General features: G+C 40.2%; 14 protein-coding genes across 24 annotated transcripts; 11 read left to right on the top strand and 3 right to left on the bottom strand.

Moving 5' to 3' along the window:
* The first annotated feature begins 1,447 nt into the window (after positions 1–1,447).
* On the top strand, positions 1,448–10,068 carry LOC121946083 (uncharacterized). Its single transcript, XM_042490506.2, has 2 exons — positions 1,448–1,701; positions 6,411–10,068. The coding sequence occupies exon 2, from the start codon at positions 6,467–6,469 to the stop codon at positions 9,476–9,478; it is 3,012 nt and encodes a 1,003-aa protein (XP_042346440.2). The 5' UTR covers positions 1,448–1,701; positions 6,411–6,466; the 3' UTR covers positions 9,479–10,068.
* A 2,896-nt stretch (positions 10,069–12,964) lies between these two features.
* Positions 12,965–15,848, top strand: LOC121946094 (uncharacterized). The gene is made up of 2 exons (XM_042490523.2): positions 12,965–13,193; positions 13,707–15,848. The coding sequence occupies exon 2, from the start codon at positions 13,746–13,748 to the stop codon at positions 15,342–15,344; it is 1,599 nt and encodes a 532-aa protein (XP_042346457.2). The 5' UTR covers positions 12,965–13,193; positions 13,707–13,745; the 3' UTR covers positions 15,345–15,848.
* Positions 15,849–19,016: 3,168 nt separating this feature from the next.
* Positions 19,017–27,014, top strand: LOC148188232 (uncharacterized). The gene is made up of 3 exons (XM_088084101.1): positions 19,017–19,319; positions 21,354–21,479; positions 22,489–27,014. Exons 2-3 carry the CDS (start codon positions 21,363–21,365, stop codon positions 25,711–25,713), a joined length of 3,342 nt encoding a protein of 1,113 aa, XP_087940227.1. The 5' UTR covers positions 19,017–19,319; positions 21,354–21,362; the 3' UTR covers positions 25,714–27,014.
* Positions 27,015–28,095: 1,081 nt separating this feature from the next.
* Positions 28,096–29,431, bottom strand: LOC121946116 (trypsin-3). The gene is made up of 5 exons (XM_088084122.1): positions 29,320–29,431; positions 29,038–29,194; positions 28,641–28,894; positions 28,411–28,547; positions 28,096–28,317 (listed from the first exon to the last, which is right to left on the bottom strand). The coding sequence occupies exons 1-5, from the start codon at positions 29,357–29,359 to the stop codon at positions 28,168–28,170; spliced, it is 738 nt and encodes a 245-aa protein (XP_087940248.1). The 5' UTR covers positions 29,360–29,431; the 3' UTR covers positions 28,096–28,167.
* Positions 28,788–37,839, top strand: LOC121946096 (uncharacterized). Of its 4 annotated transcripts, none has more exons than XM_088084111.1 (4): positions 28,788–28,917; positions 34,342–35,093; positions 35,493–35,918; positions 36,019–37,839. In XM_088084111.1, the coding sequence occupies exons 2-4, from the start codon at positions 34,838–34,840 to the stop codon at positions 36,903–36,905; spliced, it is 1,569 nt and encodes a 522-aa protein (XP_087940237.1). In that variant the 5' UTR covers positions 28,788–28,917; positions 34,342–34,837; the 3' UTR covers positions 36,906–37,839. The 4 variants fall into 4 exon arrangements, with proteins under 4 accessions (XP_087940237.1, XP_042346461.2, XP_087940238.1 ...); XM_042490527.2 differs by lacking the exon at positions 28,788–28,917 and adding an exon at positions 33,911–34,050; XM_088084110.1 differs by lacking the exon at positions 28,788–28,917 and adding an exon at positions 33,940–34,255.
* On the bottom strand, positions 30,961–32,290 carry LOC121938118 (trypsin-3). The gene is made up of 5 exons (XM_088084126.1): positions 32,160–32,290; positions 31,914–32,070; positions 31,518–31,768; positions 31,288–31,424; positions 30,961–31,194 (listed from the first exon to the last, which is right to left on the bottom strand). The coding sequence occupies exons 1-5, from the start codon at positions 32,197–32,199 to the stop codon at positions 31,045–31,047; spliced, it is 735 nt and encodes a 244-aa protein (XP_087940252.1). The 5' UTR covers positions 32,200–32,290; the 3' UTR covers positions 30,961–31,044.
* A 203-nt stretch (positions 37,840–38,042) lies between the features above and the next one.
* Positions 38,043–43,851, top strand: LOC148188231 (uncharacterized). Its single transcript, XM_088084100.1, has 2 exons — positions 38,043–38,532; positions 38,796–43,851. The coding sequence occupies exons 1-2, from the start codon at positions 38,139–38,141 to the stop codon at positions 42,299–42,301; spliced, it is 3,900 nt and encodes a 1,299-aa protein (XP_087940226.1). The 5' UTR covers positions 38,043–38,138; the 3' UTR covers positions 42,302–43,851.
* A 1,392-nt stretch (positions 43,852–45,243) lies between these two features.
* Positions 45,244–57,148, top strand: LOC121945544 (uncharacterized). Of its 3 annotated transcripts, XM_042489774.2 has the most exons (3): positions 45,376–45,830; positions 48,724–50,289; positions 55,428–57,148. In XM_042489774.2, exons 1-3 carry the CDS (start codon positions 45,716–45,718, stop codon positions 56,744–56,746), a joined length of 3,000 nt encoding a protein of 999 aa, XP_042345708.2. In that variant the 5' UTR covers positions 45,376–45,715; the 3' UTR covers positions 56,747–57,148. The 3 variants fall into 3 exon arrangements, with proteins under 3 accessions (XP_042345707.2, XP_042345708.2, XP_087940225.1); XM_042489773.2 differs by lacking the exon at positions 55,428–57,148 and having other exon boundaries at positions 45,244–45,830; positions 48,724–54,752; XM_088084099.1 differs by lacking the exon at positions 48,724–50,289 and having other exon boundaries at positions 45,413–45,830.
* A 1,745-nt stretch (positions 57,149–58,893) lies between these two features.
* znf576.1 (zinc finger protein 576, tandem duplicate 1) lies at positions 58,894–71,308 on the top strand. Its single transcript, XM_042490665.2, has 10 exons — positions 58,894–59,004; positions 60,101–60,630; positions 61,989–62,501; positions 63,637–67,271; positions 67,652–67,916; positions 68,340–68,534; positions 68,614–68,700; positions 68,817–69,003; positions 69,223–69,430; positions 69,548–71,308. The coding sequence occupies exons 2-10, from the start codon at positions 60,138–60,140 to the stop codon at positions 70,835–70,837; spliced, it is 6,873 nt and encodes a 2,290-aa protein (XP_042346599.2). The 5' UTR covers positions 58,894–59,004; positions 60,101–60,137; the 3' UTR covers positions 70,838–71,308.
* Positions 71,309–72,090: 782 nt separating this feature from the next.
* On the top strand, positions 72,091–77,230 carry znf576.2 (zinc finger protein 576, tandem duplicate 2). 2 transcript variants are annotated; one of them, XM_042490038.2, is made up of 5 exons: positions 72,091–72,448; positions 73,520–73,708; positions 73,816–73,931; positions 74,582–74,725; positions 75,416–77,230. In XM_042490038.2, exons 2-5 carry the CDS (start codon positions 73,564–73,566, stop codon positions 76,253–76,255), a joined length of 1,245 nt encoding a protein of 414 aa, XP_042345972.1. In that variant the 5' UTR covers positions 72,091–72,448; positions 73,520–73,563; the 3' UTR covers positions 76,256–77,230. The 2 variants fall into 2 exon arrangements, with proteins under 2 accessions (XP_042345972.1, XP_087940223.1); XM_088084097.1 differs by lacking the exon at positions 72,091–72,448 and adding an exon at positions 72,452–72,575.
* A 1,616-nt stretch (positions 77,231–78,846) lies between these two features.
* LOC121946353 (uncharacterized) lies at positions 78,847–85,269 on the top strand. Its single transcript, XM_042490907.2, has 4 exons — positions 78,847–79,266; positions 79,405–79,837; positions 81,004–81,962; positions 83,350–85,269. The coding sequence occupies exons 2-4, from the start codon at positions 79,414–79,416 to the stop codon at positions 84,232–84,234; spliced, it is 2,268 nt and encodes a 755-aa protein (XP_042346841.2). The 5' UTR covers positions 78,847–79,266; positions 79,405–79,413; the 3' UTR covers positions 84,235–85,269.
* A 1,182-nt stretch (positions 85,270–86,451) lies between these two features.
* On the top strand, positions 86,452–89,928 carry LOC121945799 (uncharacterized). Its single transcript, XM_042490138.2, has 3 exons — positions 86,452–86,740; positions 86,904–87,192; positions 87,925–89,928. The coding sequence occupies exons 1-3, from the start codon at positions 86,714–86,716 to the stop codon at positions 89,454–89,456; spliced, it is 1,848 nt and encodes a 615-aa protein (XP_042346072.2). The 5' UTR covers positions 86,452–86,713; the 3' UTR covers positions 89,457–89,928.
* Positions 89,918–106,529, bottom strand: LOC121945797 (discoidin, CUB and LCCL domain-containing protein 1). Of its 3 annotated transcripts, none has more exons than XM_042490134.2 (15): positions 106,346–106,529; positions 102,507–102,728; positions 100,959–101,096; positions 99,820–99,871; positions 99,658–99,730; positions 98,469–98,602; positions 98,302–98,339; positions 97,815–98,003; positions 96,537–96,649; positions 96,223–96,397; positions 96,025–96,111; positions 95,732–95,843; positions 94,928–94,965; positions 94,735–94,845; positions 89,918–91,607 (listed from the first exon to the last, which is right to left on the bottom strand). In XM_042490134.2, exons 1-15 carry the CDS (start codon positions 106,446–106,448, stop codon positions 91,168–91,170), a joined length of 2,025 nt encoding a protein of 674 aa, XP_042346068.2. In that variant the 5' UTR covers positions 106,449–106,529; the 3' UTR covers positions 89,918–91,167. The 3 variants fall into 3 exon arrangements, with proteins under 3 accessions (XP_042346068.2, XP_042346069.2, XP_042346070.2); XM_042490135.2 differs by having other exon boundaries at positions 94,735–94,842; positions 106,346–106,528; XM_042490136.2 differs by having other exon boundaries at positions 95,732–95,825; positions 106,346–106,528.
* On the top strand, positions 91,848–120,979 carry LOC121945941 (glucocorticoid modulatory element-binding protein 1-like). Of its 3 annotated transcripts, XM_088084094.1 has the most exons (11): positions 91,848–92,249; positions 95,747–95,847; positions 109,612–109,754; positions 110,107–110,165; positions 111,340–111,461; positions 112,358–112,461; positions 112,980–113,164; positions 114,737–114,886; positions 118,676–118,813; positions 119,063–119,179; positions 119,268–120,979. In XM_088084094.1, exons 3-11 carry the CDS (start codon positions 109,630–109,632, stop codon positions 119,795–119,797), a joined length of 1,530 nt encoding a protein of 509 aa, XP_087940220.1. In that variant the 5' UTR covers positions 91,848–92,249; positions 95,747–95,847; positions 109,612–109,629; the 3' UTR covers positions 119,798–120,979. The 3 variants fall into 3 exon arrangements, with proteins under 3 accessions (XP_087940220.1, XP_087940222.1, XP_042346255.2); XM_088084096.1 differs by lacking the exon at positions 91,848–92,249 and having other exon boundaries at positions 95,745–95,847; XM_042490321.2 differs by lacking the exons at positions 91,848–92,249; positions 95,747–95,847 and adding an exon at positions 107,636–108,109.
* The last annotated feature ends 3,530 nt before the right edge of the window (positions 120,980–124,509 follow it).

The raw sequence follows: 124,509 nt of genomic DNA, 5'->3' as shown, positions 1-124,509 counted from the left end.
GCTACATCAGTTATGAGAAACAAAGCATATCCCAACCACTTCATAGCTCTCGAATCAGCCAGAAGAGGGTTTTTCATCAAGGGGCTTCAGGAACAAATGTAAATTGTTCAGTCTCATCTCCTGTTCTGGAGAGAGGAGTTATACAATCTCTATCCATTGTTATGTATGTTTCTTTCTTTCTTTCTTTCTTTCACTATCTATTTATCAGTCTCTATCATCTATGTGTGACATGCTTATATTATGTAATTAAGCACAGTTGTATATAAATCAAAAACTTCACGTGGTTCTACTACATAAAGATAAACAGCACTGGAGTATGGCTCTTTTGTTTGTTGCTGAAGTGCAGCTATGCTTTCAAAACTTAACCTCAGTTATTAAGATTAAGATACTTGAACTCATCCAGTTGGGGCAGACAGCCATTTTTTTAAATGAAAGAACAATGGCTTCAGATTGGCAAAGTTTTATGAGGCTGGATCATCAGCTAAGCAAGCGTGGCCCCTAAGACCCCAGAACCTTCACGTGGCTTGGAGACTGCAGGTTCACCATGTGGCAGTTGGTCTGTGGTAATTTAACGCTTTGTAAATTAGTTTTGTCATAGTGTGCACCACTAAGACATATTGTACACTGAAATTATGGAGCCCTTACTTGTACTGGGATCCCCATCTTAAAGAGTGAATCTTAACAGTGTAATCATTAGTCGATAAATATAAACACTAACAAAGGTTACAAACACACACCAAAGATTATGCACACACACTTATTGAGGAATATCATAAATTAACGAACTTGCACACACATATATGCAACTAATGTAAAATTGTTGTGATGTGAGTTTAATTTTTTAAAAATTGTAACATGATAATGTCAAATGCACAAGAATGCCATTATTTATTTTGAACACTATTACAAAATGGCAAACACACTTTATAGTGCATTTCCGTGATAGGGAACAGTTTCAAAGACAGGTAGAGGGTTCCAGAGGGTAGGGTCCCTGACGGTAAAAGCCCAGTCACCTTTAGTCGCTATCCTTGACCTTGGGACAACTAGTGAGGGTAGACTAGCGGATCTCAGATCAGGACCAGGAACATATGATGTCAGAAGTTCAGATATATAGGTTAAGGCTACTTCATGCTGAACCTTAAAGTAATTAACAGGATCAAAAAATCAATTCTAAAATTAACATGCAACCGATGGAGGGCGGCAAGAATTGGGGTGATGTGTTACCTACGATTTATTCCAGTTAAAATTCGAGCAGGACTTTAATTCAAGTAATCTTTCGACTCAGTAACTTTAACTTGTACTGGTGTAATATTTATCCTATCTATTCTTCAACTCAAGTAATAGAGTTATCTGTGTTTATTGACTTAGTCCACCACTGGTGCGTTTTTCAGGGCGCCTCACATGACCTGCAGTTTTAACTGCGCCCGCAGCGCCAAACCGCGGCGCAGCAATGTTTGGGTTATTGCGCATGCGCCATTGACCCGCTGTGTCTTTTCCCTCCGCGCCTGCCGCAGCTGCAGCCCTCGGCTCGGTGCTCGTCCTCCTGGCACAGCATCACATTTGTTCACTGTAGAGTCGAGCAGAGCCGCTCTTCCCTTGAGAGTTTACGGCCGCTGCCTGAACCGATGTCTGCGGACCCATTTCGTCTTCTCCCGCCCAGTCTTTGTGGCTGTACATTGGGGAATAACGCTCCGGAGGCTGGTGAGTATATGAAAATTAAAAAAAACGTCTGTTTATTGTGCAGAAGCTTCTCCGTAGGTCATGGTAGCTAGCTTGCTAGCGTTAGTTCCACCTATCAACGGCCTTCCCGACCACCTTCCCCTAGTTAGCTTTCACTAGCAGCCCGTTTGAGGTTTCTGAGGAGGAGTGAGGAGTTGTGCATGAAGGGGTCATATGCTAAGCTAGCAAACAGATAAATAGTACTCATGTGAGAAGCTCGTTAGCTTCATGTCAGAGCTTGTAAAAACGGTGTTATGTGACAGCAGAGTGTGTTATCAGTAAAAAAAAAAAAAGAAAAGAAACATGCTTGTATTCCTTAGCAATGTGTGCTGCATTAGCATGCTAGCGTAGCTTCAGCTCTCCAGTAATGTGGTGGCGATTGCTTATCAATGGTGATGTGTGGTCCGGGCTAGCCTGCTGTCATCTGCTCAGGCAGATAATGCAATCTGCAAATAAATCTAACCTCGCCGTTCACACGATTTAAGATGTTCAGATTTAGGGACTGTTCTTTATTTATCAGAGTACGGGGTGGCTGGGGTGTTTTTGTGTTGTTGTTTTTATTTATCCATACCAAAGCTAACGTCACAAGTCTCATTTGACTTGGAGAAAATGCCTGACCCTCCCTCCACCATAAATTAGTTGTTTGATATTAAACATTTACCATTTGATGTTTGAAAGTGGAAAGATTAAGACAAAATCCTGAAATCGAAAAAAAAAAAAAACTTGTTCAGTGGGACAATTACTTATGCTGGGATGGCAAGAAAGATGAGCATTACTGCGGACAAAAGTGTTGGTATAGCTTCAGTTCTCATTTTTGTCTCCACTATCCATACATACTTTAATTACTAACATTGCAGTGTCTTAAACTTCAGTTTATTGTTAAGTTTAAGAATGAATTGCACCTATAAATACAAATCAATTTACTCATCAAACAGATCAATCTGACTTGGCAAATAGCCAGTCAAAGTGGAGCAGCCAATCAGATTTCATGGGTGGCTCAAGCCACCACAGGCCACTCCCTTAACACACCCCTTGTCTTGCATCCTGGTTCATTTGCGCAAATGGTTTATTTTTGGTGAAATTTTGAGCGAGACATGTAGAATAAATGGATTTTGATGAAATATCACTGTATTAGGCTTATACTTAGTTATGTTTATTTCTTTCAGAAGCTCCTCCCACATAATGTATTCAAGGACCATTGGAAATTTAAAAAAGCAGCAGTAATTTCTGCATTTACAGTTTCTGGCAATAATAAATGATGTAATTTTTGTTAATTTTTTTTTAAAGAAAATATTTTCTTTGAAAATTGATGGTAACATAAATACAAAATACATCTATTTAAAGCTTTAAGCCCTTCCACTAAAACAAATTTAAAAAATAATAGAGAGAAAAAAATAGAAAAAATAAGTCTCTCGCCAGTGCTTAAAAAAATATTTGACATGCCTTCCCCATTTTTGCACCACCGCCTCCCCTCTCATAAATGATAAACAGTCCCTAATCAATCAAGAAATTTTGAATTTTTTATCTTAACAGTAGCTGCACATCCTTTATAGTATTTGAAAAAAAGAAAGTTAGTATTTTTTTCTATTATATTTATCTATCTTGCATATGTACCAAAACACCAAAGCAAATCCTAAAGAGAGGTCCAAACATGCCCCCAAATGACTAAAATTTTCAATAGAAGCAAATCCAGACTAACAAAATTATTAAAACTCCAAATGTATTTGTGGTACAAGAACACTACCAGTTATGTATGTATTAATGTTAATGTTACCCACATAGGGCTGTATGATAACTACATCACCTAAAATCTACCATAATTATCATGTGAACATAATATCCTTGAAACATTCACAATGTACCCAGTGTGCTACAGGAGAAATCAGTGCAGCAGACTGTTGACATTCCTCCTCAAACTAGTGGAGCATCTTGAAGTGACGCAAACACTGGACACAGGTGGCAGGACCTTAACACTCAACACACTTTGAATAATTATTTATATTATCTTTCTGTAGAGTATGTCCTTCCTGTTTTGCAGGAAGTTGTGGTCTTAATTGTAAGTCCAATATTAATTTATATAATTTGGCTTCACATATTACTTGGATTTTGGGGGGATTTTAGATAAAAACTTGATTGACACTGTTTCTTTGTTCAATAGTTAGAGGTACTTAAAAGTTCACTGTATGGAGATATATACAGTGTATGTATATAGCGTACGTATATATTGATATTTATTGTTTGATTTGCACAGCAATCTCTTTAGTATGTTAGGCAAGTGATGGATGTCAAAATGACTCAAAAATACTTTGTGTGGATTGCTTCATAAGCAGAGCAAGGGGAAAGTTATATTACAAGTCTTCATTTAGTCTGTCATTATTGTTTAAAACACCAGCTGCGCTCATCAGAGTAGAGTTGAAGAAAACATATTTTCTGTCTTTCCACCACATTTTATACCTGATACTTCTATATAAAGACAAAATAATAGCAGTAATGATTGGATTATGCAATGACATGACCACCAACTACAAAGACAAAAGCACAAAAGAAAGCATAAAAAGCATTCTATCAAAAAGCTTGTGACAGAGATATTTCTATACAGCTGCTGTTGAAAGCATTCTCGTATGGTAATCAAGTAGTTAATGAATGCTCACTGTGTCAATTTTGGGGTCTTTTCATACATGACAACATGTGGAAAAAATCTTAAAGCAAAGGTAGTTTTTTTTTTCTTTTCTTTTCTTTTATTATTTTTGTATTTTATTTTATTTTACCACCACCATGATACTTTTCCTCGTGGTAACTTGTCTCCTTCCAGCTGGCTACCTGAGGCATGTGAAAGTCTGATGAGACAGAGTCATTTTTGCTCGGTGAAAAATGTAGTCTCCTGGAAGCTCCTGGCTGCTAGTGATGGAGACAGAAAATGAATGCGTACAGGGAAAGCACTTGTGGTTGAATTCACCCTTGTCGAGTAGATTGATAATGCTTGCTCCCTAAAGCTGCCTGAAAGCACCCTTGGTGAGGGAAAAAGGCAGAAAAAGTGGCATTGTCCTCTGCGAGTGGCAAGTCTTGAAGAGGACAATTCAAAGCTTCCATAGGCAGGATTAATCTACAACACAGCTTGGTTGAGACTCTCATGGTTTGATCCTGCTCAGAAGCAAGATCTCTATCACAGGTCTGAATGATTTTTCCCTCCTGTAAGGACAAAGTAGAAATGCACATGGTCAGGGTGAGGCTCAAGCATGCCGTATCAAGCCAGCGGCAATGTGGCGTAAATCTGCAGCCAGGTGGGGCTGTGACTCTGCATGTTGCAATCCAGGGCATCTCTCAGGTGCTCTGTGGAGATGGATGCAGAGAGAAAATGCAGGCCAAAACAGCACTGACTAAGCATGGGCTTTTCTTCATATTGCTTACAGTTTAGGGCTCTTTCAGAGGCACCTGAATAAGCATAGCTCCAGCTGTTTGCTAAATCTCAACCTAGCAATGTTTTTTAGGAATGACAAATTCTTAAGTCTCAAGCATTACGCAAGCTATTGCTTGTTATATATTTTCATTCAAATTAACAATTTTCTGGAAAGAACACAGCATATAACTACTTGTCACATTTGCATTCCTTTTCTTTTTCATTGATAAACATCAGACCATGTTTAAAACTATGGATGTCTTAATCGGGAGGATCAGTATCAGGCCCAATCAACACATTTTTTAATTTATCGAGATTGGTTATTTTGAGCACGTGCCCCACCTGATCCTTTGTTTACATCTGCTGTTACACAGGTGTTTCAAATGGAGAGCACAATTTGTGGCAGATCTTCAGGATATATTTCATATTAATTTATTGTAATGCTGCCACTCCAATAAGTGGGAACTGATTTTTTTTTCATGTTCAACTTAAGCTGCTACACCACTTCAAGTGGAATTGAAGTTTTTTTGTTCATTTTTAGTAAACTAGTTTTACTGCAGTAACAAGAATAATTGTGAATGCTTTTTATTTGTTGTGACTGGTAATGATAAAGTTCAGCTATAACACTATACACAGTATAGTGTGTGATTATATTTCTTACTAAGAATGTTCTGTACTTTTATTACAGCGATACACTAAGTGGATTTGAGAGCAAATTCTGAAAAAAAAAAATTTTGTTTTTTTACTTTGTTATTTTGTATCGATAAAAACCCTTAAGGAACTATTCTGAATTTTTTTTTTTTTTTTCATTTTTTTCTTGTATTACATTGCAGAGCTATTAAACTGTCAAGCATACACACTGAATTCATTTTAAGAACTTTAAAGTACTTGGGGTGTGCATTGTGCAGCTGTATTATTCAGGTAGTATCAGATCGGGACTTGGTATCTGCAGATACTCAATCTCAAATGACTCAGATCAGGGTCAAAAACTTGATCAGGACATCCCTACTTTTTATATAGTTTAATACAAATGGACAATTTTCTGAAAAGAACACAGTATGACTACTTTTCTCATATTTGCATTCCTTTGCTTTTCATTGATAAACCTCATACCGTGTTTAAAAACGAGTAACACATCTAACAGTGAAATGAAGGAGACAGTATAGTGCATGCCAATAGATTGAGTAGGAAGATTTAAGGTTGAAAACTGTATATTTTCAGTTCATGTGCAAATTCTGGGTGTCCATTTTCACTTGGTAACATTATTTTTGTGTATGTCGTGTGTGATTTACAGGAGACTTCCTTGCATGACCACAAAACCCAGATCGACGCGCACGTGTGGCTGCCACAATGCTTGGGCTACAGGGAAGTACCTCATCCCCCAAAGTGTATCGTTGTGTGGCATGTTCAGCCACCTTCACTGGATTGGCCTCCTTGCTCGTACATCAGGCAACTCATGCTGGTGCAGTCTCCAAGGGCCCTGCCCCTCCACAGCCAAACAGCCCACATGAAACACTGTTGTCAAGTATGGACTCATCCAGTGAGCACCCCAATCCACAGACACTATCGCCTGGGTGTTCTTCACCTTCTTTTTATATTTGTGATTGCGGAGAGGAGTTTCAGGACTTCAGTCTTATGCTGGAGCATAAGCAATCGCACGTCTCTCAAATACAGCTATTGCAACCTGTGGATAGTAATAGTGTTCTCTCCAGTGGAACAGGGTGTGATAAAGTTTTACCCTCTAGGCATATATCATTGATTCCAACTGCAACCCATCCTGGTTTGGTCCTTAGTTCCCCCTCTACCTCAAGGTCTCCAGCTGTCGAGCTACCCACATTAACAGACCATAAAGCAGATGTAAGCCTAGAGGATGGCATTGCCATAGTAACCACTCCTCAAGGCGAGTGTACACCTCCTCAACATGACAGTGAGAAACAACTCAAGAGTGTTGTTGGGGAGATGTCAGCCACAGCAGAGCAAATACCACAGACTGCAGAGGACATGGATTTGCAAGACAAAACCAATGCTGTTCTCGGTAGCAAAAAGGTTGAGAATTTGCCCGGAAATAACTCCCTAATGAAGATGGTGGCATCGGCGTACATGAAGCATTTTTCACAACCTTTGTCTCAGACTCAAAACAATAACATTATAACCCCCAAACAAGAAGCCTTCCCTGTTGATATAACACCAGCAGCAAAAACAGAGGTGTCTCCAATCAACGATCTCTCTATTGCACAATTGAGGCGGTTGCTTGCAAAACCCGGTATAAAGACTAAAGCTCCATCCATCAGCAGAATTCTTGAGTCCAGTAAGAAAAAGGTTGTCTCTCTGACTAAGACTTTCTCACCTGTTGTGGTTCTTGAAACCCGTCAGAAGCTCATGGATGCTAACAGTAATGGCACATATGGGAGATATCAGTGTGGCCGCTGTCGAAGGGTCTTTCAAAACTTGGACAAACTGACAGAGCATCATTTCTTGCACAAAAAAGAGAGGATTAAATGCTGCCGTCGCTGCAAACAGCTGATCATTGGGCGGCTGCCTTTACCTGACAATCACGTATGCCCTCAGTTAGGAAACAAGACAATACAGCCATCAAGCTCCCTTCAGAAAAAGTTACCACTTGCCCAAAAAATAGTGCCATTCCATAGTCTAAACAATTCAAAAAAAGTTTTTTTCTGTCCATTGTGCAAGCACAGTTACGCACGGAGGTGGAACCTCAAAATGCACAGGTGCCAGGGCCCGCGCTCAGCCCCCTCTCCGCAGACCAATCCTTCCATTCAGAGAATGATAGAGCTGAGATCAAACTGTCAAATCAAAACAGATGCGGGGTTTAAAGCTGGATCTCACACTGCCAAGAGTGTTGGTGTGGGCACTGAAGTTACTGGTCATATCAAGGTAGAGGTGACCTCTCCAAATTCTGAAGAGTCCCCAGTTTCACAGGTGTCCTGGACTCATCCAGCAAAAAGCTTCTCACCATTCTACTCCAAAGCGTCCATGATGGAGCAGCACACAGATACCTCTCTCAGTGAGATTTCACCCCAGCAAGTAGAAGAAAACAGCTGGGATGCAGCAGCTGATGATGATGAAGACAGTGATGAAGGGCAGTGGACGATGCCCTTGGATGATGAAATGGAGGTGCTGAGCTCTACAGAGACAGCTGTTAACAATAGAGAGGTGAAGAAGTCTATGACAGGCGAAGCCGCAGCACTCTGTAGCCTGCGCTATTTTGTCAGAGATGGCGTAAAACGCTACCCCTGTAACAGGTGTCAGAAAACCTACAGCCGGCCGTCCACTTTGAGACGCCACCTACGACTGTGTGGATTTAGGCCACGTGCAATCGGGACTGTAGGACAGAGTGGTGGTCAGGGTGCCACTTTACAATCTGCCAACAGCATGAAACCAATGTTTCCTTGTTTTGTCTGTGGGAAGACCTTTAACCGCAAAGATAACATGATGGTCCACAGAAAAAAATGTCAGTTGCAACGAACAATGACAGATGGTGGACAGGTGGAGAGAGGGACTGTGCAGCAGAGTATGTCGGGCAATGCAACAGACTGTCAGACCAAGGAGGATGATGGAGGCAACTGGGGCATCATGTCACTGCCCTCAGTACTTCCAAGAAGGGTGACATGTGAGTGTGGGGTTGGATTTACATCTCCAAGGCTTCTCCTGGAGCATCTGCAGAAGCATGCGCAGGAATCCTACACATGTCCAACTTGTGGCGAGACCGTTAGTTCCTGGGCAGACTACGAAGTTCATCTGCAGATCCACATGCATCCTCATCACCAGCTCCTGAAGGGACTAAAGCCACAGCGATCACAACCTTTACTACTTCGATTTCAGCAGCAACCTCAGCGGCAGCCATCTCCGCCAGTGCATCAGCCTCCACAGAAGCAGCTACGCACAGAGCAGGTTCCAAATCCAACAAAGAAGCAGCAGCGGATTGTATGCACACGATGTGGCAACACTTTTGCTACTCGCTGCTCCCTCCGAAGGCACATATCCTGGAATCGATGCAAAGGTGGACGGGCTACAAATGCCACAAACCCACCCAAAACCCATAACTGTTCCCACTGCAACTCTGACTTCCCAAACACAATCAGTCTTATGTTTCACCAGAGGAGTGGGGCATGCAAGCCCGCCATCAAGCCTGTGCGTTGCCCCGTTTGTCTTCGCTGGTTTGGCACCATGGACGGATTGCAGAAACACCTGCTTACCCACAAACAGTCTGAGTCATATCGCTGTGATGTCTGTCAGGGTACATACCCAAATCTGAAATCACTCAAGAACCACCGCAGGAGGATTCATCGCATCATGGCTGGAGACACCAAGCCACAAACACAAGAACAGTTGACAGCTTAATGACACTTAACTTTTTTTCTGAAAAGAAAAAGGCTAACATGGGAGTGGTGCATTCAAAAACAGACCACATTTTATAGTAGTTTGTTCCGTCCACATGTGCCAATCGGACTTTACTTGTTTATTTGTTTTTTATGCTCAAATTATTTTGACACTGTACAACCACATGTTTTTTTATTTTTAAAGCAACTCTGAGGGTGTGTTATAGAAGCTTGCCACTATTAAAAAAAAACTTTTGTATAATGTACATATGTTTTCTTTTTAAATCAATCCCTTTATTAGGTCTACATGTGGAAGTATAATACATGCACTTGAGAAAAATGATTCTGCTCTGTTGTTTTTTTTTTTAAGTGAGATTATTATAATCTAATAAAAAATAATTCTGTTAATTCAGAAATGTTTGAGACAATGTTCTCATATCGGAGAGAGGGCAAATATTTTTTTTCTCAGGTGAATGCATTACTCTTATGTAACTACATAGACTCATTAGCCTGTAAATGTTTCTGAGTATTTGGTAATCAAACTTTTATCACAGATTTTGTGATGTAGCTTGTTGTTGTTCCTGGTGTTAATAAACATACCAGTATATGAAATATGTCACTATATCAATGTGTGTGTTATGGGCTCTAATATGAAATGCTTTGAAGTAAGCCATCGAATCCTGGAATAAGTCTTTTTAAAGCTACTAATGTTTATGTATTTGCTTTTACTCATCAGAGTTATCCAGATAACTTTTAATTGTTTTTGTGAGACAGGCTTTTTCATTTAATACAAATGTCTCATCCATTAAAAAAGTAGAGTCATAAGTATTTTGCTATGTTCACAATATTTTAATGTGCGGTTAATTACAGAAGGATTTCATTTCCAAGTACTTCTCTACGAGTTCATGGTTTGCATTTTTGGGTTGGTGGGGTATATTTACCTTGGGCAGTATGCAAACTGACTGCTACGAATATTCAGGAACATGTACAGTTAAAGCATCAACTGACATGGTAAGGGCATTAAGCTGGTTCATACTCTTTTACCTGATCATGAGCCCCTGTTTCGAAGACCGTGTCAATTTTAGTTTTATTTATACATTTTATGTCATTTTATATTTAAATCAATTTACCACCAAGCATATCAGTTGCCAGTCCATATTCCAGCTTAGGTCTACATATTGCACCAAGTTTATGAAGCAGGAGCTTTAGCACAGCCCTTAGCAGCTTAATTTAGCCATGGTCTTACTAAAAAGTAAGGTTTCTGAGCAAAATACCCATTGCATTAGACTAGGAGTAATAATTTATTTAGAGTTTATTTTTTTTATTAAAAAAAATCTGAAAGAAATGTAATGATCAACATGACATGATGTAAAGGAACCTTTTTCAACATTCGTTGTGGGTAAGTAAGTCAGTAAGGGTCTGGAAGTGTACTGATATGCACAATATGTGTAATAAACTGAATTTAGTGGGCTTTGAGGACATCATGGGCAATTGTTGGATATTTACCCTTAGCTGAGATTTAAGCAGTACGTAACCTGAGAGGTTGTTGCACCAAAGACTTTGCAAAATCCCCAGGTGTATCAGGGGTGTTACATCCTGATAGAAACTATTCAGAGGTAAAGAAGACCATTAAATAACTTGCCTACCAACACTAGTACTGTGAAATCAATATTCCTTCCTTTGAAAGCCTTTGAAGCCCTTTTGTTCTTCACATTTTCAAGTAAGGTGCCATACTGAGTTCAACAATAAATATGTTAAAGCGGGGTTTGCAGTCAGACCATTTCGATTTTTGGATGTGGAATTTACCAGGGAGTGATCAGAAGCTGAATAATTTGGCTATTTTGCCCTCCATCCCATAGAACAAAGTATAACATCACATCAAATCCATTAATCTGTACATTAGTGTGGTTTTCCTATTTATAAAGGTTTGCTTATTTCATTTCATTTATTAGGATCCCAATAAGCTGTAGCCAAAGCTGCAGCTTTCTTTTCATTATTATTTTTAAAGCATTTTTTTACAGGTTGTTTCCTCACAAAAAATAACCCATCCCAAAATCACCACAAAAGCAGAAAAACACCACACAGAACCAAGCTCTAATTAGTCAAACCAAAAACATACTGACTTGTAGTTACTGAGTAGACCGTGACTGTAATAGCCCCCACAAATATCATCATGGTGTTTAAAAACTACCATGATATTTCTAAATAGTGTTGTGGTATTTACATTGTTTTACAGCACTATTATCATCATAGTAAACCACATCACTATCCTTTTTTAAAAAAACAATAAGAAAAAAAACAGAGGCGATAATTTCACTGTTAATACGCACTGTAGTATACACATATCTGCAGTATATAATGTATGTCCAGAATAATCTTGAATAGTCACAATTAAAGAACAAATGAAATACTGTTTCTCTGTCTGAATTATAAATAGCATGAATAATCGTTATTTATCTTAAATCTTTCCAAATCTTCTTTAGCAGGGTACATTTAATTAAAAAATCTTGAAGGATACAATATTTGTTTAAAATAGAGCAAGCCTTCCTCTACTGTAAATCACCCAAGACCAAAAGTTTCAACTTTATTACTGGGTAGCCCCTTGCGATGAACCGTCTCATTTTAGAGGGGCCCCAACAAAAAACACATAACACAACAGTCAAAATCATAAACACAATCATACAGTGAAGGCTCTCAATTCACTCAGTAGATACCACAGGGCATGCACATAATAATTATTATATTAATAACATTAGTATCTATAATATTCTAATTGCACTATACACACATATGTACACAATAATAATAAAAATGATAACATGTACAATATTCTTATCTCACTATATTTACCCATATATATGCATACATGCAACCACATACACATACGTATACTTATATACATATTTACAAACCTACACATGTACACAATAATAACAGCAATAAGAAAAAGAATAGCAAAATTAATAATACAGGCACATAGTATACATTAGCCCATCTAGAGTCTTGAATCACAACAATGATGATAATAATAATAATAATAATAATAATAAATCTCTCACTTACTGTCCATGTCAGAGATTTAATCAGCAGTTTTTTCCGTTAATTGTAAGAAACCATGTGAGTGGAAATAGGATATGTGACAAAACATTATCTACACAAATCTATTTTTAAAGCTTAAAAAAAATAAAAAAGAAAAGAAGAGGATATTAGGTGAACATTTTAAGTGATATGATTTTTCACACTGGATGTGATAATAATAATAATAATAATAATAATAATAATAATAGAGAAAAGTGATAGGCAAAGGTAAACGAACATTTTCATTTGAATATTTCGGATATTTCTAATACTGAAAGTATTTCTGTCGTGTCTGTTGCTACACGTTTTTTTTTCCAGAATATTAACAGACTATTTGCAATTTAAAAAAAAAACAAACTGCTATGCTAATAATGTTCAGGTGAATCAGAAACTCCGGCCCATATGTGTCAGTAGAATGGCGCCCAAGCCGGAAGTGTTGCTGTCGAAGCGCGCCATCCGTAGAAGAAGAGTGGGGTCTTTCCTCCTGGCTCTCGGTGTAGCTAACAGGCTAGCTGCCACCTACCCCTTTGAAATACCGGCGAGCTAGCTCGATTGTGAATGTCCCACAAAACGTCAATCGACAAGCTGTTTGCAGTTTGTTGCAGGGATAAAACATTACCAGAATAATAATACGGAGAAACTTTGGCATTCATGTGAAGGTAAGCTAACCGTATTGTCCAGGAGCTAGTAGATGCTAGCGTTAGCATTATAACGTTGGGTTTGTAACAAGGCAAAAGCGGTTTTAACAACATATCAGTGTTGTGAAATTGGACTATCTTACATGTTTTTCCAAATACTGAGCAGTATAAAACAGTAGTATATTAAATCTGTCACCGTATGAATTAGACTGTTGACGTTACGGTATGTATGTCACAATCTATGGGCTGTACCGTTATGACAGGAAATAATCTGATAACGCGTTTTCTCAGGAGTTTTGGCTTTATGTCAGAGACGAGGAAATGTACAAATGAAGCTGCAAGTGATTTTGTAAATTTACATTAGTCTCCCTTAAGCTTATCGAGTGGTGTCATGTAGCGGTTAGCATCCCTAGCTCTTGAGTCAGGTAGCATCAGTCACTGTGACATAATGAGCTATGTCCAAACCAAATATTTGGTCTTTTTAGCAATGTTTTGGTTTAAGATTGCACAGATTCCAACACTTGTCTTCAACAGGAAATGTGCTCCAGAGGGCTCTAAACTGTGAAGACATCCATGATCAGCCTGATGATGGAGAGAGGGATGAATAAACTACAAAATGTCCTGGAGGATGGCTTGGGCAGAGACTTGATGAACGCTGGGCGGTTTTGCTTCAGCTGTGAGCAGATATTTGCAAATCGGAAATGCCTGGAGGAGCACTTTTGTCCCGCTGTAAGTCACATCTGCTCCTGCGGCACTGAGTTTGCTGAATACAAAGACATGCTGGAGCACAGCACCACACATGAACCAGGGCACCAGGTGCTAGATCATGGAACAATTAGGAAGCGCAGAATTGAGAAACGCATAGAAGAGGAGGAGCAGCTGAAAAGACTACAGACTGGTGAGGTCGTCTGGAAGGCGCCTAAATCGGCTAATGTATCCTCAATTTCTTTGCCAGTGAAGCCCATGCTGCAAGTCCCCATTACACCAGCCCATATGTCACAAGTTCCCATGCAGTCTGTGCAGATTTCAAAAGTGCCTCAGTCGTACCGACCCGTGTCACAAACATCTTTGCTCCCAAATCCTATCCCTCGTGAACAAGACATGCAGAATATTTTTGCAGGTGTAGGTGCACCGACAGTGGATCTTTGGACACTTTACCAGCCTGTCGTCTTGTTGCAAACAGTTCGCAAATTTAACAAGTCAAAGCCTTACGCTTGCGGTAAATGTGGGCAGTGTTTTATGGCAAAGACTGATCTCGTCCACCATCACAGCTCTCATGTCACAGATAAAGTTTCTGGTTGCATAGGATGTGGGCTGCTGCTCTCCAGCAAGAAGATGGTGCCTCGCTTTCATGTTTGTAATGGGCCCAACTCTGTCACCAAATTCAGACTCATCACTGCGAAACCGCTGGGTTTTAAGAAGCGAATTAATACCAGTACAAAAAGGGATCTGAGTGCCCAGGGTGCTTGGACCACTTCTTCTCTACACATGAAAAGTCAGAATCTCAGTGCAGCCAGAAAAGGCAATCATGCACCTTTCATGATTTCCAACCTGCAGAAAAATCCAAAAATGATTACATACAGTAAAATCAATCAGGGATCGGGAGCTTCTTCGTCCCTGCAGGTGAAGAATCAGAATCGCAGTGCGTCCAGGCCTTATATGAATGCTTTCCTTCCATCGATGAGTCAGAATCCCAGTGCATCCAACAAAAGCAGTCGGGGGCTTCCAGTCTCTTCCTCCTTGGCCACTAAGTATGCATCAGGTGTATGGAGCAAACCAGTGCAGACATCCTCTGCCTCGTTCCCATGTCGAGTCTGTCATCTTCCTTTTGAAACTGCTCACCTGCTCCAGAGGCACAAGTGTATTAAAGCAAAGGAGTTTATGGCACACCACGTGCAAGGTGGCAAACAGCACTTCAAAATAAAAAGGGTAACACCAGTGGCAAGCTCAAATCCTGCTCAGATGAACGGGGAGAGAAAACTTGGGGTTCCTGCTAACATAATGAAAAACCAAGTCATCACCATCGATCTGGAAAAAGGGCAAGGAGCCGTTCCTGTGAATGGGATAGCAGGAGTGGATATGGAGGATGATTGTTACATAGTTGAAAGCGGACCAGACAAACCAGCCGAAATGATTTACCAAGTGACCTCATCTGTCCCTATTAAGACTTGACCAAACTTAGAGAGGAACATCTGGTGTGCACGTCACATTTTATGTTAACCATGGACCAAGCGCCTAAAATCAGTCCAGTTTGAACAGCATTAGCTTGTTTAGGATCTTTGCGCAGGAACACGATGCTTACTCCTTTCTCCGAGCTATTGAAAATACGGAAGTGAAAGCTGTCTAGACAACAAACATGCATCATAATTAAGCTGGATTTCATTTGTCAGTACTGTAAACAGTCCTAATATTGATGCCCCTGCAGTCGTTATAGAACATGTAAATCAATAAAGTTAATAAATCAAAATGTTTGTGCATGGTTTACCCATGTTTGGTGGGATAACCAGCTATGGTCTTATAGTTTTGTTTTGTTTTTTATTTCAAATATGTTTTTAGTATGATAAGAATCTGTTGTGAGGCTGTGGGAATTGACCACATTACCTTGTGTGTTCTTATCAGCTTTGTCAGACTTTAAGAATTCTGTATATGTTGTATTAAACTATATTTTCAAACTCACTGCGTGTGTGTTCATGGGATAATGTAGCACGCTACATTATCAAGGTTATTCACATGATGAATGGACTGTGATGTATTGTGCTTTTCACCAGACAGCAGTACAAATACTACAATTGATGACAGTGTATATGTTAAACTAGGGATGCACGATAATAACGGCACGTCATCGGTATGAGACGATATTGGCTTGAAAGCAAAATATCAGTGTCGGCTGAAATGCTGATTTCTGCGAGTATCACTCAGTTTTTTTAATGGACAAAGTGAACATGTACAAAACACAAAACTAGGCAGAAATATTTTTGTTATATTGCACAGTGATAAATGTTACATACATTGAGAAGCATCGTATGTCATGTCTCAATATGATGGTGGGCCGTCATGATACGAGTATGCGTAATGTGATGTTAATTCCACTACAGAAGAGACTTGATGATTGCTAAAATCAGGTGGGGGAAAAAAGTGGATATCAGTATCAGGTACTGGCCAAATGAGTTGTTATATATTGGATAGCTGCAAAAATCCAATGTTGTGTGTCTGTACTTAAACCAGTTGTGTGCAGTTTATGGTGCCTTACAAGTACAGTAATGCACAAAAGAGTATGACAAAGGTGTGTCACTAAATTATTAAACTTACGTAAAAATATAAAATAAAATAGACAAAAATTATTTGGCAACAATGTCATTGTGTTATTTAAATTTATTACATACGGGTATGTCGTGGATTGTTTGATATGGTGCTAGAAAAATAAAAATTAAACTTTATGATGAACAAAAGTTTTGTTTTTACAGTTTCACAAAGATATATTTTTTAACTGACGCTCCCCGGTAATACTAGATATACATTTAATTTTGTCTCAATTATTTATTTTGTGTGTAATTTCTTATTTGTGCATTATTTGTATTTGTATTGTCAGCATACACAGAAATCATCTTTTCCCTCAGTGATGCATTCAGGGTTTATTGCCTTTCAAACGGCTCTAACTAATCTCCAGCAGGGGATGCCATTTCAAAGCAAAAACAAGGTGCTGATGTGTGTCCGCTTATGATGAGGTAAATAATCAAAAACGTGGATGCGGCGTTCATGTGCTGTTTGTGTGCTTGTAATCGGAAAATCTGTCATTATCGAAACCAAGCATCTCAGCAGGAAAAACATAATAGTGCATAAAAAAATACATTTTGGTGGTTGATGTTTGCAGACATGGCACAGAACTAAAAGACGTTTTACGCACTTAAATGGTGTTTTGTCTACTTGCTAAATTAATGGTGATGGTGTGCATCACTTTTCTGACTTTAATCGTTATAAATCAGCAAGACATGTATCCCGTAGTGGAGGAAGTATTCAGATCCAAGTAAAAGTAGTAATCCCACAGCATACAAATACTCCATCACAAGTCATGGGTTCATACTCAAAAAAAAAAGAAAGTATTAGAGTCAAGATACATTTAAAGTATCAAAAGTAGAATTACTTTTATGTAATTACTTTTTTTTCTATTATGTAAAATAAGTCCACTCAGAGTGTTGCACTTTCTGTATATTATTAAGATTACTATTTTTAATGCATTTATGTAAACAGCATTTTATTGTAGTCTAGGTACAGGCACAGTTACAACTACAGCCACTTCATTAACTTTTGTGTAGTTTAGTTTTAAGAATGCATATAATTATATAAACTAATTACGTTTTATATGTTAAACCTTGATCAGAAAAGTAACTAAAAACTTTAGCTGTCTGACAAATATGGTACAGGAGAAGTAAAAACAAGCAGAAAATGGAAATACTCAGGGAGTAACAGCAACTCATGTACTTGAGAGTAAATTTACTTAGTTACTTTCCACCATTGCACCTATCACTATACACTCACCTTTGTATACTGCATGGTGTTAGCAGTGGTGTTCCTATATATATAACTAAGAACATTCCTTCAAGTACTGTACTTCAGTAGAATTTGAGGTACATGTACTTCACTTGAGTCTTTCCATTGTATGCTGCTTTATATTTCTAATCCACTCAGTCTGTGCTTTTGACTCCACTACATTCATTTGTTTGCTTTAGCTATTTTACAGATTGTGATTATTAATACAAAATCTAATCAGCTAATAAATTATGATGCATTAACATAGATTAAGCTACCCAGCAACATATAAACTAACTAACATGAGCTCCACATTTACCAGCTGAAACATCATAGTTGTGAACACATTAATGCAACAATGAATGTAGTTCAGTAACATAATGTGTTATTGTGAGATGGGCCAAACTCTGCATATTGAGTACTTTTACTTTAGGTACTTTGAGTATATTTTCATGCAAATACTTTTGTACTTTAACTTCAGTAAAGATTTGAATGCATGACTTTGACTTGCAAAAGAGTAATTCTGTATTGTAGTATTGCTACTTTTACTCAAGTAAAAGCAGTGGTGTAATGTAACTATGTGTTAGTACTTAAGTATTTTTTGCAGTATCTGTGCTTTACTTGAGTTTTTTTTTTCTGTCAACTTTGCTTTTACATTCCTGCATTTCCTAAATAAAATGTCTACCCCAATACATTTTCCCTAAGCATGTAGTTACTTACTACAAGCTAGAGAAGGAAGGACAAATGAAAGAGTGGAAGTGAAGGAAAGGTGATGTTTTGTCTTTTATTTTTTTTGTATATAAGGACCCTGAGTCTGGAATAAAGGATTGGTTGAAAAACTGAACTTTGCTCTTCAAATTGTAAAAAAAAAACAAAAAAACAACAAAAAACTGTTTTTATTGAGGTGTAATATGTGCTCCATTTTTAAGATGGTGTAAGTCACTAAGAAATATACTTCTAACTAACTGTCAAAATTCTGACCACTTGTTTTACTTGTACTTTTACTATTAATACTTAAGTAGTGTGTAGTAAGCTTGTGTATATTCGCTACTGATTTATGCAAACTGACCTCGCGCTCAATAAACCGCTTTTAAAGGACAGTAAATATCAGATATATTGAGACTTTTACTCCAGTAATGTTCTAATAGGTGACTTCAACTTTAGTTATTTTCTGGTAAAAAAAAAAAAAAAAAAAAAATATCTGTACTTTTACTCAGGTATCCTTTTCAGGTACTCCATCCATCACTGATTAAAAGATGTAAGTACTCCCTTCACCATTGCGTGTTTACTACTTCTGAAGTTCTGCAAAACAACTCGTGGCATTCAAATTCCCCACAGCACCTGAACTACCCACTCTGTTCGCTCGCCGTGATTGACACTTTTTCGGTTGTCTTTGTGCGTGGATATCGAGTGGCTTGTTGCTGCAAACTGCTCTGAAAGGAGGAGAGAGACAAGTCCACGGCACCAGACGAGCCTCCAGACCAATGCTTGCTCGTAAAAAGTGCCAAACAGCCAGCAACGACAGCGCATATGTTAGCTTGGAGCTAGCCAGTGCTAGCTAGCTGAGCAGCGGTCAGTGAATGGCTACGCAGAGACCAGCATTGACTCTCTCCCACGCAGGCAAGCAGTTTGTGTTTACTACCTCCCATCACATTTGTCGAGGAATATCCCACACCGGCGTTATTAGCTGTAAAGAAAGTCACATGAGCTGATATTGTAAGCAGGGGTTAGGTTTGTGTGGCCTGTGAGCTAGCGATGTGGCCTACCTGAAGATAACGCCTACATTGTTAGTCACGCTGTTGTTGCCTTTTGATGATAGTTTAACTGCGTACTGAAGCTCCCTGTTTGGTCAAATGTGTTTAAATACATGCTGTGTGACCCGCTGGGTTACGTCTCAGGGAGTTTATGTGTGATCACAGTCAAAAAGCTTTTTGCCCCTGTGTGCATCAGAGGGACTCCATCACATGAAATGTGTCTGCAGGGGAGATGAGAGGCGGGCTGACATTAGCAGCCGCTGTCCATTAGCCAGACCACTTCAGATATCTTTGCATTAGCTGTTACATGCATCTGAAAGCAGGAACTAGAGCTCTGCAAACTTACTCGCACCTTACTTTGAGTCTGGAGTTTGCCCTGCAGGTTCTGCTCTGGATGTAAAGTCAGTGTTACGTGTTGTGAACAAAGTATTCACATGCTTTACTAAAGACAAAAAAAAGCAGCATTTCAATGTGAAACTGCACCGTTGTCAAGTGTCACATTAAACAGCAACTAATTTATCAATTTATTGGTTGGGGTTTGTAGTTGTTTTTTTAAGGAAATAATTCTCCGATTCTAGATTTCAGTCTGATTTATTCTATGTCAAGTGCCTTCTTTTGTATTTAAATCTGCATTATTTAGCCTTTTTAACGAATATTTTATTCAGTTGCTGCGCTCTTATTTGCTTATTTGGGAATGTTTTCTGGTTTCTTTAGTCATCTTTGATAGCAACCAGAGTATCTTTGGGTGGTGAACAAAATAGTGCTGCAACAATGAAATCAGTTAGTTTTCAACTGCAAAGTTATTGGCTAATAGTTTGATAATTGATTTATTGATTCAAGTATTTTTTAAAGAAAAAAAGTCAAATTTCTCTGATTCCAGCCTTGCAGATGTGAATATTTTCTGGGGATTATCTTTATCTTCTTATATCTTTGGGTTGTGAACAATATAAAGCTGCAAAGATTAATCAATTAGTGTTCAACAACCGAATAAAGTGCCAACAAATTTGATTATTGACTTATTTGCTTGAGTAATCTTTTTTTTTTAGGAAACAAAGTCAAAATTCTCTGATTCCAGCCTTTCGAATGTGAATATTTTCTGTTTTCTTTACTCATTTAAACCCTTGGATCTTTGGGATTTGGACAAAACAAGGCATACTTCTAGTCTAGAGTATGCTCTGCTGCAGGTAACATGTGGTCTGTTGTAAACAGAGATAAAGAAAGTATTCACATACTTTTCTTAAGAAAAAAAAAAGCCGTATTGCAATGTAAATATGCTCCATTGTCTACTATCACATTAGCTGGCAACTGATTTGATAATCAATGAATCAGTTTGAGGATTTTTTTTAACGAAAACATTTTCTGATTCCACCTTCTTAAATGGGAATATTTTCTGCTTTCTTTACTCATCGTTGATAGCAAACTGAATAACAAAATACAGCTGCAAAGATTATAATGTAACCTAAAGGGATTCGTGTATGTTTTAGAGACATGTCCAGACTCTGGACAATGTTTTGATGGAAAATCGCAAAAACTTTTTTTTTGTGTGTGTGTGTGGGAAACTTTGAAATTTGCAAAGCATCACATGATAATCGAGCATAAATCTGCACAGGCAAGTTCATAATCTTGCCCATTGATTGCACACAGCAGGCTTCTCTCTTCTCTGGATTTGCACCATGATTTTTCTGTGCTGGAATCACTCGTGAAATACTTGCATTACATAAAGCAACTAAACTAACAAATACAGCGCATCAACTCTTTCTTTAAAGAATTTTAACATAACCAGACACTATGAAGTTACTGCAACAAATGGACATAGCATGCTGTATATACACACCACAATAAGATTACATGTTGCTGTTTTTGTGAGTTAAAGCTTCATTTGTGTCTGTTTAATCCACAGACTCTTGACATGGGGAGTAAAATGTCCTTCGGCAGAGGAAGCAGTGACCAAAATACAGTCTCAGAGTTAACTTCTGTGGCGTCACAACCTCGCAGTCCCATTCATGCCCCTTCGGACTGCAAGCAGGTAGTTAGTGAGAGAGACGAATGGATATATCACCCTAAAGGTTCTGTTTTTATAGTAAACTGCTAATTAAATAGTGGTGCATTTTCTGTATAAAAATGTTTAAACTCGAGGGCTTATTAAAAGACTGTTTTTATGTTTTCTTTTCTTTTTTGGTAACATTTTTAAAAATGTGTAGTTTATATTACATTTTGACTATTAAGCGTGCAGTGAATCATTGTTTATGTTGATGTTGATTCTATGGCATTGAAAAGAAAGAAGGTCCATTCATAAACGATAGAAATAAACCTAAACTCAGATTTAATCATAAAGACATATTTATCAGTCAAGATATGTAATGTTGCAGTTTTGCATGCATTGTCTTTAGCATGTGGTTTTCAGCTGTCTGTATTAGAAGTTTACAGCATACATACAGAAATTAAAGGGAAAGTTTGGTATCTTTTAATCTGAACCTAAATTTCCCATGTTTTTGTGTCCAAGTGACTGATGGAGACAGGAATTTTGGAAATTGGTCCAGGATTGAGTGACACCGCCACAGTCGCATTGGTGTAATCCCTGCAAGCATTTCTGCACAACCAATTTACATCTACTAAAAGTGCTTGTTTTTGCCATTGTTAGGCTCAGATTGTTATTGTAAGTGTCTGAAATACACTTACAGAGAAATTAAATGATTCTCTTTAACCTTTGTTAGTCTGTTGGTTATTGTGGAAATAAGTCATGCCTGCGCAGACCAGCAAAAGGTATCGAAAAACGTTCCATTTCTCCGTAGGATTCTCTTTCCAATATCTTGTCAGACACAACTAATAACAATCTGAGCCTGGCAAAAACAAGCACTTTCAATAGACGTAAATTGACAGTGCAGAGTTGACTGAAGGAGTTACACCGCAGCCTATTTGCTGCAGTGTTCTCTTGTCGATACCCATTTTTCCATAATTTACACGCTGTTTTAGAAGAGTGGTGCAACAATAACATGACTACCTTTGTGACCAGTGTAGCATGTTTTCTCCTACAGATACCCGAAGACAAGAGATGCAGTGAGGAAGACTTAGCCTCCAGGTGGGGAGACGAAATGAAAGCAACAGAAATGGCTCAACCTGGACCTGAATCCCAGTCATCAGTGCACGTGGACTCTGATGGCCTTATTAACTCAGAAACAGTAAGCGAAACAACTCGCCAACTCAGTGAACACTTACCGGCACAGGTAGAGATGGAAGCAAAGTCCGAAATGATTCCTCCTGCAAGTTTGTGCAGCTCTACAACAGACAGTCACGGACAGCCTGTGGAGGCCCGCAGGAAACGCAGGCGCCGTCGTACAATGACACAGTTGTTGACTGAAGAGAAAATAGATTTCGATTGTGCTGGTCTTGATGCGGTTCAGCACGAGGAGATTAGCACGACAATACCGTTGCCAACATGCTTGGAGAACCACAACAGTGACGATGTGCCTAATGATGGGAAAGGAGAAGACGATGCCTCTGAGCTGCCAAAAAGAAGAAGAGGAAGACCAACAAAAGTGGAAGGCAAAGCTCATAAAGCTTTGGTTGCCAAGTCTGCTGCTACTTCTCCCCCTAAAGCTAATAATATCAGTCATTCATGGAGACTGAGGAGTAGAGATGAAAAACACAGTTCAACACAGGATGGAAAGTCTGAATCTGATAGCAAGTTAGACTCTAATCAGACTGAAATGACACTTACAGAAAGTAGTAATACATTAAGCTTTCAAGGTATTAAAAGAAGAAGAACTAAACTGGCTGATCAACAAGTTCCAGCCAAAGTGTCCAGACTGGATGTTTCCCAGGAGGCCTTGTCGCTGTTGAGCAACGATACCGGCTGTCTAGAGGCAGATAAGCAGGTGGAACTAAACACTGACAAACAAGAGACTGATACAGATGGAAAAAGCTGCCAACTCTCCCAGCCTAAAGAGCGTACGACCACTCAGAGTGATGACATGAATGGCAGCGAGGAGTCACAATCACAAAGCAGTCTTGAATTAAAAAAGAATGCAAAATTTAGTGCAAATGTTTTAACATCCTCTGAAAAATCACCTAAACCTGTAGGAGATGTGAAGACGGAGAACATCGAGATGGGGCTGGAACATTTAAATCCTGTGCCCAGTGCCAGAGTTCAAGCTGAGGGTCGAAACAGTCAGAGAAACACTTTCAGACGCAAGAGAGGTGGCAAGAGGAGGAGGAGAATAAGTAATGTTTTGTTACAGAAAGAGCCGCTCGCAGAAAACCAGGATGACACTCAACAAAATACAGACTGTGGTGATGGGGTTAATGAGGCCAACTCAAACGTGATCTACACTAAAAAACGGGGGAAAACTATGTTGAAATGTAGTTACTGTGGTCATGTATCCAAATTCCTCTCTCAGTTCATCATCCATCAACGCATTCATACAGGAGAACGGCCTTTCAAATGCCCTGAATGTGGCAGAGGGTTTAGCAAAAACTCCAACTTAAATCTTCATCTCAAGACGCACAGAAAGAGCCACATGTATCAAAAATGTCCATATTGCAAGATCAAATTCTCTTGCTCGGAGTACGCCGCTCACATGAAGATGCATTTGTTGGACCAGGACTCGGAGAAATCGAAAACACGCAGCAGAGGGAACGACCATGAAATTACTGGTAGTCAGGGACTTCACAGAGCTGTTTCCCCAGAAAAGAGAGAAAGAAAAGTGTGCCAGTATTGTGGTAAAACATTCCGCTTTCAGTCTGCCCTCATAAGACACGTGCGTGTCCACACTGGAGAGAAGCCTTATAAATGTGATATATGTGGCAAAGCTTTCGGTCAGGCCTATTTCCTGCGGGTTCACGAGCTCACACACTGGTCCGTGAAGCGTTACAACTGCACACGCTGTGAAAAATCATTCACTCATTATAGCAATGCAAAAAATCACACTTGTAGACCTGTGGGAAGCAACGAAGATTTGTACCCTGACAGCGTAAAACCTTCACTAACATACACGTGCCACATCTGCAAGAATGTTTTTGACCATCTGCAGGAGTTCAACAGCCACATGAGAGACCACACCGGTGCAAAGCTTTATCGCTGCTTGTATTGTGACAAGCTGTTTGCTTCAATGTCTGAATTTAGCTCCCATCGCACTCAGTGCGGAGGAGATAGACCCGCCTCCAGCTCTGGGATAAAAGAGGACGAGACGGTTTCGTTGATAAAGTACACGGTGCCTGCTCTCAGGTGTTCGACAGGAAACAATCCTGCTCCTCCTCTCGCAGCTGCAAATTGTGAAACACAGAAAAAAACACCGCAGACCATCCGCAAGAAACGCCCTGCAAACTTAAGGAAACCGTTCCAGTCAACAGTCATCCCGGCTCACAATCTCTCACACTTTGTGGCAACGTTAAACAAACTAGATAACCGCTCAGACCCCAGGAGATATTTATGTCCAAGCTGCGGGCGACTGTTCAGACACATGGGCAGACTCCGAGCCCACATGCTCACACACCCCCAGGGTCAAAGTTACACCTGTGCCTGCTGCGGCAAGATTCTAGAAGACTGGAAAAAACTGTGGCATCATCAGAGGATCCATCGACAGAGACGCGGACGCTTCACTTGTCCGCAGTGCGGGAAAGGTTTCCGGTTCGTGGAGCTGTACAAAAAACACATGAGCGAGCACCCAGAGTTCCAGTGGATTCAAGTCAGGCCCAAGAAAGTGTTTCTGCCTTATCAGTGTGAGCAGTGCAGGTGCAGCTTTAAGACTCTAGACCTACTGTTCAGTCACCAGCTCTGCCATTCCTCAACGCACAAGGAATCTGATTTTGATTTATCCGTAGATGATCAATCTACGCAGTCTAACAATAAAATGTTCACCCCTTCCACGAACAAACACATATCTACGTTACGTCCAGATCCTGAGGAACGCAGCTCTCCTCTGGACCCCTTATCCAACTATCCAGACCCAGTAACTGAGGAGTTCCCTTTCTTCAAAAATCAGGGTCTTGATTTGGATAAAACTTCCCAGCGTCCCATTCGCACATACTCAAGATTTTCTTTAATCCAAGATAGAGAAACCAATCTTGACAGACTGGATGAAAATGCACTTGAAAAGCCCATGACTTCCTTGAGAACTGTGAAAAGACACGTGAGCCAAAATGTCAGCATATCCGACGAAGGGTCTGCAGGCGGTGTTAAGTGTGCTGTGTGTGGCGATGCATATCCTGCCATTTCAGACCTCTACCATCATTATTTGCAGCATGCTAGAGGCCAGTTATAATAACCTAGATGGAGATACATTCCCTCTGTGTTTATCAACTTTTTTTTTTGTTGTTTTTTTTAACACGGGGGTCCTGTAGTCCTAGATTAGAAAATGTAGAAACATTGTTACACTCTCTGGAATGTTATGGGAAATGGAAAAAGGATTTGGAAGATTCATTTACAATCGTGTGTTCAACCTGTTTCGCCTGACAGTTCACAGATTCTGAAGATACACACTGAATGTACAAAATAATAGGGGCACTTTGTTTTTGGGTAGTTTGTCAGCGTCAGGTAGAAGCCACTAGCCTTTCTTTAGTCTCAGTCATTACATTTCTGTCCATCAGAGGAGCAGAAGAGATGCAGATAGAGAGAACGTATCAGAAAGATGCCTCAAATATTTTGTACATTCACTAAATTAATGCAGCCCTGGGATGAAATGATCCGATCTTCAACAAAGTATGCTTTTGAAAACAGAAATACTGTATGTAAATGGATGTTTTATGGAAAATAAGTTTGATTAAAAAATATTTACACAAGTAAAACAGCCACTGAAACATTTTGAGCCCTGCATCCTCCTGGCATCTTTATTTTATAACTTTGAAAAGTCCCCTGCACTGATGAGAAGGGTGGACGTCACACCCTTTTTTGTTTGTTTTTTTTAAACCCTTATTACTGTGAAAATTGAGTTTGGCTTATGTGACAAAGAACTTGTTTCAAAACTTTTTTTTATTACATGTCGTGTGGTTAGTGAATATTACGACCAATTAATTGGATAATAGCTGTTGAGTTTCACAAATTCTGACCTCATCATGATTCGTGCATTTGCGTTATGACCATTGTGGGTTTATTATCAAATGTGCACATTTCAAATCTTGCACATCTTTATTTGACTCTTGATTCTTGAAATGAAATTGTTACTCAGAATGTTTCAGATGAAGTGTTGTACTGACTTCAGACTTTTTGTTTTGCTCTCCAGCAAGGACATGTATCGGCATTTTGTATCTACATTTTTAAGTGAATATCAGCTTTACTCATGCACGATTGTCAAAGACTTACTCTGTTATGGACTTGTAATATGATGACTGAAATAGAGTAAATTTTCTAGAAAATACACTAACAAACGCACATTTAACATCCATTATTGTTCTTCACTGCCTCTCAGAAACTACATCTTCATGCTTCAGTGTCAGGCTTGATTTTGTTGGAATCTTGAAAAAGAAAATAGTTCATGAGATGTTTCCCAGATGGACACCCCACTCTGTTGTATATGATTTATGCTATAATTTGTCTAAAAACCAATAAAGGTCATTTTTGTATTGACATGTGATCATGTCTGTTGTTTTTAGGTCAGAATTTTCAGCTGAGAGAACCATGAGATCTTTTATGGGAGACACTACAGGTGAACAGGGTAAACTTTTAACTAAAACATACCACCATGAAACTTCGCCAGTGGATCGCTTGAAGTAAGACAATTATTTTTTATATTATATGTATTGTGAAACTGTATATTTAAACACTGTAAACTTCAACTAAATGCCTAGTCTCAATTAAACGGCCAGTCCCTTTTGATAGCTCGGTGTGGCTACACATTTTGACAAATAAATGTCTGTCTCAATTAGAGGCCCGGTCTGGTTGCCATGCAGGTCATTTTTATAGAAGTTCTTTGGATGTATAAAACTGGGCTGTTGGCTTCCTGCTGGAGATAATATTAGTCAGCTGCTTGGTTCATGCATACAAATAGGATCCAAATGTAGCCTTGACTTATTAAATATGTACTGATTTGCATATATATCTAGAACAAAAATCTGAACATTGGATAAAGCCATGTTTAAAATCGTGTTTCACTTTGTTGTCATTTTAGAGTCAAAGTGTTTTAAAGGGGGCTTTTAGATATGTGTTACCACTCCATAAATCTTATTTTAAACAATCTCATTTCATTTTGTGGAAACCGCCTTTAAAAATACGTCTTGTAATATTCCATACATATTTAAACAAAACAAAACACGAGGGTAAAATTTTAGCTAAAAGACACCACCATGACATTTCCCAAATTGATTATTTTCTGTAAAGAAGACACATAATGGAAGGAAAATATCCCAAAATCTCAAAATTGACCTGTGAGTGAAGAAACTGTTCTTACCTGGGGTGTCTCGCCCTTAATCTACAAATATTAAGTTCAACATCCTTTTTTATATTTATATAAAAATAGGAATAACTTGTGAATGAACATAATGAATCCTGGTGGATGGCATTGACTGCATTCATTACTTGTATTTTTAAAAATCTGTGTTTAGGGTTTGTTTGCTTCATAGAGCTTTTTCAGTCTGTATATTTTATATTTGAGTCAAGCGTGATAAGTTTATAATATGCAGTGCTCAGCCAAGAAGTCCAATAGATGAGGTATCTTTGATTCTTTTATTTATTAAATGTTTACACAGTTTTCTGCTTCATAACAAATGACTGTAAAGAGACTTTAGTTGGAGGCCATGGTGTTACGAATCCAGGAGTTGTAGTTGCAGACCTTGGCGTAGACTCCAGGCTTGTTCCTCTGGGCGCAGCCGTAACCCCAGGACACCACACCCTGCAGCTGACCGTTGCACACCACGGGGCCACCAGAGTCACCCTGAAAGGACACAGAAATAGAGGACAACATGTGAGCAGAGGTGTTCTGATGTTTGGTGTCAACTGTAAGAAATATGCTGACTTTAGGTCGTACCTGGCAGGAGTCCTTGCCTCCCTCGAGGAATCCAGCGCAGAACATGTTGGAGGTGATCTGTCCAGGGTAGGAGGACCTGCAGCTGCTGTCGCTCAGGATGGGGGCATCCAGGCACCTCAGACGATCAGGGTAGTAGTCTAGAGAGGAAGAATGACAACATGTGTGAGTATTCATCCACCAGCATGTGGTAAAATGACCTTCCAGGTGTGACTACGTTGTGTTTTACTGACTTCCAGAGCTGCTGGTGTTGCCCCATCCAGAGATCAGGCAGCGGGTTCCAGAGCTGGCACAGCTGGAGGGCAGGGACACGGTGCGGACGTAGCTGTTCAGGGTGGCGGGCTTGCTCAGCTTGATCAGCATGATGTCGTTGTCCAGGTTGCGGCTGCTGTACCTGGGGTGACGGATGACCTTGGCAGAGTTGATGAACTGCTCTGTGCCCTCGTTGACGGCGATGTTGTGCTCACCGAGACGCACCTGGACGCGGCTGCAGAGAGGGTTAAACTACATGTAAGTACTGTGACACTTCACCTGTAAAGATGTAATCAGTATCTCTGATTTCATTGGAACAGGGTTTTAGAAAGACTGTGGGCCTAATGTGTGTGTGTGGAAACTAATGTGTGCACTTACGACTTGTAGCAGTGAGCAGCAGACACCACCCAGGTGCTGGAGATCAGGGAGCCTCCACAGAAGTGGTAGCCAGAGTTCAGAGAGACCTGGTAGGGCGCAGAGTGCTTTCTGCACTCATAGCCTCCAACAATTTTGTCATCCTCAATGGGAGCGGCGTCTGATGGAAATACGGAATGTAACTTAGTGTATTTTTGCAGGGCAGTACTTTTCAAAGAAAATAACCTTTTCCTCATACATAAAATGATCAAAATGAAAAGTAACACGTTTAGTCTCCATACTCACATGCCACTGCGAACAGAGCCAGAAGAATGAAAGCCTTCATGGTGGTGTCCGTGTCAGCCTCGGTGTCGGCTCAGCTGCACTGCAGGTCCTTTTAAACCCACTCTGTCCCTCTGCTATCTGATTGGCCAAGAACACGTTTTCGTTTTTATGGTTATCTTGCTGAGTAAGGTTTGTGAAAACACATCTGGAAGACGAGAGTCAACATATTGATTATATGAGCTTTTGTCCCACCTACAGTCACGTATGCTTAGTTTGTAAGACCGATACATTATTGATCTCTTTAAAATGACTGTAGGAATCATGCTAGATTATATATTAACCTCAAAATGCCTCTTTGTCTTAGAACATTGCTTCCACACAGTACTCAGTCGTCGTACTACCGGTCAAGTGCAAAAGCTTGTATTTCTTTTATGATGTTTATTTTTTTACTCACACTTTCAGTTAGAAATATTTATTTTCTTCACTGCTTTTTGTTCTCCGGAATCATGAAACACTGATTAAAACAAAAAATCCAAACAATATTAACTAGTGTCAAATTGACACATTGTCTATTTTTATGGAGTCTAATTGCAAATGTACAGCAAATTTCCTCTGTGCTATCATTATCACACATTATCAGTCATGTTTAGTTCATCTCTGTGTTTTTAAGGGGAAACAATACTGGGGGTCAACTGTTTTTCTGGGAATATTTGAATTGTTTGATTTTTTTTTAAAATAGTAGTTAATGTTGTAGTGACACAAACTGAATTTTAATTTGAAATTATGTTTTTCCATAAAATGTGTTTCATTAACCTCATTTGTCACACTGGTAAAAAGAAGTAAACACATGCACTGGGGCTGGCATAATATCAGCTTCCTAATAAATAATGATCATGGCCAAAAGAATTCATGACAACAATATTATTGTGATATATAGACAGTTTAAAAACAATTTTAAAAAACAGTATCAGTCAAAGTCATTTTTAAATTTGTTGTGCATTTTGCCTATTTTTTGACACAGAAATTACACAAAAAATGAGTTTAGGGAGGTGGAAAAAGAGTCTATAACCATAACTTTAATCTTAATGGATAGTGGAAAAGCAACCAGATGGTGTTGGGAGAGGGGCAAAGCAAGAAAGGAAATACACAGAAATTCTTGAGGCATTATATGTGTATTATTACCATAATATAAATATTTCCTTTTTAAATATCATGAATATCGCCATTACCGCTATATCGCAAAACCCCTTACATGCATATACATTTCTCAATAACAGTGTTATTTTGTTATAATTTATATCCAATGCATGACAAAATAAGCACATATTTATGATCCAAGGTGGTGAACTACCTTAAATTGTAATCTATTAAAATGCATTTTAGTTGTGAGAGTACAGAGACTTATGTATTTATCTTTTTTTCATGACGTATTATCTCTCTAAAATTGGTCAGAAGTATTCATCATGTGGCAATTTTTTGTTTTTGATTAACGGAGTTCTGTTTATATAAATACATGCACAGACACACACACACACACACACACACACAGTATATCTTCTGGTCATTTCTAAAGAGAGATTACTATTTCTCTTATTTTCCTTCATACTGATTCTCTATAATGTTAAATCAATGTTTTATCCAAAAGCACAAAACAGCAGAGAGTGATGATATGAATTGTTTATTTTCTTGAGGCAGGTGTCATTGTAAGAGATTCCTGAGAACAATGTTTCCTCCAGTAAAGTGACTTTAGTTGGAGGCCATGGTGTTACGAATCCAGGAGTTGTAGTTGCAGACCTTGGCGTAGACTCCAGGCTTGTTCCTCTGGGCGCAGCCGTAACCCCAGGACACCACACCCTGCAGCTGACCGTTGCACACCACGGGGCCACCAGAGTCACCCTGAAAGGACACAGAAATAGAGGACAACATGTGAGCAGAGGTGTTCTGATGTTTGGTGTCAACTGTAAGAAATATGCTGACTTTAGGTCGTACCTGGCAGGAGTCCTTGCCTCCCTCGAGGAATCCAGCGCAGAACATGTTGGAGGTGATCTGTCCAGGGTAGGAGGACCTGCAGCTGCTGTCGCTCAGGATGGGGGCATCCAGGCACCTCAGACGATCAGGGTAGTAGTCTAGAGAGGAAGAAAGACAACACGTGTGAGTATTCATCCACCAGCATGTGGTAAAATGACCTTCCAGGTGTGACTACGTTGTGTTTTACTGACTTCCAGAGCTGCTGGTGTTGCCCCATCCAGAGATCAGGCAGCGGGTTCCAGAGCTGGCACAGCTGGAGGGCAGGGACACGGTGCGGACGTAGCTGTTCAGGGTGGCGGGCTTGCTCAGCTTGATCAGCATGATGTCGTTGTCCAGGTTGCGGCTGCTGTACCTGGGGTGACGGATGACCTTGGCAGAGTTGATGAACTGCTCTGTGCCCTCGTTGACGGCGATGTTGTGCTCACCGAGACGCACCTGGACGCTGACTGCAGAGGGTTAAACTACATGTAAGTACTGTGACACTTCACCTGTAAAGATGTAATCAGTATCTCTGATTTCATTGGAACAGGGTTTTAGAAAGACTGTGGGCCTAATGTGTGTGTGTGGAAACTAATGTGTGCACTTACGACTTGTAGCAGTGAGCAGCAGACACCACCCAGGTGCTGGAGATCAGGGAGCCTCCACAGAAGTGGTAGCCAGAGTTCAGAGAGACCTGGTAGGGCGCAGAGTGCTTTCTGCACTCGTAGCCTCCAACAATCTTGTCATCCTCAATGGGAGCAGCATCTGTAACACAAACAGTCAGTTATACTGTAACTGTTTTAAGAGCTTTAACCCCCCCTGTTAAAACTTTATTACTACAAACAAGAACTTACAGGCTGCAGCCAACAAGGCCAAAAGAATGAAGTACTTCATGATGCACCAGCTGATCCACACACAGCAGGAGCAGCAGCAGCAGGTTTATATACATGCAGACAGCTCTTTATCTGACTCTCTCTCAAGGTTTTTTCCATGCCCCTTGCACAGTGATTAAACATTATCCCACCTGGGAAACAGCAGCATGGACAAAGAGGAAAGCACACACATTTCCATTAGTCAGTCATTTTTAAGATGACAGATATATGTGCAGCCCTCAACCCCGCTACCTTCATATTAACAGGCCACCTATGTATTAAGTAATAGTAATACAAATGTATTGAATAATGAAGGATTTTTTTTTTTTTTTTTTAAAAAGAGAGATAGACAAAGATGAAAGTTGAGACACAAGACACAAGTCATGTTAAGCTGTAGGTAATTCTGGGGGGTTATTTTTTAAAATGTATTATAATTATATGAAGGATTGAGTAAGTAATTTTCCAAATATAATTAAAAGTTGTATGATATACAACATGTTATTTTAAATATTATCCTGATTAAAACAGCCATTTTATCAAACGTATTTATTTGAGCATTTACATGGAAAGATATTTTTTTTTTCAGGGCTGTCCTCAACAAAAATGATAAGATATAAGCACAATTAGAAATAACACTGAACAAAAAATAAAAGTAACAAGACCATTTAACATTTATCAAATATGAAAAAAAACAGGCAGCAATGACAAAATAAAACAAAGAGACAAAAAACAGACAACAAAAACAAAACAATGGGTATCAAGTAATAAGACACACAAAATCAGGAGGTCATACTCAAGACAGAGCTTGAAATGAATCAATATAGTTGACAGAAAAGTGTTAGTGTCTGTGTAGCATTAGACAGAATTATAGAGAACGTGTTGTGAACATGTAAACTGATGATATAATAAGAAGACAGAGCAGTTTTAAACAAGTGAGATGATATGGATTGAATATTTAGCCTACAGGCAGATTATTCCAGTCAGAAGGAGCTTTAAACATAAAGGACTTTTTAGCTAATTACTTAGAGACTGTAGGAACAGAAAAAAAGAGCTGTGTAAAGTGTCTCAACTGATAATTCAAGGTAAAACGTACCATAAACTATTTTATAAACTGAGGGTGATTGGAATGTATACATTTCAAAATTCGTCTTCAGTTTCTTTTTTAGAAGTTGGCAACATCAATCCAAAATATTCTGGTGCATATGTAGTGAAAAAAAGTGAAATATTATCTCATTTTCCAGTCCACAGAAATCATATTTATAATGGATTAATGGATGAACGAATGAGCTTATGAATGAAAACATAGCTTATTATGAACACACAAACAAAAGTACAGTGTTTGAAAAGGAGTAGGTAGAAGTAAAACGTATTATATCCCTGCCCCTTTCTCACCTTTTTGTTTTAATTCATATAGTACTTCAACAAATTCACATTTTCCTTACAACCGGTGTACAAACAACCACCCCTAGTTTACTTGCCACCAAATGAAATAAATAAATAACTACCACGGGTTCATTTACAATCCAAATATCCCCCAGTGTCACAAAATAAATAGAAACACCCCTAACACCACCTTTCTTAATCGACATTTAGCGTGAATATTTCTCACGCAAGCTCTACTCTACAAATTCTATATATTATCTCGAAATTTGCCTCTTGAAGCTTATTATAAGAGAAAACAAAACAAAAACAGGACCTGTACAATAAAGATATATTTACTAAACATCTCCAAACTTTGATTGGTCGTGAACATACCCCCTCGGTGACGTCATTAGTAAGCGACTGTCTTCGGTTTGTGTATCGGCTGCTGACTTAACAGCTGCACCAATTGTGTTTTGGTTTTGTTTTGCCTCCCATGTGCAGTCATCACGAGGTAAGAAACACAGCAGCGGCGGCTCTGTCATCGTGTGTGCTCGGTTGTCTGCTGTGGTTCAGCCGGAAGCTTCCCCTCACGCTGGTGTAGCCTGTTAGCTAACAGCTAGCTCCATTGCAAGATCAGCACCTAATGTATGCGGAATGCGCAACCATTGCGGATGTGGTGCAGAAAAAAATGCGCATCGATGCGACAGAATATAAAAGTCAGTCTCGGGGATAAAAACAGACACGGGTGTGTTAAAATGCTTCACAGTTGTAAGCAGTGTTGTGTTTTGTTGTTGTATTTCAGCTCTGGAGGCGATTCTCTGCCTTGATGGTGCAGATCACTGTACAACAGCTGGATGTTTAGATGCAGCTCCTCTCGTGCTCCAGGTGTTTTTACACCGCGTATTTATGTTCTCAGTGACATATCCGTGTAAATGAAAATGATAGAAGTGGGTTTGAGTGGCTGCAGCTAGCTGTAAAAGTCTCTGGACTTCATGTTGTGATCATACAATATGAACGTGCCTCTCACCAAGCTGCAACAATGACCTGATTCATTTGAAGAATACTGTTACAAAAAACTGTTTTTAATTATACTTTAACTCTAATTATCCCTAAGAAATCAGTGTTTGTGGCAGCTGTAGTCAAAGCAGGTTCATCATTTATCTGATACAGTATAGTAAAGAGCTGCAATGTCCTTAGCATTAAGCTCATTTACAACTTGAACTTGCATTAATGGGGCAGCAGCTGCCAGTATCAGAATTGGCCCGCCAGTCAGTTCTGCTGTAAATCAGGTCTGACCCATGACTGAGTACTACGAGGAGGGGGGGCTGCTGTACGAGCAATCACCTCCCATGCACATCAAAGTGGAGTCTCCGGAGGGACCCTTTGGAGGGGGAGCCTCAGAAAACGGCTTCCCCAGGGAGGATGAGGACTCGGAAGGCAGCTGTGACCAGAGCAGCGGACTGCCAGGGGGTCTCCCCTTCAACGTGGTAGTGGTGCATCCGAACATCATGGCACCTGGCATGTCCTCAGACGACCTCTTGTCCATTGAACAAAGTAAGCCTGAATGAGATTAAGACCATTATGGGAAGGTGGATAGCGTATTTCAGTGTTTATTTGTATAGTTCTGCAGAACATGTGGCTCCTCACGGGAACAGCACACAGAAATATTTCATCAAATAATTTTATCAACAGTGTAAAAAAGCACAGCCAGGATATGCACTAATATACATTATATCTAAGAGGACATTTATCGTCATAAAATAACAAGACTGAACTCAAATCAGGATGAATTTTGATCTTAATGCTCCTTGTCTTTCCTAAAGTAGTAATAGTTGTATATGCCCTGGCGTAGCAGAGTGCAAATAAAACACATTTCTCTTCCTCACACATTATATTTAGCTTCACTTGATATTTTTCCTTTCCCTTTTGGGCTTCTCACCTCTCTCTCCACAGACAGAGCTATGTCAGCTGCACTGGCTGCTGGCGGTGCAGGAAAAAGAAAGAGTCGCTTCAGTGGAGCAGAGCTGGAGGTGTTGGTGTCAGAAGTCACTCGGTGTGAAGGAGAGCTCTTTGGTCCTGCGGGGAGGCTCCGGCGGCGGGAGAGAGAGCGCATCTGGGCAGGAATCCTAGAGAGGGTCAATGCCGTGTCCAGAGTCCCGCGCACCCTCAGAGAGGTGAAGAAACGCTGGGACGACCTGAAGAGACGCAACGGAGGCAGGCTAGCGGACGCTCGCCACCGCAGCTGTTACCTGCCATCCAGCAGGGGAGCCTCGATGCTTGGCCGTCCGTCCCAGACAAGCCCCAGGCTTCAACAAGCCAGGCAAAAGCAAAGCACCAGACCAAAGCCCAGTTTCCCATGCTTCCCTGACTCTGATACAGGTACAAAAAAAACTTTTCAATTGGCTTTTTTTATTTGTAGATTCAATAGATGCAACTAATATCTGCTTGTGTCCACTTACTTTTTTTTTTTTTTTTTCAGGCGTAGGAGTGGAAGGGTCAGAGAGAGATGGTTTGGAGAAAGATGAGGACAATCCTGAGCGTGATAGAGAAGTGGGAGAATCTGAATGTGAACCTGTCGACAACAGCATGGAAGACAAATTGGGTTTAGGACTGGGTCTGGGCATAGGACCACCTCCTCCATCAGAACGATGGCTGCCTCCTTCCCCCCTGTACAGTGCGCCTTTCCTCAATGGCAGCCCTCAGCCCAGTAGTCCTCAGCCTTCGCTTGGAGCACAACAGGGTCCTCTTGAAGCCCCTCTGCGCAGCTCCTGGCTGGAAGATGAGCTACGTGGGTTAGGCGAAGCAGCAATTCAACTGGGAAATCGGGTAGAAAAGAGCCTGCGGGAGTTTGGGGAAGGTTTCAGGCAGGACATGAGAACACTTGTCGCCTCACAAGAGGCACTAGCAGTCAGTCTACAACAAAACAATGTCCTCTTGCAAAGGCTGTTAGGAGTGCTTGAAGCCCAGCAACAACCGCAGCCGCAGCAACATCGCGCACAACAAGCACACCAGTCACAAACATCTCAACAGCATTTACAGCCACAGCCAGCTCAGCAGCAGCAGCTACAAAATACAGAACAACTGCAGCAGCAACAGCGGATTGAAGCACCACTGCAAACACACCTACAGCATCAGCAGCCACATGTTGTACAACCACAGTCACAACAACATCAAACACAAATACAGCAGCAGCCACAAGTCACCCAGCATTCGAATAATCAGTCAGCAGTGGCGGTGGCTCCTGCACCATCGTCACCTGATGTACATGGCACTTTTCCCTCTGACCCACCCACAAACACAAATGACAGTGTGCAGAGGCCGCGGCGAGGAAGAGCTGTTGATCACAGGCGCAGAAGACGACGCTGAGGAAGAAAGCACTAAAAATCAAAGTGCACATCATGCATATTTGGTGTTTCAAAATGTGACGAGAAATTGTACTCCTTTTCTATTGACAGTATTTCTGTAAAAATAATGTTATTTGGAGTTTTAAATCAGAAAATTGTCTTGCACTTAAGTTTGTCTTCAGAGAGGACTGAAGCAGATAAGAAATTAGACACATGAGATAATCGGGTGGCCTTAACATTAGCTTGGTTCATGCGCTAAAAGACTTTCCTGAAAAACTGTTGCTCTATGGAGGACAGCTCCACTTACATGAGACTTTCAATACCCGGACAACAACATACTGTAGGTGCTGATGTTTAATAATGCATGTCACTGTACATGCTTTGCAGCCGAGCTGCAAAGCTCTTGATGCTCTTACTAGTTCAGTACTGTCTAAATTCTCCTGATACACTAACCACATTGTCACAAAGTACTTGTAATCTGCAGTTGTTACCATATATTGTAGTTATACAGCTATTGTAATTACCTGCTAATGTATGCTTGTGCTTTTTAACAGTTTCATGGAAAAGTATGACTTTTCCAGCTTTGGTCAGACAATAAAGTTAGACTGTGTTCTGTTCAGTGCGTTTTGAGACAACAGTGATACATTTTAAAAACTTGCCAGATTTTGATGAAAAACAAAAAAAAAAACCTTCCAGCATAAACATCACGGTAGGCTTCAGAATTTAATTCATATGTTTCTGGTGAAATTTAAAAGCATACATAAGTACTGTATGTAGGGGCTATTTATTCTAATCTTGCATGCAGTATGATGGATGTGTTTGTAGATAGTTGCAAAGAAACAGCATATGGCCACCATCTACGTAGTTTTGCACAATCTATATTTTGTAGATAGCAAACTGTTCCAATGAAATGTAACTAAACTTTAATAAAAGTCATAAAATGCACTGCAATTATATCAAGCTGATCACTTGTGGATTTGTCACACAGGAAAAAAAGTAGCGCTGATTATTATTATGAAGTTTACTCAGTTGTAAAGAGAGTGTTTGGTGTGTAGAACAACAAAGCCACAGCCGTAGCAGAAAGGGGAATTTATAATTTAAGGCTGCGAATTATAGTTTCTAATATGATGAATCACAGCTGGTTGATAGTGATGGGTGTTTTATTTTGAAAGTGGGGACCGGAAATGTGATTCCTTGTGCAGGCTGGCTAGCATGATCCTAGTGTGTTCTGGACAAGGGGGTGCATGGGTGAAACATGGCCGCCGTAGACCCATCGGAGTCTCCGAAACGACAGAAATCCCCTGCGGAGGAGGTGGAAACATCTGGGGAGAGAAGCGAGGCGGTGGAGTCGGGATGCAGCTCAAATCAGAGAGATGAAACTACGGATAATAAAACCGCGGCGAGCCCCGACGATGAGCGGAGAGCCAGTGTTGGTAACGACGGCGGTGGTGTTGCCAGCCATTCTGAGGTTAGTGTCGAGTCCGGTGGTGCTGGAGCCGAAAAAACGACATGTAATTCAACGGAGGACCTAACAACGGCTGAAAAAATGGCCGAGACTCCTGGCAGCGAGCAGCAGGCTTTCGACTGGTCTGAACCCGAAGACGACGATGAAGAGACGAAAACACACCGGGAGAAAAATGATAAGTGTGGTATGCTAACATTGTTAATGTATTTTACACTTAGCTTTAGCCTCCAGGCTAACCTGAACTGCAGCTCTCACTACCGGTGAAATACACACCACAAACTCTGCTAATGTTTATCACCATAACAAAAAACAGCTAGCATCCCGCACTGTAGGTTGAGATTTGCACTTACAGCTGTGTTTGTTAGTTTGTTGGATGGACAACAGATCACAGTTTACTGTTTGTTTCTGTTTGTATAGTTATTATTATGATGTGCTTTTCTCTTTCAGACCTGAACAGTGTTAAAGAAAGGGTGCAGCAGCATACACAACTTGATGATGATAGTACGGATGATGCAGATGAGACTCTAGAGGAGGAAGCATCACACGCTGATGAGGGGAGCCAAGAGAAGGAGCTGGTGGGAGAGGTGGACAGGACAGAGGACGTGGTGGAAGACGGTGAAGAGGCAGAGCGAGGAGAGGACGCTGATCCCACAGCAAAGCCCAAAAAGTGCCGCTTGGTGTGCAAGGAGTGTGGGAAGAGGTTCACCCGCCGCGAGACATTCAACCTTCACCGTCACTTCCACGCACACGAGGATGAGCTCACACCTCTCACCTGCAAAGAATGCGGCCTTACCTTCCAGCACCGCAGCAGCCTCATCAAACACAGGAACGAACATAAAGAGAAGGAGGAACGGCTTGTTGCGTCAAAAGCAGAGGGGAGTTTTGAGTGTGCAGAGTGTGAGAGGACCTTCTCAACAGTGGATAAGCTGAGGGACCACAACTGCTGCAACACAGTAGAAAAGCCTTACCACTGCCCCCTGTGCCGCCAAGAGTTCCAGTTCAAGGTTTCTATCACTAAGCACATGATGATCCACTCACACGAGAACAGCATGGGCCGCCGCTACCAGCAGCGATGTCACTCCGCCTTGAAACCCTATGAATGCCCAGAGTGCGGCTTGGTTTTTAAACACTACTCCGTCATGGAAGACCACCGTCGCAAGCACACAGACAACACGCGTTCACACTTGTGCAATATCTGCGGCAAGACTTTCAAGTACAGCAGCCTCCTCCATCAGCATCAGTATCTGCACACAGGCCAAAAGCCCTTCCGCTGCCCCGAATGCGGCAAAAAATTTGCCTTCGCCCAGAACATGAAGGCACACTGCCGCCAGCACAGACTGCGTGAAACCAACTCCTCCACTGAGCAGCCCAGCAAGCAGGCTCCAGCGTCCGTACAGGAGGCCGTCAGAAGGCCGGGGAAAGAGAACACGCACCAGAGCGAGGAACTGAAACGCACATTCAACTGCCCCCTTTGTCCCCAGACCTACGGGTCCCCAGCTCACCTGAGAGCGCACATGCTTATCCACGAGGCCGAGTATGAGATGCAGGAGAGAACGCCCAGACCCCCGAAAGAGATCAACAAGCCCTGGGAAAAAGGACACACCTGCCCTCACTGCCCGTGTATTTATCGTGATGAGAACAGTTTAAATATGCATCTGGCAAGTGCCCACAAGTCTGTAGCACAATATCCAGAAACGGTGGCAACACCACCCAAAAATAAATTTACTCCCATAAGCAGTGACAATGTACAGGGGAAATGTAGAAGTGATGGCATAAGTATTAAGTCATACAAGTGTTCAGAGTGTGGAAAAACCTTCCGCCACCGCTCAGTGTTAGAGCTGCATATGCGCATACATTCCAAGGACAAGCCTTATCAGTGCAAAGTGTGCGGCAAGGGCTTCAGATTCGGTAGCTACTTACAGCAACATCTCATCATCCACACAGGCAAGAAGCCATACAAATGTCCCGACTGTGGGAAAGACTTTGCATTCCTGCAGAACATGAGAACACATCAAAAGCTGCATCAGGAAAAACCGTTCCGCTGCACCAGCTGCCGCAAAGGCTACAGCGACGAGACCCAACTGCAGCACCATATGCTCTCGCACAATGGTGACAAACCTCACAAATGTGACTTGTGCGACAAGAGCTTCGGGTTAGCCTATCTGCTCCGTGATCACATGAACACGCACACAGGAGAGAGGCCTCATCGCTGCGATGAGTGTAACAAAACATTTTCTTGGTTTAGCAGCCTGTTAGTGCACCAAAAAATCCACGCTCGTAAACGCCAGGGTTTCAGCCAGTATAATTCTTTCCCGATGGGTGCCAGGATGAGAGGCAGGGGCAGCAGGGGGAGGAGAGGGGCGAGGCCCATTTGGGGCTTTTCTAGATCATTTGGAAGCTCTGGGATTGTTAGCTCTCAGCCGACTCTGTATCCAGTTTCATTACTGAGAGATGCTGAGCACAGAAGGGCAGCCCAGCCACAGTCCTCCATGCTGTCACCGCGGATGGATTTACAGGGTAGACAGCAGAAGGAGCCGTGGCTGACTGAGCGACACCCTCAGCCGGTGCAGTGGAAGGTGGACGGCGGAGAGGTCATGCCTGTCCCCTCGTCACAGCAGCAGCACGCAGCTCCACAGCAGACGCAGTTTGACAGCGCACCGCAGCCCGCCCTTCAGCACCACCATCAGAGAAGTCCAGGCTGGGCAGATAGCCCTTTGATATCTCAGTCAGGCCCCGCATCTGCTCAGAGCTCAGAGTCATCACACATTAAAGAGAGCGCAGCTGCTATCGTCAGCTCCGTCACGGCAGCTCTGCCAAAAAAATCCAGCCCATTGTCAGTGAGTGAGATTGAGCAGCACAGGCAGCACAAGCTTGTCGCTTGGAGTAGCACACCCACATCGACTGTGCTAGCTTCCACAAGCTCGCTGCAACATGATTTTTCTAATGCCTCGTCTTACCAAGACGGGGCAGCTCTGTGGAGCATCAGACCTTCTCTGCTAACAAATTCACGGAGCTCTCCAAATAAGCTCGGGCAAGAGCTCCAGCTGCCAAGGTGGGCAAGCGCCCCAATGTCAATGCAAAAGGAGCCTTCCACACCTCCTAAAAAAGAGGACACTAGAATGTGGGAGATGAGTAATCCTCAAGTAATACCGTCGACTGTTAGCCAGCCAGAGAAGTCGTGGAACGGCTGTGAGCTGCAAAATCAGTGGGTCTCAGGCTTAGCAGGTGCATCCACCTCAGCTCAAATAGACCAAAGCAGTGCTATGCCAATTTCAACTCCTGTTTCTCACGGGGTAGGTAGCACCTTGTGGGACATACAAACACCACCAGGAATTCCAAAGACTATGAACTCTTCTGAGAATTTAGTAAATACTCAAGATTTCCAGCTGCAGCAAAAGCAGGTGTCGTCGGGCTGGGCCAGTGTACAGAGTCAGCCAACGACACAGAAGGTTCCCATCTCCATTCAATATGAACCTCATCGTTTTGGCCAGGGGTTGGGATCGCCAGTTTGGGGCTTCCAAAGTAATCAAACGCTGCTAACTGGGCAGCTCAAACCAGGGAATGGGCAGGAGCTGCAGCAACAGCCAATGGCAACGGGCACGCAAATAATCATAAACCAGCCTTCTCCCTTTTTCTCACCTCCACTCGCTCCGCTCCCTCCTCTCGCTCTGCCTGGCCCACACCCTCTTCACTCTGTCGCAGTTGGCCCGCTTCCAAGACCTCCACCCCCAAATATTTTTTTCACTCCACAGGCAGTAATGAGCGAGAGGCCACACATAACACAGACCCTGCCCCTACCTCAGCTCGCCCCGCGGACAGAACCTCACAAACTTGGACCCCGTTTGCCTTTTGCCCCAGAACGGCTTCTCCAGTGCATGATATGCGGGTGTTCTCTTCCCCGGGAGCTGGATCTACAAATGCATTACTTGCAACATGCACAAGGAGAGATTTGACATTTCTACACTAGCAATTAGACTTAGTTAAGGTTTTTATTTGAATTTTTACTGAGTGGAACCTCATTTATTTGACCCTTACTCAGACAGTTTGACCAGTTGAGTGGATGGGCATTAGAAACAAAAAGATTAAATGTAAAACTTGATTTTAGTCTGCACTCTTGATGCACATTTAAGGGTTTTAACCTCTTAATTAGACTGTTGAGTTTGTAATAAAGGGTGTATACATGATGTGCCATTTAATTAGTTTCACTGTCTCTTTAAATGCATTTAAGTTATCCAAATACTTGCCTGGTTTAAACAACTTGTGAAGGTGCAGATTAATGAGGTTCTACAGCCTACATTTCATTTATTGCCAATGACATTTAGATTTAGATAATATTAGTACTTTTTTAGTACCATTTGAACTGTGTTTCTTCATGTACAGTATACTGTGTGCCTTTTATGAGTACAGTCTGCATGTCTGCTGTCTTGGTATTCTAGGCCTAGTTTGTGCTTAAGGTAGACTCAACAATGTGACCTCACTCCCAAAACACAGAGCAAGTCTTTTTGAGATACCTAAAGAAGCGTACGTTTTTGTTTTTGAGGAGGAGAGGATGGGGTTGTTGTGCTCATAGAAAACATCTGTCAGAATATAAAATGGACAGCTGACTACACACATTATGACCCTGTTAAAAATGACTAATAATCACAGGGCTATTGGCTGGATCCAAAAATGTCTCCAGTGATGTTCTCATCATTGTCATTTGGTCAAAGTATCTGTAAACAAAATGTGACGGTTACATGTAAAGGTCATTTCACAAAAGAGTTTTGCTGTAAATTCAACTCTTGAGTGATCATTGGGAACAGGGAGAAAGTAGCGTCATCACACACTTATTGACGACACTGTTGTCAAATATTGAATTTTTTGAATAAATTAAACCTGGATTTATGTGATGTTTTGTCATTAATATTTATTGCAATGACAAGACAAACATGAAACTGATTATGTAAGATGTGTGTTGCTCCAATCAGTCCAGTCCGAATTCAGCGAATTTGTGGCAACGTGTCATAACTGATACTCTTTATAATTAGATTTTAGACAAATTACTGGGTGGCAGTACTTTGCACCTACTGTAAACTAATATTACAGTGTAAAGTGTATCTCTTACCAAAATGATTATTTCAGATTGGAATGTACCCATATTTATAAATTTATGTCCACTTTTGAGTACAATGCAATGTATTTTTTGTGAATACTGAATGATTTCATTCCATAATACTGTAGATTTAGCTGAGTACAGAGTCCTATCTCCTCCATTATGATAATGGGCATTTGAGTAGCTGTGGTGGCCCACTAACTGACTGAAAATCTTCATTACTACTGTAAAATAAACACACGGTCCATTTGTACAAAAAAACAACCGTCCCTGTGCGTCTTAACATTTAGCGTCTTAAGTTTCAAAAACATGTGCCCTTCTACCTCTATCCACTGTTTTAGCATGGAAAGAAATAGAATTTTCCCATGATGTCTACATATTGGATTAAATAAAACCTGCCTTTGATTACAATGTTGTGATGCGCAGTACTTGTCAGGTGAACCTAATTCAGGGTTAACCTTCAGCATTTTAACATCCGTATCACAGAGGACTTATTAATGCAAACTTACTAACGCAAAAAGACATAAGAAAAAGGATTAAATCCTAGTTTGGAAAGTTTTCATATTCTAATGGATGAATGTTTGCCCCTTTACCTTTGGTTGGTGGAGAAAATTGCTGTAAAAAAGTGACATAGACAGTATGAAGTGTTATTATCAAGTATTAAAAGGTTTTGGGGATACTTTGTTGTTGTCAATTTAACATGCTATTGTTTTGATACATTTCAGCGAAACTATAGGTTTAAACCGATTGAAACGTAATGTAAATTTCCTTTCTGTATTATGTGTCCATAAAATATTAAGGTGATCACAAGAAGTGTTTGAAGGAACCTTCAAGGAATTTCTGGGACAAAAAGGCAAGGCAAAAAGAAAAAAAAAGCGAGGGAAAAATGTATTAATAATTATAATTATTACATATTAAAAATATTTTTAAGAATTGTTCTCTAAAACTTTTTTCCCGTAAAAAAAAGAACAAAAAAACTAATTTTTAGGTAATTTTCTTTTTTACGAAATTCTTGCTACTTTTGGGTCAATTCTTCTTAAGGTGCTCATTGCCTTCTCTCCTATGTTTCTGAAAAAACTAAACCCATTTCCTCCTTTCAAAAGGATTAATTACATGAAGCTCCTCAGTCATTTTTCCCTGACAGCAAAGCCCATTTAAAAGCACATATTTTGTATGCAAACTTAAAAAAAAAAAAAAAAAACACACTCAATGAATTCTTCAAACAAACATACAAACATACATACAATGACATTATGTGCTCAACAAACCAAGGGGGTTCATGTAAACAGAGAAGAAATTAAAGAAAAGAAAAAAAGATAACATGAATAATGAAAAAGTAATATAAAATCAAAATACTGCCTTTTCTGTTCATGTGGAAATTATCAAACACATTGCTCCTCATTACTGCCCTTTCATTTTTAGGGCCTCTTATTGTGGTGCCATGTTGTTGAAATTCTTGTGAGAAACTTTCAAAGTCTGGTCTGCAGTCTGCCCATCTCTTCTTGGGGATGTGGAATTCTCCCAAGAGTAAAAGCAATTGTACAAAAATAATGTCTTTCTCCACCTCATGGCTTTTGAAACGCATGAAAATGTCTTTATCTACAAGTAAATTATTTGTCGAGTTTTCCTTGTTATGTAAAGTTGAGCTTCCACCCAAAATATTATGGTATTCATACGGTTATAAAAGAAATGGCAAACAGTTTCTTTGTCTAATTCACATAACGTGCAATAATAATAATAATAATAATAATAATAATTTTGTTTATTGATATAACACAAAAGAAAAATATAAAAACAACACACGGGAGGGGGGTATTCTTAATATCAAGCCCAAATCTCTCCAGTGTCTTTTTGCAGTATACATTTGGTACAAGATTGTAAGGGAAACCTTCGTAACTTTATCATTAAGATACATTTTATACAAACTTGAATCACTGGAGGTTCCCGTCTTGCTGGAAATAAGCAAAACAGACGAAGAAGAATCCACTTCCGCTAAGGGATGCGCCGCACCACACACAGCTAGCCGCGCTCGTGCTCTTCATCACGTTCATCATCCCTGTATCATCACGCGCATTGCTAAAAACAGCAAAAGATGCTTTGTTGTTATGTGGTAACAGACTAGCTTAGCACGTACGTCGTTTCTTTTATATCCTCGCCCCGGCTCCGCGCTGTGTGACCGTGGATAAGAAAAACTGATTGGAAACAACTGTGGCGCTGTTAAGCTAACGAGCATTAGCTAGAGTAAGCTAGCACTCCCAAACAGAGACACGCCAAGATGGACGAAGCTGCTGCCGCGGCGATTAGACAGGACGGAGCTGCAAACAAGCCCCGCAATGGAAACACGGCATCTGAAAACATCGTCGGTCCATCGGCTGAGGACACCGCTGATGGTAAGTAGGCTAACCCGCAGTGGTCACTTGGCTGAACGCGCTGTTAGCACTGTCAGTAGCAGTGTGCTCAGGCGTGGTGACCTCCTACACCAACTTCACCGCCGCAGGGACACGAGAACACAGTACTGTAAAATAACCGCGGTTTTACGGCTAATAACACAATGCTTACAATTGGCATGAAGTTGCATTCATTTGCGGTGTTTTATATCCACCCCTGGTCTGTTGGTTATTTAATGTCCATCGTAAATGGTCAGCAACAGTCTTAGACCAAGCTGTTACTCAACCCCATCATGGTAACTGATGATAAAGTGCTGGCAATAAGCAGTACACACTGGATCTTGATAAGGGTAATATAGAATAGGTTTTCACCTATATTGTTTTTTCAGGGCCAATAGCGATCATTTATAATGAAAGTGATAACCGATATGCATTTACAATAAAAAATAAAAATATTTCTGTCAAAATTTGGAATATACAACACAAAACTTTGTTTAAATGCGTTTAGCAAATGTTTAATGTCAAATGTTTCAAAACTGAAACTTTCAACGTCATATACAGCAATTAAAGTAAAGTTCAGTAGAATTTTAAATTAAAAAAATGAATAAATAAAAATAGCTCAGGTTTAACTAAGTAAAGGTTTCTCCCATGCTGACATTTTCTTTGCATGTATTGCAGACTGTCTTCTCTGGTGTTGGCTGAATGTAATATGCACACTGTTTCCTTAATTAACTTAATCAGTGCTCATTAAAATGAAACACAGTGACAGATAATCGTCAAAATGCCAAATATCGGCCCTGATAATCAGCCAGGCTGATAACCTGTTGACCCCTAATATAAAATGTATTAGAAGCAGAAACTTGTACTCATATAGTGATGTAGAAAAATGCTATTACTGTATTGAGAGATATTTATCATTTTGCCAGGCCAAGCTGAGGTACAGGGGAAATTAAAAGTTGATCTCCCAGCTATTAGTATTTTATTAACCATAAACCACTGAGAAAATCAAAATGATCTTATTTTATTTGAAATTATGGTGGTTTTCTCTGTCAACCCTTTGAAACCTGAAGCAGTGTCACCTTTCTTGTGCTGCTAACGGATGCCTTTCACAAGTATTTAAATCTTTGAACCTTGAGCAGATTGCTTTGATTTCTTTCAAAAACATGGGAGAAAAGGCAGTGATCGACTTGGTGAGAAATGTTTCACAAATTGCAAGAAATTAGTGTATTTAGAAAATGATTTTTAAAATGTTAAGGGAAGATATCAAGGAAAAAAAACAAGAAAACCATGAATATACTTAATTTAGAATTATCATGGCTACATATTTAAAATTATATTAGAGTTTTTTGAAATTTTAAGCACCTTTTCAGGTAATTTCAGGTCATTTTTCCTTGTGTGTTTGTTTTTTACATTCTTTTTCTTTGTCTATTTTTTTTTAAACTAATTTTCGAGCAATGTTCTTTTACTTTTTACTGTTTTCTTGCTAATTTTTGGGTCATTACTGCTTGCATTGCTCATTGCCTTCTTCCTATGTTTTTTAAATAAATCAAACTAGTTTGCTCAGGTTTTAAAGAATTATACAGCTAAAATCAGTGCACTTACAGAGGCACTGCATGGTGGGGCTTTACATTAAGTGACATTTGTACAGGATGCAGCTCAGTGGTGGAGAGTTTGCTTTGTATGTGGCTGTGCTTTCTATCTAAGACAGCTCCACTTCTGACATTCTTGTCTTGAACTTTTTGGTGAAATTTGTTTATATCTGTACTAACCAGCTGGTAACAACCAAACAACCGTTTTCTTGAGTTTCAAACGGAGTCTGGTTGGTTTGGTGATTAGATCTTTTGAGCTTCTCCTGGTTAAACAAAAAGGAACAACAACAAGCAGAAGGGACATCGATAAGCACTTTAGTGGATGTAAATTGATGCGGCAAACATGCCCTGAATGGTTACATTGCAAACTGTACATGTTTTGCTGCTGTCTGCAGCAGTCTCGCTCAATACTGGAACAGTTTCAATTTTTTTTGTTCTTCTCTAGTCACTTAGACACAAAATCATGAGAAAATAGGGACCAGGTTGGAAAAAAAAAACCCAGCTTAGCATTAGACTCTCTATGACAAAAACATGACAAGTGCCACTTGAAAGCAGTGTATTATTATATCTTGAATGCTGTCTTCTACTTCCAAGTGATATCCCAGACTAATGATTTAACCTTTTTAGACGTATGACTCATCACTGTGCTTTTCTGCCAATAAAACCTGCTTTAGTAGGTATAAATCTGGACTTTAAAACAAGAAGTTTCACATTTTATGCTTTACAGTTTAATGCAGCTTCAGCTTTAATCAACAAAAGTGTTTTTAATTCTCTGATTCATGCTTAAAATTTAGTCAATTTGGATATAAATGTTCATTTTCTTTACCCTTATAAATAGGACTGGTGTATGCCATGATATTTGATTGTGAAAGACTCATTGGGTATGCAATGAAGAGAATCTGTGTTTTGCTTACACAATTGCTGTTGCAGCACCCCAGTCTATTGCAATGTGGTGCTTTGGTAACATTTAACTTAATAAAAGTACAAAAGTGTTCTGGAGCAAGCTTATGAAATAACTGAATGATAGAACTTCACAAAGGTCACTTGGCTTAGTCGCTGTATTTGTTAACCCCTCTGTAATGAAAGCTGGGAATATAGTTATATTTCCAGAACCAAATTTGGATAATTAGATAAGGAAAGTCTTGTATACATGACCATACTGTAAACTCTAATAATTTTTCAAATAAAGATATGATTTGCACCTGTGTTTTTGTGATTTTTGTTCTTTTTCTTTATTTTTTTACTGACTTTCTTTCTCTGGAAACAGGAGTGGCTTTGACCTCCTATTTTCCCCTCTCTATTTTTAGGGGTTTTCTGCTGTCGGGATTGCGGAGAAGCCTTCAGAGAGGAGGCAGCCTACTTGGAGCATCGCCATCAGCACCCGCAAGAAAGCTTGTATTTAGATGACCAGTTGGACAGTTTACATGAAGCAGAAAAGGACAGTGAAACAGCTAATTTCTGTACTTTATGTTCACTATCATTTGTTGAAACAAGTGAATTCCACTCACATATGGAGAAGAGCCATGGTCAAACCTCCCAAAAGGAGTCTAATAGTCAAATCAATTCTGGGATAACAAAGCAGCACACCTATGAATGTCCAGACTGTGGGAAATGTTACGGTGTGATCGGACACTTTCTCAACCATCAACGCTCACACAGACAAGCCTCCAAATCCGTTTTTCATGACCTTGAACATTTGAAAAAGAAATCATTTCAGTGTGAGTCTTGTGGGCGAAATTATTCCCGCGCTTCAGCTCTCGATGCGCACCGTCGTTGCCATGAGGAAAAGTTAGTAAAGTCAAGAAACAAAAGTTCAGGAGATGCATTTCACACTGAGGAGTCAATTGTTGAAGCCAAGCTGAGTGAAATGCAGGCGGAGGATACTTCTGAAAAAACGTTCAAGTGTTCATGTGGTAAAGCTTTTACTGCTCTGTTGCGCCTTAAAACACATCAGAGATTTAGCCGCAACAGTCAGTGCTCTCCAGAAGAAATGAAAGAAAAACCAAAGAAAACCTGCAGTGAATTTTACTGTAGTGAATGTAAAAAGTCTTTCAATGGCCATATCGCCCTCTTCAACCATCAGCGATGGCATGATAATCACTCACATGATTCTGCGAAAAGGTTCCCATGTGAGGAATGTGGAAAAGTATTTATGACGCTTACGTTCTACTACAGGCATCAGCGCATGGCGCACAGTGATGAGACCCCAGCTAAGTCGTTTCTTCATCAAGTGTGTCAGCTACAGAAGAAGGCATTTGAATGTAAAGATTGTGGACTCAAGTTTTCCAGGGCTTCAGCACTTCACGCCCATCAGCTTCATCACACAGATGTTTTCAAAGAAACGGAAAAGGAGGGTCAGATGCACACATCTCTGCTACCTCAACAGAATACTTTGGAAATTGAAAGTAAAGAGACTGAGCAGGAAGAAGTGGAATCAGAGAATGTGCTTCTTACCAGCATGGCTGAGGAAGACTTGCATGTCAATGAGACTGATGAGGAGCTGGAGAGTTATGAACCCGGGGACTTTAATGTACAAGTGATCAGTGCAAGTGAATCTGAGGACGAGCCTGTCCAGGAGCTCAATCCTGATCTTGAGCTGCTGTGTGAATCAGATCAGGAAATGAGAGATGACTGCGGCGCTGGAGTGTCCTCCAGTAGCCTTGTCTCAAAACCGGGGCTGGATTTAAAAATTGTACAAATTGACTTTGAGGAAATGGATGAACAGTGCGCACTGATAGCAAGGGAAGCCGAGAGTAACACCTCAGAGGAAAGATTTCATTGTCCAGAGTGTTACCGTTGGTTTACTAGTGCTTCATCACTGCGCGTTCACAGAATGTGGCATGGTGTTCGTAAGAGAAGACAGCAGACTCAAGGTCAGTCAGTGGCAGTTCACACATATGACACATCTGGCCACAAAGCCGGTAGTTATGCAGCACACAGTAGTCACATACAACAACACAGGAATAAAAATACAAGCAATGATGGTGGTGATGATGATAATGATGATGATGATGATGATGATGATGATGGGGTAGAGGGAACTGAAAAGAAAAATTTGACATGCAGTGAGTGCGGTAAATGCTTCTCACGTTTGTCTGCTTTAGTCTCTCATCAACTACATCATCCCAAAAGAAAAAAGTTTCAATGTCCAGATTGCATGATGTCTTATTCATACGCAGCTAGCCTGTTTAATCATATGAAAAACTGCTCCGCACAGAAAAAGGAGAATATTTCAGTCACTAAGAAAGAATACAATCCAAAGAAAACCCTTCTTGGCCCAAAGATTTATCACTGCGAACAGTGTGGGAAGGGTTTTTGGTCTCTAGGAGCTTACTCCCACCACAAACAAAGTCAGACTGAGTGTACAGATTTAAGGCTAAGAAAAGGTGTCACAGGATCTTTGCACTCTGTGAACGGACACCCGCGCTTCAAGGTTGCATGTCCTGTGTGCGGTAGAAAATTCCGCCACAAGGGCATTATGGCATTGCACATGCGAAAACATGAAAATGGGAATCACAAATGTGAACTCTGCAACAGGTCGTTCCGTCTTTTCTCCAGCCTCCTCCGACACCAGGTTGTGCATAATGACCAGTTACTCCCACCGCCCATCAAATCTTTTCAGCATCAGGTTGAGCAGCTGAAAAAGAACACATATTGCTGTCCTGACTGTGGGAAGCTGTTTTCACGGGCTAAAGCACTTCAGTTTCACATGAAAAGCCATGGGTATGAGACTGGGCATTCGCCGTCATCACCAAGGTCTACTGTCACACTGGAGGATCTGCAGTGTGCAACGTGCCTAGCACATTTCAACAACAAGGCTTCTTTGAGGGCTCATAAAAAACTTTGCATTAAAAGAGAAAGTCAGATAGTTGAATGTAAGACAGAAAATGATAATTCCCTAACATCGCACAAGGATGTGGATGTGGATGTGGACAGTGAGGAGCTGAAGATGGAAATTCAAACCGACGACTTAAGTACCACTAATTTGAAATACAAATGCAAAAAGTGTGACAGAAGCTTTTCGGTGGTTGGAGCTTTGAATTTTCATAAAAGAATTCACGCTAAAGGTCACAAATCTGTAGGACAAGGTAAATTTGGCATGCCTGTAATGCTTAAGAAACCTAAACAGGAAGAGCCTAGTAAAGGACTATTTCACTGTTCAGAATGTGGGCGGCGATTCATGTCCAACTCTGCTCTCGGCTCGCACAAAAGATGGCATAAGGAAAAGAAATTTCCTCGGTCCTTGCTAAAAGATGACGATATGAAATCTGTCAGCCACAAGACAGAGGACGGACCTTTTCAGTGCAGCAAATGTGGCAAACAGTTTTTCAACCATCTGGTTCTTCAGCGCCACCAGATGTTTAATCCTCAGTGTCAAACCAAAACTGAGCGTGAGCCCGATTCCAAGAAAATTGTTGAACGGGACAGTGCACGGAAAAGGTTTCCTTGTCCAGAATGTAACATAACATTTGAGCAAGGTTCTCTTTTAGCTGCTCACTATGAAAGTGAGCACAGCAGCACTTTGGCAGCTGTGGCTGAACAAGGAGAGGGGCTCGCCTTGGTTGACCAAGTCCCACAGCATGATGTCAGCTTGAATGGGAGTGAGTCTGTGTCATCAACGCTGAAGGCAAAAGCTTATCAATGTCCCTTCTGCTCTATGACCTTTGCTAAAGCAAGAGGTCTGCGTGCCCACAAATGGCAGGCCCACTCGAAGAGGACAAAAGGTAAAAAGATGGGGATCTGGAGGATGAAAACAGAGTCCGTTGCCTCAAGCGGTGAAGTTAAACAGACGGAAGATAACATGACAGTGACGGTAACGTTAAAAAATAGCCCTGTTGCAACAGGAAAGAAGAAAACTGGATCAGTTGGACCCCCTGTGAAATGCCTTGACTGTGGGAAGCAGTGCAGTTCTGCGGGCACCCTCCTCGAACATAAGAAGGTGTGCCTGGCAATTAAGCACCAGTCTAAAGAGGACATCCAAACTCCTGAAACGGCAGCTGAAGTTTCCCCGCCTCTCAACCGTCTGTCGGAGCATATGGCCAAATGCCTCTTCAAGTGTGATAAGTGTGGGAAAGCTTTCCAAACAGAGGGACAACTGGGAGCCCATAAGACCAAGGCGAAGAGCCGACCTTATTGTTGCGCTCTGTGCTGCCATGGCTTTTGGACTGAGAACCAGCTGCAGCAACACCTCGCCTGGCATGATGAAGTCCGCTGTCGTCTCCCCAATGAGGTTCGCTATAGGCTCAGCACTGCAATGACCTCAAAGCCATTAAAACCCAACATCCCCTCTGCTGACACCACAGGGACATCCTGTCCACCCTCAATGCTCAACCCAGACTCCAAGTCACAAAGTAGCCATAAGTGCCAGCATTGTGGCAAAGCCTTTCTCTCACCAACTGCATTACAAAAACACGAAACTCAGCACTGTAACAACGACTCGTATCATTGCTTTATTTGCCCCAGGACCTTCAGTGAGATACAGGACCTCATCAGCCATTACCAGGAATGTATTGGTGATTACAAAAGGCAGAGTGATGCCCCTGCTGCTGTCTCCTCAGGAGATACCAATGGCCTTACTTGCCTTGAATGTGGAACTACTTTTTGTCAAGAAACTGATTTGCACCAGCACTATACTGAACATGTCCGCAGAGTGTATTAGACTGTACAACCTGAAAAGGACTGAAGCGAAAACACTGTAGATTGTTGATATTTGTTGCTTTTGGAGGTTGCCAAACTACTTAAACATGTAAAGCTATAAAACTGTTAGAAAGCTGTTTACGCTACGTAGAAATGTGCTTTCCCTTTTTGTTTCTGTATTATTTGAGATTCTTTGTTTTGAGAAGCAGTTCCTTAGGTCGTTTTCCTATTCTCAGGCTTTCTTTTACACTGGATTAGTATATGTACAGATGTTTAAGAGTAACCCCTTTTATAAGCTTATGTTTAGATGGCAGAAATGTGTAGTTCTGAGCCACCTTTTGATTTGACCTTGTTTTAAGTGGACCACCTGTGATGGGTTAAACTCAAGAGCCAATTACTGGCTAACATATGGTAGTTCATATCTAGATATATCAGAAAAAGAATTGGAAAACATTTATGCATGTAAATGTTTGTCCTCGCGCATTTAAAATCATCAGAAAAGAGCAGCTGAAACACTACTTATTTCCTAGTTTATGAAAACATTGAAATAATTCTGCTAATATATACTAATTTTGCTTGTGTCCTTTTAAATACTGAGGTTTCGACAGAGAACATAAAAGTATATGATGTTCAACAATGTACACTGTTTGTAGATTGGTTAAAAAAAAAAGAAATCCTGGTGTTGAAGATTGCAGCCATTTATTACCAAAAAACAACTTAAACAATCAAATAATTGTATGTCACCTGCAACACATCTTGCATTAAGTGATGTAAAAGCTCCCATGTTCTTTCCTTTTCAGTGTTATATTTCAATGTTGTGGAAAGACTATTTAGCTAAAACTAAAATAGTGATTATGTTCATGTAGGATAGTTGTTAGTTTACTGTACCACTTTGGTAGTGGGGAAGAGTATTTGTATTGTAAAAGAGATGTAACTTTGCTATATTAATTTAAAATCTTTTTTTTCCTTAGATGACCAATATACCCGTTGACTACTTGTTTAACTTGCTGTTTCTGAAACAAAGAAGAGAAGTGCTCTAAAAAAGTTAGAAATAAATAGATTTTTTTTTTTTTGCGTGAATCACTGGGTTGTGTGATTCATTCAACCTCAGTTGAGAGAATATGCATGATTGTGGTTTGGGGCATGTTGATTTCAGCAGCATTACATTTAAAAAATACAGCTGTTGATCAGAAAGCCGAAGCCATCATTTTTAAGGTCCAGTGTGTAGAATTGAGGGGCACCCATCGGCAGAAATGGAATACAATATTCATAATTATGTTTTCATTTGTTTATAATCGCCTGAAAATAAGAATTGCATTTCCATTACCTTAAAATGAGGCGTCTGGACATCGAACAACTCTGCGACAGAATCCACTGTGCTGTTTTCACAGAGCCTAGAACAGACGAACAAAACACCGGCTGTGGATGGGGCCATGTTGTCATGTTATTACAGTGACCGCTGTAGTTCTCTTACTCACTTGGCACACTGAAGTAGTTTCTGGACTGCAACCTCACGGCTAGATGCCACTAAATCCTACACACTAGACCTTTAATACAAATACCAATAAAACATGAACTAATACATAGCACATTATGGATAAGGAGCCTGGTGTGTGCCATCATAATATAGACCTTTTCAAATTAAGAGTTAACTGATGCATGATAATACTAAAAAATAAATAAATAAATATGACAAATACTTGTTCTGTTTACCTGTTTTGTCTTTAAATTATGAATTAATAATTTAATTTTAGAATATAACTGAAAACTCAACTGTAAAAGTATTAATGAATTTGTCCTCTGATCATTTATCATCTCACATTTGTTTCTTTAATGTATAAAATGTCTGTTTTGTGATCAGATCCAAGTTGTTTGGGCAAAACCAGGAATTGATTGGAAGACGTTTTGATTTATAAAAAGGTGTAAGCAACCTACAAATAAGTTCAAGCAGTTGCGGTACCATAATTATTTGAAAGGCACACTGCAGGCTCCATAGATGGGTCGCAGATATTCGACTTGCTTTTTTTTAATGTGCAAGCTGAGATTTAGATAATTTTATGAAGAGTTAATACCTGACTCAACACTTTTTAGTATCCCCCCCATCTGTGAATGAAGAGAAGAGCCACAACTCAGTCTTGTAAGTTTTACCTGCTGTAATTAAACACTGACTTTGTCAGTCTTGGAAAAAAAGGCTTTTTCTACTTCTGAGTAGACTGCAAACATTACAGCTGGAACTTCTTAGAGAAAACACTTCATTATTTAAATCAGATTGTTTTATATACTTTAGAATGACTTGAAATTCAACTTATAGTTCATGGAGTGACTATTTGTGCTGATAAAATATCTAAATTGGCCCTTTTTTCTTCTTTTACAGTCAAACAGCGGAGCATTGAATGTGAGGATTGTGGACTGAAGTTTACAGACTGGGAAGTATTCAAGACTCACCTGCACCAGCATGCCCTAGAAGAGGAGGAGGAGGAAACCCAGACTGGAGATGACATGGATTCTGGGAGAGGAGACGATGGAGAAAACAGAGATGACGACATGGGCAGTGATGTGGATGTGTGTGACATGAGTAGTTCATCGCAAACACAGCCCTCAGAGTTAACACCAAGGGTCAGAGATGCTTCAGCCGCAGAGAGGAAGCATGCGTGCTCGGTCTGCGGGAAGGTTTATAAATACTGGGAGTCATTCAGGAAACACCAACAGCTGCATGAAGTCCTGCCGCCTCCAACAAAAAGTCTGAGCGTCCCAAATTTGCGTGAATATCAGTGTCCAGAGTGCGGGATTTCGTTTATTAGGAGAGCACGGCTACTTGGTCACCTGAGAGTTCACAGGACGTATAAGTCAAAAACTCCCAGATGTGATCAGTGCAACAAAGACTTCAGTTCTTTAAAGTCATGGATGGCTCATGTCGAGCTCCATAAACAGAGGCCATTCTGGTGTCTAAGTTGTGTCAAGGGCTTTAGGGATGAAGCGTCACTCGATCAACACCTGCAGGTTCACAATCTGAGGGAATATAAGTGTAATATTTGCCCCAAGAGCTTCCAGATGGCTATACAGCTCAGAAACCACCACAGAATCCACACTGGTGCAAAACCTTACCAGTGCTCGTTTTGCGGGAAGAGGTTTGCTCTTGCAGGAAAACTAATTCTTCACAGAAAAACACATCTTAGGAATTATTCGGGGTCTGGCGGGATGCCTCTGGGGATCAAGAATAATGCGATTTTTGCAAAGAAGCAACTGATGAAAAACAAAAGATTTGTGCTTGCAAGTGTTGAAGAGGAGCCAGAGGTGTTTACAAACATGGAAGAGCTGCCAAGGGATGAAGTCTGTGTGAAAAGAAGAGAAACTCGAGAGCTGTTTGAGAATGCAGAGTCTGGGGATTGTGCAGAGTCCGAAGACTCAGATTGTGGAGAGCCTGCGCATCACTTCAGGCTTTCTAAACCGCTCAGCTCTGCAGGATCTCATCCACCTGATGAATCGAAATCAGTAACTGTGCAGCCTCAAACAGGACAGGAGTGGAATGAGAGTCAGTTACAGGAAACAGACATGCACAGAGAGCACAAGTATTGGGAATGGGAGTGTATTGAATGTGATATGGGCTTTGATGAAGTAGAACAGCTCCATTTGCATTATATAAAACATGCTACTGGGGAGCTGCCAATCCCACAGGATGATGTTGAGGCTTGAAGATTCAAAGCTGCATTTATTTTCTGACACTGGTGTCTTTCTTGGCTGTAGCCTTTTTTTTCTTACTGGGAAAGATGCATGAGTAGGGCTAAGATAAATTTGTTGGATTTTCTTTCTTTTTTCTTATACATCTAGAGTGCTTTAAATTTTAAAACTCAATCTTTCACCCACTGTTGCACTATACGAAACATAAAAGTGTGGAGAGTTATGAGTATCTACGACAGAGTAAACCTCAACCGTGATTGCCTAAAGCTATGATAATATTCTACAGGTTTTTAATTTGTATAATAAACTGAGATGAAAACTATGAGTTACAAAACATTGTCATGAAACTCAGAAAATGTAAAACTGACATGAAGCTACCTCCTTGTAGAATGAAATAAAAAGTAATGCATTGAAAAATGTTTTGTGTTTGTTTTTATGTGCGGGGGGAGGATTTACAAAATACAGTGTGTGCACATAGATGACAGTATTTAGTACCGTTTAAACAACTGAATGGAAATACTGTGGAGGAAAAAAATCTGAGTTATGATTAGAATAACTGTTGGCCAAAAATCTGTCAGAGTGCTCTCGGGTGCTTCACTTTTCCAGCATGTTTTTTCCACTATTACTTATCTAGTTATTCCTAAAAGAAAACTGCATAGCGCATAGCAACAGCATAACTGTTTGAAAGTAATACCTTTAAACATTTTGTCCAAAAGTGCCAAAACTAAATTAAAACAAAGGCAAAATCTTGCATGTAATGACAGGCTGAAGCATGTTTAAGATAAGATGGCAAGGGCTAAGGTAATTGTGCAGAAGTGACGGTGCAGGATGTCTATGCATTTTATAGCTCATGAAAACCTTTACTATAAGATTATATTTGGATTATCATCAGTCTGCGACAATCAGCAGTTTTAATGGAGGTTTTAATGGAGTTTGCACCAAAAGTAATGGCTGAGTTATTAATACAGTGAGAGCTAATGGAGCTCAAGAGACCTCCAATCAATCTCATTAATTTTAAATCCAATCATAATGAGCTTATGCGTGGTTGATCTGCTTGTCATGCAGAGCAGTTACTAATGCTAATGCAGTGGTTAGTAGATATGTATACTATCGCTATCTGTGTGAGAAACATTACAACAGTTTTCACAAAGGTGTAAAATAAGAGCATTAAAAACTAGGACATAATGGAGGAAATGTACAAATCACATTTAAGCAATACAATATGTCATTTAATAGGTAAACATTAACAAATACTGAGATTTGAATGGCAAACATTATTGGTGCAGGAGAGAGCGTTAGCATTGCTTCACCACAAGCCAAGTGCCAGTCAGTACTTAAAAGAAGGCAAACATCTCTATTAGTGCACTAGAATAAACTTAACAGCACTACAGGTAAAGAGGAAACATATTTATCATAAAAGTTAATAGATTTGGCTATTATTTGTTAAATCACTGAACTCAACATATTGTATTTAGGACAGGTGTCCATATGGGATGGGCTTTTAGTTCTTTTCAGACAAAACTGTTGCTCAGCAAAGATGGGAAATACAATCAAAGTGTTTATTTAAACCTTCTTTTTTTTTTGCATCTCTCGTTTACTATGCAGGTATAACTGTCTTCTTTGGTGCTCCTGGTTTCAGTAAAATTAACTAAATGATTAAATTGTAGAGAATCTTAGCAATGTCCATATTGACAAAACTTTAATCATATAGACTCGTATTTGTATGCGTGATCTTAGCAGCTAACTAATTTTATCTCCAGCAGATAGCCAACAAACTGGTTTTATACATCCAAAGAACTTCTATAAAAATGAACTGCATGGCAACCAAACCTGGCCTCTAGTTGTGTGGGGGTTTTTTTGTTTGTTTTAACCAATACCTTTGTATTTTGTATATTTGTTGCAATACAATGACCTCAACCCAAGTTTTGGTATCTGCTGTGTTGTAGTCTTTTAGCAAAGTGGGCAGCACTCCTATATAGACAGTTTCATTGCTTTTGTGTTGCTATGGCAACAGCTTTGGTCTCTGTTTACATCCTGTCAGCCACTGCAGTAACAAACACTCCAACAGGAAATACACGTGGGCCCATTTATAATGTTTATGTCATGTTTGAGAAGGGCTATATGAGTGGGGGTTGGTTTGACGGGGAAAAAACCACAATACCCATGACTCCTCTGCGGCCTTTGTCAGACGTGACGTCACGATGTCTGCAGCCCGTCGGTGTCTGCTTTGTGCGGAACGACGCGGAGATGTTTGGGCGGACGAGTCAGCTTAGGTAACCTTAAATCTACATCCTCTTGCATTCATACACATATATGGACGTCTGTGTAAAAGATGGGACGCAAAGAGAGTGAATATTTAGCATCTTTGGCGCCGTAACTGGTCGGAAAAGCTAATATTTACTACACGATTTGTACCATGAAGTGTTATCAGTGTATTTAAGCTAACCGGGCTAACATTATTTGTGTATAATGTTAGTGGTTGTCATAGACGGATTTTTACAATAAAATGTGAATGTTAAAGCACACTATTCACACGATATTAATACAAACTAAAGTGTTGAATTTGGGTTATACTTTAGCCTTCAACGGCTGCCCTGCATCCTCGTCGGTCTTTTGTAATACAAATGTTTTAAACCCATTCATTCACTGGTCTCCCAGCTGTCGCCGTGCAGATAACAAAGATGCTGTTCACTGCTTTTGAAAAATCAAAGTGCGCAAAGACTGCTTTGTTTTTTAGGAAATCAGGTGCATACGTTTGAATGATGCGTAAACATTTGATTTAATGTGATTTCTCCAATTATCATAATGTTTTCCAAAATGTGTCTTGCATCCCAAAACGTATACTGTTTACCATAAATGCACACAGACAGGGTTCCCACGGTCATGAAAAGTATTAGTGAGTATTCATGGAATTTCACAATCTTATCTTCCATGCTTGTAAAGGCCATGTAATTAGTAAAAATCATTGCAAGTTTTGGAAGTCTTTTTTTTTGTGTACGTAAGGAAGTTAATTGTTGCAGTAGTCTTCTGTGGATAACCTTCCGCATAATGTAATAACATAATAACATAACCAACTACAGATTGGAAAAGGTTGCTGATTAATTTTCATACAATAATAAACATTGGGAGCAAAATTTACCATACAGTTTTTCCATGTCATAGGTTCTAAACATTTGTTTATAGGTCCTTGAAAAGTCATGGAACAATTTTGAAAATTTGCCCAACTAAACGTGTGTTAACGCTGCATCAACACCTAAATACAAAACAGCAAAGTTTGGTTGGTATCTGCAGAAGGTATTCATGTATGTCTTGGTTTGTCTGTGTAATTAACAGTCATTCTGTGTTTCTGTTTGGGACCTGATTTCATAGAAACCTATGAATATTTGAGAGGCCAAGGCAGGGAGCCATGCAGAGTCCAGCCCAGTCAAACAGTGGGCCAAACCCTGTGACCACAGCAACCACAGAGCAACCACTGGACACCAGCACTGACGCTCAGCCAGCACAGAGTGAACCAGATGCACAAGAAGAGGAGAATAAATCAACTTCACCATCTGGGACTGAAACAGTCGTCACACCGCAGGAAAATGGGACAGAGATGCAAACAGAACAAACACCTGCAAGTATGATGGTCACACCAGCAGTGGAGAAAGAGCCCGCTGTTCAGCCACTGACAGAGTCCTCAGTTAACACTGCAGGGATAGAGACAGACTCTGCTACAAAGCCAAGTGCGCCCACAGAAGCGCTACCTGACACAAATACAAATCCTGGGTGTGATGAAAAAAAGGCAAAGAAATTGGATAAAGGTGTACGTGATGGTAGGAAATATGTTCCATCCAAGAAGGCCATGCTAGATCCTCTGAAGATGGACATGTCCAAACCACTGATGATGCCTCTAACATGTGAGTATTTTACCTTGCGTGTGTGTGTCATTCTGTGTTGTAACAATTGATTATAAGATCATTACTTTTGGTGCAGGTCATACATTTCAAGAGGGTAGGATTTAGAGACCTGTTTGGTCTTGGATTTTTCATCTTTGGCTGCACACTCCCTACTATGAAAATATAACAGCACTCTAAATTGCATTTTGTGTTAGGAAGTTTCAGTGTTTTCTCAAATCCCAGTTTACACTGCGATAGCAGGATGGTCCACACAGGAAACAGACACTGCACTAAGAAATCTGCTGTGGTTTTTCTGCAGTGGTTGATGATTGCTGTGATTTACTACAGTAGCGTGATAACCACTGATGCTTTAGATTTAAATACACAAAGCTTTAAAAATATCCTCAGTAATGACCCGTACACATCATTATTGTGGTATTCACAGTCATTTTCACCGTGTACTTTTACAAGATGATATACTTTAAAACAATACTTCTGTTTTTTAACACACTGATACATTATCAAGTTTGGTTAAACCTATGAAGTTAATATTTTCTGGTGTTCAGATGCAGCCAAACAAAAAGATGCTTGGTCAGCTGAATATTGTGGTTAGACTTATGTATTGACCCATATTAGCTTTTTGCAGATGCTGGTATGTGTTTGTCCACCAGAGAGCACTGACAGGTGCACCTCTGGGTACAAATATGGGCCAAACAATAAACAAATTTAAAGGATTCTCTCTAAAAATATTTTTATCTTTGCACTATGCATTTATGAAAACAAAGGGCACATATATCATTATCGTATTAAGTTCTCATATATTTATGTTAACCTTTCATATATTTAAAGCCAGGTGTGGAAATAAGTACCAGACAATGGCCAAAATAAATATAAAATAAATAAAATAAAATATATCCAAGAGACTGCTTGATTTACTTTACTCACTAGCCAAAAAAAACAATGGTAATCTATTAAGTTGTTTCCAGATTTTGGAATCCACAAGTCACAGTGGCAGGGGGACAATTAAAGATAATTTATTTAGAGTTTATTATGGTATCTGCCTCAAAAATCCAGTATTGGTCGGGCTATTCTGTTTTTTTATTGTTTTTTTTTTACTTTGCATGTGTCAGTTAATTATTTGCAGCATCATTTTTGTTGCTAAGGGGAAGTTGTAAAACCTGTAGGGTCTCCTTTCACTTTTTTGCACAGAAACCTTTATTTATGTGTATTTGCCATATAAAGATGTCTTATTTTTGCTCCAGAGCCAAACTTTTTTCTTTTTGCACGCCTTACTATTTTTTATGTTTGCCACTCTACTCTAAGCATATGGATGCATGTAACACGTTGCCTTTCTCCTCTTTAACTCTGTTTCCTTTTAGCGTCTCAGCTCTCCCTGCAGTGTATGGAGTGTCATATAATCTTCAGTGATCACAAGAGCAAAGAACGTCACCTGAAGTTGAGTCACCCTGCAGAATATGAACAGTGCATACTGAGGAATGCCCTTTTCGCCTGTTACGTTTGTGACCGCCATTTCACAAACTCTACAGAGCTCATGGTCCACCAGAAAGCCCACACTGAGAAGAAACCCTTCAAGTGTCCCATTTGTGGCCAGGCCTTCAACAAGTCATCAGAGCTCACCCTTCATAAGAAAATTCATTTTGGCCAGGATGGTTATGCCTGCACTGATTGTGGCAAACCTTGCAAAACCATGACATTGCTGAAGTATCACCGCCGCACACACACCGGAGAGAGGCCGTATATTTGCAAGGAGTGTGGAAAGAGGTTCACCATGTCCAAAGCTCTGCAGAAACACATGGTGGCACACTTACCAGAGGGAGGCGAAGGAGATAAGGAGGACACCACAGCTAAAGCACAACTGAAGAAAGATGCTGGTAAGAAGCATGTCCATGTTATGGATATTGTTTATTATTATTTATTTATTTAACCAGGAAATCCCTTGAGATTAAAATCTCTTTTTGGCCAAGATAGCACACCATTACAAGGTAGCAAAAATTATAAAAGAGACAATTAAAAACAGAGCATGTTAAAAACAGTCAGGGGCAAAAAATACATAAAGCTTTAACTCTGATGATTCTATGGACGGCAATGTTACTCAGCCTGTCGGACTGTCCACCACTTTTGTCCAGACTGAAATTTCTCAACAACTAGGGGATTTCCTTGAAAGTTTGTACAGACAGTCATACCTTCCAAATGATGAATCTTACTGACTGCTGATCTCCTGGCTTTTCCCCTTAGCACAATCATGAGATTCACATTTGTGGTAAAGAGTTAAATGTGTCAACAACTATTGAATGAATTGCAATGCAATTTGGTACTGATGTTCATGTCCTGCTCAGGATGAATTGTAATCTATTTTTTTATCCCATAGTTTGTAATGTAACACCATCATCAGGTCAAAATTGGAATTTTTCCAATAGCTCAACTCAAATCAGCCTCAACTGCTTTTAGTGCAAATTGTCAAATACAAGTGCCCTAACTCTCTAAACTAAGAGTGTGAACATGATAATCATTATACCTGCCAACTGCTGTGTCTATGTACTGCCTAGCCAAGCTGCTAGCATGGCTCTAGCCTCTCAGTCTTGATCACATTTTCTAATCCAAAATTATAAAAATGCGAGGGATAAAGTATATATTAGGAGCTGATATATTATTGGCCTTTGCAGCTTCTCTCAATGGTGGAGTCAGTTGATCACTACAAGAAATATAAACTCTGGTGATAATTAGGTAATTTAAACAAGTTTATAATAAATAAATGTCTTCTTTATTCCAGGGATGATGAAGGCTCTCTAAATAGTCATTTTGTATTAAAAAATAGACTTGTCAAAAATAAATATAATTATTATCCTCTTCACATTTTTGCCTCTGCCTTTTATTTATATTATTGATATCAGCCACAACAAACGCGTAATCAGGACAACATGCTATGTCTGTCAGGTTGCAGAAAATATTTTGTGCTTTTCATGGTATACCACAATGCATCACAACTTTCTTTCTTTATTTTTGTAGGCGCTTCTACGATGAAGTATCCTTGTTCTGTATGTAAGGCCACTTTCAAGAGTACCAAGACACGGCTACAACACATGAAAACAAAGCACAATTTGTTGCCTGCTGCAGCCAGTAAAGCCCTCCCAACTGGGCAGCAAGTGAAACAAAGCACACCCATCATAACTCCAATATCTATTTGCCAACCAGCACTACTACAGGTGGAGCCCAATGGACCACTGCAAAAAGTTGATGCCAATATTGACACAGAACAGATTCGCAGACTTATTGAATCTTTGGGTAATGTGCAGAAAGTAAATCAAGTTGTCATATTGGGGCAGGTGCCACCTCATGCCCCACCACTTGAGGTGCAGCAGATACCACAACTGGCAGAAACTGTGAATTTGAATCCACCGCAGATAGATTTTATGGGGCTGAAACAGACTGAATCTAAGATAGTTGAACTGGACCCTTCAAACAACCCATGTGACGCCATGGAGCAAACAATTATACTGGAACCTATTACTCCAGATGGACAGTTGGAAAACCCCCATTTCTCAGAACTGGGTTCCCACATAGCAGCAGGTGAAAATATAGAGCTAACACTTGTTCAGACTGAACATACAGGGACCCCTGAGGGAGAGGTGATGCATCAGATCCTTCAACAGCCAGATATTAGTGTAATTCAGTCTGATCCTATGGATCAAATGGTTTGTCAGAATGAGGTTGAGCAAAACCTTGAGCAAACAGTCATATTAGAACTTATACCAACTGAGGAACTTGAACAATCCCAAACTGTGCCACAAAATGAAATCCCATCCTCCTCTCTGGTACCAACCACTGACCTGGAGAAGATTGCAGATCAGACTGTATTAGGGCAGCAGGAGATGAGCCTGTCAGCCCCACCACTTATGACTGTTGAGCTGGAGCTGACCCCTTTACAAACAGAGCAACAGTGCCCTCCTGCTTGCCCCTTTGTTCCACCAGATACACTTACACAAACTTCAATTGAATCTGAAACTAATCTCACAGGAGAGGTTGATTCAAAGATGCAAACAGTAAGTCTGGACCAGTGCCACCCTGCGATGGATGGAGCTGCGCTACAAGAGACACAGGAAAAAGTTGAAATAGAACCATCTGAAGAAGCATCTGAGAAGATGCTGGTAGATAGCAAGCAAGGTCAGGAGCAGATGGAGAACCTGTCTGAAGTAGCTGATCCACCTGCTAAAGAAGAGGTTCCACATTTGGAGACAAAACAGGTGCCAAAGATCTCAGAGTTACCTGTAAATGTAATGTCAGCTCAAGAACTGGTGAAAGTGCGGAAACGAAAGCCTGCCAGGGCGTTTATCTTTCAAGGATATATGCAAGAACTGACTGCATCCTTAGACAAGGATGATTATCAAATTGATGCCATACCTGCCAAACGACAAAGAAGAAAAAAGCCTCACCTTGTTGTTAAATTTGGTCCACAAAGCAAAGAGAAGAAAACCAAGAAACAGAAGAAGCCATCACAGCAGCGTGAGCAAAGTCAGGAAGAAGTGATAAGAGGTAAAACACCTGCAACAAATCTCTCAGAGAAAAAGGTACCATCACAGAAGAAGGGAGGAAAGGGGAAAAGGGACAAGAAAGCAGAACATTTGATATCTACCACTGAAGTAAAATCGCCTTCATCAAAACAGGACCCACAAGAGCAACAAATCAAAGAGGATACCAGAAAAAATAAAATGAAAAAGAACAAAGAAGTGGCCAAGAAGGGTGTGATGCGCCTAAGTGAACAAAAAACTGTAGCCTCGCCTGTATTTAAAAAGAAAAAACAAGCAAAAATAATGCGAAAAAATCAGCCCAAGAATGCAAAGGTTGGGAAACGAAAGAAAAATTTGGTAAAAGAGGAAAATACAAGTACAACAACAAGCGCAGCTTCAGCAGACATAGCTGGTCCACTGATAACCCAAGACGCTCTACTTCTATTGAAAGGTCATAAACAGCCTCAACTAAAAGTTTATAAGTTAGACCCTTCAAAAGCATCAGGCCAGACACAGGAGGCCTCACCTCATGAGGCCCAAACAAAGTCCCAACAGAGCAAAGACAACAAACCCAAAACTTCAACAAGTGAGCCTACAAATAATCTCACATTGAAAGGTAAGAAAAAAGGCGGGAGACCTAAACCGAGCCCAAAAGCTCTTTCATTGTTGTCCTCACTACAGATTTCCCGTCAAGCGCCTGAGGCGCTGCCCACCAAGCCAAAGACCACAAGGAAACGTAAAGCCTCCTCAAAAGTGGAGACTGAAGGAGTGATAACTTCTCATTCCAAACGTGCCTTAGAGTGTCAGGACTGTGGGGAAAGATTCAGCGAAGTGTCATCCCTTCAGAAACACAAGACTATGGTGCATATTATAGAGAGTCCTGGCCTCACCTACACCAATGGGAACATCTTTGAAGGCGTCTCCAGGTTGGATCTTTACCAACTCCCAAAACAGCATGATAAGGTTGTTGGGGTGATGAATGCTGCTGCAGACTGGGATACTGAACCTGAAATGACAGAAATGGCATTAGAGGAGAGAGAGCGAAGTGTATCTTTCCCAGCTTTAATTCCATCCCCATCTTTTCCTGTTCCTCCTTCAGATAATGAAATAATTGCCTTTGAAAATAAGGATGAAGGTAAAACAGGAGCAGATGATCAATCTCATACCTCTCCAGAAGTTCACTCACCATCAAATCAAATGAAAACCAGAGAGACCTCTCCAAACTTTACATCTGAATCTCCTTTAAGTACCTCTACTCAGACAAAGAATTCAGAGACAGGAGAGCCTTTGGCATCAGACAAGGGCAAGCTAGAAGATATCCCGATGAATCCCAGCTCAGAATCTGAAGTCCAGGGTAGCATAGATGAGGACATTAAGGAGGATCTACTTCTTGAGGTAGATTTAGTCACTGTTGGGGAGCAGAATGAGAGAGATGAACCAGCCTCTCCTGAAGATACTGTCCCCCAAAACGAAGCGAGGGGAACTTGCAGCTCTGAGGGTGGAAGTGCTGGCGAACTCCCTGGGCAAGTTAGTAATGAAACAACAGCTGGAAAAGTTCTGACTTCGCAGACTGTGTCATGCTCTACTAATCAGGAGGAGATCAAAGAGGAGGAGGACGAAATGTTAGTCCAAAAGAAAAAAGGGGGTAAAGGAGCTGTTTTGAGGAATGCTACAAGGGGTCATAGAAGAGGAGCAGGCCGTCTAAAACGGGATGCGATATCAAGAAGAGTTTCAGTAGGAGATACTGGAGAAACTGTATCAGAGAAAGAACAAGATGAATGTCAGGTAGTGTACGAAAAACGTCCCATCAGCTCTGATTCAGAAGTCAATGATGAGGGCGAGACCAGCTCAAAGACTTCACAGCCAGAGGCTAACAAAGCTAATGCTCCTGCCGCATCTTTACCTCCCATGCCCTCTACATTAGAGAAATATCCTGAAGAGCAAGTCAGGTTTGAGCTGGCATCAGTTACCGCTAGTGTTGAGGAGGTAACAAGAAGACTGATGGGAGGAGAGGAACATGACAGGGAATCTGACCAGTCTCCAGGCATCATACTTGAGAAGTTCATCACCTCTGGACAGAATGGGAGTGTTGACAAGGAGCCGTGCCGGATGACAGCGAGGGACAATCAACGACAGGTAAGATCCCAGTTGTGCCAACAAATACTATACACTAAAGGGATAGTTCAGAATTTTGGAAGTGGGGCTGTATGAGATACTTATATATGTATAGTCACTGTAGTAAATACAGTAGCCAGTGATCAGTGTGCTCCCACTTTGCAGAAACAGAAGTGGCTAAAATACGTTTTAATATCAACCCCCCTATGCAGTAGAGTAATGCTTAGCTGTGGGGTGTGCGCCCCGTCTGTTTCTGCAGCAAACCAGGAGCGCGTCGACTGCTTGCTACTGTATGTAATACACTGACTGTACATAAGTATCTCCCCAGCCCCTCTTTAATTAATTCAATAATAAATAAATAATTCAACATTGCAAACCTTCAACATTTGTTTTTACTTCAGGGTTTGGACAGCATTGCTGTGAATGAAGCCCTTGGGAGCCAGGAGATAAAGGTTGAAGACAATATCTCAGATGCACCACTGGTTGCACCCACCTGTCAAAGCAGACAGAATGCAAGTGTGCAGCCACAGCACCATCGTGATATAAGAACTGTTCTGGTGAAGGAGGAGAGCAGCCTCGTGCTGAACGAGGCCCAGTCAACACAGGACAGCAGACACATCAGATGGAACGTGGAGCCACTCAGCAACGAAAACACCTCCAGTCCATGTAAGTGTTGGGCCACATTCTTTTAAAAGTACTGGTTAAACATTTTGGGAAATATTGTTATTTTCTTTCTTTAAGATAAGAAGATCAATACCACTAACTTGTTTGTGCATTAGTTATGGAGCTATGGCCTAGAGGCGATTAGCTTGGCTTTATGCAGCATTAAGACAGAAAGGTTATTTAAGTTTGTTACATTCATCAGGGATCATGTACAAAAAACAATCACATAGAAAGATAAGTATGTACCAGATTTACCTATTAGCTACTTTTTCAGCTAAGCTGTTCACCTCCTAGCTTTGAAAGTTGATGATTAAATAAGCCCATGTGGTTGTAAATCCTCTTTGTTTCCTGCATTGCCAGTCTGTAAACCTTTGAGGGCTTTTTTTTTAAAAAAAAAGATGGATGTTTTTGGCTTTTTTCTCTCAGTAATGGAGAGCGGGGAGATAGCGAGCGACTGTTGCATCACCCCCGAGTTCAACACCAACCAGTGCATCTTTTACCCAGTGAAGGAGGAGGACAGGGAGGTTCTCGTGGGAGCTGCTCCGACCAACAGTGGGAATTTATCAACAGGGGCATCCAGTGGTGCCCAGCAGACAGATCAAGCTACAGAAAGTAACATATGTGAGTCATTTCCTTTTCCAATGATATTTCCATGTTACTAAAGATTGTATGAAGATTTTAATGTTGAATCTGTCAACAGTGAGCCATTCTGCACCAGACTACCAGGAAATGAGAGTGAGAGAACTATTGTCAGAACCAGGAGTCAGTGGCTTAGCAGATGGACAAGGTTTGTTATCAATTTAAAAATGTACTTTTAGCTACATGTTTAACGGCCTTTAGCTATTTATCAAAAATGTTGATCATACCTAGGATAAGTCATCTGTATGTTATCTGGTATTTCAGCTGAGGCAGACGCTGAGTGGCAGCATCCAACAGACCTTCGGGACTTTCTCCTTCAGAGTTCCGATGAAGAGGACGTTGGTGGATTTGAACTGTCCGATCCTCCGCTGGACTCTGAAGCAGAAATCATGGCCTATTTCTACAAGAACGAAACAAACAGCGCACAGCAGCTAGATGGGATGTCAAAAAAGTACAGTACATCCTCATTTTTTAGGTCCTCAACCCTTTACATGGCACTGCTGAAAAAAAAACAAAGATCTTCATACTGTTTTATTAAGATTCAATTATACTGTCATAATGTGCAGAAATCAAGCTTCGTTGTTACTTAAATGTTCTTAGATGGGACCATTAAGGGAAAAATTGGTGTTTTTGGAGATTGTGTTTAAAATGTTTTCTTTATCTCCCTTAGTTTGCAAAGTTCAGTGAGTCAGCTCCAAGCACCAAGAGAGGAGAACAGGACCAAAGAACCCATTGACTACTTCTCTATGTACTTTGGTTGGGACACCTGGGTAGAAATTGCCAATTGCACAAATAAACTGTCAAACATGCAGAAACCTGTCTCAGCCAGAGAGGCTGCACAGTTTGTTGGGATCCACATTGCAATGGGAACTTTAAAGGTTTGTGCTCCTTTTGTTTTGTTTTTTTTGTTGTTGTTGTTTTTTTATATATATTTACTTGGCTCTGTTGAACTGCAAAACCATTAAAAGTTTATTTGGTCTCTTGCTATTTTCCAGTTTCCCAGTCCGAGGCTCTACTGGGAGGACTTGACTAAGGTGCCCCTGGTTGCTGAAGCCATGCCACTTTCCCGTTTCCTCGAGCTGTCTCGCATGTTGAAGCTTGCCTCTCCTGCGAAGGATTCATTCAACAGTAATGTTCAGGAATCAAGATGTGATAGTGACTTTCAAAATAAACAGCGAGATAAAACTCTGTCAAACATGCAAAGTGAAAATTGTCAGCCAAGTGACAGGCAGAGGCAAGGGGACACGCAAAATGACCTGAACACTTCAAGAACACAAACTGATCCTCTTTGGAAGGCTCGGCCATTATTGTGCCGTTTCAGAGCAGGGTGTCAGTCACTGAGGCGAGAGGATGACTATGCAGTTGACCAATATCCACTTCCTATGAATGGGAAGATGCACAATAAGAAACCGTCTCTTTACTGTACTACATTAATTGGATTTGGCGGTTTACTCTTACACGTCGATCTTAAAGTGGGTCTGTCCGGCAAAGAAGATGCTGTAGAAAAAATGGTCCCCAAAGGCAGCATGGTGTTTCTTTGCAAACAGGAGCTCTCCACCCCTGCCATGCTGGAGCGCCTGTTAGTAGCAGGCGTTCATGGTGCAGGAAGGGTCGGAGGAGCCCGAGGACAGATCGGAGATGAGTTTGTCAGCTCAGACGGGAAGCTGATGTTGCGCAGGTCACACTGTGGCTTCATACTTTCTACTGCAGGAAATGGCCAGAGGAACATGGCTTCACTCATTGACAACTTTGAGAAGGCCCAGATGTCGGCTCAACTCAACAGAGATTTGCAGAATCTTTACTCTATCCCTCTCACTGCCTCGGCCCCAACCTGCTGGCCTCAAGCGGTGCTCTGGTACCTAACAGATCTGGCTTTGGTCAACTCCTGGCTTCTATACAGGCAGCATCACAGGACAGCATCTGCCCCTTTGACTCTCATGGCCTTCAGATTAGAGGTGTCCAAGGCTTTGATTCTCTCCAGCGGTTCTGATACCCAGGACTCAGTTCCCCCTCAACCCCCCATGGAGAAGGCTCATGCAACAAATGAAACCCCCAATCCCAGCCTGGTGGAGGAGAGTCCTCTGCCAGACGCAGCCACGCGGTACGATGGTTCAGGCCACTGGCCAGAGCAGCTTGGGGAGGGAGAAGGCGGCAGGTGTCGCTATGGGGACTGTCAGAGAACATCTCGGGTGCTATGCCTTAAGTGCTGTGTCTTTCTTTGTATCTCACGCCACCACAACTGCTTTTTGAATTTCCATAATCAAGGGAGTTTGGCAAAAAAGTAATGCCCACTACAGAAATGACCCCTTAATTTTTCAACTCTTTTGCTTTCTGATTTAGAATGTAACTGTGTAACTTTTGGTGTATGACAACCCAACTAATCAAAAAAATGGTATTAAATCCTCTGTCCTCACTTTTTCATGATGCCTTTCACTGGCAGTGGCATTATTTTGAAGGATTATTTGTGCTGCAATTTAAAAAAAACAAATGCTCTGTGACGTGGCTTATTATGTCATTGAGCAAGTGTAAAAATTAATTTGCCTTCAGAAGGAAATGTAAAAAAAAAACATAGCCATATACTTTGTTTTGCAAAAGGGCAAAATGTAATTTTTGATGTTGCAATTATCATGATTTTTTCTACTATTTATTTTAACCTTATTGAATATACATTCCACGATGAGCTTCTTTTCTGCTCAATGAATTTACATATTATTTATTTGAATTTCAGAACATAATAAAAGACAGATGAAATAATACATGCAGTGTTTCATTTTTTGCAGACTGCTGACAAATGTTTTCACAGTACGCCTTTTTCACAGCAGATATTTTGACTTATCAAAGTAGGAAAAACATATGGCTCTGTTATACTCAGGTGTCACAGTAAGCCATGACAGCATGACATTTAGCCAACAAACACAATACTACTAAATACAACTGCTGATATATCAAATTAGTTGTTATATTGGCATATTGGATATTGGCAAAAAAAAAAAAAAACAGCATTGTACACAATACTGTGTATTTGTAATGAAAATCACTAAGATCATTTTTATGTAGAAATAACTGTAAATTGAATATGCTATACACATTAACCAATAAAAAATGATTTCATACTACAAGAATACAGATATAATTTAAGACAAAAAATGTACAAACAGATGGTGCACAATAAAATACAATCAACTTTATTTCAGACTCTTAGGTCCATATCAATAAAAACAATAAATAACAAAACAAGGACAACACAGATATAAACAAGTGAGAAGTTGACTTTTTAAAAATAAACTACAATTTATACTGTTGGTTTTACTAGGTTATGCCACCGTGTTTAAGCTTGTTTGTATCCTTTTTTATTATAAAGCGGTAAACAATGACAGTAGCTTGAATGAAAATTAAGCGTTTCACGAAGTTGTTTTAGGTCACGTGACGAAAATCAGACATAGAATCAGACTGAGTAGAAAAGGAGCTACGTTCAAATCCGTGTTCGTGAATATATAGCTGTTCATATCGCGCTACTTTAGATGATCGTATGACTTCATACAGTATATTAACAAGTATGGGAACATTTTCAAGCAGAATATTGAGAATTAGAGGTATCACACTGCAGAAGTCACGTGTGCCGTTTTCATGAAAGGTTTGTTTTTCTTCCTGCAGTCACTACGATGCAACGCGCTTCTCAATATCGCCCACAGATTAACTTGTCCTACACAATACTTGTATTTTAATATTCATCTAATATCAACATCAACAACATTGTACCGTCGACCTCACGGCAGCCATCTTAGCTGTGCCAACGGCTATCACAACCGTACACCAGGAAGTGTCCGATCTATCCGATGTACTTCTGCTCTCGGGTCAACTCTTTCAGTCAAACTACCTTCAAAAAGCGGCAAGAGGTAACGTCAGTGTTTTATTTGTTATTAAAACAGTTTGCTGATGTGTGTGTACCAACTTGCACTATACTGATGCTTACAAGATGTGTGCAGGCGCCAAACAGCGAGTTAAAACTTGATATGTGAAAAGGCAGGAAAAGTCTTCGATGCTCTTTGAATGGCAGCCAGTGTTATTAGCGCTAAACAGTAACGTTAGCTAGCAAGCTAGCGAGCGCGCTCGAAAGCCTGGTACACTATGATTGGCGCGAGCTACGTGCATAAACATTAATATAAAGCTTTAAAATGTTCTGTTAATGGTTAACGGTTAACATATAGACTCGGTATTGCATTTTTAATCGGTTTACTAGTGGCCGGATGCTTGCAGGCTCTAATGGAGCTAGTTAGCTTAGCTTGGCGGCCTTATAGGCAGTAACGTAACGTTAGCCGAGATGAGCCGAAACTTGAGTGTTTGCTGCGGGGAAACGGGGCTCCGATAAACAACCCCGAGGCTATATGCGTTGTGGATCTTATGAATCGTAGTTTTACTGTCATCTCAGTGTGTCAAACGTTAGTAGAGGGAGTTTTATTTTCGTTGTCATCTGTTGATCACAACAAAATTTATGTTATCTGTGGCATTAGTTTAACCAAACTACTGCTAGCAGGGTTGTAAATTAACTTTTTTTGTCCACTTGCCACTGTGGCTGGTGGATTTAAAAATCTACCAGCCACTTAGTAGATTATCATTTTGGTTTTTTGGCTAATAATAATAATAATAATAATAATAATAATTATTATTATTATTATTATTATTATTATTTTAAATATTTGAATTTTTCCATATTTCTCACACATGAATGTCACCAAAAGTCAAGTTTTATGTTACAATGAATACTTGGCAAAATTGTCCCTAAACCTATAAAATTATATTGGTTCATGTTTTCGTTTTAATTTTGCTTATTTATTTATTTTGTATTTGATTTGCCTGACATTAAACCAAGTCTTAAAAAGTCTTCAGTCTAACTTGTCTTAAGCTGCAGAAACTCTGCTCACTTTAATGTCGTCCTCGGTTATGTCTTGTTCTGTAATTGAATCCAGGAAAATTCTTGTGAGTGCCTGTTGAGACCACCCAGTACACCAGGATGGACTCTGAGATTTTGAACATAGAGGAGATAGTGATGGGACGGGGATTGCCAGATCCACCTCCACAAGCTCCCCCTGAAAAGCCAGCGGAACCATACAAACCCATCACTCTGAATGGACCTCCTGCACCGTCCGTTCAACCCTGTAAGTGCTATGGCCATCACAGCTGTAAATCAGTTTTCTGACAGCAGTTGAAAAATTAACTTTGTCTTTGCACGGTCTCCATAATCTCTCTCTCTCTGTGCTTCCAGACCAGCATGAAAATCTGCAGTGTTTCCAGTGCTTCATCACGTTCTGCAGTGCCAAAGCCAAGGAGAGGCATATGAAGAAAAGCCACCGGGAAGAATATAAGCAACAGCTTCAGCAGGTAAGCTTTAGCACGGCAGTTTATTTAGTCACTAGAAATAGTAACAGTTTGTGTCACTTGTGAATTTGAATCTATTATGTACTTTTTGTTGGTGTTTATGACTTTTTTTAAACCCAAAATCTGCTGTCAGCCCTACACGCCGACAATGAGTTGTTTGATCTTTGTGTTGCAGTGCCCTTCCCTCCTTAATCAAGCAGGTTTTTTATGTTTTAGGGACCCCTTATTTTCCAGTAATGTTCCCACACTAGATCAAAGTTGCAATATGTCATATTATGCAATCTTTTCCCCCTTTTATTGTTGAAGAGTAGATGATGTTGTGATTCAAGAAATTTTATGGTCACATAGCCAAAGTTCATTCATTTGTTACAGCTTGTGTCTGAGTAAATTATTTTGTGAAATTGTGGTTGGTGTTTTTAAAATATATATATTGAGCTTCATGTTGCTTTATTGTGTATGAGAGAATGCATGCTGCACAGACACCTAAAATGTATACATTGTTACTGTGCCAGTTTTTAATAACTGGACAAACTCCCACACAACACTTAAGCCTCATGAATTATGTGAATCTGATAAACTTGAGTTTCATTTTACAAGAAGTTCTTGGTCTTGAATTATTTTGACTTTTGCTCCTCTTTTATGTTTCTTCACAGGGAAACACATTGTTCACCTGCTATGTGTGTGACCGCACATTTCTGTCGTCTGAGGAGCTGACACAGCACCAGCCAACACACAGCAAGGACGACAAGCCCTTCAAATGTGTTCACTGCAAGGAGAGCTTTAAGACGTTTTCTGAAGTGAGTATATTGTTCGTGCTTTAAAAAAAGTTGTACCCGGCTGTATTAAAACTGAGAACCAAAACCGACATTAAGCCTGTTCTAATTGATTATTTGTAGAGGGCCAGTTTTACTATAATGCTGTAATAAGCAGAATTGTGACAAATTTTTATTTGTTGGGACTGGGAATGTTAAAGTTCAGCTATAACAATACTTTGAATTGGAATTGTGATTAAATTACTCATTTATAGTAATCTGTACTTCTATTACAATGCAACACTAAGTGGGTTTTAGAGCAATGTCTGAAGACACATTTTAGTTTGTTTACTTTCTTTTGTTAGAAAAAAACAAAGGCTGCACTAAGAGTAACTGCGATAAGAGCCATATAGAATGTTTCTAGTTTGTTACTTGATTATTTCGTAAAAATAAAAACAAAAAAACCCTCAAGGAGCTGTTTGGATGCAGCCATTTTTTCTTGTATTGCATTGCAGAGCTATTAAACGGTCAAGTATATACACTGGATTGATTTTAATAACTTAAAAGTACTTGAAGTGTGAACTGTGCAGCTAATCAGGTAAATACAATTTTCGGATTGGGACTCGGTATTGGCAGATACTCAATATCCAATGGCCTGGATCGGGGGCAAAAAATCTCGTTTGGGACATCGCTGTGCTTAATTTTTTTTTTCTTTCTCATTTCTCACCTTCACAGCTCACAACTCATAGAAGACAGGTGTGTCCAGAGAGACAGTTTGTATGTAAAGATTGCAGTGAAACCTTCAGGAGTGCTGGACTGCTGCGTACTCATCGCCTGACCCAGCATCCCCGCCCAGAAGTAGAGACTGCAGAACAGCCAGAGGATCCTACCAAAACCCACCGCTGTAAGAAGTGTGGTCAGGGCTTCGACACAGAACCAGAGTTGACAGCACACCAGCAGAAATACCCTGAAGGTCAACAATGTAACGGCAGCGCTTCATCCGTCAAGAAACGTGGACGCCCCTCCAAACCTGAAGACGCGGCAGCTGCCGAGAAAAAGGGAAAACGAAAAAAGAAGGATGATGGGGAAGCACCCGAGGAGGAGGTGAAAAACAGCACATCAGAGTCGGCAGCGCCCCCAGCAGAGGAAAAGGGAAAAGCAGCTGGAGCAAAGCGTGGCCGTCCTTCTAAAGCAGCAGCAAAATCAGAAACGGAAGATAAGAAGAGTCCTGAGGATGACAGTCAGTCTCCAGCAAAGGAGAAGAAACCTAAAGCAGATGTTGCTCCGGCCCGTCAGCTCCCCTGTCCCGAATGTGACCTCACATTCACCGGCTTGATTCAGCTCCGCGCCCACAAGAAGGAGAAACACACCCCACGGAAAGCCCATCCCTGCGAAGAATGTGAGGAGAGCTTTGCCCGTCCTGAGCAGCTGGACGCCCACATGTCGCGGGCTCATGCCGTGGGCCGCTTTGCCTGTCCAACCTGCGGGAAGAGCTTCGGCCGTGAGCGCACCTTGAAAGCTCACCAGAAAAGTCACCCAGACGAAAAGCCTGAAAATCCAAGTGCAAAGAGATAATTGGGACATTGGGACCTTGCAGAAAGTGTATGATTTTTGAAGATTTTAGTCAGGAATTGTCCTTTTTTTTTTTTTTCGTTTAACGTCGGAGATCTGGCGCTACAGCTGATGGTTTCGGATGAAGTTGGCTTGAGAATGACATTTTAGCAGGTTTTGGATTTTAAGTTTGATTATGAACTGTTGAAATTTTGGACAAACAGACACATCTCCTAAATTGACTAACCAAATGTCTATTATACCCTTTGCCACAAAACATAGTTTATTTGTAAAAACTAAATTTTGCTTAACTTTTTTTAAATGATTTGTTTCAGTTTTGGGTTGTTTTTTTTTTAAGCGTGAAATGCGTGTGGTGTGAATTTATTACTTTGTGTCTTGAGTTGTTTAACTCACTTTGTGGTTAAAAAAGTTTTTGTTTTTTTTCCTCTTTTTTAAAAAATTTTCTTTAAGCAAAACAAATTGGGTAAGTGCATATTTTGAAGCAAATTAGATGCCTAGTAGAGATACTATGTTTGAATGTTTAGACAGTTTGTCAAAAGAAATGTGTTATGTACAGCTTCTGGTTCATATTGTGCATTTTTTACTCTTAATATTTTTGATTATGTTCCTTTCTAAATTAAGTGTCAATGAGAAAGAATTTTAAAATAACCTGTTCTGCTGAAATTAATTTAATTTGGCTTAGTGCTCCAGATTCAACGTGGACTGTTTGGTGCGTGGGCGGAAATGATCCACTATAATCCTGAATTGTTGACAGTAAAAATCACTCCTTTTAATTTTTCACTGAATAGAACAATGTTTAATGTCTTAGACATTTCTTAAATGGAACTCATGACTCTTCAATGCCTTAGAGTCCCATAAGGAACTGTGTATTTCATGTATTTTTCACTGATTGGATTGTTTCTCTCCCCCACTGCAATGTGTCTGGACACTGCAAAAATGTAATAAAACATGCTATCCTGAGGGAGGCTGCTGAAGAAATCACTCGCCTTTTTGTCTTTGTTCTCACTTTGAATGTAGGAACACCAGACTCATAATCAGAACTATTTGCTCAGCGAGAAGGTCAGTGCAGCTGAAATATTATAACACTTAAATACTGAACAATTAGTTTAAGCACGCTTTTGTTGTGTCCTTCCTGTATATTTGGGACATGCTGTTATTTTTTTTTTTATCTCTTCTGGAATATTTTATATGAATGCAATACTTATACAGTATATTGTATTGTCAGATATTGTTTTTTTGAATGTGCACTTAAATGTAAGACAGTTGAAATAATGAAATTAATATATGTCCAGCTTATCAAGCTTATCTTCTATTTGTACATGTCGAGTATGTAGTCAAAGTTATTGATCCATGAAATGTGTTTATAATATTAAATATTATTTTAAATAGGGCATTTTCATTTGATGTAAGTGCTTTATTGTATTAATGTTATCAGACACTTGCAGCAGTGGAAAATAACTACATACGTTGACTTGAGTACTATTTTACATTGCGATGGGAATTTCCACAGAAAGTTTATGAAGTATTGGAAACAATTTTTTCATTAGAAATTGTAGGGATTTGATTTGATCTTACTTTATTATCAAAACTAGAGATGTGAAATTTGTCTTCCCTCCTTGGACATCAACTGTTTTACATATAAAACAAAAGTTAACCAAACAACAAAACTATACATACTACAAATCACATCAGACATTTCGGAAAACAGATGTAGTTCAACAAGATATGTCGAATTGTCACATATACTTATACACATATACTAATCTGTGTAACATCTACAGACAAAGTGAAACAATTGAATTGTTGAATCTCAAGTAATGAACTTTTGAAATGTTACAAATTCTCAAAAAAGTCTGTATGCTGACCATCCAAATTAAGTCTTGCTGCATTGGCTCCGAATTGACAAACCACCACATTGATCAAAGTAATCAGTAGTCATAATCAGCTGATATAGCACATGATAATGTCATACTGTCAGTACTTTTACGTTTGATTTTTTTATGTTGATAATGTAATAATAACAATACATGAATACTACCTTCAAAAACTGCTTAAAAGTTATAAGTCGTTTGCTTATATGGACTGTAAGGAGAATCTTGATAATAGGATAATAAACAACATAGGAATGTTTTTTAACTATGAAATTTATGTATGAAATTATCTTTTAAGATGCTGACTGGCTCTATTGTTCATTTAGAAATAAGAAACATATTTTTATGGTAAGAATGATATTAACTTCAAAAAGCTATTTACTTTGAGCCTATTTATGGAAAATCCTAGATAAACAAAAACAGCGCTACACATAAAAAACAGAAATCACATGCTAAATTGAAATATTTCATGGACTGAAGAATAGTAAAGCAATGAGAACAATAGACATTTCTAAAGTCCCTTTTTTTATTTTAATGTCTTCATTGTTTGGTTAGGGATGCCACTATGTATACAGGTACATACTTGTCGTTTTATATATTTTCTTTTCAATGTGTATAGTCATCTTTGCTAAAAGATTAATGCATTTGTATGCATTGATTAAACATGACAGAATTAAAAAAAAACAAAAAAAACGATGTGACGTAATACCGCTCCTAGACACTAGATGTGCTCGAGCGCCCGCGCGAGTCTCCGCTCCTTGTGGTGGTTCATTTGTTTTCCTCATTTGTAACTCCCCCTCCTGTGACCAGCGGGCTGTGCCAGTTTGCAGCTAGCTAATCGGCTAATTGTCATCGCACCAATTCCACATGGTGTTGGCGAACCGTGTGGGGGTTTCTTTGCCGTATATATTTGGCCTCTCATTGAATTTTGGATAAAAAGCCAACAGCGAGTCTTCATGTCGTGAAGCCGCGCTGAGCCACCGTCAGCTCCTCTCACCAGGTGAGCGAGGTGCCAGCAGGGCACAGAGGTGCGCCATGAATTAATTTCCATGGAAAACTTGTTTGGCCAGCTCTGCAGATAGCGAGAGAAAGACACGAAGACCCGGAGGAAAAGCTAACGTTACAGATGTAGCCGCTCGACAGGTAAGCCGAAATGTGGCAATATTACCTGTTTAACGTCTTTAGAAACGTACAGCCTGTGTCTTAAACTTCAGCTAATAACCGTTTGTGTCAGAGCTCATTTACCACCCGCCTCTTTGTTTGCTCTGTGCGACTCCTCAGCCTGCAGTCATGTCCATTGAATACACCATTGATATCCAGCTGACAGAGTTGGGGTATACGGACATCGTGCAGTCGCGGGACACCTCGGTTAGAGAGACACCCAAACAAACCACAGCTGCACCCCCTCTGTCAGCGTGCACACCCCGAAATCCCGCACAAAGTCCACGAGATAAACCCGTCATTAAAAGCAAAGAGCTCACAGTGAATGATCCTGAAGACAGAGACTCTTCACGGCCACCAGCCCAACAGGGAGACAATCAGGGAGGAGACAATAGAGAGGAAGATGAAGGGGACACTGCAGGAGGAGATCCAACAGAGATGCAGCTGGATGTGGAGGGAGACTCCGACGACAGTGATGTTTCAGAGGTGTATGATGAAGAAGAGGTCGATGAGGAAGAGGAGGATTATGAGGAGGAGGAGGGACTGAACAATGGTATGAGTCATAAATAGATAAAGCACCTGAAAGGCATACTTGAGTAAAAATATAGACATGTTACCAAAAAAATGACTTTGGTAGAAATTAAAGTCACTTATTAGAATATTATATTAATTATCAAGTGTATTTTTATGATCTAAAATGTACTTAAGTATTGAAAGTAAAGTGGTCCCTGAAACCTGAGCAAACTGGTTTGATTTCTTTCAATAGCATGGGGAAAAACTGAAGTAGCAACTGGGCAAAAATTTCCCAAAAACTGCAAGATAAAAAAATAGTAAAAGGTGGCATAGAAATAACCTGACAAATAGCTGGGGGGGATTTTTACATATTATTAAAAAAAACAAACAAACAGGTAAAATGTCCAGAAACTGCATTGATACCTCATATTATTATATATTTAAAATTATATTACAGACATTGTTGTTTATTTGTTGCTGTCCTGCTGCCAGGAAATATGCCTAAAGCACCAAACGTGTAGAAATCCCCTGCTGAAAATAGACCCCAACAAATGCCCTGTTTACTTCAGTTCAAGTAACATTTGAGAAAAACTACAATGACCAGTTGTTTTATGACATTTCTTGCCTTAAAAAAAAGTATATTTTTGTGACTTGTTTTTAAAGATCTGTTATGCAGCAGAAATGAATAAGCGAAACAGACAACGTTGGAAAGCTGAACGTTGTATTAAGAATATTTTAACTTCTTTACCTTACACACTATTCAATCAGTCATCCAGCAGCACCTGTGTTCTGTAAAGTAAAATTACTGTATTTTTCACTGCAGTCTGTGTGGTTTTGAAATATTGGTTTCAGTTCCTCGTCGAAAAGGGTTGTGTGATAGCAAAGTAAAGCGGGGAAATTTTACAAAATATAGTGTACACTTAAACTGATACTGGTCTTTTTAAGTGGACCTTTTTTTAAGGTGGCTAAAATTAACCAATTGAAGTAACGTATCCTCAGTGTCATTTCATTTTATGTACATGACACCAACTTACTGTGAACAAACACGATGATTCAGTCAGTGGTACCTAATGTACACTAATAGGTCACACCTTATCTAAATTATGTCTAATTTTTGTCTCTCCGTTTTTATCTCGCCTGCTGAACACACGTCTTTAATCTAACTTGTTTCTCTCGTTGCACTTTTGATTTCCTTTTGTTCCACAGAGTCGAGTCATTCAGGCGACTACCGCTGCAGTGTCTGTGATCTCCAGCTGCCCTCCAAATTCAAGCTCCAGGACCACATGAATCTGCACACAGGAGCGCGCCCGTACTGCTGTGCTGAATGTGGAAAGCGCTTCTGCCAGATTTACAACTACCGTGTCCACCTGCGCACGCACGCCCAGAGCAAAGATCGTCTCCACTGCCGTGTATGTCTGAAGGAGTTCCCCACACAGGATGATTTGACAGTCCACCTGTCGATAACTCACTTTGAGAATGAGTTCTACGAGTGTGACCTATGCAAACGCGTGTTTACGTCCCTGAAGGCATGTGAATACCATGTGCAGCAACACAAATGTAGGTTGGATGTTGTATGTGAGGTATGTGGCCGCCATTTCTCCTCTCCAAAATCTCTCATGCGCCACCGGAAGAGGGCGTGCCATCGCAATTTTAAATGCACAGACTGCACAAAAACCTTTACTAAGAAGAATGCTCTCCTGAAACACAGCTTCTCCCATCTCGGTTTGTTGCCTTACACCTGCATACGATGCCGCCGCCACTTCCGCCTGGCAAAGCTGTACCGCCAACACAAGTGTGAACCCGAACGCATTCACTGTGTGGCGTGTCTGAGAGAGTTCCTCAGTCAGGAGGACTTCCAGCAGCACAAAAAGGACACAGGCTGCTGGGGCAATCAGGAGCCTAAAGGGGACGAGATCAGGTGTTTGGAGTGTGGACAGAGATTTGACACGACTGAAGAGCTGAAGAAACACGCTGGAGCTCACCAGAGAGTGCTGAAATGCGCTGAATGTGGAAAGGGGTTCCGGTCGGCCTTGCTGTTAATGTCCCACATGGGCGGTCACGCTGGCAAGTCGCCCTGCCTTTGTCAGAGCTGTGGACTGGGCTTTCCCCACCAGCAGAACTATGACAGCCACCTTAAGACCTGTGGACAAACCCCTCAGCCTGCGGTGAGTGTGGGCCATTATTACAGTGATGTTCAGTACAAGTTTAATTCAGCTACCAATTTCTGAAAGAGTAACTAAATGCCGTGCAGGAAAAAAAGCAGTTTGTCACTGCCCACTTTGGTCGAAAGCTTCAAATTTGGCTCACCTCTGACCGCACAGAGCGTCACTGAGCGGTGCAGTCAGCAGAGCGCTCACAAGTACTACTGAGAGTCAGGAAACAGCTTTATCAGGGTTGATAAGTTAGTTTTTAGGTATACACTTCAGACTGATATCTTAACTTTCATGCAGCCATTGGTTATAGTTCAGCACGATGAAATACAGTTTGAATGATTCAAATTTATAGGAAAATGAAATTGCGGTGATATGAAAATTCCTTGAGGCAGCTCATCTGGCACTGAGAGCAGACACTCTGACATCCAGGATATTGGAGTTGGTTTCTGTAGAGCAACATTTTGATACAAGAAATGACTGAATTTGCACAGAGCAGTCTCAGAATTTATTGTCTATGTTGTTTATTGTCTGTAAGCCTCTGGGGCCAGCGGTCAATATTTTGGGGGTTTTCAGTGTAGCCAGTGAATCTGGGCCAAGACTTTCTCATCAATGCACTGATCAGTGTTTACAGTTTGATTAGCCACTTCAGACGGGACCAGACAACTTTTTGGCTAAACTCAATTAACAGATATCCATATATGAATGCAGATAAATTAGAAAAAATGCTCATTAAAAACCTTAATAATCATCATCCGACGATAGCTGCTGGGTCCCTGAGATTGCACTTTGATATTAAATCAGCAACCTGGCATTAAATGTCTTACAAACTGCACAAAAAAAAAAAAAAACAGTAAAAGATTACAAAGAAATGACCTGAAAATTGCCTTAATAAGAGAGAGCGAAAATCAATAGAAAATCATCAAATAACCAGGAAAAACATCAAGAAATCTTTATTTATAATTATATGTTTAAAATGAGCCTTCAGAGAAAGATATGCACGGCAGTAGGGTTGAAACAGTTTCATGTCAAACCACGGGTGAATTCCCGATGCTTAGTTTTACCGTTTTATATTTGAATTATCATTAAAGGCATGGTAAATACTGTTCAAAATCAACCAAAATTAGCAACACTCTCCCAAAAATCAGGCCCAGCATGCAATGTGGGTTTGTTTTGCTGTTGGCTTGTTTACAGAGTGGGCGTGCAGCTGGCAAACCCAGTGCTGCCACTGTTTCCAGTTGGTAAATGCACTGTGTGGTGATGTTAGAAGTTAAACTGTGGTTGAAACTCACCTGAAGCACATTAGAGATCTCTCCAGCTCTATTATACTGGCATGTCACACTTGTGTTTCCTATTTTTCTTTGGATGACTCAGATGTTCTTGCTGTGTTTCTCATTTTTAGAGTGCTCCCAAGAAACGCCAGGCCTCAAAGATCTCCTCATCTGAGACCACGAAGGTCAATGCAAAACCGAATCTAACGATTCCGACAAACACAGCTGCTGTGTCTGCTGTCGTTTTAAACAACGCCGCCGCTGTTTCAAACAACCCTGCTGCGCCACTGAAGGATTGCTCCAGTCCAGGACTTGTGACGGGGGATGTGTCTTCTAGCTCTGGTCCATCAGACGGATTATGGAAGCTAACCCTCGACAAACAGCCGCCTCCAGGTGTTAAACTCGTCGTGTTTCTTCCTGTCTGTGCAACTCAAACCAACGGCCTGACACTCCCACCTGCAAACTCTCCCACATTACCGGTTCCAGCTATGCAGGTTCAAGCAGCTCTCTCGCCTTTTTCAAATGAACATTTAGGTGTGAATGCTGCTCTCGGAGCGCCGCTAAATGGCCCTCTGGATTTAGTAACAGGGATCAAACGAGATCCAGAATGGGACACACCTCTGGATTTGTCCAAGAAGTGTAACTCATCTAAGTCTGCTCTGAGTGATGTTCCTCTTCCATCTATTAAAAATGAGCCAGGAGAATTTGAAATCTCAGGAGAGGCTAAAAGCACTGAAAAACAAGTACTTAAGAACAACTACAGCAAAGCGATTGTTAAAGCAGTTCCAGGAGAGACAGATACGACTCCGTTAAAAATGGATCCCATGGATCTCTCCAGTTGTAATGTTGACACCACATCCTCTGGACTAAAAATAGACATTAAGAAAGAGCCTCAGTCTCCTGGTCCTGGTCCTGGTCCGGATTCTGACTCCTGTTCATCTAGATCTTGCCAGCTGACTGAGAAAGACATTAAAATGGAGACTGACCTTTCACGCCCTGCTGATGTAGAGAAATAAAGATTTTCAATGAGCACAAAATAAAAAAGAATAAAATCCCATCAGTGGTCGCATTCCCTGCTGGACGATGCGTCGAAAGTCCTGCAAAGGATACACCTACTGCTGTACCCGAAGCCACGTAAACCAAATATGGAGGTGTCATTCTGCAGCCAGAACAATATACTACTCAGTATTGTATATATTTCTGTCTAATCAGTGTATCTACCATCATACCCTCTTATGACAAAATGAATTTTCTACTTTTTCCACTATTATGAATAGACTCTTGATAAAATCTAGTGACTAGACTAGCAGCTGACCGTGTGACTTTTGGTTTAGTAAAAGAAATAATATTGTTTCTTCTGTAATTTAAACAAAACATTCCAAGCTTTTGCTTATTATGGCTCTTTTTTTGTTTTTTTAATAGAAAGAGGATAGATATACGCACATCATGTAGCTGCAAGGCTATCAAAAAAAACAGCACACACGAGAACAACAAGTTAACGCAACCGCCACATGTACTCCATGCCACACAAGTTTATTCAAGACAACTTTACATCTCACTTGGATCTTGGTCAGGTCATAATTTTTGTCCATGTGTGCGCTTTTTTTTCTTTTTTAATTTCATTTTGGGTAAAGTTTGTGGTTCAGGCCATGAGAGCAAAATGGTTCTGTAACTGTCATAAAGCCTATGCAATGTCATGCAGGATTTCTCACAGCATTAAAACATATTCCTAATTTCTACCTTTATGTTCTTGTTTTTGTTTGGGGGTAAATTGCATCTTTAGGTTTATTAATGTGTAATACGTTAAATGAAAACACTGGATTTCTTCATATTGAGCTGAAAACTTGAAACTATGTGCATTTTTGTGTATAGGCACTTGACCTTTAGTACTATGTTGAATATTTAATAAATTAAAATAATGGTACTGATCAGTAACATGACATTCTGTCACTTTGTGATTTACATTTGCAGAATCTTTACAGTCTGCAGGTATCGTTTGAGGTTTTTACTGAAGACAAATAAAAAGTTGTCCTTGATGGGAGATCACTTCATGTGACATCAGCTTTTTGTTTTTAATCCAAAAAATGTGCTTTGTGTCTCTCCTTGAACGGGGAAACTCAGAAACACCGCGTTACATCCCCAGAATCAGGTGAGTATTTTACTAAAATCTAAAATTAACTGATTACTGTGAGATGGATATAGTTATACTAGATAACATTTTCCTTTAAGATGACTAATATCCTGTTTCAATGAGATATAATCAGCAGATTGTTATAACACATAAAATCCTAACAAAAAGCTCCTATGCCGATTAACTTTGTAGTGCGCTTGGATCTAATTAATCAGTCTAGGTATTGTGATCATGGGCCAACTGTGATGATTACATAACTTCCTTTAAAATGTTTACATTAATTTTAGGTATTTGGTTGTTTTAAATTGGAAACAAAAAATATTGGATTAAACAATTACAAATCCCACATCTAAAATACTGTTACACTTCTTTTGGGGTTGATCTTGCAGCGCAAACTTTCAACAAGATTTAATGATTGCAATTTTTTTTCTTACATTTCTCTGTCTTAATACATAACACACTGTTATACACTCAATTTAAACTACATTATCTAACCTTAATGTAAATATGTGCCAAATATATTCATAGAGGCTAGTTTTCTGGAATATAAACCTTTCTAACTTTACATTTAGAAATGCTATTAACAAAAGTCTTAAAACCTCATTGGTCTTAAACTCTGGCTTGATTACTTTTAAAAACACTGTAAGAGGGCAATGGGCAACAAAAGAAGAAATGGCCCAAACATTTGCTAGAAATTCATGAAAAGTACAATAAAATTACATGGAAATTAGAAAACAAACAAACGTAATTATTAAAAAAAAAACATAATTAAAAAAAAATGAAATTATGACCATTATAGATATAGTTCTCCCGTGCATCCCCCCACCCCGCCCCCCACACACCCGAGCTTTATAAAAACAATTTTTGAAATTGCAGATTTCTTGCAATTTGTCAAACACTTATTTCCAAGTTGCTCCTTTTTCCCGTGTTTGCTCAGGGTTCAAAGTTGTTTTTTTTTATCATTATTGTTAAACACATATAGAACAGGTAACTTTCAGGCAATGTTCCCTAAAGATTTCGTCAAAGTTATTCAAAAAATAATAACATTTAAAGAGCCTTTATGGAACATAATCTAAGAGTTATTTAACCCTTATAAAAAAAAAAAACTACAACTCGTGTCACATGACGTCGAAAGAACCCGGAAATACAATATCTGCCAGGTGACGAGATGTTTTAACGGGAGTAGGCTACAGTAGAGATGCAATGATGTAGAGAAAATAATAATAAATAAAGCAACGTGCATATTTTTTGTCGTTTTCATTCTTGTTGAACCTTAGTGTCTGATATAGCCTTCTGAAGTCGTTGATTTAAAGCTAAACCGTGGATCCGACGTCAACACCAGCGTTTGTTTAAATCTTAAATTCATGGACAAAGACAAGTGTGGCGACATTGTAAGTAGGCGACCCGATTATTCACATTATTTTGAGAGGAACTCGTGTTTTCAGCTAAAGTTCTGCGGTGTTTATTTAATTGTCAAAACACAGAAACGTGGACTTTTGGTCATTCATTCACCCAAAACGTTGAGGCTGTATTTGTGATGTGTGCTTGTTGCAGCGCGCTCAGTGCTCCTGGATGGACATGCATCAGTTCATTGGTGATCTCATCGCATCTGGAAACACCTTGAAGAATCAGCCAGATGTGCTGAACACAGCGTGGGGCGTGGCTGCCGCTGGAGGAGGAGGAGGAGGAGGAAGAGGAGAAGAGGCTCTGCGGTTCAAAGGTGCTGCACTTGAACCTCGACTACAAACTCGACCTGCACGAGACAAATCAGAGACAGAGCCAGGCCGACACACCCAGCCCGGGACATCACAGAGGAGGACAGAGACCAGAGACAGGAGAGAAGGTAAGAGATAAACAAAGATATTTGCAATTATTATCTATTCTGTTACTATAATTACTATTTATATTCCTATTGTTGCTACTTTTACTATTATTTTCATCATCACAGATCTATTCTTACAACAGAATGCCGTCCCCAGGTTTAGACCAAACACAGACTTACAATTAACATCTACGCTGAATTTCCACGCTCAACAATATACTTGATGCACCTCTCTTTATCTCTCTACTTATCAATACTTATTTTTTTTCTCTCATTATAACTAATTAATATATTTAATTTTGTTACTATGGTTACTGTTTTTTTTCTTTTGCCCAGTGGTTGCTATTATGTTTATTACTTGTTTCTCTATTTGCTATGTTTTATCTTTTTTTTTCTACGTCACCAACATATGCGCTTGCACGTACTCACGCACTGCACACACTCTCTCACACACACACACATAGACACACACATAAACTCACGCATGCACAACTAAGGGCACTAGTATCGGAAAATCTAAGTAAAACGATATGTCTTCCACCTGCGTGGTTGTTGTTGTTATGACTTTCTGGGCACTTTTTTGTTTGTTTTTGTTTATTGTTTACCTGGTTTTATTCTAGCCCCCCCCCCCCCGTCTTCAACTGTGTCATATGTGTCCTCTTGTTTATCACTTGTATTGCACAATAAAATAAAAATAATGCAATAATTTTCTTGATTTAACTTCATTGTAATTCATATTTCCTCTATATCCAGATGTGCATAACGCCTGCACCTGCCCTGGCTGCCCTTACTCCACTTCTCCACCTTCCTTTGAGACTTTGAAACCCAGACAATCTTTGTCCTCACCCCCACGCTCAGATGCTGTATGCCAGGCCAAAGACCTCAGCAGCACAGCTGCAGTGAGCCTCAGCATGTGCTTACCAGACACCACTGAACCAGGCAGCACCCCATCTGAGCTGGAGACCAGGTCGTCCGGCCAGCCACAGAGGGAGGATGCAGACAGAGGGACTCAGAGCCCAGACGAGACCCCTCCGTCCTCCAGCTCCTTGTCCCACCTCTCCATGTTTCCCTGCTTGTGTTGCCATCGCAGCCTGCAAACCTGCACTCAGATACTGGGCCACCAGGACGGCACAGATTCCCCATTTTCTCACACTCACGCCCATCATCATTTTCATCACCACCACTGTCCGATAGCCTCTTGTTTACCCTGCCCGCAGCTCGCCCGCTCTCATGCTCCACAGCTCTCCGGCCCTTTTCCCTGCTTGTCTTGCCAGCGCTCTTTCCCTGCCTGCACTCAGGTCTGCCACCACCAGCACAGACAAACACACACTGCGCAACAAGAGGAAAGAGGCAGGACGGCCTTGTTGTCGCTGCATCCCTGCATGCACTGCTCTGCCTCTTTTTCCAGACCATCCCAGTTGCTGCAGCACCAGCGTTCTGAGCACGCCCACAAACCATCCGGCTTCCTCTGCACAGAGTGCGGCAGGGCCTTCAACTCGCACAGCAACCTCCGCATCCACCTCAATGTGCACACCGGCGCCCGGCCCTACTCCTGCTCCGACTGCGGGAAGAGTTTTAGCCAGTCTGGGGCTCTGAAGATCCACAGGCGGATCCACACAGGTGAAAGGCCATATTCTTGCGGATTTTGTGGCAGGGGATTTCCTCATCTGGCCGGGGTCCGGGCCCATCAGAGGACCCACACTGGAGAGAAACCCTACTCCTGTAGCCAGTGTGGGAAATGTTTCACGCAGTCAGGAGCTCTGAAGATCCACATGCGCATCCACACAGGAGAGAGGCCCTTCATCTGCAGCTTCTGTGGGAAAGGCTTTTCCAACCGCTCTGGGATCCGCTTCCACTACCGCACAGTCCACGGTCTGGACCCCGAACACGCCGGAGAAGCTGGAGCTGGGGATGCATACCGTGGACAAGCAGGCCGTGCTTATCCACCACCAGGGCGTCCCAGGACTTTTCCTCCAGCCAGCGTAGGTCTGAATGCACCTAACAGCACAGATATCAGCTCACACGCAGCTCCACACTCCAGAGACGCTCCTGTGTCGACCGCTGCTCATCCTGGCAGTGAGAGCGGATCTCAGTCAGAGTCAGGCAGCAGCAGGGAGGGGCTTCTGTACGCATGTGAAGACTGTGGCCTGCGCTTTAAGGATGCCCCGTCCAGGAACAGACACCAGACTCTGATGCACTACTCCTCTGAGGGGAGAGAAGAGGAGGAGGGGCAGAGGAAAGAGTTAAGCACAAACCAGAGGGTCTGCGATAACGGTGGAGAGTAAATCCACGCTGTCTGTACAACACAGCAGGCTGAACATAAACAACAACAAAACACAAGAGTAAATAGTATTCAAAAACAAGTGTCGAAATTATGTGTTCAATATGTGCTGTAGCTGAATATTGCTCCTTTCACTTTGACAAGTCTGTGATATAGCATTACCGCTTTTTAGGCTGTTGTACAAATTAAGATTTTAAATTTCATATTTGTAACAACTCAGAGGATTTTAAGAAGAGATACCGTTTATATTATATACAGAAGCTCAATTGTGCCTGTTTTTAAAACAGGTGTTTAAATGAATGATTTTTGAAAGAAGTTCACGCTTTGAAGAATTGGTTGACATTTTTCTATTAGTGAGGAATCCAGCCGCCTGTTTGTGCAGCTTCATCACTGCTACAGGCTTCAAGTCTATTTCAAAATAACCTTTGCTGCTGCAATCACACACACCAGGCCAACTTCTAAAAGTATTTTTCTCAATACAGTTGTTTTATTGTGCCTTATTCAGCAGTGGAAAAGGTTAGCAAATTCATCACTAAATGGGACACCACAGACCTTTTAAAAGCATTTTTTTAGAAAAATGCATTACATTGTTGAAGGTCTTTTAGTAACAATTTCAAATATAACGGATGACTACCACTGTCACCTGACCCTTCTTGTACTAAATGGCTTGTAAAAGGAAAAAAATACAATTTTCTATCTCCTGTTTTCCTCTGTGAACAACAGCAATGTCACATCATCTTATTTTAATCAAGTAATTTAATCTGTTGAAGACCTGTATTTTCCATACAAAAAAATCAAAGAAAGCCAAATGGACTTTGCATGGTAGAGAAAATGAAGGAATACAGAGTTAAGTAATATGAAATTGCTGCACAGTGGCAAAAAAGGAACGACTTACAAGGCCATGTACTGTATGTGTTTTTTAATGTTAGAGTTTTGTGTCTTGCTCGAGGGCACTGCAGTAGGTTTTAATTCATGTAAAGTTGACACCACCTTGCCTGTTGTGCCTTTCTGTGTTATACTACAATCCAAGCATTTATTTTAAACCAAATTTTGTTTGTTACTATGTTATAAATAGATAAAAAATATATATATATATGAGGAGTGAGAACCAGCAGACAAAGAATTACACAATAATTATTGTTTAAAGCTCAATAGAGCCACCTAGTGGTTATACATACTCATAGCAACAATTCCAACCACTTTGTTACAGTGTACCATTTATAGTGCTTCTTTTTTAACAAATCATGTTGAAATTTTGCATTGTGATACAATGACAATGTTTTGTGAGGACAAGTAATATATTTAATCCACTTTTTTGCATTAACCTTTTAAATTCACTGAAGCATACATTGCTGTATGTGTTTTCTGAAAGTGCAGCTTGTGATTAAACATTTAAACAAACAGTATCTTTGAGACGCGACTGAGCCTGTGTTTTCTTTGTGCATCACAGGATACTTCCGCTGTACAACAACATACTTCCTGGAAGGAAATATTTGGTCCATATGGCTCTCAGATCATCGGGAGTTGTGTACCCTCATATATACATTCTGGACCAAAGTGACTTTTCCACCGTGGGTACATCGCTCACTGAAGTTCAGATCAGTCAGCATTAGTACTCTGTGGATAACACTCTCCAGCTTGGTGTCCACTTGAGGTCCCAGCACACATTTTAGCTCAAGAGAGTCTTTTTTCCTGCGTGTCTGAGCTTGCTGTGTTCACAAAGGCTTCTCATATGTGTGCTTCTGTAGTAAAGAGTCACATGACTTCGGCTCAGCGTAGATCACACTGACAGGCCGCGGGCCATTGACATGAAGAGCAGGAGTGCAGTAGCCATTGGACAGCATCCTGTGTGAGGGACAGTCATACTGGGTGTGGCTGGGTGTTCTGGTAGCAGCAGTAGCTGCGGGTGTAGGAGCTCCATGTGCATGACCGTGAACGATCCCCGCCAGAGTTGGCAGGTTGGACTCGGAGGGCTGCTCACTGAATGGGGTGGCGTACTCGGGCTCTGGGGGAAGAGGCTCGGCGTACTCAGGAAGGTTGCCAGGAGTGTCATAATGGTTGAGGGCAAAGGGGGTGGTGTAGCCCTCATCTGAGGCCGGTCTAAACGTTGACCCAACTTTCTGCCCAATAGCTGCAACAGCAGGCTCTGCATAGTCTAGAATGGTAAATAACATCAAATAATTAAAAGAACAAGTATGACATTGCATTTCTATTGAAATAAGATGCAACAAACATTGACATGGGTATCCTCTAAAACTGGGTTGGGGAACTTCCGGCCTCCGGCCCGTGTACGGCCTATGAGACCATCTGATCCGTCCAGACACGCTGTTCTAAAAATAAATATATAAACTCGGGGGGAAAAATGTCGACAGCAGTGACTTTTCTGGGATAATACTGAGGGCTATACATGTCCGAGTCAGGTTCAGGGTCAGTGAACACAACACGCGAGGTTACGTGCCATCGCGCGATAACATTGGGGTTTGATTGACAAGTGATATGCATCATGGCGAGTGCCAAGACCAGGAAGGTGGATGCTGAATGCCGCTTTTTTTTCAGGAGAAATGGACAAACGACTATTTTTTGACTAAGTAAAAGGCAGTTTGTGGCGTGGCGCTGGCAGAGACGAAAAAGGCCAATCTCGAGCGTCGTTACAGCGGGAAACCTGCTAAACTGGAGGAGTTGAGGACAAATGCGTTTTGATAAAATTAACGCTCTTTGTGGGAGTTGGGTTTCCCAACATTCAGCTGTCAGAAGACCACAGACCGACAGAGACAATAGTAGGAGGACAAGTTTTGTGGTGAGTCAATTAATAACTAAGAAGCTGAAACCCCGTGTTTGTGAAGCATTGCCTCGAGAGTTTGTGAATGTTTCTGAGTGTAATTTACTTATAATAATCGTGAAACCGTGATAACTGGGTTTTCATACTATCGAAATCTATAATCACTGCATCATATGTGTTCATAAATTTAGTATGGCCCTCGGAGGACTTCATAAAAGTTGAAATGGTCCTTGATAGAAAAAAAGGTTCCCCTCCCCTTTTAGAGTCCAAAACAACGGTTCCCAACTGGTAAAGCCACAGGGTCCAGATTTCTACCAAGTCATTTGTTAAAGGTCCACACATAAGATAAAATGCCACATTTTTAAGTTTATTTCACACAATATAAACAGCATGTTGGCTTAGAATGCACACAAAACTATTGCAAGAATACACAGAGACAGCACTTCAAAATAAAAGCTCTCTGCCGGAAACTCACTGTACTTAGAAATAGAGTGGTTTTTTTTGCAATCTTGACAATTTCACATATCACTTGTGGTCAATTAAGATTGGATCCGTGACCCACATTTGGACCGCAACCCACCAGTTGGGAACAACTGTTCTAAAATCCCCATCAACATCAGTTTCAGTCCATTACTAACCTTACATGTACACACTTATCAGCCAAAACTTTAAAACCACTAAAAAGTGAAGTAAATAACATTGATCATCTCATTACAGTTCAATGTTCTGCTGGTAAACTTTGGGTCCTACCATTCCTGTAGATGTCAACTGACACGCACCACCCACCCAAATACTGTTGCGGACCAAGTTCACGCCATCATGGAATCTCCCCGAGGTCAGCGCCCCCCAAGCAGGACGATCTGCCATGCCACACTACAGACCTGCTCAGGAATGGTACGAGGAACGTAACAAGAGCTCAACTTGGCCTCCAAATTGCCCATATTCCAACCCGATCGCGCATCTGTAGGATATGCTGGTTCCTCACCTCACAGCCGGCAGGATTCAAAGGACCTGATGCCAACAACTTGGTGTCAGACACCACAGGTCACCCCCAGAGGTCCTGAGTCCATGTCTCGATAGGGCAGAAGCCCCACTGTGGATCGAACTTGGCTCTGACCAGTCGAGGCACCGACACAGGAGCTCTGGGGTACCTGCAGGCCCATGGATGCTCGCTCAAATTGGCATCTGGGGAATTTAGAGGCCAGGGTGATGCCTTGAGCTCTTTGTCACGTTCCTTGGGCCATTCATGATTGGTATTTACAGTTATTCTCTGTGAGTTTTCCTTGTAAAATTAAGTTTAATTTATTTATTTGATAAAATTCTAAACTCAAGGTGGACTTATTTTGCCATTCCCAAGCCTCAGGATAGCTAAAGGTAAAGAATGAACCTTTATGCATATTATTTGAACAACTTGCTGTGGACACATATAAAGACATAATAAATAAAAAAAAATATGTTCAGTGGAATAAAGGAATTCATTAATAGAATAATGTTAACTTTGATTATCAATAAAATAAAAAACAATGAAACCAATAGAAATGAAAACACTTACAGAGAGTTTAAAAGACGAATAGCAGAGGAAGTAAGAGATTTTGAATGACGGTTAGTTTCACAAGCAGGTGAAACATAATGATGCCCTGACAGCAACAGACAAAATTCACCTGCAAGAACTAAAATACTTGTCCCCTTCTGGACAATTTGATGAAAGAAATCTTACTAACGCATCTTTGGATACCAAGGAAGAGTCTTTTAGGATAAATTGCTTATTTTAAGCTGTAGTTTCTGGTCAATGCTTCTAATTTACTCAGTAGCAGTTACATATTTGGCCAGTGTTGAGCCCCTGCATGAGCTGCTTGGCCACCAACAATGTCTCCTTTAACTAAAGGGACGGGGGCTGACAGTGTAGGATGCAGATTTAACCAAACCCAAACTCTTTGGCCCAGCAGAGGAGGCTGTGGTGTGGGAGGCCTAGACCTTACTCAAGAGCCCGCAGGGAGCCTCGGAGCCAGAGCTATTTTAATTAGACAGGCTTTAGTGAGGACTCTGATTGTCTTAGCTTTGACCCTCTGTCCTGTTTATCAGTGGACCTCTCAGTGAAGGGCCCCCTCGCTGGGGGAGGGGATGGGGGAGGCAGAGAGGGGTGGTGGTGGTGGGGGTGGGCTGAGCGCTCTTTATCGAGCTCCAATTAAAGGGTCTCTTTCAGAGAGGCTCCGTGGACCAAAGAAAGGAATGTTTATACTGCGTCTGGGTGATGGGCTGAGCCAGGGGAAAGAATGGACAGCCCGCGGAGAGAGCTGTTTGCCTGTCAGGCCTGGCATGAGCCCCTCAGACTGACCACTGAAGCCAGTTAGTGCAAGAAAGATGGAGGAGGGAAGGCAGAGCACCAGTAAACTCTGAATGGGCAATGAAAAGACTATAAAAAAGGCAGCTGCTGGTGACAAGTGTAGTAATACGGAGGCACAGCAGTACTCTGTTAAAAAAAAATAAAAAAAATATTTCTCACCATTAAGAGGAGGGCTAGGTAGAGCATCATGGACATTTCGCTCCAGAGGATAAGAGATAAGCTCCGACTGTGTGCAGGAGAGACTCTTTGCCTGGAAACTCTGACAACCTACTTGACACAAACACACACAGTGAGAGGCTTTTTACAAAAGACTGAAAAATACTGTAAAGTGATCAACCAGCACTTGACTTACTTGTGGGTAAAGAGTACTTCATTTGTGAATCTTTTTTCCTATATGAACAAGGAGAAGAACAGAGAGAATTAAAGTATTATACTAGATACAGTTTCGGAGGTGTGCTCTGAATACTGGAGCATCACACTCAAAGCTGAGTTGATTAGTCAATTAATCGCTCGACAGACAAATAATAGGCAACTATTCCCAAACATTTTCATGGAAAAAATTTCAAAAATTTTCCATGAGTTTTCAAGGACCCTTTTTTTTTGCTTGCCCCAATGCCTGTCGTTTTTCAAACATATAATATTCAAACTTTGTTTTAACATAATTTCAGCATCCTGCATAATGGGTTCAAACACCATCGGAAATTTGAAAATCCAACAGTTATTTCTGTTTTTATAGTTTCTGTCTTATGAAAGGTGTGATTTTTGGTTTTTAAAGAAAACATGCCTTTCAAAATTTTAAGGAAAACAAACAAACAGTATCACCCCAACTTTATACGTTTTCTATTAAAATCACCAAAAAATGTTAAAGAAAAAGAAAATCGTCAAAAATCTAATTTAAAAAAAAGATTTTTAAAGAAAAACATGCCAAATTAAAAAAACAAAAAAAAAAAACAAAACATAAAACCAATTTTTAAAAATGTTTTCTATTAAAACCACAGTATCTCTGGCAGTCACCAAAGGTATTTGGGCATAAATAAAATAATAGCATTTAATGTATAACAACAGTACTCCTCCATGCGTTATACATATATTTCAGTTTGTGTGTGCAAACTGTACTTGAAAATAAATCAGCTCTGAAAAGTTTATAATACAGTACCTTCTCTTCCACCAGACTCCAGCCAACAAACAACTGCCGCACATGATCAGGCCCAGCACCACTCCCACCGCCACTATTACTGGCTGACTGGAGCCTACAGGAACGGAAGTGTCTGGGTAAGTAAACGGTTGTTTAAGTGTGAGGAAGGAATGCAGTTTATTGCAATGGACACAATGTTGAGAGTGAGTGAATTATATATAACATTGTTTTCACTAATCTGAAGTGAATTCTCCCTAAAATAGACATGCATTCATTCTTAATGCACACATATAAAATAAGAAAGTATTACTCACTCAGTTTGGTCTCCACTAACACTGGGCCCTCAGTTGGAGTTGGGCTGGGCTCTGGTGTTCCCATGTTTACTTTGATGGATGGAAATTCTGTTGGACAAGTAAGACAGGACATCATTATATCAGGAGTACAGACATGAACTCACACTGCCAGACAGATCATGTAAACAGATCAAGCTGATAAGTATCTAGAATACGGACCGGGGGCTGGGCGTGACCTTGGTGTCACCTTGGCCACAGGGCAGCCCAGGACTTGCACCTGAGCGGCAGCTCGGCCGTGCCAGCTCAGCGGCTGTAGCCGGACAAATCGAGCCACCACAGGAGGGTGAAAGCTGTTGAGAACCCTAAGGTGGCCATCAGTGTAGGCCTGAAACACCTGGAAACCATAACAACCCAGTTACTCATTCACAGAGAAACAGGAAGCCCGTACTACAGGCTCAGCCACTACAGGAGCTCTGTTTGCTCGCCAGTTAGAGGCATTAAGTGAACATCAGTGAGAATGATGCAATGCATACCTTTTTTTCTCTGCTGAGAGCACCTTTGTAAATCTTCCAGGTTTTTCTGTCCTTGCTGAAAAAAACACTGAAGGATTCTATGTAGCGCTCGTTTGATCCCGTTGTTATTATTCCTGAAAAAACATGTTTTGTGTTCAACGTATTACTGTAAGATACTGTCAAAAACAAACTGATACACTGCGTTGACATTTGGTTGTACAATTTGCTATGTAAAGATACAGCAGAATGATGAGGTCCTGATCAGAGTATGAAGTTGTGCTCCCTGCGTGTGTGTGTGTGTTGTAATCCAAGCGTCTCTGTTTATTATTGTCGTAAACGTGACGGCTAATGCATGTGAGACTCTAGAAGTATGTCCAAATAGTTAGCTCATTCCCGCCTCGAATATCTGCGCCCACACAGTGCTCAGTAGTTCCCAAACACAAGCATTGTAGCTAAAACCTAACTATTTAAAACTGAGCTGAAAGTGAAACTCACTCTCTTCAAAGCCATAATCCAAAACTATGATTTTATTGATAAAATATTCATAATAAAAATTAGCAGTTTTCTTTGGAGGAATGTGAGAAGAATGTTGTTAACACAAATTCCAGGTTAACACGACATGACTTATTGACTTAAAAATGGTAATTTGTGGGTGAAGTATTTCTTTATGTCATTAAATACCATAGAAAACATTTTTTTAAGCTAAATACTATTCTAGACCCTGTCTGTCGCCCACGTTCATTCCTTAAAGCTCAGTCTTTCAAAACAGGTCACAAATAAAGTCTCATTTTTTTAAATGATTTTTAAAATTTCCTCAAAACTATTTTTAGCAAATATTCAAACAGCAGTCATTATTGCATTTTTTGGGGGGACTATTTTCAGTAGCGGATTAATACACATTTGGTGTCCTAATGAGTGTTTCTGGCAGGATGCAGCAGGACGATGTGTGTGGGTTTTGACCAACAATTACTTACTATGGCCATATTCATCTTAATTAGAGAACAGGTCAACCAGTACAACAGTGTGACTCACTGATGTGTTTCTAATAGTTTTTGGACAAAAATGGAGGTCAGTGGCACTGGGAAAGAACTTACTGTAAACCAGGCTTTGGTACACACAATACTTTTCAGTTGGATTAACTCATTGCGGTTTTTTTGTCTTTTCATGGGATTTGTTGAAAATTAACCCCCCCCATGGAATATCATAAGACCTATCCTTTTAACAGCTAAATTAAAGTGAATTAAAATGTTTCTATAAATAAACATATTTCACAAACACATTCTTATTGAACATTTTTACCTGTGATAGTGCTTCTATCACTAAGCCCCAGCTCCACCCATGGCTTCAGATCGTTCCCGTCTGCTGCCCAGAGTAGGAACTCATTGCTAGTATCCATGTTTCTGGAGGACCAGAACATTGTGTGCTCTTGGTTTTTATCCCAGAAAGATGAGGCATTTAAAGCAGTGACACTCAGGATGTTGCTGCATTCTGTTCAGGGACCAGAGGAAAGGATTAAAGTGGTTCATTATGTAAGCCAGAGTGTTTTTATACACAAATTATGTACACTTTACTTGTGCTCAATGGGATGACCTGCATAAATCAAGAAGTATTTTTTAGGAAGGCGGTAAAATCATAAAATAGTAAAATACTACAGCTTGTCTGGATAAATGGTCAGGAGGAATATAAATAATGTCTTACTTGTAGTACATTGGTTGAATATGCAAAAACACTGGGTGTGCCCTTTGAAAAATTCTAACAACATGTAGTGATAAATGTCATGTCGTACCTTTGCTGAAGAGCAGCTTCTTTTCAGATAATGATCCCCTGTGAGAGCACAGTTTAAAAGGTCAGTGCATTTACATAAAATCAAATATAAACTCATCCTGAGCTCAACAATGGCCACTATGGCACAAATGTGATCTCTCTTTTTGAGTTCGATAACAGCAGACGCACATTTTTGAAAGGATTCCATTAGCAAAGGTGGACTCATAAAGTGTAAGACTTTTCCCACGATTCACAGTGACACGACCTCCCAGACTGTCAGATGCAGCTCCAGCGTGGACAGCAGATTTGCACAGGACTGAGGTCTATAGCAGAGGGGACACACAGAGCACTTTCAGACATGAAGGCACTTAAAGGGTAGCATTAGTATTTTTCAGGCTGGACCCTATTTTCATTTTGTTATGTGTCAAATGCCTAAGGGGGGCAACACATTTTGTAATTGGTCCAGTATTTAGCAAGAGCGCTGCAGCCAGCAGCTGCAAAACACAGCATTGTCAACTCCCTGGGCATACGAACCATCAATGTACGTCCACTGAGAGTGTTTTTTTTTTGCCACAGACTGGCTCAGATTATTATTATAAGTCTGACAACATTATGGAAAGGATGCCTACAGAGAGAGACATTTTGTTAAAGAGGTAGATCCTTTTTGTTGCCCCAAAATCGTTATCGCCAAACCCATCAGACTCGATAAAATTAGGGGTGAATTAGGGGTTTATTTCAACCAAACCAGAGTTAGTGATTAGTAGATAAATGGAAAGGTGAACCACGACAGCTTTGAGAGTTTTACTTTGTTTCTGACGATGAATAAAGCATGTTTTACGATGATAAAATGCCACGTGTGGCAATGGTGATTTCAGGGCTGGTTAAACAAAAAGAATCTTACACCATAACAAAAAGGTCTGTCTCTGTAGTGATCCTTTCCATAATGTAGTCAGGCACCTATGCTGAAAACACACTAAGCAATGGCAAAGTATGGCTCGCTGCAGTTACTTTTCTCTGCAGCTGGGAGGCGTGTTCATGTGTTTTAGGCAGGGGAGGAAATTTCAGTGTTTAGTTTGGCTGCACGTGGAATCAAACAGTCTGCTTGGTGTGTTTTCAGTGTTCGGATAATAATGTGATCTGGTCAGTGCCGAAAACGAGCACCTTAAGTGGATGCATACTGACGGTGCACCAGAGCCCCAAGTAGTTACATTGCAGCCTGCAGCTGCAGTCCTCCCACTCAGCACAGGACAAATTATAACAATAGTTGCTCCCACTTCACTTGACGCAAAAACAAGTGAAAATAGGGTCCAGGTTGAAAAGTTTACATCTTGAGATCATGAGTCGAAAAAGCTTGACCGATAAAATGTGGTTCACTTACATCTCTGTAACCCTGTTCAGAGTTTCCCCAAACATCCCCTCTGACATCCTTACATCCAGCAGGGCAGTACACACTGAGAGACAGTAAAACAGCATGTGAGAAACACTCAGTGTTACACTTAAACAGAATCTATTATGGGAAATATAGAGGTCAACCACTTACCTCAAAAGCTGCGAGCTGGAATGAGATCCTCGTTGTAAACAAGAAATGAGATCTGTAACAACAAAAAAGATGTTTAAAAAAAAAACACCCTGCGAGAACGAATTCAAACTTTATTAAATATGTATTGGTGTACTTAAATAGTATGATGTGTAACTCAGGCTTACATAATACTCAACACAAAAGCAGATTCTGTGTGAGACGGTCTAGCATGCACTGTGTGTGCTATATTAGGCGATGAGCGGTCATCGCTGTTGATCTGACTAAGCCCTTTGTTGCTGTGACTTTGTCACAGTTCACGAGTACAGTGAATGGTCCTCGTGTGATCACAATTAACAGACAGTAGCTTGTATGTCTGAACATGGGCTTAGCTCCAGACACTGGCGGATTCATAAACAACTCTGTAAAAAACAGGAAACTATGATACATACTGTACAGTGCGGATTACTTCACCCAGAGAAAAGGAAATTATCTCTAAGTATAGACCTAGAATTCAGACCAAACAAGTCTGCATGCTTATTAAAATGGTACACAGGAAGAACCTCAGCCATTGTCTCATCCAAAACATTAAAACATGTATGTGTACATGTTGAGAGTTTAAATATGTGGACTTCATAACTGCTAAATCAACAGCCTCTGGGGCCGCAACAAACATGTGATGGTAGTGAGCCTGCAGTGGTTAACAGGGTGCTGATGATGAGAAGGAGGAGGAGGAGAGAAAAAGAAATCAGGCACTTGAAGCGCCAGACTGAAGCCTGAGGCCTCACTCCATTCAGCCTGAGAGAAGGAGGCCAACTCCTGCTTTCTGAGCAAACACGCCAGAGCAAAGATAGCGATGGAGGATGAATGCCAATAAGAAGTGACTCATGGTCTCACAACCACACATCAACACACAATACACAAGGGTGAATATTCACATAGACATTGGTGTTAAAATTACACAAGTGTAAACTTGTAAATGAGCAAATTTGCGAAATTAAAGTCAAACTATGAATAAGGCCTTTGTAAAGCTACGTGCCCAGCTACAGCACAAAATGAACAGCAGTGTAACCTCAGATGCGGGTCATAAACAACATTCATTTACTCATTATAACCATGTAAGCACTTCATTTATAGCAATCAGACGGTTACGAATGTCTTACCTGGATACCGGTCTGTGGCGTAGGACAGTAGAAACCCTCTTCCAGAGCGGTGTGGGCCGGACCTGAAGGTTATTGTCACTTCATTGCTTGTGAGTGTCACATTTTTCTGTGATGAATCAAGCTTCCCACACACTGGACCTGTGAACACGCAGACCCACAAACTACATTTGTAAAAGCACATAAACACAGATGTAGACAGAAACCTGCACAAACAGCCAATTGCAATCTTGAATAATGAAATATTGTCAGTCCCTTTGTCAGCATATATTAACAGATGCAGATGTAATGAAAATATGGCTAACTTTTGTTTTGTGTTGCTTCGGGTGTCCCCGCATTTACTTTGGAAGCCAATAAGAGAAAGACACAACTAACTTTAGCACTATCTTCCTTTAACACAGTGGTTTTCAGGATTTAATGTTTCTATTTGTGGCTATGTAAGATTAATAACTGTAATACGACGATGGTGAGAAAAAGTAAACTTTGTTTTAGTACCATTCATACACCAGGGTTACATGTCAGCCAAACAGATTTGGTTGTTGGTAATAGTCATTTTGTTAAAAAAGCTCAAATGAGACATACTGTATTTAGGCTGTGACTAATAATTATTTTCATTGTCGATTAATCAGTTAATTATTTTCTTTATTAATTAATTGATTAATTGTTTGGTCTATAGAATGTCAGAAATTGGTAGATTACGTCCTCAAATCTCTTGTTTTATCCACAAGCCAAAAATATTCCATTTTTTTGTCAAAGAGGAGGAGTAAAGAAACAAGAAAAAAATCACATTTAAGAAGCTGGGGACAGAAATTTTACATTTTGTCTTCCAAAAATAGTCAAACCAATTAATCTGTCAAATTAGTTTACGATTCATTTAATAGCTGACAATAACTGATTCGTTGAATCACTGATAGGGACATAATAGAGAGGTAACAGACGTATTACATAACTGTCTAGGAGGAAGAGGGCAAATTCAGCAGCGACTGCGTCACATGCGAGGCGTCAGTGTTAAATTGGGATGGTTTCATAACCAGTTAAACAATACTCATATCTGCTTTAAGTCAGTCTGTTTTCCTGTCATGTTTGTATCCCGTATTGATAACTGTAAAGTGAAGAGCAGAGCCATGTAGACTACATGTAAGAACACCTTTCCAGCAGAGAAAGCTAAATAAATAAATAATAAATCATGAGCCAGGTTCTGAGGAATCCAATAATAATGAATCTTAAATCTCTCAAACCTCATTTCTGGGGCCTTGTCAAACTTTTATGCCCTCAAGACATGACTTGATACACCTGGTTGGAGATTGTGCATGCGTCTGTTGTGAAATTGGGTTTGCCTCTTTTGTCAATGTGTCAAAGGAATGGCATGCCCTGTCTGTATTCCACAATCATTGATGGGAGAATTACAGAATCAAAAGGAGGTATTTCAGAAAAGGACTGACGCAGGAGACAGGAGAGCACTTCTAGACACAGTGATCAGACCTCAACCTGAGATGCTTTAAAAAAAACCCACCACACACAGTATGTTTCATCAGCAGTGAACAAGCTTACCCAGACGGACTTCTCCACTCTTGTCTGTGATCACGAGAGAGCCATTGCTGCAGCCCGGACTGCTCTCAATGTCAAAATCCCCAAACAGCAATCGCAGCGTTCGCCCCTCTGACACTCGAAGCCTCCACTTACACCAGGAGTTGCTGGGGTAGGTGCCTGGATAGTTCTGAGAGGCCAACGTGCCTGACTCGGTGCCCAGCAGCGTATGTCCACAGCCATTACCTGAAAGCAAAAAAAAAAAGCAAAAAAAAAAACATTTTACAAGGTAGATCAAACAGTATGTTTAAGGACAGTTTTATTCCAAAGTTAGATGCCAACCACTCTCTAATGAAGAGTCTCTTTTAAAAATGACAGCTAGAATCATAGAGTCATTTTCCATATTTTATGTCAGTAACTCTCACGAAAAAGTTGTCTTTGTGAGGATTGAACCATTTTTAGTTTTGGAAATAGCAAAAGGACAAAGCTATTTGTAGGCAGATCTAGCAAAAATAAGTATTTGTATGGTTTTACTTGCAGCCAATCACCACAAGCATTCTACAATTTAATGTGACATGTGATTGGCCCATTACAGCAGCAGCTACAACCTGTACAGTCTGTGTGGTGAAGTTGAGTGCGGTGTATTTGACAGAGTTGGCAGTTCAGCTTGCAAAGATGTCAATTTTTCTATTCGTATCATGGATATCGAATGAAGTTCTCTATCAGTACTTGTGTAACCTTTAAGATACTGGTATTAGTACTCGTATTGTAAATATTCAAACGATACTCAGCTATACTTCTGAAGGGGGGATTCTTAGACACATCATGATTATCTCCTTAAAGGTTATGTCTGGACGCAGAAGAGACGATAATCTGAAAGTTAAAACCCAATTATCGGCCCTTGTGATCCCCTTTGTAAGACGACGCTGTAGCTTCATTGCGGCTGAACCAAGTGGATGATGAAACGTAATGGCTGTAAAAAGTGTCAACTTCTCGTTCTAACCGCGGCTACTTCATGAGTTTTGGTGAGGACGGCTAAACATGAGCAACCACAGATATATACAACCGGCACTCCCTGGCTTAAAAACTACTGTATGGAAGCATTTTGACTCCTATGAAGTCTCTTCCATTTATCACTAATTTTGTATTAATAAAAGATAATGTAAGTGAATTCTTCTGTTTGTTTTAATTATGGATCAATATGTTTTAAAAGCAGCAAGTGGTCACACAGTGAGAAATTGATTGATGACAGTTTAATAATCAAATCGTAGGCTTCTGATTTGAATCCTATGGTGAATAGAAATTCCCACCCCTAGCAAATAATAGCAACATTTTTTTGGAGCCAAAGTGGGCACATTCACTATTTAAAACCCCAAAGTGACCAGTTTTAAAATTATAGAAGACTTAAGAAACCAACAAATGTTCACATTTAACAAGCTAGAGGTAGTGGATTATTGGCATTTTTCTCATTGTCTTTAAGCAGATGAATTATAAAACGTATGCCTATTAACCTTCTATTGATTGACGTATTGATTAGTCGCCAAATTATTACAGTTGTACAGTGTAATGTCAATCCCCAACCAGTACTGACTAAAATAATCAATTTCTCACACAGCTGATGGATATTAAAGTATTTTTTAAACTATTTAAGTTTAATTAATTATTTAACTATTTAACTTTAAACTATTTAAGTTCACTTCTAAAAATATCCATGCCAGGCAAAGAGTTATGAGCTGAGCACCCCAAGCGTAAATAAAGCCAAAATCACATAACCGCAGACAGTTTTGCCGTTAATTCTCTGACTAAATACACAGAATATTATGGGCTTTGTTAATGCGCTGTTTCAGGACATATGAGTAATAAGTCTCTTGTGGATATGCTCAGCAGACAAGGGCATGTTTGTACTCTTCTGATCATAACATTGAGATGACACAACTGTCTGTGATAGAAATACTCCAAACACCATGATATGTTCATTGGCTATACGGCAAAATTCACGATTCAAATGTTGTTTTTTAAATTTATGTATTAGTTTCCTCATAAACATTTTTTTTCTTGAATGTTGATTCATTACATCCTCTGACCTGCGGTTACCATGACTAACACTTTAGCTGGAACGGAAAACACAAATATTTAGGTCCTCGAACATCCCCGTGGGCCTCAGAAAATAAATGAGTCAATTTTGACAGTGGTCACAAGGAGATAAGTGCTGTGGGGGCGGCAGGCTCTAAACCTACCACCAAAATGTCAAGTCGTGACGTGCTCCAAGAATGGTCAAAACTTGAAAAAGGCACCAGGGTCCATCTAAGCCTATGCATCACCTCTGTCCTTGTCTTCCTTATAAGGCTCATGGAGGTTTGTTGAGGGGAAACAGGAGGATAACCTTCCACTCACCCTGTGTCACACACATCCTGCATCACAAGCCAGCCGCTTCCCCACTTCCCGACAGCTCTTCAGCTCCAAATACCATAAACCCTTGGATGTTATTGCCCCTCCTCAAGTCCCCAAAGGATTCCCTGGAAATGCCACAGCGACATACTGTAACCAGGCAACAGAGCGTGGATCTGTCACCTTCCGGTGGGAGGCCACAGAGGCTGCGGTGCTGGGGAAGTTCTGGGTGGCCGATAATCTCCCCCGCGGCTCACTGAACCCTTTTACCTACAGTCTGTCTTCAAATCTGTCTGTCTTTAGTTTCAAAATGAGACAGATATGTGTTTGGCCTGTTCTGACCAGTTTAGCAGACTTAGAAGGTGTATTACAGAGAACTGGAGTCAAACTCGGTGGCAGGATAGCACACAGTCAATCAAATGAAGCCCCGCTACGCTGTTTTTCCACTTGAGGCTCGGCTGGCAGGTCTTTACAGGTCCACACTAGCAGACAGGATGTTCACCTGTGCTACCTGTCACTACATCGCCTTATTCTGTCTTGTGTGTCAATCACAACGTTACCACACCATTGCTGAAATGTTTCATCCTGCACCCTGGCCCCGCTCTTTGCATACTTGACAAAAAAGCAAAACATGATTCAGGATAAGTAATTGACCCTGGACTTAATCATCTTCCGATGTGAGGAAACCAAGTCCCCAGACAGACAAAAAATCAGCAAAACAGATTTGTGGTTATGGCTGAGTGTTTTAGTCAGAGCCTGAGGGGCAGTAAATTGCTTTTCTATTTGTCTGTGTGTATGTAAGGTCACTGTGATTCATACTGCACATGGACTTGAGTGCTGTTGTGGGAAAAAAAGACGTTGGGAAAGGTAAGCTGTGAGCTGGGATCAGTAGGTAAACATGCACAAGGGAAGAGTATGTAAAGAATGCTACCATGACATCACATGGGCGACCTTTGCGCCTACTTCAATATGTATTGTGTATTTGTATTTTTGCCACTGACCTAAACACATATATTAACAGACTTATGCAGGATTCTTGTGGTTAATGCCATAAAAGTAGACTTGACAGCAGAACATATAAAAACGGTTAGGACTCAGTACAAGACAAGGTATCAGTGACATCAGTTATATTAACAGATAGTGATGTAAAATTAAGTAATGTTAATATAAACGATAGTAGGATGTTAGGTAGCATGCAAAGGTTGTTTTAAAGCCTGTTGTTCATTAGTAGTTCTGCCAGTGCTTTAAGACTATGTCATTACATGCCATTAAATTAAAACATCACATGAAATTAATTTAAAATAAACTAGCAGTGTGTGTTAAGCTATTCGTGACGTTCAGATGGCAGTTACACTTAGTAACTTGGTAATAACGTAGTAATAACAGCTGACGTAAATAACAAGATGTTTGACATAAAGTCTCGCGACAAATTCTTTATCTTATCAAAACCGTCCAAAAAATAGGCCTTTTCTTACCCTCCTGGCCTTGAACGCCAACGGAACAGAAGCTAAAGGTGATCCAAAAACCGGCAATAAGAGACTTCACAGCATCCCGGATGTTTTCGCACTTTGCCAGCATGATTTCCAGAGCTCCGCGTGAAAAAGTAAGGTGCAAGCCCCGACGGCTCGAGCTTCAATCTGTCCTCAGTGAAAAAGTTATAGTACAAAGTACTGGATAGTTACTATTGGCCACGAGACGCAAACTCGACCTCTCATTGGTTCGCCTGAGTGTCCATCAAAGAATCCCCAAGCATTCCATTCCCAAGTAGGGGTGGGCTGATCCGAGACCAGCCTCTGGCCATAACAATAATGAATACCCACGGCGCTGAAGTTAGCTTCCGATTCACTGCTTCTGATTTCTGCAGTTAAGGTAGGAGTATAGTGGAAAGTATTTTGCGATACTTAACGACTGAAATCTCGTTTTTTTTGCACCTCCTATCGTGGTGTTATCATGCTACACGTTTTAAGTGAAGGCTCGACGTTCTCTAAAACCCACTTTCAAATTTGTGAAACCTTTATTCTATTTGTGAAAGTGCAAAAAATTGGGATTTCACCGAATTTTTCACATGTAGACCACATGAGATCCAGATAAAAAAATCACTGCACTTATACAGGTCTAATCTGAGCAAGACTCCCAGAGAGGCTAAAGATGATTTAAAACACAGTTTCAGATTTTTGAAACTTCTATTTTATCTGTGAAAATGCAAAAAAGGGAGGTTTTCACATGTAGATCACTTTAGACTAGGTGTCTACCAAAAGCCACTATACTTTTAGAGGTCAAATCTTAACTAGATTATCCCAGAGTGGCTAAAGATGATTTAAAACACTATTTCACAGTTGTGAAACCTAGGTGCTGTTTGTGAAAAACACTGTGAAATGTACTTTTTGTTTGCATTTTCACAAATAGAATAAAGGCTTCACAAATTTGAAGTGGGGTTCAGCCAACGTTGAGGCTTTACTTCAAATGTCTAACATGCTTTCACCAAAGTAGGAGGTGCTAAAAGGCGTGAATCAGTCGTTTAAACATTGCAGATTACGTTCCCCTTAACGCTCCCTTTAAAGGTGAATCAGAAGCTACGAATCGAAAACTAACTTCATCGTCATTGATTTACTCTCCTCAGATAGCCACTCTGAACCTGGATCTCATATTTTCTGCACAGGCTATTTCATAAAGTTTAATGGTGAAATGCTGCGTTCAAAGAGCTCTATGGTTAAAACCAACAGTTTTGAAACATCTTGTCTGTGTGACACCTACATCAGTTTACTGAAATTAAGTGCAAACCCTGCCACCTGCTGGTGACACACTGGCAACAACAACAACACAGCACGCAACTGCTTTGAGCAGCGTTATTGCATGGTAAACACAATTAGGCCACACAAGTGGCGACTGAAATAGCGCGTTGTTGTTGAGTCTACAATCCACCACGGGGGCGCCGTCCATTAAAAACAAAACATTTTTACGACTTCATTTGGATTAAAAAACATATTTCTGAAGCTTGCAGTCTTCCAGCATGCAGCAGCATGGCTCAGAGGTAGCTGTAACCAAGCCGTGCGCTTGCACGTAAGAGCAGTTTGACCGATTTACACATCGCGTGCGAACTAACCGCTTCTCGTGACAGCGGGACAGATGCTTCTCAGGCAAATGCTGCCTTCACTGCAGGAAGTGTAACGAAGCAGCACGGCGCATGCTCTCATGCCTCTCTGACAAGCGGAGGATGAACTATCCCCTGCTGTAAAACGGTAAGTAAAACTATCACAATGTTCTTTAAAGTAGCAGGATGTGTGTTTTAGAGTTTTAGGAGTAGACCCGGCGGGTTTTTCTGCACCCACTCTGGGACAGGAGCGCGCGCCGTCGCACCGTTGTTGGCCGGGGTGTGCGTGCTGCCGCACCGACAGACGTCAGATTGAGTAGGTGAAGGAGGGTGAGAACGGCACGCAACTGTCCGTGTAGGAGTTGGTTATCCAACAAGAGGTAGTTGATACAGTATGGGATATGATTATACATTTACTGTAGTCGACTCTTTACTGCGTGGAAAAGGTTGCCATTGAATTAACAGGCATTTTGTTAATTTCGCCTTTATTTCTCCTCGTGCTGTTGATATTGTCGCCCGTGTTTCGAAAGCGTCGACTGCTGCTCGTTCAGGACTGAAAGAATATTATCGGCAGAATAAAAGAAAAAAAAAAGTAACAATTTATTATTGGTTATTCTTTAACTGTTTACTGATTTCTAATTTAGGCAATTTCCTTTAATTCCTTATTATCATAGATAGTAGTTCAGTGGACACTTTGACACATGACCCATCTACATTTACTTTGTTACACACACATTAGTCATTAAGGGCCATATACTTCAGAATTTAACTGTCACCTTTTAAGATGAAAAAAAAAGATTAACTTAATATAGGCTTATAGGCTTCGTAGCACAACAGAGACAAGTTAACAACTTTATGTGGAGATAGCTGTCAGTTTGGGTTCAATGACTTGCTTAATATGACTTGTTAACAACTCCAACAGATTACAATTTTTCAACAGGTCTTTTATTGTTACTGTACTTGTGGGAAAAATAAATGGCCTAAATACAACAAGGTTACATAATATATGATTTAATGTGAGAAACCTGGAAATGTAGAAAATTACATTTAGAAAAATAAATTATATACAAAAATATTGTCGAGAATGTCAAGAAAATTATATTTATATTTATCATAATTATACATTTAAAATTATGTTACAAAATAATCTTTATTTTTAAGTGTTTTTTTTCCAGGTAATTTCCTTCTTTGCCTTTTTTTGGTAGCTATTTCTAGCTTAAATTAATTTCTTGCTAAATTTTGGGTCATTTCTTAGTTCCTCCTTCTTCCCATGTTTTCGAAAGAAGTCAAGCCAACTTGTTCAGGTTTCAAAGGGTTAAAGGTAATTGTAAAAATAAATAAAAGTGCAGCAAATAGACTGCTGCACTTTTATTTATTTTTACAATTCTGGCCATATAACCCAGGTTTTAGTTCAAACTGAGCTTTTGGCCAGTCATCTCAGACATTCATGTACATTCTCAACAGCACTATAGGCCTGCCCAGGATTATGTCATTTTAAGCCCAGTATGGATTCATTTCTATGACAGTTGCATGCCAGAAAAGACTGTTGGGGGGGAGGCTGTCATTAACTTGTGTGTGCATTAAATGGCATGCATGTATGTGTGTGTGATCTGGATGCTAACATGCGTGCTTGTCCCTCTCTGCGTGCAGCTCTGTGGTGAGGGGGTGATGGCGGGTGCTGAGGTCACTGTGTCTGCAGGGGATCTCATGATGGTGAAGGAGGAGGAAGGGGAATCCAGTGGCAACAACCATAAGACTCAAGTCATCCTGCACCTACAGCCCATCCTGCATGGGTAACGTGGCTTATATTGTTAAAGGGACAATAGATCTTTTGCATTGGCTGTGTGACAAAATAGAGGAGCAAATTTTAACAAAAAAATAGAATTGTGCAAATGTATAGCCATTAAATCTATTTTTTTCCATAGCAAAGTTGGCATAATTCTACATCACTGCTCATCATATTCAGTTTAATGCAGCCTTAAGTCAAAGAATAAAACAGTAAGCTATGTGAAGGAAAATAAAAGCTTTACATGTTTCAAAAGGGTGGACATGCAGAAGCTATGCACATATTTTGCTGAACTATTAAACCAGCCTGCATGAAAGGTTTTTTTCTGTTAAATGTGAGGATTTTGTCGCCCTCTGCAGGATAAATGATGACATTGCTGACACCGGCACCACAGTCTTGGCCATAGAGACACATCATGGTATGTGACACAAAGACACCTCCTCTCACTTAGGGATGGAAATTGACAAGATTTTATTGATATCATTGCAGTTATCGATTCAGTTAGGGTTAGGGTTATCAGTCCCATTTTCAGTTCCCTTATTGATCCCTGATCAGTTTTCTGTGTGGAAAAAAGTAGGCCTATACACGTTTACAGCATCATTGTAACTATTTTATTGTCTCTGAGTCAGAACACAGTGTATATAAACAGAGAAATTATTTGTGCAGCATTTGTTTTCTTAGTCAAAAAAAAAAAAAAAAAATCTGCTCAGCCTGCCTGCACGGTGCTAATATACCAGGATAACTCGGTAACAGCGGCAGTGGCACTCGTGTGTAGATGGTGAAATACATGGCATGTACATGACACTCTGAGCATGCTGTGAATGAAGCAATCCTACTTTTTTTCACACAGCACACATAACTATACTTTGATTAATGAATATATTGCTTTGCTGTGTAGTGTACACTACAGTGGGGGATAAAGTACTGCAAAGCCACACCTGAGTAAAAAAGTACAAATATCTCACCAGAAAATGACTTTGGTAGAAGTTGAAGTCACCTATTTGAATATAACTTTAGTAAAAGTCTTAATGTATCTGATATTTACTGTACTTCAGTGTCGACAGTAATTTTACAATATTAAATATTCAAGCATTGAAAGTAAAAGTACAAGTACATGCTGTAAATAATTAAAAAGCAAGTGGTCATAATTTGGAGAAAGTTTATTTCTAATTAACATGTACATCGTGGTATAATTGGTTGACCACCTACATTACACTTGAAAAAATAAAATAAGAAAATGAAAAATATTTTTCACAACTTAAAGGATTTAAAGCAAAAAATCCAGTTTTTCCTTCCCTCCGATTTCTTCATTCATCTGTCTGTCCCTTCCTCCCTCCTTCTTTCCTCCCTTCCTCCTGGATTCTGTAAGTAAATTACTCAATGTAGTGGTGTAAAAGTATACATTTTGTTTAGGAAATGTAGTGGATTAAAAGTAAAAGCTGACAGAAATATAAATACACAAGTACTTTTGGGGCGAATCTGTACTTTACTAAAGTACCATAATGAATTATTATTACCTGGTTACAGTACACCACTGGTACAGTATAATACATTTCAACACAGTTAATGTTTTTTTGGCTTGTTATTGTTAGAAAACAGTAAAGCAGATGGGGAGGAGATCGAGTATGGCTACCCCATCACCTGTGGAGACAGCCGAGCGGTTCTTCTGTTTAAGAAGTTTGTGTGCCCTGGGATCAACGTCAGATGTGTCAAAGTAAGCTGACTTAGTAAAACCCTCCTCACACCACCAGACATGATTTTCTTTCGATCCTCTCTGTCATATCTGTCTCATTCCTCTCTCCACATACTGTTAAAACCTCAGTAAATAGCCCAGGCAATTATTTGTTTAAATCATTGAACTCAATAGGCTCATATTTGGGACAGACTATATAGGACAGGCTTTTTATTCGTTTCACACAGAAAGATGGGAAATACAATCAAATTGTTTATTTAACCTCTTTTTTGTGTCTCTTGTTCTCGGTATTACTGCCTTCTTTGGTGCTCATGGTTTCAGTAAAATGAGATTAATGATTGAATTGTAAAGAATCTTACCAAGCTAACAGTGTGTGTAGCATATTCATATTGACACAAAGTTTAAACATATATACAGGTATTTGTATGCATGATCCACGCAGCTAACTAATGTTATCTCCAGCAGGTAAACAATAACCCAGTTTTATACTGTACATCGAAAGAACTTCGTTAAAAATGAACTGCAAAAATTGCAAAGTAAAATGTGACAGAAAATTACCTGAAATTTTGCTAAAAAGGAGGGAATGTTGAGAAAACTATATAGATAAATTTCATATTTAAGATTACGCTACAAAAAAACATGTTATTTCATTTGATTTAATTTTTAGCACCTTTTGTGTTTCATTACTTGTTTGTTTTTCTCTTATTTTTCTTCTCCTTTTTCATTTTCAGCTAATTTACTTTTTACTTTTGAATATATTGCTGATTTTGGGGCTATTTCTTCCTATGTTTTCTAGCCAGTTTGCTCAGGTTTCTTAGGATTATTTGCAACTAGACTTATATTCAAAGTTTTACAGTACTTATAATAGCTTTCATGAGCATACATTGTGTTATTCTTCTTTTCTTCTTCTTTTACAGTTCAATGACCAGCTCATCAGTCCCAAGCAGTTTGTCCACCTGGCAGGGAAAGCCACTCTGAAGGACTGGAAAAGGGCCATCAGACTGGGAGGGGTAATGCTCAGGTATGAAGAGAAAAAAAAAACACTACTTTTCTGTCTGTCCTCGTCCTCATAGTTGCTGACTGGTGCTAACCGTAAATCTGTGTGACCTTTAATTACGCTGTTGCGTTGGGGTTAAAGTGTCAGACTTAACACACCTCAATCTAACAAAGTCAGCAGCATATCTCATTCACATAATTTGTACTTGTGGAGTCTGTCTGCTGTTGGGGTTTGCCAGAACATTCCAGAGGTAGTCGGTAAGCAGCATTATTATGATAGCAGGATCAAATAACACGCAGGCAAGCTGCTGTGTGAAACTTCTCACCCCTTTATCGTGTTTGCACTTGTTCTTGCCGTTACTGTGAGTCAGTATGCCGACTCAATAGGCAATATCTGCTCTTTTCATCTTTATTCCTCCAGAGGTCAGACCGATGGGCTCTGTGTCAAAAAAACCTCAGGAAAACCATCAAGACTGTTCAACAAATTCAATCCACACTATTCTCACGTAGCGGTCTTTTAACCAGCCTCTCTCTATCTCGCAGGAAAATGATGGACTCTGGCCAGATAGATTTCTACCAGCATGACACGGTGTGCAGTAACACCTGCCGCAGCACTAAATTTGATGTGCTGATCAACAGCACGCGGCTTCCTCCGGGGACTTCAGTGCAGCCGAGCCCGTCATGTCTGGCTCTTGACCTTGTTGGAGGACAGGTGCCTCCCCTGACAGGTAGATTTCAGTTGGCATTTACAGTTTGATGTTTTTTTTTCTCCCACATATGCTTCGGCTGCTGTTTTTATGACATGATTGAGATGATGCAGACAGAAACCTTAAAAGCCACCTGGATATAGTTCATCTGCAATAATGAAACATGAATAGTAATAGACACGTGCCTTTGAAGCTCAAGGACAATAAGGAATTAATTAGGAGATGATTATTAAAGGCATAGATAGGGTACTTTTACATAGACAGTACATTACATATCAGTCGGCACACCCCCGGTTTGGAGAAGCAGGCGGGAGTTCGACATGGAGGCTAAGCAATGTAGTGCTGTGAATGGGTCGGCAACAGAATAAATGTAGCCACCTAAAAAAGGTAATCTAAAAAAAATAATATCACTTTAAGTGTACGCTATATTGAAAGTATTTTCGCTGCTTTACCTTAATGTCAGACAGCAATTTTCAACAGGAAAATGAAGCCATTTTATCTCTCTCTTCAAAGCCAGACTCCATTGAGAAAACAGTAATTTAACATCGCTGAACATGGGAGCTGCTGGTCTACCGCTGCCTCAAACAGATATTTTGTTTGTGTTATTGTCTGACTTTGGCATTTTAACCATTTGAAACCAATGAGTAAATTGGTTTGATTTCTTTCAAAAACACAGATAGAAGGCAATGAGCAATTTAAGACGAAAGTACTCAAAAAATAGTAAGAATTTAGTATTGTGCAAAAAATTACCTAAAAAAATGAGCACAAAAAATTTAAAATAAAGTTAAATTGATAATCCTAAGTATAATTTTTCCTATAATTTTAAAAATAATTTTCTAAATCTGCTAATTTCTCACTAAACCCGGAGTTCAAAGGGTCTGAAAGCGGCACAAGAAAAGTGATGTCGATCTGGGTTTCAAAGGGTTAAATCGTTAGTTTGGAATCACCAAAGTCACACAATAACACAGACTAACTGAGTGACTGAAGAAACGGTCGACCAGCAGCTCCTATGTTCAGCATGCTAAAATGACTTTTTTGTCATTGGAGCTGGTGGCTTTGACAAGAGCGTAGATGGGGAATCTGAAGCCGTTAAAAGCTTTCCCATTGGAACAGGCTGTCTGACGGAAAAGAAAAGCTGTGAGAATACTCTCAATACAGCTTATACTTAAACTAACTATGTAGATTTTTTTTAGGAGGGACCTTTTAGGGTGACTAAAATACATTTTGTTGCTAAACCACCTCCACAGCAGTATATGCTTAGCCTCTGTGTCAGACTCCAGCCTGCTTCTCCAAACTGAGCCATCCTAGATCACCATCCACTGTAGGCAACACACTGACTATGGATAAGTACCTCATACAAACCCACTTCAAAAGATCTGAACTATTCCTGTAAGAGCAGTCAGATACCTTTTTAATTTATGCGCTTGTTTCCTTATTGAGCAACCATAGCACAGAAAAAAAGAAAAATCTAAGGGAAAAAAACAACAATTGGATTTCATTGGCAGTCTTCCATCTGCCTACTCATGTTCGCTGGTAATAGGAGATGTTTATGCACTCTATTTACAGTATATCCCCTTTTTGTGGTTATTTCAGGAGAGGCTGTACATGATGCAGCAGAGGTAGAGGAGCCTTTGGAGGAGAAGTTCAGTGCAGCAGCAGAGTGGAGCCCTGGTCCAGCTCGGGATGTAAATCCCATGACAGCCAACGGACATGCTGTGAAGAGAAAGAGGGCTGACACACCTGGTAAATATCAGAAAAGGCTGTACGGGTGCTTGTTAAACAGCCTGAACAGAGTGAGGAAGAGTGGGAGTGGAGAAATAGACTGAGAAATGGGTGGGCTTATAGGATAAATATTGATTATTAAAGCTTAATCCATGAACTTATTTTCCAACATTACCAAAAAACAAGAAAATGAGAGCCTTCTTTATATTAAAACTTTATTTAGAATTCACAGGGTAATATGCGATACAAATAACCATCTAACTGCATTATTTCTGCACAATTAGTTACTACTGAACCAGCAATAAAGGGCTTCATTCATTTACTGATGGCATGCACTTGCACAATATCCTCCAGCACAGCAGGAAACTACTCACCTGCAGCTTTTATATGAGGCAGCACATTGCTTACTAAGTTCAGTTTAAAAGCTTTGTAATCCAGTGGTATACCATTATAGTTCTATATTGGCACGTGGGACACGTGGAGGTCACGTGTCTCTCTGCCAAACGTCTATCAAGTGATATGTCATGACCTCCACTTTGAACTTATGAAAATTTCATTTGCTTCTGGCATTAACCACTTTGTCAGCTGGTCAAGGGCAATGTCCTGGAGGTAAATTTGGAAAGTTTATAAGATACCTTTTTATTATTGGAGGAGACACAGGCTCAGCTCACTGACCTTCAGTCCTCCAGAGGCCACACATTCGAAAGCCATGTCCTTTAAACTGTCCTTTAAACGAGGCGGCCCTTAATTTGCAACAGCATTTCGCAGCAGATGACAATGTTAACTGATGAGGAAAAGAGATGCAACATTCAGACACACGTTTTGACTGTCATAGCATGAATAATAAATGAAAAAAGTGCAGAAAAACAATGAAAACTGTGAATTTTTAAAGAATACTTCACCCACAAGATGACTATTTGTAAATCAATTGCTCACTGTGTGTTACCTTGAACTCTTGAAGAAAACTTTGTTTTTTATGGCATGCCTCGACAGTGTACAAAGAATCCAAAAATGGCGAACATTGTTAATGAACAAAAGTCATAGGGGATCATGTTTAACAACAGCATCAAAACATCCATTTACAAACTCTCATCCAACTCGTGCAGTTTAATCCAAGCCTCGTTTATCCAGTTGTATGCTCTATACTTCCCAAACACATGCATTCTCTCTAAAACCTTATTGTTTATGTATGAACAGTTTCAGGCACAGACAAGAAGCACATCTCAACAATCCTCAACTGGTATATGTCCAATTTTCATTTTCCTGTTCACTGTCTATGTAAGCAGCCGTGCAATGCATCCAGGTAGTGCTGTGTTGCGCTCCTCGTTTGCATTAAGTTGAATCTAGGCTACTCTATGCAAATCAGGGGCATCCAGTGTGACTGGCCACCTCTAGAGACTCCCGAATAAACTTTAAAATAGCCACTATCGATCTTAAATGAAGACAGATTCAACAACTGAATGCCGTCTTTCTCGCCTCAAATGTTTTCAGGAGCAGATTTCATGAAATTTTTTTTCTTACTATAAGAGAAAATTTGCAAACAAGCCGTCATGTATCTAGTGGTAATCCCATCAAGCATCCAATGCTGGGAAGCAACGAGACCCCTTGCATCCAAAAATGCCCCTGTGGACACGTCCCAAATGGAATGTCTGAACAGACTTGTCCATGCGCTCTACCCATATGCAGAAGTTTTAGAAATAGTGAGGTATAGCGAAAATGCATGTATTTGGGAAGTAGTGAGCATATGACTGGATAACATGGATTATAGTGCACTGAATGTGTTAAAATTTGTAATTGTTAGGATGTAGTTTTGCTGTTGTTAAAGTGTTCCCCTATTGCTTCATTTTTTTAAAAGAATTTTTGCAGTTTTTGGATTCTTTGTCCACTGTGGAAGCATGGAAAAAACAAAGTTTTTTTTCATAAATTCGAGGTACACTGTAAAATCTTACTTAAAAGTTGATCTTACTTAAAATAATCTTAGAAACTGATTGCCCTGTAAAAGCAAGGTAAATTTAACTGGTAATCTTAATTTATGTTTACTTAATAATGTTAAGTTTACTTGAAATTTAGCTTAACTTTACTTAATTTTTGTGAACTTAACTTAAAAATGATGAGTGAAATTACCTTGTTTTTCTCTAAGAGTAAGCCCTTTCAGTCGATCAAGTTAGTCTGACTTAACTTAATCACGACAAAGATGATTTTGCCAATGATGAAGTTACGAGATCTGTAAATTGTGTTTTGTTAACATGTCTAAGAAAATACAAATATGCCTGAGTACTCTGTAACTGGCAGAGTACAAATATTTAGCAGAGTATACCAGGTTAACTGAAATCGTTAAAACTGAGAAAAGATTGATTTAATTTAACTTCACAAAATCCAGTAAATACAACTAAATAAGTAAAGTAAAGTAAATTTAACAATAAGATATAAAGTTAACATAAATTAAGATTAATAGTTATATTTACTGACATTTTTCAAGGCAGTTGGTTTCCTAGATTTTTTAAAGTAAAATGAACTTGTCAGATTTTACATTGTAACGCAGAATAAATAATTGATATAGAAATATTCATTTTGTGGGTGAAGTATTCCTTTAACCTCAGTCTACCTGCAGTCCGCCTGTCCCTTGTGTCTCACCTCTTGCAGCAACTGCTGCTTGACACCTCTGATACATTGAGCCAATGAACCTCTGAATCTGCAGTTGTAGGTTGTTCTGCCATTTCTGCAGATTGACCTTAAAAAGTTGCTGACCACTAGCAGGCAGAGAGTCACGTCCCTTTATATTACCATCGACGGCATCTGACATTTTTAAGTGCGGCTTTTTCTTGCAGGGACCTAAGCTTTGATTTAAGGGCTTTTAAAGGTGACCTGATTAGGCATTGTTCCAGCTGGACCACAGTCGGTAGAATAGCCTCAAGTGATCTTTTGTGTGAATGGCAAATTGCAGTGCCTCGCTGCACAAGCGGTATTGCTTGTCACAGGGCTTAAAACAAATTGACAACTCTCAGGAAACCTACTCAGCCTTTAACTACGCTCCTCTATCTCCTCTGAACTGTGTTTCTTTCCATTAGAGTACATTCCCGGCATGGAGAAATACATGAATTTAGCTTCAGATAGCTGTAAATAGGATTTAGAATATTTTCCTTGGGTTATTGCATTTATCTTGACGGACATTTAAGTTAACATGAAAGTGGAAGCATCTCTTGCAAGATAAGATATCAAGCACCTCTGACATTTTGTCACTCTTATATACTCAACTTCTATTTGGCTCAGTTTTGTACAGATCCAGAGTAATTTTTCAGTCTGCGCTGTCCTCCTTCCTCTCCTCTTTCTACCCCATTTTCCTACTCTTCTCTTTCTACTTCTATCACCCATTTAACATCCTCTCCCCAAGTGCTTCACCTCTCCCATTTCCTCTATCTCGTTATATCGTTTTCCATTGTTTCTCCAGCCCTGACACTTATTCCTGTGTTTCCCCTCCTCGATTTATTACTCTCTTTCAAACCTTTAACTCTCCTCAAATCTTACTTTCAGACATCTTCCCGCCTCGGTACTCCATCTCATTTATCCCACATTTCTTATTCCGTTTGCTTTGCCTTTTCCTCCTATTGGGTACAATCTCTTTTACCGTCCAGCTCCACAGCTCACACAGGAATGCGTACTGTCGCACACATACACAAATCACCTCTATGATACCACTTTCTCATATATCTCTGCGGCACTTTGTCATTTTTAAATGAAAAGACAAACACACACAGTTCCCCAGAGTTCCCACATATCATAATAATGTCCCACATAATTGACCTTCTCTAGATGGAGTATTGAGCCTGTGGAAGGGTGTGGCGGACTCAGGGCTGATGGGCGAGGTCCTGTCCAGTCTCCAGACTGAATTATTAGCCACTCTTAAAGGAGTGGAGGTTCGCAGTGAGAAGGCCAACCTGCAGGAGACAGGTGAGTTCCCACAGTGGTACTTAGCTAACCACTAGACTGTGAAAAGTATTGCTATAAATTCAATCATATGTCAGTTAAGTTAGAAAAATTCAAATTACATTTTAAAAATGTTTTTAATAAAGGCTCCATCAGCTAAATCTGGGTTGAGATCATGGACATTGATTTTCTTTTCTTTTTTCAAGTGATTGAGCACAATTGTATTATTAATTCGAGCCTTGTGGCTGACTTTTTATGATTTTGTTTTGTCAGATGCCGTCATACTTAATTCCCTGTGTAAGATGTTTGGCCTTTTAGACTCAGTGAAGCAAGCTCTGGACCTGAAGCGCAGCCAGGACGAAGAGAACAAAATCCATAACAATGTTTATGGTGAGAAAGCTGCTGAAGGCAACATATGGTGCACACAGTGATACCCCAGTGGATTGTGTTAACCAATATCCTGCTTTTTTTTTTTTAGCGCTCGATGAGATTTTGCAGGAGCGAAGGAAGCAGGGTTGCGATAAAAGCACCTCCTACAAAATTCAATCCTTGAAACACCTACGACCTCAACGTCACAACCCGTCAAACATGCTGTCCTCTGTCAAAACAAGCCCAGTGATCCAGCCTCTCTCTGTTACTGGTTTATCTGTTGCACCTTATGCTCAGCTCACCATCAGCCCTCAGCTCTTTACACATTTCTCTGCCTCCACTGGCCAGCGCCACCAAGCCAGAGCTGGCAGGACTGACAGAGATAGCCGTAATGCCACGCTGGAGAGAGAGTGTGAGCTCGGTGAGACAGGGAACCAAGAGAAGCTTCGTAGGTTGGGGAAAGAGGAAGTGGAGGGAGAGGACACCTCAGGGATCCACAAAGAGCCTGGACAGAGGACTGTTAAGTTTCAGGAAGACGCTCACCTTAGAAGTGAGGACATAGAGGAGACAGAGGGCTTACATGATATTGAAAAGGTGGTTATAGGAAAAAAGGCATCAAAGAAACATAAAAGTATGTGAGGGAGAGAGACGATCTCTCTGGACTAAGTGAGGGAATGTGCCTGAAACCTAAAGACTAAACATTATATCGCCAAGCTGTTCTTTTTCCTCCTTGTATGCTCTGACATATATACTGCGCTTACTTCAGTCAGGGTTACTGCAGCGAGATTATGAGCACAGATTTGCTCTTGCATTGATACCATAAATTACACACTTAGAAAGAGCATTTTGGACATGCTGACAGTCGATGCATTGATCAGTAAATTTACAGAAAATTAATTGGCAAGGGTTTTAGTAATCGAGTTATCATTTAAATCATTATCTAAGCAATAATCCATAAAATTCACTGATTCCAGCTGCTCAAATTTGAAACGTTTTCTTAGTCTTTGGGTTTTGGACTGTTGGTCGAACTGAATTTGTGATATAAAGCTGTCACTTTGGGCTCTGGGAAATTGCAATGGGCATTTTTGGTACTATTTTATGAAATTTTATAGACTAGAAATGATAAATAAGCAATAATTTTTATTATTGTTAATTAAAATAATGGTTAGTTGCAGCTATAAAACACAGACGTCTCTCTTGTCTATTGAATCTAGTAATAGAAGCAGTACTCTGAAAGTTTTTCTAAATGTATTAAAGAAAAAAATCAGCTGCCTCTGAGATGTAAATATATTTGGTTCTATTTATGATCTTTGTTGCTTACATTTTCCCTTGTGTTAAAGTAGTTTGCGACTTTTTCATGTCATTATGACAAATTTTTCCTCATACTTTTATAATTGATTTCTAATAACATTTGTAATGTAAAATTTTGTGATTTGCACTTATGTGTTGAATTTTATATCATTTGGATTTTGTGAAATATGTCTCACTCAGGCTTATATTTAGGCCCTTGTGATAATGCCTAAGATCTATGCACCAGACATTCACTGTCTGAAGAACTGAAATTCTTCTTGACAGTAAGACCTGTAAAGTAAATATTGTGACTGTTAATGTGCCGTTGCTGTATGCGGGATTTTACTAACGTGCTGCAAGTAGATAATCGTAAATTACTTTTCCCCTTCTCTTTATGATAAAAAAATATAAAGGATAAAAAATATGTGATGCACGAGAGTATGATGAAAAGGACACTAATGTCTCGAACGACCTTGTAAGATAATGAGCACATTTTAAATAAAAACCTATCTGTTTGATATTTTAACAGAAGCAGCTTGTGTTTAATAGCTAATTTCGCCATCACTGACAAGACTGACTTTGGGACAGTACGGATAGGAAAAGTACTCGCTGCAGGAAGCCAATATGCCAGACAGACAGACTGATTTGTTTATCCTTTTACTGAGTTACAATCTTAACATTTTATTCGTCTCCTCTTCAATCTCACAGTCCGCTCGCCTCTGTTGTGAATACCTGTTACTTTGGTTCCATTCATAAAAACTGAAGTTAAAGGGTAATTAAACAATACATCACACAAGTTTCACCTTAAAAGCAGGTCAGACTTGTGGTCACCCAGCAATCACTGATGTCAAACAATCATTTTCTATTTGACAGATGATTGAAATTGACTTTGTGATATCACTGTTTGGTGTGCGGCCAGAAGTGCTTCAAAGCTTTACCTCACAGATAGCAGCGTAGCAGCTGTCCTGTGATTAGCTGTTCATTTTCTTTTGAAGCACTGTGCTGCATGCAAAGGCCCTGTGATAGACAGTGACGGTTTGATAGCCAGCCTCTGACAACTTCCCTCAGAACTAATAATATGTTATTATAAATTCATGCATAACACTGCCTGTGCAGATGCAGTTGTGTGTGAGGGGTCATGAGTGGCAGCTGATGAAATACTCGATAAAAAGGACTTTCATCGTAGTGCAGCTGTCAGCTTCATGCCGATGCCTGTCCTGTTGTTGGACTTGAACAGTGTTTTGCAACATCCTGTTGGGTTTACTGCAAATTAAACTATAATATAGCTGAACAGATTCTGTCCCAAATACTCCCTAGTTTAAATAAATTGCTACTCTGTGCCTTGAATACTAGTGTGCAAAATGGTTGCCGTGCATCAAGCAGGTGTAATTACAGGTGTTAGTTTGACATACGCTGCGCTCCTTTGGTTAAATGAAGTAATTTGCTGAGCAATCCATCGTTCATCTGTCATTCGGGGCTAACAACGTTAGAGACTGAGATGCGCACTCGTGTTGGAAGCCTTCGATGCGTCTGTTGGCCCCCTGTAATTAAATCCACAGCTTTTAATGTTCACAAACGACAACAAAATGAGTGATGAATGGCCCGCGTAATGGCATCTTGATCCAATTGGGATTCCTGAATCTGCAGCTAAACGTGTCAGCCTGGCCATGTTTTAACACCAGCTTGGATCATGCAGGGCACTGGCTGCAACATCAGCACTTGTGCAACTGTTTCAAAGGTGGATCTCTGAGCTTGTGTAATGACATATGAGAGGACACCTTGCAGCAGCTGACTAATGTCCAACAGCTCATAATCAAATATACAGCTAATGCTTTTAACTCTCACATCTGGACCAACATCACTTTTCTTGTGCTGCATTCAGATGCCTCCCACAAGCATTCAAACCTTTGAAACTGAAGCAAAATGCTTTGTTTTCTTTCAAAGACAAAAAGCAAAGAGACCTTGGCAAAAAATGTCCAGCAAATTGCAAGAAATTAGTAATTTTTTAGAAAAGTATTTTAAAAAAGCAAAGGGAAAATGTCCAAAGACCTATATTTATTGTTATTATAATTATATATTTTAAATGACTTTTACAGAATTATTTTTAAGCCATTTTTTTTCAGGTCATTGCATTTTTTAAAAACTTAACCATTTTGTTTGTTTTTTTTATGGCTAATTTTTTTCGATAATTTTCTTGTTCCTGTTACTATTTTCTTGCTAATTTATGGGGTCATTTCTCCTTAAGTTGCTCATTGCCTTCTTCCTACATTTTTGAAAGAACGCAAGCTAATTTGCCCAGGTTTCAAAGGGTTAAATATGTTGTACAGGACTGTGACATGCAAATATTTGTCCATGTGAAAGTCACACTGGGTAAATATAGCTTACACAACCTTGTACATAAAATCCATGAGGTAGTTTCTGTTTTCCAACAAACATGGCCAGCTGTGGTTAGAGGGAGAAAATGTTAAGCTCATCAAATGCAAATGCAATGCACACAACATGACAAGCCATCTAATTTATGGAGAAATATGCTTTGCACTTGTCAGGAGGAGGTGTGAAGGCAATGCTTACCTGTCTGTCCTTTGTGAATATATGGCTAACCTCAGCTGTGAAACAGCAGTTAATATGACAAAAACATTCTTTGTTTCAGTAAAGGTTATGCATAGTTGTATTAATTAGACCTCAGATGGCTGATAAGGTTTTAAAGCGTGAGAATGTCTGTATCATTGTTAACACAGACGTGGCAAATTACAGGGGTTACTTTTAAAGCACAAGGGCATGTAGCTGACTTAAATAATGAGTATTTTCTCAACCTGTTGTCAGATTGATAATCCTGTACCTCTGCCGCTGGGTTCATGGTGACAGCTTTTAGGAGCTGCTGGTCAGCGTGTATTAAGAAATGTCTCATTAAAATTAAGCTATGAAGCATGAAAAGGCAGAGAAATAGATCAGAATCTTGTTCCTCAGTAGTGTAGTGGAGGATACATGCAGGTATACACAATACAACCATGTTTTTTTTGGCTGTTCATCAGTGTGCATCAGTCAAAAAAGACATTGGAATATATAGGAGAGAATACCTACGTCCTCTGCGGTACTCTACCATCTACTCAGTATTACACCCACTTAATCAACTATCAGTACACCACTATTGTCCCTGTCTCAAAAGTCACTTTGAGGGATATTGCACTGACTTGTGGAGACTTACCCTAACTCTTAACATGCCTAACTCCGACTCTTACCCAAACTCATACTCTAACGATGACAAAAATGCCTCAATACTAAAATCCATTCTGAAGTTTTTGTCCACAAAATTTGTCCCACAAAATTTAAATGTGTGAAAAGACTCTTTGTCCCTATTTGTGATTAATGCAAGTGCACACACACATACACTGAGGCTGCACATTAAGGCTTGTATACTTGCTAGACCCTCATCACCCGAATGCATTCCCTGGTCTAGACCTGATGCTGTGTGGAACTGTGGAGTCATGGAGATTGAAGACAGCAAACCGGATATCTTTAGAGGATGAATACAGGATGGTTAAGTAGTTGTGCCCAGCAAAATATACCAATTTTGGTAACAGTAGGCGGCACAGCTGTTTGAAGATAAACTATTGAAGCTTTTCCTATCCTCCATGATGGAATTTGCAATGGGATGTTTGTTTGCTCCCTCACACTACTCGTGGCGAAAACACGGGCAATTACTGTACAAGTAAAGTAAAATTAAAACAATAAAGATAAAATGATCTTATGTATTATATTTTATTCCATTCTTTGCAAACAATATGGCATCACCATTGCAACACATCATCATGCATGGTTTGTGCAAACATCCTGCCATTCCTTTGGACTGTTAGTTTATTTTTCACATGCTGTCCAGCAGGTGTTTCCTGCCTGCCGTCTGCTGATTCCATGTGAACGCAGCATTATCCATCACAACCACATGCCTAACCGCAAGGGCATAGTTTTTATTTCAACATTGTGGGGGGCACATATGAGGCAGGGGTTTTGGGAGTCCTCCTCAAGAAAATTTCAGGAGGACTAACGAGACCAATGTCTTCGAT

This window comes from Plectropomus leopardus, chromosome 11 (genome assembly GCF_026936395.1).
Source record: "Plectropomus leopardus strain MGB_pleo_1.0 chromosome 11, ASM2693639v1, whole genome shotgun sequence".
NCBI lineage: Eukaryota > Metazoa > Chordata > Actinopteri > Perciformes > Serranidae > Plectropomus > Plectropomus leopardus.
This window is presented reverse-complemented; position numbering and strand designations above follow the sequence as displayed.

What these genes read in the sequence shown, in the direction of transcription:
- LOC121946083 (XM_042490506.2), top strand. Translation starts at nt 6,467, where the DNA reads ATGCTTGGGCTACAGGGAAGTACCTCATCCCCCAAAGTGTATCGTTGT.
- LOC121946094 (XM_042490523.2), top strand. Translation starts at nt 13,746, where the DNA reads ATGATCAGCCTGATGATGGAGAGAGGGATGAATAAACTACAAAATGTC.
- LOC148188232 (XM_088084101.1), top strand. Translation starts at nt 21,363, where the DNA reads ATGGGGAGTAAAATGTCCTTCGGCAGAGGAAGCAGTGACCAAAATACA. An exon ending in CCCCTTCGGACTGCAAGCAG is followed by an intron (nt 21,480 to 22,488) that starts GTAGTTAGTGAG and finishes TTTCTCCTACAG; the next exon opens with ATACCCGAAGACAAGAGATG.
- LOC121946116 (XM_088084122.1), bottom strand. Translation starts at nt 29,359, where the DNA reads ATGAAGGCTTTCATTCTTCTGGCTCTGTTCGCAGTGGCAT. An exon ending in GCTGCTCACTGCTACAAGTC is followed by an intron (nt 28,895 to 29,037) that starts GTAAGTGCACAC and finishes CCCTCTCTGCAG; the next exon opens with CCGCGTCCAGGTGCGTCTCG. An exon ending in GAGGCAAGGACTCCTGCCAG is followed by an intron (nt 28,318 to 28,410) that starts GTACGACCTAAA and finishes GTGTCCTTTCAG; the next exon opens with GGTGACTCTGGTGGCCCCGT.
- LOC121938118 (XM_088084126.1), bottom strand. Translation starts at nt 32,199, where the DNA reads ATGAAGTACTTCATTCTTTTGGCCTTGTTGGCTGCAGCCT. An exon ending in GGCCTTGTTGGCTGCAGCCT is followed by an intron (nt 32,071 to 32,159) that starts GTAAGTTCTTGT and finishes TTTGTGTTACAG; the next exon opens with ATGCTGCTCCCATTGAGGAT. An exon ending in GCTGCTCACTGCTACAAGTC is followed by an intron (nt 31,769 to 31,913) that starts GTAAGTGCACAC and finishes CTCTGCAGTCAG; the next exon opens with CGTCCAGGTGCGTCTCGGTG.
- LOC121946096 (XM_088084111.1), top strand. Translation starts at nt 34,838, where the DNA reads ATGACTGAGTACTACGAGGAGGGGGGGCTGCTGTACGAGCAATCACCT. An exon ending in CCTCTTGTCCATTGAACAAA is followed by an intron (nt 35,094 to 35,492) that starts GTAAGCCTGAAT and finishes CTCTCTCCACAG; the next exon opens with ACAGAGCTATGTCAGCTGCA. An exon ending in CTTCCCTGACTCTGATACAG is followed by an intron (nt 35,919 to 36,018) that starts GTACAAAAAAAA and finishes TTTTTTTTTCAG; the next exon opens with GCGTAGGAGTGGAAGGGTCA.
- LOC148188231 (XM_088084100.1), top strand. Translation starts at nt 38,139, where the DNA reads ATGGCCGCCGTAGACCCATCGGAGTCTCCGAAACGACAGAAATCCCCT. An exon ending in GGAGAAAAATGATAAGTGTG is followed by an intron (nt 38,533 to 38,795) that starts GTATGCTAACAT and finishes TTTCTCTTTCAG; the next exon opens with ACCTGAACAGTGTTAAAGAA.
- LOC121945544 (XM_042489773.2), top strand. Translation starts at nt 45,716, where the DNA reads ATGGACGAAGCTGCTGCCGCGGCGATTAGACAGGACGGAGCTGCAAAC. An exon ending in GGCTGAGGACACCGCTGATG is followed by an intron (nt 45,831 to 48,723) that starts GTAAGTAGGCTA and finishes CTCTATTTTTAG; the next exon opens with GGGTTTTCTGCTGTCGGGAT.
- znf576.1 (XM_042490665.2), top strand. Translation starts at nt 60,138, where the DNA reads ATGCAGAGTCCAGCCCAGTCAAACAGTGGGCCAAACCCTGTGACCACA. An exon ending in ACAACTGAAGAAAGATGCTG is followed by an intron (nt 62,502 to 63,636) that starts GTAAGAAGCATG and finishes TTATTTTTGTAG; the next exon opens with GCGCTTCTACGATGAAGTAT. An exon ending in TGGCTTAGCAGATGGACAAG is followed by an intron (nt 68,701 to 68,816) that starts GTTTGTTATCAA and finishes CTGGTATTTCAG; the next exon opens with CTGAGGCAGACGCTGAGTGG.
- znf576.2 (XM_042490038.2), top strand. Translation starts at nt 73,564, where the DNA reads ATGGACTCTGAGATTTTGAACATAGAGGAGATAGTGATGGGACGGGGA. An exon ending in ATAAGCAACAGCTTCAGCAG is followed by an intron (nt 73,932 to 74,581) that starts GTAAGCTTTAGC and finishes GTTTCTTCACAG; the next exon opens with GGAAACACATTGTTCACCTG. An exon ending in GCTTTAAGACGTTTTCTGAA is followed by an intron (nt 74,726 to 75,415) that starts GTGAGTATATTG and finishes TCACCTTCACAG; the next exon opens with CTCACAACTCATAGAAGACA.
- LOC121946353 (XM_042490907.2), top strand. Translation starts at nt 79,414, where the DNA reads ATGTCCATTGAATACACCATTGATATCCAGCTGACAGAGTTGGGGTAT. An exon ending in GGAGGAGGGACTGAACAATG is followed by an intron (nt 79,838 to 81,003) that starts GTATGAGTCATA and finishes TTTGTTCCACAG; the next exon opens with AGTCGAGTCATTCAGGCGAC. An exon ending in GACAAACCCCTCAGCCTGCG is followed by an intron (nt 81,963 to 83,349) that starts GTGAGTGTGGGC and finishes TCTCATTTTTAG; the next exon opens with AGTGCTCCCAAGAAACGCCA.
- LOC121945799 (XM_042490138.2), top strand. Translation starts at nt 86,714, where the DNA reads ATGGACAAAGACAAGTGTGGCGACATT. An exon ending in AAGACAAGTGTGGCGACATT is followed by an intron (nt 86,741 to 86,903) that starts GTAAGTAGGCGA and finishes TGCTTGTTGCAG; the next exon opens with CGCGCTCAGTGCTCCTGGAT. An exon ending in GACCAGAGACAGGAGAGAAG is followed by an intron (nt 87,193 to 87,924) that starts GTAAGAGATAAA and finishes CTCTATATCCAG; the next exon opens with ATGTGCATAACGCCTGCACC.
- LOC121945797 (XM_042490134.2), bottom strand. Translation starts at nt 106,448, where the DNA reads ATGCTGGCAAAGTGCGAAAACATCCGGGATGCTGTGAAGTCTCTTATT. An exon ending in AAGGTCACGCCCAGCCCCCG is followed by an intron (nt 96,112 to 96,222) that starts GTCCGTATTCTA and finishes CTTGTCCAACAG; the next exon opens with AATTTCCATCCATCAAAGTA. An exon ending in GTTAGTGGAGACCAAACTGA is followed by an intron (nt 95,844 to 96,024) that starts GTGAGTAATACT and finishes TTACTTACCCAG; the next exon opens with ACACTTCCGTTCCTGTAGGC.
- LOC121945941 (XM_088084094.1), top strand. Translation starts at nt 109,630, where the DNA reads ATGGCGGGTGCTGAGGTCACTGTGTCTGCAGGGGATCTCATGATGGTG. An exon ending in TCAACGTCAGATGTGTCAAA is followed by an intron (nt 111,462 to 112,357) that starts GTAAGCTGACTT and finishes CTTCTTTTACAG; the next exon opens with TTCAATGACCAGCTCATCAG. An exon ending in ACAGGTGCCTCCCCTGACAG is followed by an intron (nt 113,165 to 114,736) that starts GTAGATTTCAGT and finishes TGGTTATTTCAG; the next exon opens with GAGAGGCTGTACATGATGCA.